The following is a 138,189-nucleotide window of genomic DNA, read 5'->3' on the forward strand; positions in this document are numbered from 1 at the left end:
GTCAATGCCGATAAAACTTCCTTTTTCCATGTCAAATAGCTTTGTGGCCACAAAAGAAACCTCTTGGTCTTGCAATAGCTAAAGTCGAATCGAAATCCTCGATGAAAATTATTTTTCCTATGGTTTGAAAATAAAATGAGATGCATGTACTTGGGAAAATTATTTTGATAATCCGTCAATATATGCCTTCATGGTTATATCTCGCAAAACTACTTGAATTGGACTTGATTTCTCTTCCGAGTACTTTGATATCTCATTTGAGCTGCTACAATCTTGTTTGACATGGTCCTAACTCTAGTTCGATTGTAATGTAGCCTATTTTTTTTTTTTTTTTGGTCGGGGTAATGTAGCCTATTCATGGACCCCAAACATTAGAAATAAAGGGACCACTAGGGTTTTGATTAGAGAAAATACACGAGTCATAACGATGAAAAAGGCGACGTCTGCAAACACGGCATCCGACCAAACAACCGACGAATACATGCGAACCGAGGAACGTAAAGAAAGAAAGATCAGAAAAATCAAATCTATTGCTAACGAAATAGAGATGTACGAAGGTTTTTAACAACATCCGTGCTTTTTCGTGCAAGATAAAAAAGTCAAATGGGAGATAATCAAAAGAATTAGAAACATGAAGGATGTGAATGCGAATGCGAATGTCCATCCATTTGGGTGAAATGTCTATAGAAGGATGTGAAGGACCACACTTAATTTTTTTTTTTTTTTTTGGTCAGAAAAGGACCACACTTAATTTAATGGCGTAAATTAATTGAAAAACTTATATCGATTAAAGGGTTAATATCACAAAAAATCACAAATTAGTATACATGTGACATATTTACCCTTCGTTGGTTTTCGTTAAATTTTACCGTCAAATTGCTGAGTTAAATCACACGTGGCAACTAAAGGGTGTACCGGTTTAGAATTTTTACCCTCCGTTTATCATAGTTGTATCCATTTGGGTCTTTTTTATGGTGTTAATCCAATTTAATAGAAAGTAATGGAGGGAAAATCTATCACACGTGTACCAGTTTGGAGTTTTTGGGAGAGACAAAAAATTAGTTTGGGTTAAATTTGTTACAAGTGTATCATCTTATGATTTTTCGTGATAGTAACCCTAGGTTAAATCATTACTTTTTTGTAAGGTGTTTATTTTTGTTTTACAAGCAAGGGCATTATAGTCAAGAGACATAATTAATGCTCGAAAATGGATTTTTTACACATACATAAGTCCAGATGATGCGAAAAGCATATCTCAATGTCAATCACTTCTCAAATGAGAATTAAGAAGTCATTTTGTAGGAGGAGTGAATTGGGCATGTAATTCCCAACTTCTCCTCCTAAAAATCAGAATGTTTCCCTCTCAATTATGGCCCAACAAGTTATGACGATGGGCCAGAACGGCCCGCCATATTGCTGTGTATGCTTATTGTGGGCTTTCCTCAGCTAATTAGTATTGGCACTCTCGAAAGTGTGTTGGATTGGTTTTGCCAACTTTTTATTCTGTTGGTTAAAAACAAGCTCGCTCTACATAAAACTAGGCATCAATCCCGACCCGAGTCGAGAATTCTCTTCATGAAAAAGGGTGAGGATGGACGACTGGTTAGGAGTTGCAACGAAAATCCGACCGAACGGGAACCGAAACAACCGATTCTGGATTGTTTCCACAAGAATCGGTCCGATTCTCGATTCTTAAAATTTGGAACCGATGATTATGAGTTCGGATTCGGGTTCCAGGTGTGAACCCACCCAGACCATCCGGACTGGATCATAATTATTATTATTATTTGACAGTCACCGTTACTTCCACAAGAAATAATATAAAAAAGGCAACTGTGGCCCACAGACCACCATGGTTGTTATGCTAGAAGTTCAACTGGCCGCTCACATTCCACCATTGCGGACGGTGACCGTCAGACAAGAATGGTCCTTGTTATTATTACAACACATTTCTCAAAACCCTAATGTCCCATTCTCTCTCGGTTCTCGCTCTGTCGTTTGATATTCTGTTCTGTTACACACCTTCTTCTCCCACACGACGAACATTCCAATGGAGATTGGGAAATACTAGAGAGCGTTGTCGCAGCGTCGGCGAAGAAGCAAGGGGTGAGAGTTAGGGAGGAGGCCTGTTTCTATTTTGCGTGTGCTGACTAACGGGTAAATGAACGAGATCCTGCATAGGTAAAAAAGAAAGAAAGAAAGAAAGATATCCCCGTGTCGGCTGGACTCACCTGGGAACCGGACTGGGCATAAATTGAAAGGTTTAGAATTAAATTAGTACAAATGCAACAGATTGAGTGCATAATTACTCCGCTCGCATGTAACCGGTTCAAACAAGCAATACAATATGTGAATGAAATGATATCGACGAGGTAATCTACAACAATGGAAAAACAAAACCAGGTAGAATAATATGAATATCGTAGAGGAGAAATAGAAGAAGAAGAGTCGGGAGTCGAACCCTTGACCGTGGTCTAATACCATGTTAGATAAAAATTTTTCCCGATAACTTGATCGAGAACGGATCGACAACATATACGCGGATTAGTATATACTCTCGATTTATTTCGAGCGAACAAGGTACACACTTGAATACCGATTTCTAAGTTTCACTTATGTGATTTTGATTTTCTAACTGCTTCTCTCTTTTATTTTGTTAATTCTATCTCTAACTCTCCTCTCTCTGACTTTTGTTCTGCCTCTTTGCAAAGTGCGGAAGTTAAACCCTACACCTATGACACTAACGTCCCCACCCCTCAATCTCTTTATCAGTAGGGCCGCATGCCTCTTGGTTTTTTTTTTTTTTGGTGCAAACTACAACCTCTCCTCTTATCCTCCTCCTTATGCTAGCCCATAATGCTACGTCCTTCGCGTTATTCCCCTTGGAAAATTGGCCTAAAAAGCTATAGAACGAACTCAAGTCGGCTCTGCTGTTTATCGAGAGACATGGAATCAACTTTTGTTGTTGTTTTTCTTCTTCTTCTTCTTCTTCTTTAACCTTAAGACTCCGAAAGAATCATATGCTTCCACCTTAGAGGATGAGGAAAAAGCTTGCGGTTCCTTCGCCAATTTCTAAAATTCAAAGTTCCTCGAACCATCAAAAGAACATAGATATTTACATAATTAAATCTTTTGCCAAGCTTAAAAGAATATTGTTACCCACCCACCTTTTGTGCCCACCTATGATCAATCGAATTCTCAAGCTTTCACTCCAAGAAACTCTTCAAATTAGGTTTTCTTAAAGCTTAGCGAAAGCTAACTATTTAGAAGGAATAAAGTATCTTAAAGCGGATTCCCATAAATACTACCATTAAGTTATTGCGATATAAACCATGTTTCACTTCGTACGCTGGCCACTCAATGTTTTGAAATAAACGGTCGCTCGCTTGACTTCAAACGTGGTCCAGCTACCATCGGACCAGCACGTAGTATGAACTAGAGGTGGCAAAACGGGGCTAGAATCTATATCTTAACTCATTATTTATTAATGTGAGTCATAAATAAGTTACCTTAAGTTTCAAAAACAAACTTAAATGAGTTATAAATTGGTCAGTTAACAAGTTAATATGTCTTAAATGGATTTCAAATGGGTCATAAATAAGTTAGTTATCTAATAAGTGTAAGTGAGTCATATAAAAGTCATTTTTAAATTTATTTTACATTATTTTATTTATTTTTTCTTTTTTTTCCTTTTTTTTTTGGCTAAATCCGGCAAGGGTTGCCGGCAACCAGTGGTTTTTGGCCGGTCGCCGGTTGTTGGTCACCGGTCGGCCGGCAAACCTCGCCGGTCGTAGAAGAAAAAAGAGAAAAAAAAAAGGAAAGAAAGAAAAAGGAAAAAATATTTAAAAAATCATAATTTTCTTTACAAAATTATGAAAATTTTCTACAGTGTTTTATCCAATATAATTTTTTTTAAATTATAAGAAACTATTTTTCCGAACTAAATTTAATATCGAAGTGTTTAAGTAATATTTGTCGTGTCGGGTATGAGTATGAGTATGGGTATGAGTAGGAATAACTAGATTTGTATATCATGAAAATGGGTCAACCCATTTTCATGATATGGGTTGACCCATTTGACAGCTTTAGTATCAATACAAATTTGTTTTTGTTGTCTAGTTTTAATTACTAGAGTCATCGTGACACTATATACATCGGAATAAATCGAGTGATCTGTTTCAATCCGTTGGATAAAAAATCGGGAACATGGAACTTTCTTTTAAGTCAAAAGAAATATGGAGCTTTAACTAACTCGTTATTACCCAAAAAAAAAAAGTAAAAGAAAAGATTGGATATAATTTGTACTTTCTGAATGACGTGCTCTAATGATATTCTCTATTTTTGCAGGCCTTTTTGCACAAAAAAAATGGTCCATTATCTTCCTCAAAACGGGCTTTAACATCCATAATCCTAAAGCGTGTAAGAAAAAGAAAAATCTGACATAAAGTTAATGATAAAGATACCAAAAAAGCTGCTGCTTAATGTCCTTGACTAAGAAAGCTTAATCCGGATTAAGTCGATCTGCTTAAAGGCAGGTAACACCTAGAAAGATTGTTCATTAGACCCAAAAAAGCTTGAAAGTGCCAGGTCTTTACACCTAATCAGATAAGTGGGGGATACGTGGAAAATGGAAATTGAACTTATGCACTCATAGCGACTTTAGTCCTTTAATTTTCGTACCTTTGCGAGACGCCCCTAAATCTGTCCGATCCTCCAACCAACGGCAACTAGGGTCGGACGGAGAGGATAGTCGTAGGGGCGGGTTTTGATCGACGGTTGTGGTGCTATGCGAAAGTGGGTTCGGGGAAAATACCGACTTTCGCTTTTCAAAAGCGGTACTTAAATCATCTCTCGAAAAACTTAAATTCATTACCGCTCATTTCAATAGCGAATCAATACATCATTACATGCGTCTCTTGAATCTCATGACATATTCGCATTCCTCACTTATGCCGCTTGAATCTTCGTCAACATCGCATGCATCATCACTAAATCAAAAAGATGACAACATTGTCTCATCCTTTTTTGGTACTTCTTATGTTGCTTCCAAATTCAATTCGACAAAGCCCAAATAGAGAGAGAGAGAGAGAGCATCCGAATATGGTTCCTCTCCATAACAAAATAAAAGGAGGAAAAAAAAAATATTCCCATAATTGTGCATGAATCTCAAATTTCATTTCCTTTTCGTTTTTGTTGGAAATTTTGTTTATTGTCGTGACGCCACGCGAGCCATTCTTAGTGGCAAGCAACTTTAGATTGCACTCGAGAATAACACCACGAATAGCCAAAAGCTAAGTGTTTGCGTGACGTCTCTTTTTATCAATTCCAGCATATATTTTCTTAAAATATATTACAAATAATTATAAGAAATACACACACAAATATGAAAAGGAAAATCACTAAGCAATCGGCCAACCGTCCAAAGGCCACTACCCCCCCATGAATAATTACTACTTTACACACATCATTGGCACCATCACTCGTAGTTTAGATGCACATTGATTTAGCAATTAATTAGCCATCTCTCGCTAGCTTATACTATCTTTGCTTTGCTTAGGCGTTTAGTCCATGTAGATAATCCATTAGAATTGCGCTTATTAATCTTGTGAAGGGTCATAATCTCATGTGGCCTTTCCAACTATGCCTCCATACATTCGTCCATATAATTCGGGTATTCAAATGGACGCGATGTTAACGAAAGCAAAGGGCCAACTATTTGCCGAGTTGCTCGATATAAGTAAAGCGGATTTAATTAACTTTACGTGCATGCGATCTTAGGTTTATCGATGATTTGTTAGATTATATTATCAAGAATTAGTATTGGAGTACAATATGTGTCAGTCGAGTCCAAGAACGAGAGAAAAGAATGATAACGAAAGCAAAGAACTAACTATTTGCCAAGTCGCTTGATTAACTTTACTAGCATGCGATCTTAGGTGGATCGCATATATTAACTTATAATATCAAGAATTAATTTTCTAATGCAACGTTCATCACTCAAGTCTAGGAACAATATGTTAGGATTAGGCGCACAATCACAACAAAGTGAACAGTAAATGCGAGAAAGAGAAATTGAGAGACAATGTTTATTTTGGTTCACCCTGAAACAAGAGTTATGTCCAGCAGAGTATTTCACTATAATTTGTAGCCTCGTCTCTCTGTAAAACTCTCGATTACAAGAAAAATGGATTATATATATATAACAATAGTTATTCATCTACACAAGCCCAAACTACCAATAAAATATAGGCTCAAACTATAAAAATCCCCTAACGTTTAGAGGGGATTGCCCTCTTGAGACCCCCATTGCATTTAGAGGCGGTCTTTCCAGAACCCCGCACCCTCACGGAGGAGCGGGACCTGTAGAGTATGAACCACGCTTCAACAGGAGAGCTAATGAAAGTACGTGATGATAACGAAAGCAAAGAATTAACTATTTGCGTAGTTGCTTGATTAACTTTACAACCCTTAGGGGGATCGCATATATTAGATTATACTACCAACAATTAATTTTCTAATACAACGCTCATCACTCAATCCTAAGTGCAAGAGGCGTGCTGACGAAGCCGGGGAAAACCCTCAATACTCTCGAAATGCACCAGATCGAAGGGCTTTCGTCACCCGACTCGGTTCGCAAAACCCTTTTTCGCTTCGTACTAGATTGAAGACTTCATGTGTCATAAAAATCGTGATCTAGCTTAACTGAAAAACCCTTAACCTTAATCATAGTTATTCATCTCCGACAACTCCTACTGTCCCATCACTAGCCAAAGACCATCACCGCCCGTTGACCCCCGAGGACGACTGGTTCACATTCATCAAAAAGAAGAGGCATATCCTCATCCATCATCTTCTTCACGTAACTTTGGAAGTCTCCTTGGTGGTGGGGTGGCGATTCTTTTCAACACGAGACATCATGAAGGAAAGTGGACAAAATCGCAAAGCGGATGGCCAAGGCAAGGCACCTGGGGCTATGGATAAAGCTGGTGAATGAACGTGAAATAGGATGGATATGGACAAAAGGCAAACGAAAAGTCATTCCGCAGTGAACTTTCTGGCCAAAAGGTGACAATTTGGGAAGTGGGGCTTGGTTAAAAATTTAAAATTGCAAGTAGCTCTCTGGGGTTAATTAGTTTTTTTAATGTAAAGTGATGCTTATAAACAGATAAAGTGAAGGATAATGGATCTGGCTAGCTGGTCTCTCTGCTTGGATCCAAGAGGAGATCATATAATTGACGAATGATTCCCCTTCATCCGTTCTTTCTTTCTTTCTTTTTTGAACTTCTCCTTCTAAAGCAACTGATTATAGAACTTTGTAGTTTTTCAATTTGTTTATTTCCAAATTGCAAAGTACCTAGCAATTGATAAAGAGTAACGATAGCTGACCGGGGACTCCGACCCGGTGAATCTAGCCGTTCGCCGCCTTCACGCTGCGGAACGGCATGAACACCAGATTAAGTACTTTGGGCTGGTAAATTTTGATATGTCTAGATGGTTTCTAGGGTTTTGACCATCTCCTCCGATAATGAAAAAAGAAACAGAAAGAGAAAATTCAAGACTAATTCGAAGCTCACATGTCAATTTACATGTAAACATATAGCTAGACAGGAGAATGGTGATGAGCATGCGTGAGGTGGTGACCGATTAGACATGCAATACCGGGGCATAAAAAGTGAACACTATGTTTGCCTCAAATAGACCAACAACAACAACAGTGAACTACCATTAATTTATCTCCAAAAATTGGTTATAAAAAATAATTTTTTTTTTTTTTTTGGGGTGATTAGATTTAAGATATGCATGATATGATTTGATGCTTGAGCAAATTGCAAGAATAAAACAAAGACATGTATAGATCCTCCTTTTGGAAAAGGCTATGGCTACTTGACAAGTGAGGCCTACATGATGCCCAAGCAAATATTGAAGAGGGAAGAAAGATTCCATGAGGCATACCCTGACCCTCCTCATTTATGGGCATTATCCCATTGACCACAATGTCAATGGCTTAAAAGAATCTCATATGCAACAAACAGTAAACAAAACATCTTGACCTCTATGTCCCTAAAACAGGAAATCTATGAAAAACTAGACATGTACATTGAATTTACGACTTTTTGTTTTGGTGGTCGATACGAGTTGATAAAGCGATCGAGACTCTTCATTTCAAGAGGCCGGTGATGGGATTCCCGAATTAGGTCCCACGCCCGGTGGGACCCGTCACGACCTCGAGAAAAATTATCCTCGAATCTCTTAATCCCCAACGGGGTGGGTTTGGAAGAAGGGAGCGGATTTAGTTCAGTACACAAAAATCCAACATGAAAGACCACTTGGGTCACTGAATAAACTAGCTGTGGTTGTAAGCACTCTTGCCTTTTAGAAACCAAAGAGATAAGGTGGCTGTGCCGTGTGCCTAGGAAGGAACTGGTCTTGACCTCCACCAGACACGCATATACTAGTCGACGTAGACAGAAGGCAAAAAAAAAACACATTAATTCCTTAATTTGGGTAAATTAACTTCCAATTTGGAGATTAAGTATGTCCACCACTCTAAAGAGAAATAATAAATAAAAGCAAAGAGGAAAAGGACAAGAGTGGCTACGTGTACTTTGTTGAGGCCATTGTGTCTGTGGAGGATCTGAAAAGCCAAGTCTTAGGAGTTGGGTGAGAGAGTGAATTGTTTCTTGGTCTGTGTACTTACCGCAAGTACCATGAGATGGATTTTTTTTTCCTTTTGGACAAAGTACCATGAGATAGATCATTCTGTTTTTTTTTTCCTCCTTTCCTTTGGCATTATGGGGGCAGCAATGAAACAGTCGATAAGTGGAACTTTTCCGACAGTGCCCCAAAGGCAACCAGGAAAAGGCGGTCGCCAGATCGATCTGCGACTTGAGCGTCCGGCAATGGGATTGCGATTGAAATTGTACTTATTCGAAGAGAAATTGAGAAGGCATTAATGTAACGACCTGGCTCAACAAGAATATGAAGTGGCCATTGGTGCTAGAGAACCTGGAGAAAGAGCAACTCCTGAAAGGTTTTCGAGGATGACGAAAGAGGCCCAAACGTACCGATCCGTGCACCGAGTAGGGGGAGTGTGATTCTGAGATATTTATGTGAAAACCGCAATCAACTCTCGAACGCGACTTTTGACGTAATATCAAACTTAATTTTGGAGCTCCAAGGATAAGCGTGATCGGGTGGGAGCACTTTCATGATAGGTGATTTCCTGAGAAGGTACCAATCTCTACGTCGAGAGATAAAATCATTAGAGTCGATATGAGACGAATCAAAGCGAACATCACCACGAGTTGATCCGGGGATGTCGGCATAACTGCGGACAAAAATTTCGTCTCTGTGAATCTTTCTGGTCCCTGACTTACTCCCATCGTCGTACCCTTTTTAACGGAGAGAATCCAATAGTTATGGGAGTGGGAGGGTTTTTGGAGCACACACGTGTGGTTGGGGAGGGGGCTGACGACCAACCCCGCCAAGAGGACAGCCACCCATCATCACCACCTTTGTGCCCCATTCCACTTTCCATTCTGCGACCTGTCCTGCAGAGATGTTAGGACGAGCTGGCTCCAGAGTGGATCTCATGCAATTCGCAATCCTTCTGAGCTCTAATTCGGAATCTTCAGGCGACACACTCGTTCCACCGATACTTCGATTTCAGGTGCAGCGTCAACTCAGCTCATGTCGGGATCGATTATGATCACGATAGCTGACGGGGTCAAGCTCTCGATGAACAGTACTTTGTTTTTGCTCGAGCTGTACATCCGGACCGTGGATACGAAGCTCCCGTAACGACATCCGGGGGCGAATTGCCGACACCAACCCGACCGGAAGACCAGCACCAGCAGCACGCGTGCATCGCCTTAGCATTTGGGGCTTTGGATCTCCCTTCGTATTTACTAGAGAACAGTAAGTGCGCCATGGTTCTGAAAACGACCGAGAAAAGCGCAGGGTCGTCCTAAAAGAGTAAGAGCAGCACTTTGGTGTTAAGATCCCCCCCGCGCCCTGCAACTTGTCCATCCCCCCGCCACTTTCCCAACAGTGACCATCAATTGTCACTATTCAGCACTGAATCTTCCACTCCCGATTTGGCGGCTCGAGCACAAGAATCGATCGAGTTGCGCGCTTGCTTGTTAATTTATAAGAAGGAAAACGACGCGAATTGTTCTTATAACGTGATTTTCGAACTTTTAATTTGTTCAATATAATCTCTGGACTTTAACTCAATTTGCAGTAATCCAATTTGAGGGCTCGAGCATAAGAATCAATTCGCGTCGTCACGGCGCGCTTGTTTGTTTAACTTACCGAAAGGAAAATGACTCGAATGGTCCTTGAATTTTGATTTTAATATGCGATGTGATCTCCTTTTAATTTGTTCAATATGATTCTTGAACTTCGACTCAACGTGCAATGTCATTTTTGAATTTTTAATTTATTCGATTTGATCACTAAATTTTTAGTAAATATTGAAACTAATCTCCAAATTTAAAAAAATTAATAATTTAGAGACCACGTTTCGCAGCTGGACCAAAGTTCGGGCTTCTCAAGTGATGGTGACTCTATGTTTTCCTGAAAGATCATTGAGCATAATTGTTCTTTTTTTCTGGAATATTAGATCAAATTGACCGAGACCTCGAGCAAAAGAACGGTGGTGGGTCCCCCCCACCTCCCAAGCTCCTAATAACACCGACGCGCGACGCTAAGACGCGTGTCGCCACTCGCTCGCCTCGAGCTGATAACCATCAGAGCGGCGGGAACTTTTCGCCGCCGTTTGCGGCGGAAAGCAGAATCGCGAGCCACCTCACGCGCCTTCACAGCGCGCGTGCCTCACCCCCTCCGCCCCCACCTTTGGCGGCTTCTTTCTGCCAGATTTCGGCGACAACCGTTGGATGAGCTGTTGGTTTTCCTCCCTTCCACCGCAATGGAAGAGACAATAATTTTTCACGTGGCCGGAGGATTTTGGCGCTATGCACTTTCCTAGGAAAAAAAAAATTCCTAAATTAAACATTATCAAAGTATGTTATTGACTCGATGCAAGTTTCAAGTCGTGCGATTCAAATTGAATTGGGTAAACGACACAAGATGATTTCCATGTAATTCTTGAATTTTTAATTTATCTAATATGATCCCTGAATTTTGATTCAATATATAATTTTATCCATAAAATTTTAATTTATTAGACGCGATCTCTAAATTTTGATTCAATATTTAATGTGATTTCATACTTTTAAATATTTTCAAATCATTTGGTGATTATATTGAGTATTTATAAATAATTAAAAGATCAAGTTGAATAAATTAAATAATTAAAGGCGGTATGACACGTCCGGCGAAATTTCGAATATCATATTTGTACAAATTAAAAGTTTGAAAACGACGTCGTGCGGTGGACCGAAACCCACGAACCATTAACAAGTTCGAGCTTTGGAGGCAGGCGTCGTCCCGACTGGGGCGGGTGCGCAGGTTAAGGGGTTGGGGAGGGTTCTACAGGGTGCGCACAATAGCGGGTAGTGGGAGCATGAGTGTATCTTTGACTCCCGTGGCGCGCACCCTATGCAAACGCAAACGCGATGACAAAAAATCCGTCCAATTAAAATAATGCAGAACAAGCGAGACGAAAAAGGAAAAAAGGAGAAAAAATATTCAAAAGCAGGGAGAAGATTAAAGAAGGATTTGTGCGCGTTGTGATGGATATCAACAAACAGAGGTGTTGATAATGATGATATTATTATCTTAATGGAAGAGAAAATGAAGGGAAATGAGAGAGAGAGAGAGAGAGGAATTCAGACACTGCAACAACGGAAAGGAACAGCTTCAAAGGTTCTCTCTTTTAAGCAGTGATGGGGTGCAAATTCTCATTCCGACGATGATTCCGCTTCGAGCTCGCGTGGGGTGAGAAGGAAAGGCTTCTCCAGCTCGAGACGTCATCTGGGTCTCCTCTTCTTCCAATGATTTTGATCGAAGTACAGAGAGCGAGAGAGACAGGGAGAGGAAGATTCTAGGGGCTTCGAGCTCTTTTAGCTTCCGAAGGAGGAGGACTGGTTGACTCTGAAAGTAAGTATGGAATGGAATCGTTTGGGCTTCTGAAGTGGTTCGGTTCCTGGGTTCGAGTTCGGAATACGTGTTGTTTCCGTAGAAGATGATGGAATCGTGGGTTCCAAGTTGAATATAGATCATAAGAAAGTTCATCGGTTGTGTGAGCTTGCTCTTTGATTCTGTCTTCGTACTTAACTGAGCTCTGTGTGTGCGTGTGCGTGTGTTCCGTGTATGCGTTTGTGCGTGTCGGGTTGAGCTGTTTTTTTTGGGGGAATTTCAGGTTTCTTTCTTTGATGAGTTTTTTCATTCGTGAGTTGATCACCATGTTGATTTTGGTTTTTTTCGATGTCCCGGTTTTTGCAATGAGTGCAGGTATTGGGGACTTATCATTTGCTGTTCGTTTCCCCCTTCTTTTCCGTGTGCAGCTTGGAGAGGTCATGAATTCGACGTCCACTCAGTTTGTGTCTTCTAGAAGGATGGGGATGTACGACCCCATTCATCAAATGGGAATGTGGGAGGAGAACTTCAAGCCGAATGCAAATCCTAATGCGCCGGCAGCTCTGATCATACCGGTGCACGCGAGTTTGGACAACCAGGTGCGCCTTCTTGCCTTTTCCAATTCCGAGGAATCCAGTTGCTGTAATACGTGCTGCTAGTTATGAGTGTCGTGTCTGAATCAGCCTGTCTTGGTCTAATTCTGTCTAGTCGGAGGATACTTCTCATGGATCACTGGATACTCCTGGCAAGTATGAGCAAGGAACCTCGAAACCTTCTGATAAGGTATGAGTAATCTGGCGCCAAGCACTTCTCTGTTGGAATCTCGCTCTTGTCGGACACATGTATGTCTATTGTTAGCGTGTCGTCCTCTACCTAGTGGCGAAAGTTCCGCTTGATCGGTAGGGCACAGCTACTGACTACTTATTTGGAGGCTCCTGCTTCTGTTTTCTATGTTTTGAGGCTCCTCTTGCATGTTGCAGTATATCCATGAAGTAAATATTCCTTTTGCCATTCTGAATTCTTTGATTTGGTTTCGGAGCGCCCTCATGATGGAGTTGCATATTTCATCTTATTTTTTACTTTTCTTTAATACGGTTCATTTATCTTGATTCACCATCTACATACTCAAAATACAATGCCTTAAGCGAAACTGCACTTACATTTCAATTTCGCTTCATATCACTTCAGGTGCAAAGACGTCTTGCACAAAACCGTGAGGCTGCGCGCAAAAGCCGTCTGCGGAAAAAGGTAATGGTAGTTGCAGTTGGAATTGCCATGCTGCTTTGGCAAATTGTATTCGACCTGAATTTCCGTCTGTGAATGTTCTATAGGCTTACGTTCAGCAGCTAGAAGCAAGTCGTTTGAAGCTTATGCAGTTAGAACAAGAGCTTGAACGAGCTAGGCAACAGGTATGAGAGATTTTTTATTTTTTGTTGCGTTCTCTTTAATTCCTTGCACTGACCATGGAAGTCATAAATGCTCCAATACAGGGTCTGTATACGGGTGCAGGAGTAGATTCGGCTTATCCAGGATATGGTGGATCTTTAAATGCAGGTACTGAAGTTCTAGATGCCTCAGTTGATACTGTTGAGACTATTGGCTTCTTGCTGTCATTTTATGTAGCTGATGTAATCTATTTTCGATAATCAGTTATCTTGTTACATTCAATTAATACTGAATTTAAATGCTTGTGAAAATGTCAAATGCTATGGCGTTCTATTTAGGACTTGTCTTCTTATTTTCCATCAAATAAAAAAGGCTGGCGATGTCTCGGGAGTGGCGCACCAATTCTTGATTAAGCTTACTTGCATCAATAAAAGTTTCTTAAAGATCTCTCTGGGATCTGCTTGACATTTTTTGGCATGCTCAGTGAATCGGACATAACTCTTTATGAGCACCCCGTATACAGCTGGATGCTCTTTTCCTGTTTCTCTGACACCATCCATGCTCGGATTGCTGTAGGAATCGTTGCATTTGACATGGAGTACGGGCACTGGATTGATGAACAAAACAGACAAATATGTGAGCTGAGGGCTGCTTTGAATGCTCATAGAAGTGATGTAGAGCTTCGCATCCTCGTGGAAAGTGGCATGAACCATTATTCTCAACTTTTTCGCATGAAAGCGGCTGCCTCAAAGGCCGATGTTTTCTATGTGATGTCTGGAATGTGGAGAACACCATCGGAGCGATTCTTCCTCTGGATTGGGGGATTTCGTCCTTCAGAACTTCTTAAGGTAATATAGGGTTCGATTTGAACAAGAAATCTTATTTTACATTGCACACAAGTCTGGACATTGTCTAGGACTCCCTAGTAACTGTCTTGACCTCATAGATACAGCTAATCACTAAATGCTATTGAAAAGCACGACATTTCCCAACCTGTAAATTTGTTTCTTTTCTCAACCAAAATTTGACGGTCTTTACTTGTTGGACTATGAAGAATCATATGTTCTGCTTCTTGTTTCTTCTAGCAACAGATCTTGATTAGCATTGCATGTTTTGGATGGTACACGTGCATCCTTCAAAATGACAGACCTATTGTGTAGACAGAATATTTAAATCCGATCTTCAACTGAATTTCTGTCTTGCATGTTATTTTTGTCAGTATTTCTTACTAGAAAATTGTCCTTACTCCAGGTTCTCATGCCTCAGCTCGACCCCTTGACAGAACAACAATGGGCGTTTGTTTGCAACCTCAAACAAGCTTGTCAACAGGCTGAAGATGCCCTAAAGCAGGGTCTGGATAAGCTCCAGCACACTCTGGCCGAGGCCGTGGCCAGTGGTCATCTCGGTGAAGGGAATTACATCCCGCAGGTGGCTGCCGCGATGGAGAAATTGGAAGCTCTGGTCAGCTTTGTGAATCAGGTACTTAAGTGCAAGACTATGGTTAGAATGTACTTCGAATTCTTTGTTGATTTAGGCAAGAAAACACATGAATGAACTTGGCTTGGATGATTCCTTTTCTTTCAGTAGCAGAATTTGATGATACGTGTTTCAAAATGGAAAGTATGTAGACAACTTTACCGCATTCTCTGAAAAATAAGAAGTTTACTCCACCAAAAAAGACTAGAATGACCCAATTGAACTAAGTCAAATGAATGATCCCACAGCAGAATCATTTGATATTTGTGATGAAATTAAGTGAAGTTTCTTTGTACATTTAGGCAGACCATCTACGTCAGGAAACACTGCTGCAGATGTCCCACAACCTAACAACACGGCAAGCTGCTCGGGGCCTGCTTGCCTTGGGGGAGTACTTCCAACGCCTCCGAGCTTTAAGTTCCCTTTGGGCTACTCGACCCCGTGAACCCGCTTAAATTCACTTCATCAAGTCGACATGGATAATTTACAGGATGAAATCTCATGTAGAGCCATAATAGGCAAGCCAAAGGTGCCGTTTTGCATGTCAGCCATAGACATCGTGTAGAAAGTTTCTAATGCCCATCATTTTTTTTTCTAGGCGGCGTCTGAAAAATGAAGTTGTACATACCAACATTTATCTTGGAGCTGTAATCTCTTTTACCTTCTTTCGGGCGTGCTGTAGTTAATGTATCGGGTACTTCTTGATTAGGTTTACGACAATTGCTTTATGAGCCAAGTTAATCTGTACTTGATAAGTTTGACAGAACATAGTTGTGTATAGATGAGTTGTGCTGTGTATTTTGCGCTGCTTATCGATCACTTTGTAAATAACAGATGCTCATGTTCAAGTCATTAGTCAGTCGATACGTGAATTTTGATTTCGATATGTTTGACATAGTTGTGCAGGGATGAATTGTGCCTGTATACTCAGGCTTCCAGTTTACCTTGCTTTAAATACTAGATTGGGACATTCGATAGACATGATACGTATTTAAATCCATCGTTCATGCAGATTGTAAATTTTCTGGCCGTTTTTATCATCAGATTGGCAAAAATTTCAAACCCGCTCCCATTTCAAATAAAATTCTGTGGGTGGTGTCGATACCGAACGCATCAGGATTACTTTTCTCTTAAACGGAAGTGTTAAGATTAGATATAGGCGTAAGGACGCATATAAAATGAAGTACCGAAAAGAAAGAGTAAGGTGAAAAGACTAGGTGAAAGCGAGATTGCCACCCAAATGAAATTGCAAAAGGCGAAAGAAGATGCACAGGTTCTCTCAGTCCTGTGAAGTAGCCTGAAAACATCAGCTTATCTGGTCCTTCAACTTGTGCTGTCTGACTATGTTACTCTGTAAGTCACACTGACTACTTGATAGGAGGCTTGATGTTTTCATTTATGATTTGCTAGTCAAGTTGATGGATTGAAGGAAAAAAGAATGATTCCCTCTATGAACAGAATTACCGACTACCGAAAGAAGCCTTCGAATATAATGGTCGAAGAAACGAGACAGGAATAAAATCTGCTACATAATAATTACAGTTAAGGCCAGCTGCGTGAGCCAAACGAGTTCAACATTCTTGAAATTAACATTGCAAGATTAGGATTGAGCGAAGAAAAGGAAAAACTGGCAGCATCAGAAGCAGAGCTACAGCTGAGAATGTTTCTTCACTGATGGATTGGCGGAACTAAGGCTGTCTCAGCTTGTGGACTATTCCAACAGCTCACAGCTTGGAGAGGGCATAATCAAAAGCATCGATGAGGAAATCTGAAATTCACCAAAACGCAAGGACACGGGGACTGTTATAAAACTGGCACAGAGCATAATTTGACTACCAATTGATGAACATTATCATCAATTGGGTTCCCAGGGGTAATAAAACAGTACCTGCATCATCTTTGTTAAAGCACATCGGGGGCATTATTCTGAAGACATTTCCATGCAAACCGCCCTTACCGACCAGTACACCAAGCTCTTGAATCGGGAATTAAGAAAGCAAAGAAAAAGGATTAGTGTGATGGGGAAAAGTTCGCAGAATTCTAACTAGATTTGGGAGGGGGATATTACGGCTCGGTTCGATACCTCTGAGTTTCTCAAATAAGACCGCAGTTTCTGCTTTAGCGGGCGTCTTCTCTTTTCTGTCCGTGACGAGCTCGATGCCGAGCATTAAGCCCCTGCCTCTAATATCTCCAATGACTGTAAAGAAATGTTATGGCATCATATACATGTCAGGCGAGCAACTTCACTTACTAAACCTGTGTCGCAGCTATTTTGAATCTTTGTTCTCTTTTCAGAATGACAAACCAGATTAGTGATCTGGAAGTACTACAATGCTCGAAAAAAAATATATATATATAGACCAAACTCATATCTTAGTATGCTGAAAATTCGGTAGACTGCCCACACCCATTCAAATGGTTGTTGATGACACTCTCAAAGGTTGAAGGAACTACCCGAGTTCCAAAAATAAGATTAGCAATCCCTCGAAAGAAGTAAAGCGCTGGGAACAGATCCAACATCTATTCAAAAAGACTCGGGCCCAGCGTAATAATCCTACAGAAGTATCTACTCCTCACTTTCATCGCAATCACAAATATTATACTATAAGCACCCTCTCGCTTTCCTCTTTCCATTACCTCTCCTTACTTTTTCTAAACACTCCATAAGCTGCACTGGAGCCAGGCTCTAAGACATCCTACCAATATTTTCGGAATCCTATAAAAGAGAGAAGGAATCTCCCGTTAACAAACCAAGTTTCCTAACAGATATTACAGTCATAAGACTCAAAACTATCATCTTTCTTAAGAATTAGGCCAAGACACAACAATCAATGGCTAAAAGGTATTACTACATATATCATCACAACCATCATCCTTTTATCAAATGAAAAAAAAAAAGAATACACTGTGATAATTGTTATCAGAGGACGCGAGCCTGGTTCTCTAGGTTCTTGATGTACCCATCTGAACTAACATGATATCAGAATATCGATATAGTGAGCACACCAGGTAGGGGGTAGAAAGTTTAAGCATCTGGTTCAGAATTATGTTGCCAGCAAATTTTAGGAAAGTATAGTTAGCTTAAAATATAACAAGCACATTCTTTTGAGAGTAAATCGGCTGGGGAAAATCTTCCAAAGCAAAGTTGAAGATTCCTTACTATCATATCTCTCCTGAAGATCCCTTAAACGAGCAGTCAACTGGGAGCCAACATGTGCACAATGTTCTTGGCGTTTCTCCTTATCTAGAACTCTAAGCACTGCGTGTCCACCAGCAGAGCAGACTGGATTACCACCAAAAGTGTTGAACTGAATTTTCTGTGCCATCACACTTGCAATTTCTGGCGTCGTTACCACTGCTCCTAATGGCAAACCATTCCCAATTCCCTGGCAAATGCAATTGAAGAATACAAAAACAACAGTGTGACGACTCGCAGCACATGAGCTTTGAAACTTAAAAAGTATTCTGATGCACACTATATAAATGGGATGTAACATTTTTGCTTTCGTCAGCCGAGGCCCTAGGCACAGTTGCTATCCTTAGCAAATCTGTATTAACACAAAACTTACATTTTCTTCATATTCAAAGGACATTTACTACTTCTTCGTGAACAAACCACGAGATATTACTAATTTTTCTCGCAATAAGATGGAAAATGGAAATGCAAGATTGTGGAAGGATTAATCAGAAACCTTGAAAATAACTAGGAGACTATGCAGACCTTTGCCATGGTGACAATGTCTGGAATGACACCCTGGGTTTCAAATCCCCAATAATGGCTCCCAGTGCGACCAAATCCAGTTTGCACTTCATCTGCTATGCAAAGACCACCAGCCTTGCGTACCATGTCATACACCAGTTTTAAGTAACCAGGGGCCAATTCCACAGCTCCCCCAACTCCCTGAAGAGGCAATTTCATTGTAAAATAAGTAATAAGTCCAGGAGCAGTTGCATTGATGACTGGTTAGAAGTATAACGTGAAACTGTTTATGCTGACCTGAATGGTTTCAGCTATAAAACCAGCAACTTTTCCTGAGGTACCATAATCGATGTGATCTTGCACGTCTTTTGCATAAATACTGGCATCAGAGCCAAAGATCCCATGATATGGATCTGGATTCATAACGTGATGGATTTCTCCCTGCAAAGCGAGAAATTGTATTTTGACTAGACAAGAGAAGAAGATCACTAAAGTAAGAAAGAAATGCATCATGCCTTATTGATAATTGCTATTGTCAATGCCAAGTTTTCTACAGTATTATTTTGGCAGCAGTAATCCAGTGTCTCCTAAATAAGACATACTGATGACCACTTGACCATGACCATTACGTCTCTTGCTTCTTGAGAAGTAAACAAGCATTAAAATATTTCACAATTATTATGAATAGTTTACTCATTTCCACTCCTTTGTGTCATTGATAACGATAATAAACTGAAGCGCGTATCAAGGCGAGGAATTCATGATGTTCAAACCTGCGGTATTGAGTACTTCCATGTGTTTAATGCCGTAAGGCCTATTGTTCCAGAACTGCCACCATGGTATGCGTTTCTCAAGGAGATCATTTCAAGATTACCACTATATAGTCGAGCCATCAGCATTGCCAGTTCATTTGCTTCTGAACCAGAATTCACAAAATACACAACCTGTATCATAATAGCATTCCAGCTGAAAGAATCAATATAATCTGGGATTATTAAAATCAAGATCTAAGAACAGGATTTGCATATTACTCAAAGAAACGAACCTTCAGGTTTCCCGGCATTTTCGATGCTAATGCCTCAGCAAAATCGGCAATTGCATGGTGCAAATATATGGTTGTGGCATGCTGCAGAAGCTTGCTTTGCTCCACAATAGCATTCAGAACTTCAGGATGGCAATGTCCACAAGATACGGTAACAATCCCAGCAAAAGCATCAAGATATCGCTTGCCATTCTCATCAAACAAATATTGCATTTTCCCTTCGACGATATTAAGCTGTACAAACAACAATAGATATTTCTTTACCAAAAAAAAAACAACAATAGATATTTGAAAGAAATTGCAAACACCTGGAGCATAAACAGCACATCGGAGAATCGCATCCAGTTACGCACCCGCCACAAAGAGCAACTGACCAGAGGGGTTCCAAAAGTCTCGTTTTTACATAACAAGGATGCACATACATATGACAAAACACATAACCACCAATTGGGCGATTTTCCAGCCACACTAACTGATCAGAGACGCAGAATTAGCAGTTGATTAAGTATCTCGGGCACAACCCACGTCGATCACGTCACAAATATCAAACTCAACTCGAAGAATTTCTTCATGATGCTTTTCAACAACTTCCTGGCCTTGGAAAAATCTCTCTGACATCATATTTCAAGACGATGCCAAGAATCTTTTTGGGCACTCATCCTTTTAGGGAAAGAAAATGAACGAAACAAAATCATCTTTTTTCCCCTACTTTAGTACCCATCAAACAGATATCTTCCTGTACGGAAGAGGAGAAGATGATCAGCTCTGCCAATTAAAGCGCAGATGATTCACTCACAAGTTTTTTTTTTTTTTTTTTGGTCACTTGCAAAGTTGAAAAAACTGCAAAAAATGAGCCACTTCCAAGCAGAAAACAGGAAAAGCAATCTAAATCCAAACAAAATCAAGAAGAAAACGCCACATGTATCAGAGGCAAAAGCAAAAAGATTACAGACTTCGCTCGCATGCACAAAGGCACATGCTCATCAACATAACAGCTTACGGGCTTTTGGTAATAGTAGAAGAGAGAAGGGCCCAAGAACTTCTTGCGCTTCTCAAGAACCTCATCGGCCGAAGGCCCTTTGTACGGCTTCGGCACATAATCGAACCTCGGCATCTGAGGCGGAGAATCAGCAGACGGCGACGGCGACGGCGACGACGAAGGGACCGTCGAGAACGAACCGCAGAGAGCGACGCCATTTCGAGGGACAAGACGACGGTGCTGGTCACGGGCTCTCAGAATGCTGTTCCGCCACGCCATCTCGTCGCTCTTCGCTGATCAAGAACTTCCAAAGAAGAGACACAGTACGAGAGACGGTGGGTAAAAGTTCCGGCCTTTAGTGCGAATGACAGTACGAGCGCTTAAAGCGGGTGAGTCAGCAGACTGGCTTTGGGGGTCTTGAAAATTTTGGGATGATTAGTCTTAATCTTGATGGATTACTATAATGTCTGCATCATTCGTGTCTGATTTTTTGTCGCCTGTCGAGAAGGAATCTCAGCTGCTTCATGACGTGGAATTTCCCATTTTTTCTAAGTCTATCTCTTTTGGATTATGGCAGGGAATTGAGTGCGGACCGATCGACAAGTTGGCTGCAAGCAAAGATTCGAGGGCCTAGCTGCCTAATTGAGTGATCTCTCTATAACGAAAGAACATAAACTTTCGAGAAAAATTAACGAAAAAGTCATAAAGCTATTAGAGGACGGCCAATTTAACTCTAAATATTTCAGTTGTGTTAATTTAGTCGTATATATTTTGACAATTAATTAATTTAATTATAAACCTTTCAATTGTATCAATTTAGTCTTAAATATTTTAAGGTTTGTCGATATTAACCCATTCGGTTAATTTTGACAGAAAATTGTTAACATGACCGTCTAGTCTATGTCGATCGTTCTACATAGCATGGCCTGCGCCGACGTGAACAATTCTTACAAGTTTTTGTTCTTTCAATATTTTATTCTCTCCTTCTTCTTTTTTTCCTTTTCTCTCCACCAGTCATTGTTGGGCCTCATCGATGGCTCGCAGCGAAGGTCGCCAGCCTTAGGCAAGGGTGGCCTTCACCCTTGCCGAATTGATTAAGGCCGGTAACCTTCGCCGGCCATCGACGAGGCCTAGAGATGGTCGGAAGAGGGAAAAGGGAAAAAGAAGAAAAAAGAAAAGAAACGGAAAGGAAAGGAAAAACAATAAATTCATTTTAAAAAGTTGTATCAATTAACCACATCGACACCAGTCATGTCACATGGATGGTTGGTACCGACTAGACCGTCACGTTAGCAATTTTCGATCAAAATTGGCTGGAAAGACTAAATTGACAAATCGTAAAAAAATTCAGAACTAAATTGGTGCAATTAAAAAAAATTGGATTATATTGGCAAGTTGTCAATAAGTTCATGACTAAATTGACACGATCTTCAACCTTTTTTTTTTTTTTTTGACACGGTCGAAAGGTTTAGATCGGTATTGGCCACATACAATAGGTTTAAAAAATTTGGACAATTTTCCCTAAATTTCTGATCAAATATATAAAACTACAAACTTTATAATGTGGAGAGTCAAGGGATCACAACTTGCTGATTACAGTAAGTTCAATTCTCATTAAGGCGCAGAAGATATTCTTGAAATATTTTCTCTATTTTGCAAATCAAACAAAAAGAAAATTGTGGATCCGGTTTGGTTTCGATAAATTACATTGGAAATTTGATTAGAAAAACAAACGGACCGAACCAAAATTTATTTATGCTTCAAATTTTCACTATTTTTTCGATTATTATATCCTAGTGATAATTAATTAATTACACAAATGATCTCTTATTTCATTAATTATCTAATGCTTAGCTAAATATATTATAGACCAAAAATTTAGTTTGCTTCTTAGGTTTGTTTGGACACCAAATCCAAAAACTATTGGCAATTTATCTGGAGCTCATTTCCACCACCTCTTGTCGCAATTCGATATTTGAAACATGACCGAGCGGCAGCTTATACTTCCTTTGGCTCGTTTCACTCTTGGATTGTCTAAGCTCGGCCTTTCTCAAGAATCGCTCACTCGATTTGTAGCGAGAGAAAGTCTACAAAAGTGTTTAGAGAGAAACTCCGAGAGAGAACATAATTGCTCAACTATAAAATGATATAATCGAGGGAGAGGGCTCCCTCTATATATACAAGAGTCCATCTAATTACAATCATAATAGTGGCGATTCACTCCCGCTTAATGATCTAACGAAAGACAGACTCAATCCTCATCTCGATCAATCCAATGATAGAGATACATCTCGATGGACACCAATCCCTATTCCATAATTCAATGTTGGAAGTTGAGTTCCACCTATCAATCCAAACAGCTCGTCTCTCCGAATTGATGACTTGACAAGCCGTCTGTGACACGCCAATGTTGTTGGTGCCACCGGTTGTCCCGGGTCGCCACTCGCCACCACAGGCATGTGTGGCTGGTCCCTTGCCAATGGTTGTCGATGACCCCTTAACACTTGAAAAATATTATGCATAAGAATTGCTTACATTATCTGTACACACCTTTCTTTGGGCATACATTCTCTCCATACACCAACAGTCGTAAACATGTCATGAAAATGTATTTTATAAACAAGTTTTCTTGTGTGAACATTTTTCATCCACGATCTCTCCCCCTCGTTAATCAACGAATAAGGGGAGACTGAGAATTAAAATTGGATAGGTTGCTGAGATTTACATTAGAAACCCACATGAACTCAGCAGTTTAACTTTGATTTACAATCTGCATCAAGCTGTTTTGAAAACTCCCAGGAACAAGACCATTATAAAATTTGGCACCATAAAATGAGCAGGAAAGTTGCGTAGCCATATATAGAATCTGCGCTTATGTTCAGCCGCCTTATTCTTATTCTCTTTTCCTTTTAATTTCCTTCTTCTCACAACTCAAAGGGCACTGAAATGAATCTCGTCATAATCAGAAGAGCTGAAAAACTTGCTCCCAGAGCATTTGAAGCGCCAGAGCTATGTTAGCGAAAGGCGACAGATACAAGAACTTCTATGAAACCAATTAATGTCGAGTGCAGTTCACTTGCACATGGAGATCCGTTCCCCAACAATGTGTTGGAAAAACCAGCAATGCATAATGTCATTTACACCATCTCAGTATATAATTCTGACTCCGCACGAGAAAACAGACACCTGCCAAAATTGTTGTTTGTCCGAAAATTTCCTCCATGCGGTTTCAGCATCAGCATAAATCTGACCCCCTCCTCTGTTCCCGCCACCTTATAGGGCAACACATGGTAGGAGAAGGGTTTTACAGCATGATAGAATTACCCATCAGCCATTGATCTGCTAACATCTTGCAAGATCATTCAGACATTTGACACAAGTCCTTTTACATCAGAACTCTTATCGACAATCTCCTTCTACCAATAGTCCCGACAAGAACACGTACCATCCCGGAAATGGTGGAAACGGGTAGAGTCTCTCACAACGATTTCTCTGCCAGCTAGCTTAGCTATATACTTAATGGCTGAGTGGCAATCATTACAGATCCTTAGGTTCTTCATGATCCTTAATGTAGTGTTCTCTGGAGTGTTGAGTAACCCAAAGGCAATTGCAAGTTTCTCGCTGTGATGTCTGAGAATCTGCTCCTTCACCTCTTCCTCAAGGTCATGCATTACTGACTCAGTGTCTGGAACAAAACCCATCTTCTTTATCTCCTTCCAGATCTTATCAATGGTTTTGTAGATTGCATCTTTCTGTGGGTGAAGCCCATCTTCGACACCAAATACATGAACCTCGTTCCTTATCTGAACCCAACTAGTTCCTTGTTCTTTTTTAACTCCTCTGTCCTTCATGGACTTCCTAACTTTAGCAGCATCCTCCCATTTTCCACAGACCATATACAAGTTTGCCAAGGTTGAGTATGCACCACTGTTATCTGGATCAACAATAAGCAGCTTTTCTGCGGCAAACTTTGCAAGTTCCACATTTTTATACAGTCTACATGAAGCCAGAAGTGAACCCCAGGCACTAACATCTGGTTCAATAGGCATGTTCTCAATAAACCTCTGGGCCTCATGTAGCAATCCAGCACGCGCATATAGGTCAATCATGCAGGCACAATGACTTAGGGTGGGTTCAATTTTGTCCATATGTCGCATCCTGTCATAATATCTGCGTCCCTGTTCAACCAATCCAATATGCGTACAGGCAGATAAAACACCAACATAAGTTATGTGGTCCGGTTTTATCCCTAATGTGAGCATCTTCTCAAACAGTTTTAGGGCATCTTCTCCAAGACCATGTTGAGCCAAAGCAATAACCATGGAAGTCCAGGAGACTGTGTCCCTGTTGTCATGTGCCAACCCGAATACTTTTCTTGCGTCATTGATGTTTCCAGATTTTGCGTACATGTTTATCAGTGCGTTGCTCACAGATACAGAAGATGATTCATACGTTCTCATGGCATTAGCATGGATCTGTTTTCCATAATTGAAAGAAGCCAAACTTGCACTTACAGTCAACATGACTGCTAAAGTATAGCTGTTAGGTCTGGGGCCTTCTCTAAGCATTCGTTTGAAAATCTCTATTGCGTCGTCGTTCAAACCATTCTGCACATAACCTACAATCATAGCTGTCCATGTAACCACATCCCTCTCCATCTGTAAGTCAAATATTTGTCTGGCAGGATTTATATCTCCAAGCTTCACATACCCATCCAACAATGCTGTAAAAGCGATTATATCCATATTTGAAGTCCCGCATTTTTCAACAATTTGTCTTGCTGTTTCAACCTCACCAGACTTTGCATACATCGAGATCAAAGCATTTTCAACTGCGTTTGACATATCAAACACGCTTTTCACCATGTAAGCATGAATTTCTTTCCCAAGCCTTATATTTTCAAGATTAGCACAAGCAGACAAAACACTTGCCAAAGTAAATTTATCAGGCTTCAGAGAACGATCTTTAAGCATCCTAGAGAAAAAATTCAGTGCTTCAGTATCATGCCCATGCTGATTGAAACCTGCAATCATCGAATTCCAAGAGACAATATCTCTTTCGTCCATCATATCAAACTGGGCAACAGCAAGGTCAACATGCCCAGAAAGCATATGCATCGAAAGCATCACATTCCAACTTGATGTGTTCTTCAACTTTATTCTATCAAATACCATCTTGGCTGTCATATGATCACCTGACTTTGCATACATGTTAAGGAGAGAATTCGCTACAGAAACAGAGCTACTCAACCCAAGTTTAACTACTGAAGAATGAATCTTTCTACCTACAATCAAAGCTTTAACAGCTGCGCAAGATGCAAGGACATTAGTCAAAGTATACTGGGTAGGCAAAACTCTCTCTGACAACATATCTACAAATAATTGAATTGCATCTACAAAGCGACGAGTCCGATTATATCCCACAATCATTGCCGTCCAAGAAACGGAGTCACGTTCAGGAATTTCCCCGAATAAGCAATGCGCTGTGTCTACAAAACCCTGCTTCGCATACATGGACAGGATGGTGTTCCAGGAAGATGTGTTCTTTTCAGGCATTTCATCGAACACGCGGCGCGCATCGTCCACAAACTCAGATTTAGCGTAGAAATTCATGAGATTATTCATCAGGAACAACCCAAAATGTAGACCCGATTTGATTATCTGAGCATGGACTGATCTTCCGCCGAACGGGTCCTTGTTTTTTAGGCTGGTCTGAAGCAGATAAGCATAAGAATCCGAAGGCGAAGGAAAGGGAGGTGGGTTCGAGATTTCCATCATCAAAGAATGCTTTTTGACGACAAACCATCGACAAATAAAGTGTCACAACATTCACGTTGCGTTCTGAATGGTCGAATGAAACTGTGTCTGAGGAAACAGTTCGAGCTCCGTTTCCAACCGACAGAAGTTGGCGCAAATAAGTCTACCAAGGAACATAAATTTTGGCGTGAAAAAGATAAGCATAATTTAAGAAGTGAACAAAAAATAATTTAAAACATGTATTTTTTTCACGAAAAGTAAAAAATTTTAAAAATTTATTAAATAATCGTTAGTTTTGCTTACAAAAATGATTTAAATGAACATAAATGTTGGCGTAAAAAAACATAATTTAAGTAGTGAACAAAAATTTAATTTGAAACTTGCATTTGTCTTGCAAAAAATAAATGATTTAAAATTTTTTCAAAATAATTGCTTACAAAAATAAATAAATGAAATATGTATTCATCGTATGCAAAATTGTGTAAATGTTGTCCATAATAAAAATAATTTTTATTAACTAATTATTTCATATTATACAATCTATTGTTGTGAGGAAAATAGTTTTCAAATCTTTTGTTTTATGCAAATCAAATATATCTCTTTGTTTTCTTTAATGATACGATGAATGAAAAGCTTCATTAATGATACCATGCTTATATCTCTTCTTTAATTATCGCTAGCGTAATGCAATTTTCTTATTTAACTTTTCTTTTTTCATTTGGTTTGAGCTCAGAATGTCGCATGTATTAATACTTCATGGGACCAAACTTTTTCATCCAAGGATTGGAAATGGACTACTGGGGTTTAATAATAAACGTGCTTTATCAATCTGGAGATTTAAAATTAGTGAAAGTTCAAAATTCAGATGTGGTTTAGATTTTTTTTTTTTTTTTGGGGTCGACTATGTGGTTTAGATTAAGCATGTATCGTATTGAAGTATACGCCTAGAAGAAAGCCACCCCTCCATCTAAATCACAAGACGAAATGTTTAAGTTTGTAGATGGAGAAGGAATATCTAAATTACACAAACAAGAGAACTAATTGTGAATTTGACAAACAATCCGAAATAAACTGTAATCGAATCCAACTCTTATATCTTGTTCGCAAGTTCAATCCAAAGGCAAGCTTACAGATGAAGGGCACGTGTATAAAAAGAATATACACCCCCGTAAAACAAGTGACATAGGTTATCTTAACAGTGACGAGAACTATATAGTTTCTCGTGCATGTCGAATTTCGTTGACACCCGGAAAATAATATGTAAACCTGGTTGGAAAATTATGTGCCAAATTTTATATGGACATCTTAATAGGCTCCATGTGTCTGAATACCATTTCAATTTACCAAAACTACATAAAATTCACTTCCCAAAATATTGTTCTCACGCTATTTAGTGGCAAACCGTGTGAGACGTCCCGTTCATTGTTATTAGAAGTCCAGCAAAAATGTTAATAATTATTATTTTAGTGGTTTACAATAACTTCACTCACCAGTCAACTTCTTCTAATTAATGGCCATAGTAGAGTACACGGCGGCCCTTAAATCTCAAATAATGCATGAAAATAAAGCAAACCGTTCATTTCATAGAGATTAGTCCCGCTCAACCATCATTATTAGGACATAATGATCAACTAGGCAACCACAAAGAATTTAAGGACGTGAAGGGCAACAACTCATCATATAGAAAATGCAGCTCAACTTCAACTTCCCCATACAAGAATGGCATCTTAACGCCTGCTTCATGGTCATCATACTTGAGAATCTGGCCTCTCCTTGAGAAGAGGGTTCGTCCAATCAAACACATCATCAGGCTTTCATAGGAGCGTACTCCGACGGTTTCTCTCGATGCGCCTTGCTAGATGCTTACTTAGTCCACGTCAAGATGGCGCACGACGCGGTCATTGCAAGAAGCTTCGGCAGGTTTGAGAGGAAGAAGTTGGTGTATGGTGCATTTGTCCTTGTGTTGAGCTTTTGCGCTGTCTTCAGGTTGAGGGTCCTTCACCAACGTGTGAGTAATCCACCTTGTTTCTTGCAAGAACCGAAACAGTCACAAGCCAAAGTGTTAAGTTCTCAACTGAAGCTCCTAACATGCTACAATACTGACCTCATGGTCCAGAAATTGATGTATTATCAGATGCTGCATTTTCAGTGTTTGGCAAATTTTCTGAAGCAATCTTGTAGGGTACATTAACTTCCCTTGCTTTTTCAGTGATTTTGCGGTTGTCAAATGTGTCCATACCTCCTGCAGTTCTAGAAAACACTATGGCAAAACAGGAGGAGCAACGATCCAATTCCACGATTTTCCAGGGTACTGCATCCTCAATGACTGATCAGCTGAGTACGTAATCGTCCTAAATGTATATGTCGGGCGTTTTTCTCATTTGATTAGACTTTGTTTTGTGTCGGAGGTTCTGATTATTTCGCTAATAATCTTGTAGTGGCAGAAAACGTGATGAAGCAAAGAGAGCCACCGTGCCATGTTATGGACCTGAGATCAGATTTATACAACATAACTGGTGAAGTGAGGATCCAAGCCAATTCCTCCACAGTTTTCATCCCTTTCCCTGAAAAAAGAAATTTGTTTCGAGGATACAATTCCTGGAAAATAAGACCATATTCAAGAAATAAAGACTTACGACCAATGAATGGCGTCAGAGAATGGTCGCTTATACCTGCATTTTCAGATGTACAAGTTCCTCAGTGCACTAGAAATCATACCATCGTCTCCATTCTCTTCTCCACAGGAGGATATGCAGGAAACCATTTCCATGACTTCAGTGATATCATAATTCCGTTGTACTTAACGTCCAGGTCCTTTAATGGAAAAGTGCAGTTCCTCATTTCAGAAAACAGCTCTTGGTGGGTCATGAAGTTCCGAGCAATTTTACAAAATCTTTCTTACTACCCAATTATCCATATCGACCAAGAAGAAGATGTTCATTGTTTCCCAAGCATCGTCATGGGTCTTCAGCGTCATGGAGAGCTACATATAGACCATTCCATGTCTCCCTACACGATGAGAGACTTCAGAGAGTTTTTGAGAAGCACCTACTCATTGACAAGGAGAAATGCGGTTAGACTTAGACATGGCGACACTAGAAAGCCTCGTCTTTTGGTAATATCGAGGAAAAGGACTCGATCGTTCACTAATTCTACGAATATTGCAGAGACAGCGGAAAGTATGGGGTTTGAAGTGATTGTCGCTGGGGGGGACATACACATCGTTAGATTTGCAGAGATAGTGAATTCTTGCGATTTGGTGATGGGAATACATGGAGCTGTACTTATTAATGCTCTCTTCCTTCCCGATAGTGCAGTTATGATACAAGTAGTGCCGTTAGGTGGTGTGGAATTGGTTGCGAAAACATACTTTGGAGTGCCCTCAAAGGAAATGAACCTAAGGTATCTAGAGTATAAGATAGGGACAAAAGAGATCACTCTGATAGAGCAATTTCCACTAGACCATATGGCCCTGAAGAATCCATATTCACTCCATAGATGTAACTTAGAAGCTTTTAAGTCAGCTTACTTAGACAAGCAGAATGTCACAATCGATGTTAGGAGGTTTAAACCCACTTTGCTTAAAGCCCTTGAGCTTTTGCACGAGTAATGGTCAATGATCACAGACGGACGTTGAGCTCCTTACCTGGATAAGCTGAACTTTTATGAGGCACTATGCATCAGTGAAATGTAGACAGTGATCAAAACATTACTTTCTCAAGGGAAGAATTCTAGAATGAAAAACATTAAACAGGAGATATCTCAGACTGGGATACACGGAAGATAAATTAGAAGAAAGATATAACAAGCACGAAATAAAGATGCAAACAGTACAATATGAGAAAAGGGTCACATAAAGAATTAAGATAAAGTGAAAATCCCCATATTTATTGGGCAAGAAGGAAAAAAGAATGCGAGATCTAGATAGAAGTAGGATAAAACCTAATGACTCGCATGATGAGGTCCCAGATTCTTACTTTAGTAAGGAAAGTAACATTTTGTCCATTGGAGTACCTATCGGACTATTTTATGTAAAAAAAAATTAGTAACTCTTGAGGGCTCAAGACACGAGCAGCAATCGGGGGCAAAAGTTAGTTCCTCACAGCTAACATTAGACAAAAAATGTTATTTTCTCAAAGCAATTTGTTAGATTACGCATGCCAATTTTCCCATCAAAATGATATGATTCAAAAAAATGACAAGCAAACTGTTCATTTACAGTTATATCGAAACATAGGAACCTACAGCACTACTGAGGAATTTAAAATGCACTGTAAACCTAGCCATGCCTAGTGCAATCAAAAAATGGTGATCTATTTGGAAATAAATGCCAGTGATATAACACTCCGCATTGAACCTTTTAAAGAGAAAAGAGAAACCATGAATGCTTATCATGAATGGTTTGGAAACAACCATTTTTTCTTCCAGGATAGCATCATGCAGTAACACTTACCGTAAAACCGAGCCATCTTTCTCTGTGGACTCCTAGACTCCAGCAGTAAAATAAATGCTTTACCACTAACCAGTAAGCATAGCAACCTCGTCGCAGCTTCTACTTGGAATGTCTATACCCCGATAGCTTGGGGTTTTTATGGAAGAGAGCCATCCAGAGAAAAGTATCCATCAAGCAATAAGGACAAAAATCAGCCATTGTGGCTAATCAAAAGCCAAAAGAAGAATTGCCAGCCATTGAACACATGTTTCAAAGGGTAAACGGTGGTCTCCATCTCGAGATCAGCAGGGATCAAGAAAACCCCCTCACAAATTATTGCCTCTCGAACAAATTAGCCCTCCTACATGATGTAACATATTACAAGGCTTTAATTAGATGTCCACTAATACTATACGTCTAGAATATGACCTTTGTAAGCTATAAGCAACTGGTCTGTATCATCTCTAAACCGTGATATGAATCTCTCTATGAATGCTTCCTCATTTAATTCCAGCATTTCAGTGAAACTCGGGTCCTTCTTCATTAGCCCCCTTAACTTAATGACCTGCAAAACTCTGCATCGAGGGACCACGCGATCCTCCATGCTGAGCATCAGACAAGAGGGTCTACCGACTATCAAAGTCCTTTTGCACTTCACGATGTTGAGCAAAAAATCAATTCCAAACTTTAGTTTCTCCTCAGAGACCCTGAGCAGAGTCGGTGCCCTTCTTAACATTAAAATGACATCCTCCTCCGTGAACCCAAAGTCCCTAAACAGTTTCACTTTTTTCCCTAAGGTCTTGGCACTGATGCAACTGACTGAATAGAGCGCATGAGCTAGCATCCCAGAATTCGGTGAAAATCCCATCTTGAGGACACGCGAAACAAGATCATTAAGTCTCGACTCCTTAGCAACAAAGAGACTCGGCTGCCTCTTCAATAACATTCTATGCTGATACCCAGTAACCCCACAACTCTCCAAGAAGGCAATGTTGCGACTGAGAACTGATTCAGGGTCCTTAGAGACTATCCACTTGCACCTTCGCAGAACCACAATCAAATCTCTACTGTCCTTATCATCGAATAAAACTCCTTTCAGGATCTGGACGTTGGGAACCAATCTCTTGTTCAAACTCACCGACAAAACCGACGCGCTCTTGGAAATGTAGTTCCCCAAATCGGCGCCCACGAGACCCAGCCCTTGGAAAAAATCAAGCTTCGGTTTGAGGGTTTTCCCAATATCAGCAAACAAAATCTGCGGACAGACAATAACGGAAGACCGAATCTGAGCATCGGAAAACCCGAGTTTCTGAAAATACTTCATCACAGCTCGAGAATTCTCCACGGAATTGGAAGTGGCCCGGGGGAATCGTTTCGAGACGGCAAGCGCTAGGGGCCGGGAAAAATTCAAGCTTCTCATCAGGAAACTGCTGAGACCATCCCTTATGTCCGGACTTTTAGCTGAGAAACAACGTGTGCATAGCTTCGCGGGGTTCAACGAAAGACGGCGAAAGAAAGAGACGGAGCAGAGAGAAATGAACATGCGCATGTGGGGATCAAAGAGCAGGGTGAGCGAAACAAGGTAAAGGCATGAAACCGAAATGAACCCCCGTACGAACTACCGAAACACCACAAATCCTCTCTCAATCTCCTCCAGGATCGTCTTCGGATGGAGCAAACCGCATTCAGAAGAGGAGAATCTGCGAATTTTGGGTAAGTTCATCACCTGAAAACGAAGTGAAGAAGCCCCATTTTGTCCCGAACGAAGAGCTTTGCAAACGGAATGCAACCCAGAAGATGCGATGACTTGTGGGTCTTACAGCATCCGAAATCGTGATGACGATGCCGAACGATTCATCGCTCGCTAGAGTCTCCGACCGGAGGTGAGAGAGTACAGCGTAGAACCCTCTATAAACCCAAGCAATATCGTGCTCTTGCTCTGTTTGTCGTTCATATTGTTCCCCTTCTTTAAAAAGCATAATTCCCTTTCAAAAAAAATACCTCAATTTTAAATCCAATCTTTCTGATAAAAAAAAAAAATCCAATCTCAAATGTGGGCCCGACTTTTTTTAATCTAAAAAAATCCTCAACTTTAAATCTCAAATCTATCCCCAAAAAAAATTTATCTTAAAAAACCCTACTTCAAGTCCGGTCTTATGTTTATCCTGAAAATTTTTTATCTCGAAAAAAACCCTCACATTTACATCCAGTTCCAAATCTACTCCGAATTTTATTTTGTTTGAAAAAAATCACAAACTTTCAATCTATTATCATATTTAACCTAATACGGTCCCGACTTGAAGTGGGATTTTCAAGTCGATAAAAAATCCACGCCATCAAAGTAATCCGACGGTAAGTATGGACCGTGGATAACAAATACACCTCGATAAAAATTGCTGAAATTGTCCAAAATAAAATCGTTATAGCATATGAAAATTGGAAGACATAATGATGATTTTTTTTTTACATATGGCAAATGGGGACAGACTTGATATTAGAGTAAAAATTAATGATTTTTTTATAGACTTAAAGTATGAGATTTTTTATGAGACAAAAGAAGTTCGAGGGAGATTTGGGGAACGAGGCCCTCTTTTTTTTTTACGCCAAACTAACTTTTTAACCACGAAAAATTTCAAACTAAATTTACCCGCCAAAAGCCCCAGTGCGGTACACCTATAACAAATTTATTGTTCGTTATTTCCATTAAATTAGGCTAATACCATAAAAAAAACCTCAAACCGGTACTCTAGTGACAAACAAAAGGTAAAAATCCTAAACGGGTATACCCGTCAATTGACGCGTGTCATCTAACTTAACAATTTAACAGAAAAATTTAACGAAAACTAATGGAGAATAAATTTGTCATGTGTTTGTCGGTTTAGGATTTTGGTGGTCAAAAATTAGTTTAGACTAAATTTGTCACATGGATATTAGTTTAAATTTTTCGTGATATTAACAATTTTTTCCCTTTTTTGTGTGTTAAATCACTCGTGTTATAAATTTTTTTCTTATTTTTATTTTCTGGACCTTTGTAACTTACCTCGACTTAAACTTTATAAGGAACTAGAAAATAACCGTAATACTATATCAATCCATATCACATTTTATGTGATGTTCATTCATCTCTTTTTTCAATTCAAAATCCATAAGAACTAAAAAGTAGATATTATAGATCAAATACTTAAAGTTTATCGATCTAATGTAACCCTTTTGGCAGATGTATGTTGTGTATATCACGTGGCAAGTGCAAGGTCAAATGTCACAAGACATGTGCAAGCATTAATTTTCTATGAAACATAATATATTCTATATTTTTTATTTGATTATTATGGATAGTTATCAAAATCAGTTCACTTTAAGTTGTTGAAATTCAAATTTTTTTGAAGATCTAAAAGAAACATATATGTATATATATAATGGGTCCATCTATAATTTACTATTCGATACAAATCTATCAATAAAATTGATTTACACCTTGTTACTAGAAAATATGCACACAAAGTTATGTGTATGCAAATGATGGGCAAAAACCATCTAATTAAGTAACTTTTGAATCATTAGATATTGGATTCACTAAATACTAAGGAAAGAGAAACATTTCAACATTTGAACCTCTTTTAGAAAGTTCGTTTTATAAACCTCGAAATTTTAATTTGCAAGTGATAAATTAGATTATTATTTACATGTTGTTCACATAAATTATTGTAAAATATATAGTTAAAGATATTTTGGGAAGAAAAATTATTGAGGTCCCTTCAAAATAAGAGGCCCCCTTTGTTTTATGTTATAGTACAGACCATTGTAGATAGTCTTGTTACTATATACTAGTTCAATTATCAACCAATGTGATTTTGTCCTATTTTTAATTATGTTACTTGTCATTATGTTTCGATATGATCCTCTGGTCAATAAAACAAAATAGAGCAATCTTACCATGCATGTAATATACTAGCTCATGTGCCCACGTATTGTGTTGACCATTAAAATATTTTGTGTAATGACCTTATTACAAAATACTTGAATTAGTAATTGGTGTAGATAAAATATCAACACGATACGAAGAAATTGTACACAACACTATGGGAAAGTAAAATCTACCATGATTATAACCTTTTTTTTTGGAATGGTTGTATATAATAAACAAAGACCATGTTTTAAAAAATTGAAACAAGTGTGAGGATAAATTGAATTATCAATTTATGCATTTATCCTCCGATGAAGTATTTATAAATTATTTAATTCGGAGTATCCTGGACAAGAAAAAAAGAATTTAGGACTTCTCAACAAAATAATACTTTGGTTCGCTATTGCTATTTCGACGTAACAATTGCAAGATTCTAAGTGAATATTGTTATATTTAGTCTATTGTTATTCATACCAATCTCGCGGGGGCTTAAAAATAGGATGTCCCTTAAAAATAATATTTTGATTCACCATTGGTATTTTCGACATAACATTAGTATTGTCATTCAGGAAAGTTGTTCAAGACGTCCTCAACTTATTGCACTATTATCAATTCAGTCATAAACATTTTAATTTTGTCAACTGAGTCCTAAATTTTTTTACGTTTTGTCAATTGAGTCAATCCGGTTAATTTTAGCACATCGGGAGTAGACGTGGATAATTTTGAATAATATTTTAATCTTTTTTTGGATTTTTTATATTTATTTTTTATTTTTTTCTTCTATTTTCCTTCTCTATTTTTTTTTTTTGTTTTTTCTTTATCCCTCTACTAGGCTTCATCGCGGAGGTGGTTGACAACCCTCGCTAGCCTAGACTAAGGGGATCCTCGTTTGATCCGAAGAGGGCAGCCTTCGCTTGAGGCCGGCGGAGGGAAAAGGGCAAAAAGTAAAAAAGAAAAAGAAAAGAAAAGAGTAAAAAAGGAGAATTGAGCAAAAGAAGAAAGAAATAAAAAATAAAAAAATATTAAAATAAAATTAAAAATTGGTCGTGTCACACTGGTCATCCTACCGGCCACATCACATGAGACGACCATTGTCCACATCAACGATTTTCGATCAAAATCGATCGTATGAACTCAATTAGTAAAATGTACAAATGTTTAGAACTCAATTGATAAAATTAAAAGACTCGGGACTAAATTGGTGTAAGTGTAATAGGTTTCGAATTTTTTGGATGATTTTTCCATAACTATTCAAATGGATTGTGCATTTCAAAATAGGACATAGTATTGTTTTTGTTTTTTTTTGGGTCGAATAGGACGATGTGTATATGCATACAAATGTGCACACGCGTTGTGTGCAAGAAATTGACATTTGAAGTAAAATGAACGTAATACCAAGTAATTTAATGCGCATTAATAGATAGAAAAAGTTATTTTGAGATTTAAAATATCTTTAGGAAGGTTGCTGTAGGATAAAACAAATAAATTTTTTAAATAATGAAAATGATATATAGAATAAGGTAATTAATTTACTCGCTCGTCCATCGGACACACTATTTATATATATAAAGAAAAAGATAATGCTGAATGTATAGGGAAGGATAAAAACGACTAAGATCCATTGAAATTAGGATCTCATACTTTGGTTCATAATGGTAGAGAAAAAGATACTTGGTGTTTCATATTCAAGTCGTAATACAAAGATAAAATGAAAGACAGAAAATTTCACAAAGCTCCTTCAAATTCAGGGGTATTATATTTTTGCCTCCAAAAGTTCTCAAATGTTGCATACTACTACTCATCTTAGCATTCATTTTGTTACAGCTATCAACACTTCTGTACGCGATTTCGAAGGAGTAAACTTGTATTTTCTTTTTTTTTTTTGGTGAAATATCACTTTTACAGTGGATTTATGTATAAAAAAAATAAAATGACTAAATTAACATGGAAAGAACAAATAATATTGAATAATATATATTGCCAAGAATGATGAGATATCAATTGAACTAATAAGATTCTATTTGAAGAAGAAGAAACTACAATCAAGTGAAAAGTGAAAGGGCCTCTGTAACAAAAAGGATGGACACTCGTCAAGTGTTCTAAATGCTTAATTAACGAGATAAAATGGTTCATCGCTAAAAATGTTGCAAAAAAAAATCACCTTAGATTTGGTTTAAAATTTCATTTATCAGTTGAAAACATCATTTTTTTTTTCTCTTTTATAGTCTTTTGAATTTTTTGCTATCAAGTGAAATTTCACATTAATTATCCCTTTAAAATATGCATAATAAGTAACCAATATTTGGCTTCCTTTCGTAAGGGTCTCGGGTTTACATCCATCGCTGCTGCTGTCTGTTGATATATTCGTAACTCTAATTAGAATACTTTTAACGGATATCTACTTGTTCACCTAAAGAAAGAAACATCACATTGTTTTCGACATACTAGCTGTATTGTCTTCGCATCATGCAAGAAAAATAACATGTTTACGGTTGAGTTATTTCAAAATTCAATTATGCTTTTGCCGGGAACTTCACAATTATATGGCGGCTTTAATTTGCAAATTGTTATTATATATGTTTTTTGTTTCCTCCAATTACCCCGCCGTTGACCCCACGCCACTGTCTCAATTCAAAAGGTTGACTTTTTTTTTGGGGGGGGGAGGATTTTTGGGGCCAAATCGTTTCAACCTCCAGACAGACGCCAAAACCTCGCGCGCCGATTGAACCGCGTTGTTTTCACGCCCAAATCCAAATAACTCCCACCCAAAAAAAAAAAAAAAAACCTAATTCTCTGTCTTCTTCTCTTCGCTTCTCCTCTCTCAAGCGGTCGCAGCTGAATCGATCGCCGATTGTCCAAGTCCAAGCATGGGGAAGAGAGCGAAGCGACCAGCGAGCCAGCGAGGCGACGCCCAGTCGTCTTCTCAGCAGCAGCAGCAATCCACCAAGACGACGACCGGCCGGGCGAACAAGCGCGTCAAGGCCGCGAAGCCGGAGGCCGAGCCCGAGTTCTTCGAGGATAAGCGCAACTTGGTAAATCCCCAACTCGCTGTTTTTTTTTTTGTTTTTTTTTCTGGGTTGCGCGCCTGTCGGGTGGCGTGTTTCGCGAGCGGGGGGGGAGTTTGATTTGATTCGCTCGGTGAAGGTTCCGGCCCGCGAGCATTGATGTTCGCCTCTGCCGTGTTTTTAGGGCTCGGGAATGGGGTCAAGCGTTCTTTTTTGTTTAAGCTCGGTAGGTGTAGGTTGCGGAATGCGTGCACTTGCGATGATGATATGCGAGTATTTGAGTTTAGAGTTCGTTATCGGAACGTGGGTTTTGGATTGTGGTGTTTGAAAATCACATTGAGGTTGGCAGTGTTGATCGTCCCATGCTCGAATTCGGGTGAACGTGACTGTTTTTGTCCTCCTCAAATTTTAGTCAAGGCTAACTATGTGCTTTTGTTTCTGTTCGTTGCGATATGACTTTGATTGTTAGGCGGATGTAGTTCTGGAATTTTGCTTCTCTCCCCGCTTAGTTAATTTGAGTATAGTTGGATTCTTGAGTGCAGCTTCTATCCCTTCTCAGTCAAGTTGGTCTTCATTTGAATGGATGAAATGTACATTAAAGAACATTTTGTGGGACTGATTTCAATGCATAGATATCTTCTGTATATGAGAAAGATTGTAGATTTCTACGGAAAAAAAAAGCGTTCTGGCTCCTAAAGTCATGCAGAGTTTCTTGTGTTGCTTTTCCAGATTTTGGGGTTTGGAGTGTTTGGGGCTGCGTTTTGTTTGGTGAGCTGAGTATATGTGGTTTTTGGCTATGGATGCATTGACAAAGAATATGCAAGCGTTTGCTTTATATTTTGTAATGGGATCGCGGGTTTCGGATTTTAATGTTTGAAACAGTAAGGTCGTGTAGACTGCTTAGCATCTGACACTTGAAGTTGGTGAATTCTTCTGCTTTTCCTTCCCAAATGTGATTGATTTCCGTTTTAACTAAATATTATTTTAGATGGGCAAAAAATTGGAGTTGTTAAACGTAGCTTCTACACCTTGCCTAGTCAACTAGATGTTATTTTGAATGGGTGAAACCTCGACAAAGAAGGTTATTTAGGATTGATGTCCACAAGTGGACTACTTTTAGCGGGTGCCTTTCTTTCATATTCATGCATAGTTTCTTGTGGTCCTACTGAAAGTGTGTTGTCATGCATTGGTCCAAGGGCCTCTTTGATAAGCCAAGTAAGTGCCGAAAATTAAAAGGTTCAACACTTAACTTGTTCGACAATCATAACAAACATTGGCCTATACGATATGTCGAAAAAATACATTTGATGGGGTAAGCAACGACGGTGTTACTTAATTCATTAAGTAGAAAACGTTACTGATGGTAATTAGAATCTTGCCATTCATATTGTTAGAACCTACGAATGGTAACCACCATTCCATGTACGGCAAGGAATTATAATATTTCGTGATCAATTTTTCATTGTTGCCAAACAACTATTTATACTTATTTTCAGCACTTAAAATTGTTACTTAGGATTCTGTACTTGAACACTCAGCACTTACTCTTCAATTTTGTCAAATGAGCCCTAAGTTGAAGTTCTAAATTTGCTTTGCAGGAAGATTTGTGGAAAGCTGTCTTTCCTGTGGGAACAGAGGTTTGCAATGGAATGTATTTACTCTCTGGTTTTATCTGCATGGCATTTCTTTGTTGCTGACATGCGCTGATATTCTTGTGGCAGTGGGATCAGTTGGACACAGTCTACCAAATGAATTGGGATTTCTCTAATCTTGAAGTGAGATCAGCATTTTTTAGTGTTATGTTAAAAATTTGGATTGGGAAAGAGACTGAAAATCCAATTTGTTGCCATTGCTTATATTATAAACATCTAATCTAATCGTGACTTCTGCAGAACGCTTTTGAGGAGGGTGGGAAGCTGTACGGCAACAAAGTTTATCTCTTTGGATGTACAGAACGTATGTGGTTCTTGGAGTCCCTTACTGATAACTGCATGTGCACATTCAAAAGGGAAACAGATGTTTTCCAACCTCAATTATAATTGTGTCCTGTTTTGCGTTCGAGCGTCCTCAGTTCACTGCTATGTTTCTCACTGTGTCCTGACAAACAGATTTTTGTTACTGCAGCTCAGCTGGTCCATTATAAGGGCGACTCCAAGATTATGTATATCCCTGTTGTTGTGGCTGTAAGTTTTATACTTGATGACTATGTCATGAATATTGAACAAAATTAAGTCAAATAATGGCCAAATATATAATTTTTCTTTGGTTGTGGGTGGTTTTTAATTTTGCTATATATAACTCTATCCCTATGGAAATTTATTAGAAGCTCACATCTGACAGATTTAGTTCTTTCAAACTCTGAAATTCAGGCTGTCCGACAAATTTCTCTCACCTTTAAACTATTGGAAAAATCAACTTGTATTTACCACTTTTCTAAAGTAGTGATGTGTCCTTTGTTTGCAGGTTGTATCTCCTTTTCCACCATCTGATAAAATTGGAATTAAGTCGGTTCAAAGGGAGTCTGAAGAAATAATTCCAATGAAGCAGATGAAAATGGATTGGGTCCCGTATATTCCTTTGGAGAATAGGTATTCTAATTGACTTTAGTCTGTCCATTTATTCTTGGGTTCTAATGTGTCATTTGCATTGCAGAGGCAGCCAAGTTGATAGGTTGAAATCTCAAATATTTATTCTGAGCTGCACGCAGCGAAGGTACGTAAACAAACCCCCCCCTCCCCCCCTCTCTCTCTCGTGCACATAGATCCTCCCATCCACAATCTCATGGAACAATCAAACAAAAGCGCAAACCTGCAGAGTTCATGGTTTTCCTTGATTTTATCTATCATATAATATGCATCTTATATGTCATTTTGAGTCCTTGGTTACGTCATACAATTGCTCAGGTATCATTATGTGTTCTTTTTTTAGTACATCATTATGTTAGTTGCAGACTATCTGCTTAGCTGTATTTTTTTTGAAGTTGATGCGTAGGTTCTTTTTGTAATTCTCTGGAGGTGTAGGTTGAAGATGCGTTGTTTTTTTCAACTTCCTTTTTCTTATTTCTATTGTTGTTATTTAATAATATAACCTTTGCTATGGGTATATCCTTTAATCTTGATGACAAGTTCGGTGCATTGATATTCTAGAATTTTTGTGGTGAAGTGGATCATTCTTACTTAAATGTTGACTAATTGATGTTGAAGGCAATGTTATAGTTTGTCTATTGGCGATGCTGAGCTTTTGCTGATTATTTATGTATTTCTTCATTTGTGCATCCTGTATCTCTAATTGTGTTGTATTGGTAGTTGAGACATGAGATTTTATCATTGCGGTTCCTCAAATAATGTGTTTTGACTTATAGATTTCCTGAAAACCTTAAATATGTTCCAATAACATAAAAATGTGTCCTTTGCAGGGCTGCTTTGAAGCATTTGAAGATAGACCGGGTTAAGAAATATGAGTACTGCCTACCTTGTGAGTCACGGTTGCATTTAGTATTTTAGTTCTTCTGGTCTCTCCTCATTGGTCTATGGAAGATGATCATTGGTATACTAAGATGGAAGATCTTTTTCTGATATACGATTTTCTTCAATGGAATGATGGAACTAGAATCTCTCTTTTCTTCTGGGGTTTATATGGCATGGCAATGTGCTTTGCTGCTTGTGAATGCATCCTAGAATGTGGAACATAAGGGCAGAGGGAGTGGTTTTGTTTGTTTTTTGTTGTGAGAAGCAAAAACTGAGCTCTTCAAATCTAGGTTTACTGAACCAGCTAGGATACAATTATGGAAATCCTCGGCAAGATTCATAAAGGGAAGATGATTGGATAAAAGAAAAGGGAAGATGAAATCATTTAGTTGTTGCTGACCGGTGATTGGTCAGTGACGTATGCCGGAGAGAGGCTGCAAATGTGAAAATTGCAGACTTGTGTGGACGACCAATCTCGGCCCATAATTGTCCTGGAGTGGCTTCTAGGTCCTCGTTACTGACTTGGTTCTCAGATCAAGGTCATTCTGAGTGAGAGGGGGAGGAGTTGCAACTGGGCATCGCTGGTGACTTGCCAGGTCGATGCTGTGGCCTGCGACATCTGTTGATGTTAGCAATCGTCAACCGGCAGCTGCAAGTCTCTCTGTCTCTCACCCCTCTCTTTTTGAAGGCATTCATTTTACTATAAAATATTCTTCTTGGATAGAGAATGCCTATCTTTAACTTTCTTGGCCAGTCTTTTATATTGCTAATAGAGACTGTATCAGGCTTTATCCCATTTGATGTTGTTAGAAAGTCCTACTCAAAAGTTTAAGCTTCTAAAACAGTTAGCGGTGGTCTCACAAAATCTCACATGGTATCACAGCAGGAGGTCCGGAGTTCGAATCTTTCCTAGCCCTTATTTGTCTCCCCAATTACGTATTTCCACGCTTGGTATTAGGCAAAAAGACCGGACTAAACGTGAGGTTAAGTATTAAACCACACCTTCCTCTAACAACTTAAGCTTTTAGAACAGTTGGCTGTGGTCCCACAAAATCTCACAGATGTCCATCTAGAAAATTAAATGGGGCTGACATATTTTTTGTACTGCTAGAGAGAGCTATATAAAAAATTATATCCGGAGCTATAGAATCTACTTAATGCATAACTTCAAGGTGTGCGGTTATCAGATGGGCACATATGCTAACTCTATTGAAGTTGTACAATAGTTCTCTTTCTGCATGTGTCAACCAATTTTCTTCATGTATAACTAAGCTTTAGGGTAATACCTCATGGTAACATCGCCCTTAATATAATTATATGTGCATTCCAAGTGGATTTGACAATATATCCTTTATAATTCATTTTCTTCTCTTTTAGATTTTTATCAGCCATTCAAGGAGGATCAGTTTGAGCAGAGTACTGAGGTTACAATTATGTATCCAGTAGAACCACCGGTAAGCGATTCCCGGATAGCAGTAGTCTCTATGTGAAGCTACTGGCATCCGTTCATGTTAAATAGTAAATCATATCTGTGAAGTAAGTGATGTAGTTATTGTTAATGGATAAGTTTTCTGTAGCAAATCCTTGAAGACATTTTTCTTTTCTTTAGCTGTATGATATATGACTGCATATGTAGGTTAGGGTGATTGTGTTGGCTATTCTGCATGGTACAAATATATGTGACTGTTCTCCTGTTCCACCCTGCAGGTTGTTTGTGAATTTGACTGGGAGATCGATACACTTGAGGTACAGATGTTAATCCTCCTTTATAGCCTTGACGATGCCACACCAGCTGACATTTGATAGTATAAAATAAGGCCGTGTTTTGATTGCTGTGAGATTTGTCAGTTTTTGGGTCCTGCACAACCTTTTCTGGATGTTATATTCTCTATAAGTTTCGTAAAATTGCAACTATCATAATTAGAGTTTGTTAAACTAGGGCTTTATGGTAATTTTTTTTTTTCGGTCGAAGAAAGGTAACTTTGTATGGCAAACTTTTGAAACCCTAATGAAAGATGCTCATAATTGGAACTTCTCTTGGTCAGGTGCTCCTCCAAACCTTCCAAGTTTACTGATTGTTGACATATCATTGCTGTGTAATGAGTTAGATACTTGGCATTTTAAAGCATACACCCTTGGGATTATGTTTATGGCAGCATATTCATTTAACTAGATAGAAAGGAAGGTAAAATGTTTGCTCAGCTTGGAAAACATAAGTTCCATAGAGAATCTGTCTCGTGACAAATTGAACCTTATGACAGGATCTCTAACTCATTAAGAACAACGAAGAGATGTTATTGCAGTTTTTTGTAAACCTTCTCTCTTTCTTTAAAACAACTATCAGGAAAAAAATTTCCTAGCAACTAAATCTATCTGTGCTTTTCATTTCCTTAGAACCTGTAATTTTTGTGATGATCTCCTTCTGGCAGCTAAGCACGGGAGAACCTATATTTGATTTGTTCAAACATTGTTTTCAGGAATTTACTGATGATCTCATCAAAGGGGGGGATCTGACCGAAGATCAAAAGGATGATTTCAAGGTATGATGTTGTATCTATGCAGATTGTGACGTGAGCATGACGTGGTATGATGTTGTATCTATGCGCATGACATGGGCTGGGCTCGCGACTTTTAGCATCTGCAGATTGTGATTTAGTTCTTTTTCAGGAGCATGTGAAGAAGACAGTTAGAGAGGCAAAGAAAGCTAATAGAGAGGTATCTCATAAAATATGCTAAATTGACGTGTATGCAAGAGCTTCTGTTATTTATTAAGGAAACTTGCTATGTTTATTGTAGGCAAGGGAAGCTCGCAGAAAGGCCCTTGAAGAAATGAGTGAGGAAACTAAGTCCGCATTCCAATCTATGAAGTTCTATAAATTTTATCCTGTGCAAACACCAGATACCCCGGATATATCAAAATCTAAGGTACAACTCCTCCACATTTTATATTAAGCATTGGCGAAGCCTGAGAACCAGCCACTCGTGTAACATTTGCGTCTATTCTTTCAATTGAAATTCTGTTTTCTGATGACCATGCCTCAGATCCTTAAGTTCATACTTGTTGAGATCAACCCCAGTGATTCAGTATGTGAGAAGGGAAATGGGCTTCTTACTTCAATTTAAGGAGTGGACTTTATAGCTTCATTATGAGACTAAAATTGAAGTGTGAATCTGAATTTGTGATCTAGTCCTGTAGTAAGCTTAGACATCAAATTTTTGCTTGTTGAATGCTTCAAGACCTTCTTACTATCCACTTGCCAATGAATTTAGTGAGAGTAGAGTTCCTAAGAAAGTTGGAAACTTGGAATACTGTATCAAATATCGGGTTCCGCAAGGCCCTGATAAAGATGGCTTAGTTTTGTGAATTCACCAGTATGGACTTTATAGGATCATATCAGTGCATCATTCTTTGCTATGGGAAGATTTCACGCTATTTAAACTTAAAAATCTGCCACCACATAGCCGAGAAAATATTCCTCAGGTCCCAGCATAGAATTTCACTTCGATTTTCTTATAAGATTGGGACTGAAGAAAATTATCCAGATTCTTACTGTCTGATTTGCTTTGCTGGTAAATGCATAAATAACGATCCCAGCCCAATCAGTTTGACATTTAGAGCGTCAAGTACCTTTTGATTTGAATTAGCTTTAGATTTTTAAGGGTATTATGCTTGAAGCCATGTGCTATTCGAGCAGTTTGAGTTCATGGCGGCGATTAAGAGTTCCCCTATTTTTGTGATCCTCGCAGGTTCCTTTCATAAACAGATACTATGGAAAAGCGCATGAAGTTCTCTGATGCTGTCTATCTGCAAAAGTGGGGATCTGGCCTGGAGACTTTCTGCATCTCAGTTTGCTGCTTAGCAGTAAAATAGCGAGTTGCTCGATAATTCTCATGCACCAGTTGAGGTGGCAGCGCCTTGTGCACTACTCTTTTTGATCAGCAGAGTAGTTGTCTGATGGTGGGACGAGATTGTATTTCTTAGTTGCCATTAGATCTTCATTTATTTACATTTTTTTTTTGGCAGAAATCTTTAGTTTCTCTTAGTTCCCAGAGGAGTAGCTTGTAACATGTATCTCTGAGGCCTATGTACTTCTGAAGAACAGGGAGCTTTAGGAAATTCAAATCTTTCATTTTGGTGTTCTTCCTCTCTTCTCTAAGATCCTTTGGATCTTTCATTGACAATAGATCATTCATTTTCAATACTGCAACCGGTGAAAACACCGAGATTATTTCGTTTTGCTAAAGAGAAATCATTAGGAATTTTATCTAAGCAATTTCATCTGTGCTTTAGTTACATGCCAACCTGCGGTGACCTCCAATGAATTAGCGAGCTGGGTCTGTATTGCAGAGAAATATGTCATAACACATGCATTTGGGTGTTCTCGCAAGTTTTAAGTTGCTGTGGAAGTCGGCTGATGTTGTTCAACAAATTTGGGAGAAAAAAAAAGCTTTCCTCTCTTGAAAAGTGATGACTGGATAAAGAGCAAGAAAAATGCTCAGGAAAGATTGTTGGCAGCCGTTGGACCATACATAAATAGATCCAAAGGTTTTTGGAAAACTTTAGGTGTGCAGTATGTTAAGAGGCATTTGGGTAGAAGGTGGTACAATGGTGGATTGACAGATGATAGAATCCCCTCTATGTGATCTTAGAGATGGTCTAAGGATTATCTCAAGTACCTTTATCGAAAAGCTGTAAAATAACATTTTTAAGAGCATCAAGCATGCCCTGCTTACCTACCTCACCCGGAATTGAAAACTTTCATGTCCAGTATTTTTTTGTCATAATGTGGAGTCATCAGAACCATTCCAACATGGGTTTTGTTTAAATAGTTCATTTTCCAGTTTATTCTCAAAGAAATGGAATGCTTTGGAATTCTGCTCCTTGGCGTTTCAAATTAATGTAGATTCCGTTCGCGGCAAGGGGCTATCGAACAGTGCATTTGCTGCCATGCTTAGGCCTTAGACTGAAAGCAAGATTATTAGCAGTTCTGGTTACTTCTCAATGTAAATCCACCATCTCTATATCCATTCTGCTATGCAGCACATCAGCGGCCCCTGTGAGATGATTCAAGTCACTGCACTTCTCATCATTTTTACTTTATTCACCAAATAGTCCAAATAAGACAAAAGGGAATTGCAAATCAAATCTCTGAAAGAATAAGAAGAGATTGCATCATTGCACCACTCACAGTTGAAAGGATTACACCTCGTCACAGTAATAATACAGACCAAGACACAAGATCTCTAAGCTTTATCCTATGATACAACCCTCGACAGTCCCACTTTTCTTTTATGGCCTTTCTGTCACTCCTAAATAAAATACAAGTTAGCAGAAAGGCCTTTCTTTTATGGCCTTTCTGACAATTACAAAAAGTCTCAATCCAAACCCTACCTAATGAGCCCCATAATAAATATGATTACCCTTCTCGAACTTCTCTACACCCTCCAATTGCTTCTGCTAGCTCCAGTCACTATCGCTATTATCAGACAAACGGTTCACCATGAGCTGCGAGAAATGATCCTTCCATTCGACTGGACTCGCAAACGGAATAAGACCACAGAACAAAGGCAGAAAGATTAAAACAGCAGCATAGAATAAAACCCGCCGAATCCAGTATGGAACTATCACCGCATCCCTCCTCATCCCTTGGGACGTGGGAACGGGCCCATGGAGAATGACAAACAATCCTGATGTCCATATATTTGACAAGAAATGCAGGAAGCAAAGAGACTCCCAGAAGATGAGCCAATGATATCCGCTTCCTCCCAAAGTGTCGACACAGAGCTTTCCTGCGAATCCACAAGCCACTCCTAACAGCAAAAGCAGAAAAGTGACCGGCATCGTTTGGTTTGAAGTTGCGGAGCGCTGAAGGAGCAAATAAGCGATGGTGAGGATCATCAGGACACCGAACAGCATCCGGCTCAGAACTTGGACCTGACATCTGAGCATTTGAATTCCCGAATTAAAAGACACCACAGGCTCCGGGATCCACCAAGACCTGGATTGCTGAGGAGAGAGAAGTGGACATCATCAGGAAACCTTTGGAGGACAGGATAGTCCCTATTATCAAAATCACTATTCAAAAAACCAAAGCAAAAGAAGAATGAAACTCCTATGTCCTTCCTGACAGTCATATCAGCTACATAGAAAGACAAACGAATTTTAGACCACTGAATATTTTACACTAACCCTCTCATTTTCAGATGAAACACAATGACACATCCTACCTATTTCACCAATAACCACAAGAACTCCCCAATTCTACCACCTTGTTAGAAACCGTTGGACAAAAAAATGATTATGAAACATTCAAATCACTACAATTTAATTAAAAAGAGATTGTTGTACCAAAGAGTGCAACGATTTTGGACTTGGAGATCACTTTAAAGGTTCATTTAGACATATGATACAGTCACTTATTGCAAACGAAGAACTGTCCAGCCAAATCACTACCATACAAGAATAAAGTATCCATTGCCTCAATGAACTTCCCCTATGGTCTGGATCATCACATCAAGATGTGTATGCTATACATTCAAGAATGAGATGCAACAAATAAACAGAAGAAAAAGCTCTTGCCTGGGTTGAAGGTGAACAGGATTCGGTAGCTTCAGCAACTCTTTGGTAGGAAAAGACATAAGCTCCATATAAGAGTGAAAGTGACATTATAATCAAACCAGCAACAAGACAATCTATGCACTTTTTAAGTAGCTCCGAATGTCTTGCGTCTTCTAATTCATTCTTGAACTTTTCCGCCTTGAAGGACGCTTTTGATATGCCCATGGCCAACTTTGATCTCTCTAGATGATTCGCATCATAAGTGAGAGAGAGCTGCGCTTCTTTTAGCGTCATCTTTTTCACAGCAAGACCAAGTTCCAATTCTTTAAGGTCATTAGATCGAGTCTGTTCCAGGACGGATTTCTCGAAGGTACTTCTTATGGGCTGGCTGATAAGAGGTCCAGATCTGCTACGAGAAATACAAGCAAGTTGATTTTCCTCTCTTTGTCGGCTAATCTGGCAATTCATAGAATCTCCTTGAAAATGTTGTTGTGCCCCCTCTAACATGTTTAGATGATTGGGACCATTAGAATGGCACAAAACCTGTTCTGTTCTGCACTCTTTCAAAGAGCTTGAACAACTTCCTCCGTCCATAGACTCCCGTGGACTCATGTTGGATGTTGTAACTGTAACATCTTGCTGGTCCAACTGATACACTTCCTCTTGTGATGAGGATTCACCAATCAACCTAAGAGTCCGTAAAGCGATCCCGAAAGACATCTCAAAGATGCTCGCAAGACGGGCAAATTTGTTGCCAAATTCCTGTTCCCACATCAATAAAGCAGAATGCACAAACTTTAGTAACATGGAATCATTTGGGATTGGCCAGAACTAAACGAGGCAACTCAACTTGTGAGCCAGATCCAACTGATGAGACAGCAGCTTAAAGCTTGCTTACATTGGATAACGATTCTCTGACAGCAGAAGTACAAATCTGCAAATGCCACAACTCTCGTAGATTAACCAACCGGTATAATAATCTTTAATAAGTCTAATAAACATGTTAGGGTAAAGGGCGCATACGCGGAGCAAAGAAACTGTGATGCATGTTTCCAGGTTATTCAGTGAATGGAATCGATGAGTATTGTGATTTGTTTCCCGGAATATTTGAAAATCATCCGTATTATCATACTTCAATCAATTTACTTTGCAAAGACGGGCACATCAAATGCATATCATAGTCTATGAATGCTTGGCCGCTCATGACAGACAATCAAAGGCAAAGCAAAACAAGCCTACCCTATGACCCAAATTATGAGGGAAAGAAGAAGAATACCTGTGAGAGATGATCGACAGACATCTTTTCTCGTGTAGTATATTCCCTTTCCAGGACCTACAGTAATGGTCCGTAAAGTAGAAAGGTCAGCAGACCAGAATTATTCAACAAGGGAACATCATATACTCAAAACTTTTGCATATTAATTCAAACGAATATATTAAACCCCTCTAATCTTAATGTATGATTCTCCCGATCAAGGGTATGTCTACCTATTCTACCATGCATTTAATTCAGTTGACTAAGGCAAGGCCACATTGGATTTCCTCTACCATGAGAAAAGCATTAGAAGCTTATTCTTGTGAAAGTTCGCAACTTTAAGGATGATGGAGACATATCATTCAGCATTCTCGCTTATAATTCCATCAAGCAAACTCAACTTGATAATATTTACTTTGTTCAATGCACCAAAATGCAAAAGTAACGGACTTTACGACGTTTGATATTGTAAATGATCTCCAGCACAGACAGTTTCTCAAATTTCTCACCTCAAACTTCGAAAAGAACTAATGACAGTTCAGAACTAAAACAATAAACGATCTTTCACAATGTCTTCCCCGATGAACTACATACACGAAGAATTGAGAGCAGAATAATTAGCTGTACCTATTAGACCATCTTACTACCGACAGAAAATCCAATAATTCATTCTCCAGTACACCAAAAATAACACCACACATCGGAAATCACCGTATCAATCAAAACCCAATAGCACAAAAAAAAAGAACTTTTTGGTCCATCCCTTAGAGAGATGCCAAAATTAGAGTAAATTCCACAATCTTTTGTAACTTTGACAAAAAGATCATAACTTTATCCAACCTGAGCAACAACAGCAGCAAAAGACACTCCAAGAGAAAGCGCGATGGCCTCCAAACCCGCGGACTGCGCCGTGCCGAGCATAACCCGAGGGCCTCGGCGTCTGCACGGAGCGCGAGGGCCCCTCTCGGCAGGACGCCGAAGAGGACGAGCTGAAGACGACGACGCTGCATCCGAGGAGACACCCTTAAGTTTCTTCCTTTTCTTGATCTTGGTCTTCTCCCCGACGGGCTTTGAGGATGGGGAGGGAGTTTCGGCCGGCGGACGCGCACGGTCAGGGATAGAAGAATTGAGGGCGTCGATGGGTTCCTGGGTGGAGATGGGCGGAGAGAGAGTAGGTGTAGTTTCGGCCGCAGGCGGTGGTGCAGGGACAGCGTCCATTGATGATCGAAGAAGAAGAAGAAGAAGAGAGAGAGAGAGAGAGAGAGAGAGAGAGCAGATGATGAGTGAATTGGTGATTTTGATGCCCTTTGCTTTTTGTGGTTTTCCATATTTTTCTTTCCAATTTGGTACTCTCTTTACCGTAGCAACTTGCAAACGAAGGATCCGACCAACCTAAAGAAAACTTTGCAAATTAAGGTGGGAATTCGTTGGACCAAAAAAAAAAAAAAAAAAAAAAAAGGTGGGAATTCAACAGTGTTCCGCTGACTAAAATCACTCCAAAAATTTCCCACCAAAAAAAAAAAACACTCAAAAAATTTTCAATTCGATTAAGATTTCATGCATTGTCAAACTTGGACTTGGGATCGAAATCATGGTTCGCAAATCATATTACGAGGTCCAAGATTTAAGAATCACCGTATAAATTCAAGATCGAAAATAAAAACTTTGAGAAAGCTGGATATTACATTTTAAATTATGGGTTGTCGCTAATGAAGTGTGATTAAACGAATATAACATTTTTTATAATGTAAGAAAATATTTTCCTTTTGCATTTTGGCAGTCCGAACGTTCAATTTATTCGCTTTGTTTTAAGAGCTGATTTTGATTTGTGAAATGTAATGAGGGCGAGGCACATTATATGTTCGTGATTTGTACACCCTTCATGCAATATTGAAATTTACATGATAATAAAGTTCAATCAAAATTAATAAAGACTCCGCTGAGCCTAGCTCAGGTTTGAAAATTCAAGCCCGAATGGAAAATCGAGCTAGGCGGCACGATCATGCTGCGCTTTAACATCAAACCATCTCAACTCCACTCGTTCCGATTTTCTTGTTGGTTTAAAGTTTTGGTCGGGCAAATAAATTTTTAAAAAAAGGGATAACCGCACCGAGTCCTAAAATTTGTCATGAATGTGCAAATCAATTCTAAAACTTTCAAAAGGCGCAAGAGTTCTAAAACTTATCGTGGAAGTGCAATTGAGTTTAAAACTTTCAAAAGATAAAATCCAATCCTAAAACTTATCGTCAATGTGCAATCGAGTCTTAAAACTTTCAAAAAGTGTAATAGAGTCATAAAACTTGTTACGAAAATGCAATCAAGTCATAAAACTTGTTACGAAAGCGTAATTGAGTCCGAAAACTTTCAAAATGTGCAATCAAGTTCTAAAACTTATCACGAAAGTGCAGTTAACTCCTTAAACTTTCAGAAAGTGTAATTAATGGAATGACTTGATTTCACCAATTTAACAAGTTTTAGACTTTTATTTTATTTTTTAAAAGCTTTAGGATTCAAGTGCACTTTATGATCAGTTTTAAGAACCGATTGTATTTTTTGCAAGTTTTATGACTCCATTGCACTTTCATTACGATTTTTATGACTTTTAAAGCACTTAAAATTTGTCAAAATTAGTGCAATTGACTCTTTTCGTTAATTTCGTCCAACTTGGCTAACGAAAAAACATATGTGATTTTTTTAAAATATTTTTTTATTTCCTACATAGTGATGACGTGGCTAAATACGAAAATTAAGGCCAAAACTACTTCAATTCGGTCTAAATGTGATAAATTAAAGTAAAAAAAATGCTTAAAAAAGGCTAGAACCAAGCGGCCACCATCGAGCCTAGCGCTCGCCGACCACTCTCCCATCATTGCTAGTCTTGCGGTGGAGGGGCAGCGGCGATAGCGAGGGTTAGTTCTAAATCTTATTAATTTTAGCTTATTTTTTAATTTAAATTATATCAAAGTATAGACCAAAACGACGTCGTTTTAGTCACGTAAGATAGAGAAAATATTTTAAAAAATCACATTATAATTTTTCGTTAGTGAAGTCGGACGAAATTAGGGGAATGACTCAATTTTACAAATTTAATAAATTTTAGAACTTGATTGTAATTTTTTAAAATTTAAATACTCAATTATATTTTCACGACAGGTTTTTGATCATGAACCACTAATACTCTCCGAGAGCCTTCATGTTGTGTCGTGTCGTGTCGTGTCCGACACTCTTCGACATGCAGGTGACACGTAGTTAGCACTCTAGACACGCTAGTCCAGCATCCCAACACGTCATTTCTTCACGTACGATGTTAGTTTTAAATATTTTCAATAAATTATGGGTCAAAACATAAATTTATCAAAAATATATATCCTTAAGTTAGATCATACTAGAGGTGTCAAATGGGTGAACCATGTCGGGTTTGGGTTGAGTCGAATATGGTATGAACCATATTGACCCATATTCATTTAATGAAAATTTAACGATCCATAATCGACCCGATCCATACCCAACCCATATCCGACTCAACCTATATTGACACATCTCGCCCTTCTCTACCTCCACCCCGCCTACCCACCATTGCCCACCCACCCCCGTTGCCTCCCACCGCCCGCTTCCATCACCGCCCGCCACCACTACCACCGCCACCGTTGCCGCCGCCGCCGCCGCCGCCTTCACCCGCGGGGCTTGAAACCTCCCTTCACCATATGCACTCTGTCTTCGGACACCATCTGTGATCATTTGCACTCGGACAACTTCCTCGACCTCTCTCTCTCTTCGATTGCTCGATCGCAAGCACACATGGATTCCTATACCAAGTCAGCCCGCGATTCGTCTTCCCCCTTTGACTCCATCATTTTCGGTAACGTCAATAACCCCATCATACCCCCTTTTACATCAACTCATGATTCTTTTTCTTGAATTAGTGAACAGCTTTCGCTTACGGTACTCGATTCGTATTTTCCGATTCCCTTCGTCGTTCTTGACTTGGATGACAGGCTGTACTCTTCCAAGACGAGAATCGGCGAAACTCTTGAGAAGAACATTGACGGCGCGACCAATCATCTTCAATCGGGACGTGAAAACTCGCATTTTTGAGCTCCTTGTACCGCGAATGGTTGTCGATTCTCTCTTTGTGTTTGCTGATCCCGTATGCAGATTTCCTCTTGGAGAGATGCGGATTCGTACCGAACAAGGCCTCGAGCCTTCGCCGGAGGTGGCGGGCAGCGATGGCAAGCGGTTCGATGAATAGGCTCCATCGGTGCAGAAACAATTGAATCGTCGCCTTTTTCACTTTTACCCGCATCTTCCCCTCGATTCGGTGCAACTTTCGCACCGTGATGTGTCGGCAATCCGGGCGATCTCAAAGCCTTGGTTCGAGAACTCACTGATGATAGCAAGCCTAATAGTAGCACTATCATCCCCACCCTTCCATGGCGGTGGTCGTAGAATTGGGACAAGGACACTGAAGTTGCATGGCTCGTGTGGTGAGTTTGCGGGGTCCACCTCAAGAGCAAAGTAGCCATCTCCATATGCGGGACAAGAGAACCGAAAAGATTCGGGGGTGGACGATGAATTGCAACCGTAGAATAAGGTGGAATTGAGGTCGTCGGAAGTGGATTAGTAGAGACCGAAGTCCGAAGTGGTGTTGACATGTGTTCCAGCACATATATCGCCCGATCTGAAGAGCTCACCGGTGACGGAGAGCAGGGGGTTTCGAGCCCCGCGGGCGGTGGCGGCCGCCGGCGACGGTGGGCGGGTGGTGGAGAAGAAGGCAACGGCAGGCGGCGCCGGGGGGGGGTTGGAAAGTTATTACCATGTGTCAAAAATGGGTCAAAAATGAGTTTAGTTAAAACTCATTAAGACTCATATTTGAATAGGCTTTATAAGCTTAGATTTATATTTGACCCATTTTTTTATTTTGATGAATCCATACATAACCCAGGTGTGTAAAAGTAAGTTAAAAAATGAGTCGATGACCCATATTGACACCTCTAGATCCTACAATCCCAAAATTAATTTATCCGGCTAGCTAAAAAAAAAATTAATCATGACTGATATTTTTGTATATACGCGATAATTTATCACAAAAATATATAACAGGTTCCAACATGTCGAAATTACCTATTATTTTAGAAATGATGTGTTGATGTATCATATCGTGTCGTATAACGTTTAGATATAGATGTCGATGCTATTTGGGTTTAGAAAAGGGTGGCGGATCCGACCCGATTGCAGAACGGTGGCCACGTAAGACTCCATTTGGCCAGGACATCCGGCGGCTGTCTCTCAGCCAATGAGATCCCTCCGCCTCCATATTTCCCTCCTGCCACGTGTCCTCTTCTTCTCCACCCCTTCCCCCCCTCTCTTTCGCTCTGCTCTGCTCCACTCCAGTCCGCTCACTCTCTGCGCGCACACCGACGAAAACTTCACCATCTCTCTCTCTCTCTCTCTCTCTCTCTGTACTGCAACCCAAAGAACGATCTTCGATGAATGCCTAGGCGTCGCGCGTTGATGACCGATCGATCGGCCTCTTTGAATCGCAGCGACATCCATCGGAATGGCCGCCTCTCTGCTCTTCCCCGAGCTGGCCTTCCTCTCCACTCAAGCAACCGCCCCCACGCGCCGCCTCTCCGTCTCGTCTCGCTCTCTCTCCAGAACCGCCTTCTCCCGGAGGAGCAACAACCCCTCCGTCGCCAGAACCAGAGTCCGGGCCAGAGTCGTCAAGGAGGACGACGTGCTGCCTCAGGAGGCGCGCGAGACCGAGCTGGTTGAGAAGCTGAATGGCTACCCCTCGACCTGTAACGGAGCCGCCTCCCCGAGCTCGGGCGGAGGCGACGATGCCTATTCGAACGGTTCTGCTGGTCATTACGTGGAGGAGATGGGGAGCGCGGAGGGCAATGGGAGCTTGGTGAAGTATGCGAAGGGGAATGGCGGGCCGACGTCGCAGTTACTGAAGGAAGTGGAAGTGGTGGAGGCCACAGAGGAAGGGAGGAAGAGAAGGATCGAAGAGATTGGTAAAGAGGAGGCTTGGTTCAAGCAAAGTGGACCACAAGTTGAGGTAAAATAGAGAGAAAGTCTCAATTACAAAACAATGTTTTGCTTAAGCTACCTTTTCTGTGGTTTAGTCTTGCTTCTAGTGTAAGCGCAGAGCCCTTGTTCAAATTTAGAATTTTCTTTTCCGGAAGTACGGGGGGTTGCTAGTGCTTTTCATAGTGACGCCTATATCTAATGAAACTAGGAAGGGTAATTACTAGTAGGAGCTGGCTTCAGAATATATTTCTTCATTCTACATTTTGTTCATTGCATCACTAGAAGGACGTGGTGACTGGTCCCTTTTGTTACCAAACGACTGCTTGGAATTTGTCACGGCAGTTATGGATATAGCATCCTTGCCAAATGTAGGTCATCTTTCAATGGGGTAGCTTGTTAGATCTCTAGATAATGTTTGTTTTACTCCATAAAGCTGGAGGCATTAGAAGGATGGACTCGCCTGTAGACATGAGGTTTGCTTTACAAGTTCAGCCCCACTGCTTAAAGATGGTCATCGTCTGTTTTGGTGATCTTTGGACCTAAGATTTCCACCATCCACGAGTGACCAAGGGCATTCCAATTATACTGTCGGTTTTGTGGAGAGAGGAGCCGGGATTGATAAGAAATATCCCGTCTGTTACTGGAGATAAAGGATTGGCAGCAGTAGACCAAAAGGATCTATTGTAGGCAAAATTTTTAATAACAAGGCTATGTTTTTACCCAAAGAAGCAAGACAACATCTCTATTGTAGGCACATGTTAGCCTATTCAATTCTGAATCATCAATCAAGTATAGAGATGTTTTGGAAATTTCAATGAGAAACGGATCCTTGTTCTCGATAGTTGATACACTTCCTGCCTTGGTCAATCAACTAATCTTATTCTTGTTAGATATGATTGGTCATATCCTATAAACTCTCATTTGACCATAAAATCTACGCTGCCTCATACAGTTGGCCTTTTTTTTGGGGTGGGGGGTGGAGGTGGGGGTGGGGTGGGGTGATTATTTCCTATAAGGGAGAAAGCTACTACACACTTCGTATGGTCAGCTACATCAAAATTCTTGTAGTGCCTAATTTCCTGATCTTTAATGGAATTAACTTCCTTCTATTGCTATGAGAACATACAATTAGTTGCTTGAATGACAAATAAGAGTTTTATTTAACAGTGGGCACTATGGTGCTGGCATATGTAACCACAAAAAGGATAGGTGTTCGAAAGTTTCTGTGGCAGCTTCTACATTTCAAAATCCTGCTTGTGCCCGCACCTATAGCTATGAAAATTATGAATCGGATGCTGTGATATTATGCTTATGTATCTTGTGTTTCTTATCAGGTATCTGTTCAACCTGGTGGTCGGTGGAGTAGATTCAAAACATATTCAACCATTCAAAGAACAGTGGAGATATGGGGATTTGTTTTGATATTTATTTTTAGGGTTTGGTTGAGCAATCAGAAGTTCTCTTATCGAGGTACCAAGTTCATCTACAGTGTGTTATTTCTCAAGGTTTGAGACATGAAAAGCATCAATGACAATACCACTGGCTTTCATTCTGCTCCTCCAAATATTTCTCCTTTTCCTGTTTGACGGCATTGTTTTCTGCTGAGCTCACATGCTAACTTTAAAACCAGTTGTGTCACTATAGGTAGGGATGCCTTGCACTACCTTGACAAGTGTTTTCATAGAAATCTTCACACAATTGATTGAGCAGTTAAAGGGTGATACTATTGTGTACTTTTGCACTTTGAGATACACTTCTGGCACAAAATGACGGGTCATGAATTCCAGAGACCTTGTTTACATAGTATTTCTATTTTTAGATTCTTTAGCTTTTGCGATGCTTCGTAAGAGTTTTAGACCTCTGGTACTGAAGTTTGACCTTACTTTTTTGTCTAATTGAGTTGAGATTGTGAATGCAGGAGGAATGACTGAACCGAAAAAGGTCTTGCGGCGTAAGGTGCTTGCCAAATGGCTGAAGGAGAACATATTGAGACTGGGTCCGACATTTATCAAAATTGGACAGCAGTTCTCAACAAGGGTTGATATTCTTCCTCAAGAATATGTTGACCAGTTATCTGAACTTCAGGTTAGAATCGGTTATCATTAGTATGTTCCACAGTTTCTTGCCTAAGTGCTGGTACCCTCAATGACTGGCCTAGCTTGATGTGAAACTTCCCAAAGTACTCATGTCTTCTGATTCTATTTCTATTTATGTGCATTGGGTGTCTTCTTCTCCTAACTGCGCAACTTCCTGGCTGAATGCTTCTATTTCTTCTGCAGGATCAAGTTCCTCCTTTTCCATCTGAGACTGCTCTATCCATAGTCCAAGAAGAGCTTGGAGCTCCTTTGGAGAATATTTTTGACAGATTTGATTACGAGCCCATAGCTGCTGCTAGTCTCGGTATCAGCCTCGATTGTCCAAAATGCTAGTATGAGTTACCTGGAATATCATTGCTTAAATTTGCTTCTTGTCTTACTAACACCTTGTTTTAATAAAATATTGTGCAGGTCAGGTTCATCGAGCACGTTTGAAGGGACAGGAAGTAGTTGTTAAAGTGCAAAGGCCTGGTCTCAAAGATCTTTTTGACATCGATTTGAAAAACCTAAGGGTGAGGACCGTCAATATAAGATAATCCTGCCAAAAATATTCTTTTAGATAAAACTTCTTTCTGCCGCCTCATATGTGGCGATTCGATGCATGTAGGATGAATGCAATCCGCTTCTTTTGTTCTGTATTTTTGTGGAAAGATCTTGACAAATAAACTTAGATTCCCCTAGAATGAGCCTCAAGGACCGATTTATGTTCATATGATTGCTTTGGGGACTACCAGCTGGAGAGTATACTTCATGTTCCAAAGTTAATAACTAGGGTTTGAATACTGGTAAAGTATGGAGAGAACCCTGAAAGATGGTACTTATGGTGCTGTCAAAATTTATTGTTTGCTGCATCCCTTGTGAAGACGAATTTTTCTTCTTGCACCTACAGTCTATTTAGCTGACTGGGAAAGATCAAACTTGAGAATTTTGGCTGTATCTTTCTTACTTGACTGACTTACCGCTCCATGCTATCCTCTCGTATATTTTGGAAATTATTATGTTCTGTATGATCATGAATACATGCATGGTGCATGCATAATAATTTAAAATACCTTTAATTTGGACAAAAATACCCCTTTTTTTTTCTCCATCCCTAATTTTTTTAGTCTCAGCTTGTTTTCTGTCTATTAGCCTGTATTTTGGGAATTGTTACTTGATACTTATTCTTCTAGTCGATGCCTCTCGCTCTCTCTAGTCCTTTTACGTTCATATTTTGGACTTGGTGGATCATCGCGAAATCACATCAATCGATATTTTTGAAGTTTCTTTTTTATTTCCCATTTCTTCTTGTAGGTGATTTCTGAATATCTTCAAAAGATCGATCCAAAGTCAGATGGTGCCAAAAGGGATTGGGTTGCAATTTATGATGAGTGTGCAAGTGTATTGTACGAGGTATTGTAGTTCATCTATATGTTTTATTTAGTTTGTGAATTCCTTTTGTGAATTTTCTATCATAATTTGAACTTTAAGAAGCAAAAAATATGAAATATCTCGGGACGCATTGGATTGCAATGTAGAATTGATGATGAAGTTATACAAAAGCAGGAATGCATAGTCTGGAAAGTAACTGATACTTTGGCAGGAATTTAGTGAAGGCAGAATATTATCTAGCATAGGAAGGGCAGACTGCATGTAACACTAGGTTGTGTGGGTAGATATGGTTGCTTACAATATTTTAGTCGATCCAGATTGTGGTTTGTCATTGATTTGTTAGAGGAGCATAATTTGAATTGCTATGATTCCTTATGGATGTTGCTTCTATTTACTTTTGAGAATCACTGACAACAGGAAATTGATTACACCAAAGAAGCTGCTAACGCAGAGTTGTTTGCTAGTAACTTCGGGCACATGGACTATGTGAAAGTCCCTTCAATTTTCTGGGAGTACACGACACCCCAGGTTCCACACTGAGTGTTTATAAAACTTCAATGATTTTATATGCACCTTTGTTTATTTCAACCAAATCATACATTACAACTGATGCCAATCTGATTATGATTATGTCTTCTGTACCTACACAAATTTAGGTTTTGACCATGGAGTATGTTCCAGGGATTAAAATAAACAAAACACAAGCTATTGATCAGCTGGGGGTAGATCGGAAAAGGTTTTATTTCTCTCTCCTGAATTTTGACAATATTTTCTGCTGCTGTGATCGAAATGATGCTTGTTGCTCTTGTGCTATTCATTTTTCTGTCTGATAAGCAATGTGCTAAGTTCTGGTTTGTTAATTGCAGATTGGGACGATATGCTGTTGAATCCTATTTGGAGCAAATTCTTTCTCATGGTTTTTTCCACGCTGATCCTGTGAGTGCTGTAAAATGTCTTTAGTTGCTTTCCTGAAGCGCGATCTTTAAGTTTGATGCTGCTAAAACCTTTCTTAGTTCTTGCATCTCCCATCTAACTCATAATGTCCAACATGTAAAGCTCAAAGCTGGTCATTCTATCTAACAATTTTTAATTCACCGTTTCAGCATCCAGGAAATATTGCCGTTGATGATGTCAATGGTGGACGGTTGATATTCTATGATTTTGGAATGATGGGAAGGTAAATAATGGACCTTATGTGTTGCCATCTTTTCTCTTAGTAGGATCAGGAACTTAATAATTCAAGCTTGTGTGAATGTGTCTTGGAACATTATCGTTTGTGTTGCTGACCTGCAGTATAAGCTCGAACATCCGAGAAGGTTTGTTGGAAGCATTCTATGGTGTCTATGAAAAGGACCCAGACAAGGTGATTAAGTCATAAAGTGGCAGAAGTGGTTCACTTCCCAAATTTAGTATGTTGCCTGCAGTAATGATTTTACTACTTACAAGTTTCTTTCTTGGCACAGGTCCTTCAGGCAATGATTCAAATGGGCGTTCTTGTGCCAACCGGGGACATGACAGCTGTCAGAAGGACTGCACAGTTCTTTCTTAACAGGTGTGCTGCTGTTGTTATCCTTTCTTTTAACTCCCTATCTTTCTGCAATCTGTTTGAAAGTATGGTGATGCTGATGCCAAGAGTGCTGTTTTCAGTAACGATTTTGAACTGCGAATTTTTAAACAGAAAGGGTTTGCTCCACGTTTCTCATCCTTCCGTATCTCTGGTTGTTACATGAGAAATGTGTATTATTGGACTTGCATTTGAGTTTTTAGGTATCAATTTGTCCACTGGGTGTAAAGCAACTGTTGCATGATGGAGAAAATGATTTCATTTGTCAACTTTACTGAAGCTTTATGTTGCAAGTGTTTGTTGACTTTATTTTTGAGAAGTGAGCATGTGTCGAGGGTCAGGCTTGGATATCGGATGGAAAAGATAGAATTAGTATCCTTGCTGGCTGATTCAAGAAGCTGCTGGCCCCATATCCTTAAAAGGCAATGAGATCGTATGCATTTTTCACGTATGTGGTCTGTCAAAGTATCACCTAGAATAAGATTTCAAGAACTCTTCCCAATTTGCCTGATACATGGATTACTTTGTAAGGGAGTCTTCCAACTGGCAGGAATGCGCAGCTTTAGTTAAATAGAAATGCCAATCAAAGAACTTGAGAACTTTGTCGTTTTGACTTCTTGTAGTCTGCAGAGATTTCAATCCTACATTCGTAGATGATGTCTTCTTTGGAGTTTGGGTTAAGGACGTGTTTTTCTGTTAAGCTTCCACTTAGACGTCTTTGTGAGTAAAGGGGTGTTGCGGAAGTGCAACATCATGTGGAGATGAGATATGTCTCACATGGTCTTGCCTTTCTGCTACAGCCAAAAGGCAAGGTCGCGCATTTCTTCCTCATACGGAAGACCTATGGCGGTTAGCTAATGCTTTTTATGTGAGGAAGAGGCTGAATCTGCAGGACATTTTTTTTTTCCTTTTTCATGGACGAGACATGTTAGGGAGTTGGTCTGCTCTTTCATAATGACTTCGGTCACAGAAAGGTCTATTTGGCATTAAGGTTGAGAATCAATTATTTGTCTTATAACTCTTGCCATCTTTTGGAACGTAGGGGTAGAAAAGTATAACTATACGAGCGTACTTGATGGAAAGGGAACTCATCATAATATTGGTTCATGAATAGTCAGTGTTATGATTGTTGTTGTTGTCGTGTTGTTGTCCTACATCGGTTGTAAATGAGTCCCGTATGCTCTTTATATTCATATGGTCTTCCTTCACCTATAAGCTTAAGCTTTTGGGTTGGACTTTCTAACATAGCATGACAACCAGTGTTATCCCTTTTTGCGATCGTGCGTCCGCCCCCCATTAGTCAATTTCTATGTGCTTAAGTTGTTGTGTTGTTGTCCCACATCGGTTGTAAATGGGTCCCGTATGCTTTTTATATTCATATAGTCTTCCTTCACCTAGAAGCTTAAGCATTTGGGTTGGAACCCTTGCTCTTTGTATTCATGTGGTCTTCCTCCATCTATAAGTTTAAGTTTTTGAGTTGGACTTTCTAACAATATTCATGGACTACTAGCTTTTATTGAACTCACATATATTGTACCGTAAATTAGTTGGTAGGTGTTGCCGGTTCTTGGTCTTTGTTAAACTATGCCGCATTGTTTATCCGTGTTTCAATGGGGTCTCTATTCATGTAGTTTCTCTCCACTTATTGGTTTAAGTATGTGGGCTAGACTTTTATGATATAGTAACAGAGCCAGATTTTGCTCCAAATTTATTTTTCATCCGAGGCTCCTTGTTAGGCAATTTCACATGACATACTCAATTCGGTCTGCTCGCGAGAGGGGGGTGCTAAAGTATCCTACATCGCTTATCTATGGGATTGTAGTGGGTCTTATATTCATGTAGTCTCCCTCCTAAATTAGCTTAAGTTTTTTGGTTAGACTTTCTAACAATGTTGAAGGATGTAATTTTTTGTCTAAGTACCTAAGAATGAGAAGGAAAATAATGTCGGGCTGAATTCTAGCAACTGGCCGTCAACCTAAGTTAGGCGGTGATTGGGGGGGGTCCGAGATTGAAATTCAACATAGAATGCACACAACAAGGGGAAAAAAGAAAAATTGAAGAAACTCTCTATCTTAATAAAATAATAATTGAGAATGACTTGCGAGATGTACCTCAAAGTGGTAAGATTCTGTGAATCCGGCACAAGGAAGAAAGCAGGTCGAAGTAAAAATCGAGGATGACATAATTGAAAGTCATTTATATGTACGTGCTGTACCATGGATTTAGAAGGTGAATTTTGGTAAAAAATGTGGTATTATAGGAGTTATACAAAGCGAAATACGTTAATGGAAATAAATGGTTGTAAAACAGTAATTATCCGTTTTCAATTGGGAGAGATGCTCTCGCTCCTGGTAATTGTATTGAAGCGCAGATCGAATTCGAAGCCCTTTTCGATGAATGCTTAAAAGAATCACTGGCCGACCTTGACCCCTACTATTTGGAGGTCATATCAATCAGTTATCATGTGAGCATTTGCTAGAAATGATGATAATACGTAACACTCAAAGAGTGATTTAGCATCCCATGCAAGATCTGGCGAAATGGACTTGCCAATTAAGTCATAGTATAATCGAACAGTGAACACTTGGCACATATCTAGAGGATTTAGTCTCCAAGATTCAATTTACTAATATTGCATAATGTATCAACACGCATATATCAACACGTAAATACCTAAGCATTCAGGTTTTCTTTTTCTTGCTTCAGTCAATTACTGTAACAAGCAATCACTTACCTAAATTGTACTACTTGTTGAGAAATTTCGTGGTCTCACACTAATTCCACCTTTTGTAGTTTCGAAGAGCGTCTTGCTGCACAAAGAAGAGAAGCAGAGATTGCAACGGCAGAACTAGGCTTTAAAAAGCCCCTGAGCAAGGAGGAAAAGATTGAGAAAAAGAAGCAAAGGCTTGCTGCAATAGGTACTTCCAACATATTGATCTTACTTGTTCTCTTAGAGTACTTGCTTAATTACCTAAACGAAATGGATGTGCCGACTGAAATGTAGGAAGTATGAATTTCGTTCTATATTCCTGTCTCACTGAAGTGGTTTTGGCTTTGTAGTTTGTACAGGAGGAAACAAGCATGAAATCTATATTAAAACTAGCACTTCTAGAGCCTCTTCAGTTATTTCCCTCAATGTAGCATATGCTAATAATTAGTTGTCATTGACAGTTATCTTTCACTTTAGCCAAGGTAAAAACTGTTCTGCCATTGGAAGGCCCCATTTCTTTTTCTTTTTATTCATAAAAGAAAAATCTGTTCTGCCGATTCTCTGCTGGTTCTCCAGGTTCCAAGGTGTCCCACTTACTTCCATTACTTGTTCCATACGCAAAAGAATTTCAAAGTTTGAATAACTCTAGTAGAGTCTAGAAGAATTGAATATGGTTTGTAGAGTATAGACTACTTAAAAGGTCTGAATTAAGGTATCAAATTGAATATCCTTGAATTATGTACTGTAATTATTGTTTACACCAGAGCCATCTCTGCTCTATCTGCAAGAAGCTGAGAATCACTGCATTGCAGTGGGCAGAGATGGGTAACAAGTACCATGATAATGCCTGCTTACCTGCATGCAGCATGGCCTTTTTTTATTAGTTTGAATGTATAACTTGTACAGTAACCTGATAGCATTTTACATGTGTGGTATGAGGTGAAATGCATGTTGCTAATAGCTACTGTTACCTTGATCAGGAGAAGATTTGTTAGCCATTGCTGCAGATCAGCCCTTCCGATTTCCTGCAACATTTACATTTGTTGTGAGAGCATTTTCAGGTACTGTGCCAATGAACTATACTGAGCTTGTTGCGTTATGAAAAAACTGGACTGAGAAGCTGTGTTACCTCCCCAGTGTTGGATGGCATTGGGAAAGGTCTGGATCCTCGATTTGATATAACTGAGATTGCTAAACCGTGAGTATCCCTTTTGGTTATTGATCTATGTTCAAAATGGAGTATCCTTTTTGGCAGAGATTCATTTCTGTAGAGTTCGTACTTCTTTCTCAAGATGTTCGAATCGGCAATTCTTTCCGCTTGTAATGTTTTCGTATTTTAATATGTAGTTATGCACTGGAGTTGCTAAAATTTCGTGAAGCTGGTGTTGAAGTCATTCTGAAGGCAAGTCCGGGTAGCTTACTTTCTGATATTTAGTGGTGCTGCTCTTTGAATCCTACATGACAGTCTTAAATGGCATTTCAGGACTTTAGGAAGCGATGGGACCGCCAATCTCGTGCATTTTACAACTTATTTAGACAGGCTGACCGAGTTGAAAAGCTTGCAGAAATCATCCAGCGACTGGTAATTTCAGCGCTGTCCCTCCTCGTTGTACACTAAATCTTCCAGATCTTAGGTTACATTGCTTAAAAATTTCAATGCAGGAGCAAGGTGACCTCAAGCTCAGGGTTCGGACTTTAGAATCTGAGAGGGCCTTTCAACGAGTTGCAGCTGTCCAGAAGACAGTTGGCAATGTGAGTTTCACTGGTAGTCCTGTTCTGCTAGCTTATTGTTAACTTTTGCGAAAGAACCACAGCAATTAAAGAGGTCTTGAAAGGGCATGGTCATTTCGTTTGTCTAACTCTAAACTTTCCTTGCAAAACATGCGCTGTGAATGGAGATCTATCATCCCATCAATGTCTTGTGATTTGTGCAATTAAACATGCTAGATATGAAAATATAAGGTCTTCTAGTCCTTGTAGTAACTTTAGATAGATAAATGTACATGCCCTTTTCTGAGAGATATTATGAGAAAGCCTTTATTAACTGCTTCAACTGGGGGCACATGCCAACTAGAAACAAAACAAACAAGGATAACCTGCGTTCAGTTCTGTAAATGTAACTTCAGAAACCATACTGGAATAAAAATCACTGATCTACTTTTTCTTTGGGGGAGGGGTTTGCTGATGCTACCAACTACTTGCAATCTTGCATATGCATGTTTCGCTTTTTTCCTTTTGGTGTCAAATGCACATTGATGAATAGATATTCGTGCTAAGATTATTACTGGCAAAAGCTACCTACCCCAGGAATCATTTGAACTCAGTTCATTTCGCATCAGAACATTGTTTAAAATTTGTACCCACGAGAGATGCTAAGATCCCTGATTGTGACTAATCTTGGCCAATCACCAGGCTGTGGCTGCTACAAGCCTGATGAACCTTGCAACAATTCTGTATCTCAATTCGATTCGAGTAAGCTACTGGTTATCTTTTTCCCTTTATGCAACTTGTTCTCTCTTTTCTGTTATTCTCTAGTCATTGTTCTGAACTTGCCCTTATAGGCGCCTGCCGTAGTAGCAACTGTTCTATGTGCATTTTTCGGATTCCAAGTTCTCTTCGGCCTTATAAAGGTGAAAAAGTTGGATCAAAGGGAGAGATTGATTACAGGAACTGCTTAGACATTGGGTGTGCAAATTCTTTTGCAGGTACAATTCTAAAGTTTCTGCAATGAATTTGGTCCAATGAGTTCTTCTTAGTGCGTTGTGAATTCTGCTGCAGGTGTATAGGATTATTGAAACGTAAGAAGCTGCTCCTGAGTGCACTTACAAACATTTCGAGGGGAGCCGAAAATCTGTTGGGGAGTTGTTATAATTCACCTCTTCAATTCAACTGGATAATCAGCATGCGACTGATTCTTTAACTGTACATGTGAGGAATATTATTGAAATGCAACAAACTAATCTTTTGGGCCATTCCGTGAAGTTTATCTGCTTAAGTAGCCCACTATCAGGCTTGCCCGCCTTTTGACAGATAGGCCTGTGCCATAATAAGCAAGTTTAGTACTAGAAACTTCGAGTTGAACGCAGAGCAGTCTTGAAGTTGTAATTGTCATTTGTCAAGTTTTGGGTAGTTCGACCTTTCGAACATGTGGCAGGTGATGTGTAACAGAACTTGTATAACCCAGTAACATATAGAGGGCTATTTAGTGACAACATTCGTGTACTAATTGTACACATCTCGGGCCACTTACCTGTCTCTCTTCTACTCTTGCTTGTGTGACTCTCTGCTGTGATAGGTAGGGAAGCTGTTTGTAATTGCTTCCAATCCTGGTTATCTACAGGTTACTCTTGCAATCTCCCTCCCTCTCCCTCTCTCTCTCTCTCTCTCTCTCTTTCTAGTGCACACTCATATCTGTCGTGTTAGGAGGTTTCACAATGGGAATTTTAGGCAGTCTATTCCAGCCGTAGCAGATTGCTACAATACGGAAGCATGGAATAGTCTTTTCGGTGCAGATGGTTGAGGAATAAATGAGGTATTTCTTGAGCGACCTTGGCCATTTATTTCCACAGGTTCTCAATCATCTTCTAAATTCATCGCAAGTTAGTTTTTCTCTAATGATTGCTGAAGTTGTAACAGCAGCTCTTGGCAAGTAGCGTGTGCGCTTACTCATTTCCTGCTTCTGCATTACAGTAGACTTGTTGAGATCGAGATTGCTATCTCATAACTAGTAAAGGCACGTGCTTTGCACAATAATCCACTTATAAAATGTAACATCACCATTTGAGTAATGGTGCTTTTCACTTTGTACTATGACTGAGAAAATGACGTTCGGTGCGAGAACAAAAAAAGGCCTGACCGAGTGACCGTTACTCACATGGTTATTTCATCAGAAGATGTGTCCTGAATACAATTTGTCTCTCAGCTCGGCTATTTGTCCACATGCATTTCACATTTGATTAATGATATTCGCGTGTAATTAAATAACCAGTTTATACGGGGATGTATGGTGCGTGATGTCTGATGTGTATAGAGAGTCCCTTGCATCTCTTTGTGTAAGGTAGACATGGCCACGGGCCAATTTGGGCCCGGAACCGGCCCGTGGAATAACCGAAACCGGCCCGTTGACTGGGATCTCCGGTTCCAAACCGGAACCGGTCTGGCCCCTCACGAGCTGGTTACGGTTTAAAAAAATTCGGAACCGGCCCGGAACCGATGGTTTCGAAGAGGTTCCGAACTGCCAAAAAAACAAAAAAAAAAAAAGCAAAAGGGGAAAAGAGCCAACGAACCGGAACTGCCGGTTCTTTTCCCCCCCGACGGCCCAAAATTGGGCTGAATCGGAACCGGGACCGCCCCTTCAAGGGTCGGTTCCAGTTCAAGCATGGCCACGAACCGGAACCGCCGGTTCATGAATCGGAAGCGGCGGTTCACGGCCCGTGGCCATGTCTAGTGTAAGGCAAGGTTTCTCAATTTGTGTCGTCGGGCCATTCCGTTTTCGGTCTCAGAAAGGTTACACCGTCACAAAAGGCACACATTCGCCAAACCTGGCAAGACGCTTTTAAAGGAAGGCTGAAATGAGAAATACACACATATGTGACTTTCTCCTTCTCCACCATACTATTTTTGCTTTTGAGTTTGAGTTTTGGTTGAAATATCGTGTCCTTGTATGGGCACTGTAGCCTAGAGTTTGTATTTCCGTTAATGCCACTTGCACCATAACGGAAAAATAACTATCTTGAAGAAAGTTTTCCGGATGTGTGTCTCTCGCTCCAATCTATATTTCTCTGCTGTCTTCGTTCGGTTTGATCCGATTTTCTCCGTTTTCTATTCTAATATTGGTGTACATTTTTGAATCCGTAGTCCTATAACACGGAAAGTGGTTAGAATCCCTCGGGTGGTCCTAAAAAATGCCTCTGGATCATGGTGATATTCTTGTCTACTCCATCATGGGTGTGGTGGAACCCAAGAACATTGACTAAATTGTGCTTGGAGCCATGTTAGACGAACACCATACAAGACAACATTAAATCGTTTACAAATCTTCTCTTGTTAGGTACCCAATGTGTATGTTGATACAGAGGAGAAGTTTATGTTGGAGTGGTGAATAATCTTCCGTTCCGGACTGTCAGTTTGCCCCGAAGATTCGGAGCTTCGAACTTCTTGGAAGACTTGCTAGAGTCCTCGCACACACGCTAATCGGCCCCATAAATCAATAACACGAAAGTGGACTGATCTAGGCACCACGAAGACCCCCTTGTTTTACAGGGAGTGATGACGTTGTTGTCCCCATGAATCGATTCTTCATCTTGACCTAATCTCGAAAGATTGTTAAGCTGAGCACGATTTGAACTTGAAAGTTCTTGTGCTTGCAAAGGTTGAACAGTTTCTTAGTCTTGTCAAATACGTGGTTACCTTTAAGAATGAAAAGAACTGTAGCCAGTGCCAACTAAAAGAAAATTGATAATCGGAATAGGAGTTACATCAATCTTTATAGAATCATATCCTTAATTATAATTACAAGCATTGATAAGATTAGAAGGAAATCCTCATTATTACGATGCGGACACACACTCATACAGACCCAAAAGAGTCCGGTGAATACGAGGAAAGCGCCGGCTTCTCACTGTTTCATCGAACTGTACTAGTTCATACTGCGTTTGCCAAATCTATACATAAAAAGAGATTTGATGCTGTAGCAATTACTTGTCATATCTCAGCCACACTCAGAAAAGCATGTGCGTTACAAAGCTGTGTGATTAAAGAATGGCCTCGCCCCCTAAAGTAAGAAGTCCTGAACAAGGATTGACTTTCTCACCCCAAAAAGGTCAACTAGTTAATGGTCTTGCGAGCACCAACATACAAGGAAACCTGCTGTAAATGACCCTTTAACGTTGCCAACTAGTAAAAGAAAGTTGTCGTACTTAGGGTCACATTAAGAGGTGATATGATACATCATGACCTATGAATCTCCTCTCCAATCCCATGATGTAATACTGAGAAATGACTTAGCCAAAACTCATTAATTTGAGTAATTTTGGCCAGCTTGGACATTGAAGCTCTGCATACCGAACTCTCTATATAAACTCCCTTCTCGTCACTTCAGCCTTGACATAACAAACCGAGGACTATAGTCTTCTCTGCCTCTTAATCCTACCTTGGATTGTCTTGCGTGATTCTTCTCATACCCCATGGCAAAGAAACCGAGCTTGGGTCGCCAGAAAATCGCCATCTCGAAAATTCCCAAGAAAAACCATCTCCAAGTGACATTCTCGAAACGGAGATCCGGGCTATTCAAGAAAGCGAGCGAGCTCTGCACTCTCTGCGGGGTCGACATCGGAATCATAGTCTTCTCTCCCGCCAGCAAGGTCTTCTCCTTTGGTCACCCAGAAGTCGAGTTCATCGTCGACCGGTTCCTCGCCCAGGACCCCACGGCCCCCGACTCGGGCGAGTGCCGGCTCATCGAAGCTCACAGGAACGCGAACCTGCGCGACCTCAACGCGATATTGACTCGAGTACTCGACGAGCTGGAGGCAGAGAGGAAGCGGGGGAGGCGCTGGATGACATGAGGAGAGCGAGCCGAAGGCAATGTTGGTGGGAGGCACCCATTGACGAACTCGGATTATGTGAGCTTGAGCAGTTGGGAGGGTCAATGGAGGAGCTCAAGAAGAATGTGATGAGATGGATCAACGAGTTGATGGTGGACTCCTGCTGCACAAACGGAGAAATCGCCTACGAGAGCAAGCCTCCTGAAGTGAACGGTGCATACAATCTTGGCCAAGTCTACAATTTCCACGACCAAAATGGACTCTTTTGATGCGCCTAACGTGTGCTCTTTTCCCTTTTGGTTGTTTTGTCCAGTGTCTCGCTTGACATGCCTTGTCGATCCTTTTTGCTTTCGGCTTCTGAATTTCTGTGTCTCGTGATTCGGATGTTGTATAAATAACGTTGGACCGATCAAATTCGAGAAATTCGTTCTTGTTGGTGCCAGTAGAATTTGCCAAGTTCGAATCTTTACTTGATTTGTTCATGTTCTGAGGCCCTCTTCATGGATTCAGACATGGCTTCAGATGTTTATCTTTGAGACATAAATAAAAACTTTGATGTCGACCAGGAAAAAAAAATGTCTGAAAGGGTCAATGCTTAGTTATTGCTGCAATTATTCATTTTTGGTGAACGTTATATAGCTCTACCCAATTATGTCCCCTTTCAGTGTTTAAGACCATTTTAAATTTACTTTAATCCGCAAGTGAAAAAAAAAAAATCAATCCTTTATAGATTTGCTTGATAGTGAAGCAATCAAGAGTGCAGACGCTTATTCCGACAGGAATCGGATTAAATCAACAGGAAATAGAGATCCCAGAATTCATACTAAGATACCTTGTTTTCATTGTTGACAATAGCATCAAAATGATCCTGATTGGGACAAACAATTGAAGTCCAACGTATATCAAGATTAGCCACCATATATTTGGATTGCTTCACATTGCAATTTCTGTAACATGAGTGACATTACTCAAATCAGGCCGTCCAAATGAAAATGAACGGTCTGATTTGAGCCACGTCATGTGTTGAAAGGGAGAGAAAAAATGTGAGCGGGACTTTTTTTGAGGTTTCAAAAATTTTGAATCCCAAACGTGGCTCAAATCAGGCCGTCCATTTTCATTTAGACGGGCCTGATTTAAGTAATGTCACGCATGTCACAAAAATCCCAACGTTAAGCAATCCATATCCTAGCTGCCATACCCCTTACATGAATTAGTTCCTCTTAATTCTCAGCAATCGTCATCTTTCAAGGGGTTGGGTTTAAGGACAGAATTTAACATCTTCAACTATAGCATATTCATAGACTATTACTAATCAACTGATTCATTTGCAACTTTCTTCTTTGGTGATGATACCTTTACTTCATCAATAATTCTCCAAACGTCCCTAATTGAGGAAATAATCAAGACACAGAGTGAGCTAAGATTAGCCATTTTCATCTTGTTAAACTGAGCTTCTCAGTTGGAATGGCCAAATTGCTTCCTGAAAAATGTGTCAGCCTGTGCTTGGGAGTTTGCTCACAAGGCAAAAGCAGGGGTATTTGTTCTGGAAAAATCATGGAGTTGAGAGCTCAGCTCTGAAGCATAGCAACTGTTTGCCGAAAAATTTGACTGAGACATAGTCGAAGATCGATAAGTTAAAAGGCACAAACTCTTAATACCACAATCCTGAAGCAAACCCATGTCTTGAGCTTCAGAGAAATTACAAGATGATTAGCTAGGGGAGAGAGTTGGTGTATATGTAGTCTGCATTCTCAAGAAGCTCCTCTTCAGCCTCCTTGCCATGTCTGGCTTCCAAATCACCACTCGCCTTGCCGCTCTCTGCGCTTACTCTCTGCACAGTTCAAGCACTACAAGTTGGTAAAAAAGAGAGAAGGGTTATCATGACGTACGTTTGCTTCTTGCCGGAGATTGATATAAGTTAAATGGAGTCCCTATCGCCCGCCTTAAAGAACCAAATATGAAACTTCATACACCGTAAAGTTCATAGAGAGAGAAATCATGAGACCCACCATGTTGTTGGAGTTTGAGGAAGCTACAGCTCCATTATACATCTGAGACTTCCCACAAGCAGGAGGCATCACACCCAAGAAGGAAGCCAGAAGCAAGAGACAGAGGAAGCTACTGATTGAACACCTCATTGCTGGTTGTTTATGGAAGCAAGACCTTTCTGTTCCACTTGCTGTATACACCCACGTGTAGAAGAGCGAGAGGGAGGGAGAGAAGAGGATCAGGGGACCATCTTGATGTGTTCTTTTGACTGCCTCGAATCAAGGAACAAAACCCTTGACAAAACTTTTAATACTACCTAATCTGATCTTGATGTTCCCACGAGTCGGTGGGTTAAAAGCTTCCGGCGCCTTTGACCTGTCTCCTGATTCCGCAGCAAGGAGCACTACCTTCAAGAGCGTTGGGTTGGCTCTGCCCTGCTGTTTCTACAGTAAAATATGTTTGTCTGACATAAACAAATAAAGCAAGATGGAATTTGTTTTAGGGGCGAGCATGGTTTCAGGATAGAATCGAGAATCGGAGAATCGAACCGGTGACAATACGGTAAGCTCCACCTAGAACCTGAAAAAAACTGAGAACCGCTCACCCAATCTCATGAGTTTGGATTCTTTAGGACTTTTACTCTATACATGATCCGTGTAAAGTAGGAGTGAGTGGTTTCAATTTTCGTACAAATTCTAAGCTGAAACCTACTCGTCCGAACATGTTTCTTATTTGTTGAAACCTGAAACATCCCCTACCTACTTTGGAACCTGAAACTTACTCCGTCGCAAGTTCCAAGGTCTATTTTTAATTGAACAATTGCATTGAATCATCACCTTTAATGACCATCATTTACTGCTACAATTCACTGAACACAACTCATATTTAGACACACGAATAAAGCTGAAACATTAACAAAGTAAAAGTCTCAATCATAAATATCGTCAAAAATAAAACTCAAGCTAAAGTTTATAGATTGCACACTCATTATCGGAAGGCATCAAATGTCACAGGATCACGCGAAAAGATATATCAAGAAAAACAAAAAAAAACTGGTTAATTACAAAATCTAGGTTCTACTTATCTGGAGCTATTTCAAGTTTCAGGTTCTACCCTAAAACCATACTCACTCTACATTGGATTCACACAAATTGTCTTGGATATATCCAAGCCCTACATTTGATCAGAATCCGTACCTTCGTATGCATAATAGCTGAGCCGAAAGGTTTGCATACTTCTAGTTATAACAAGATAAAATAGAGTAGCATAGGAAATGATGTCTCAAAACTTAGAGCTAGAGTTGCATTAGAAGCTTGTCCTTTTGTCTCTTGAATCCAAATAAGGCTCCATTTGTTTTGCGAAAAATGTAGCTTTTTTGAAAATTACATTTTGGAAAGTTGTTTTCCAAGAAAATGACTATATTTTTTGGTATTTGGCTAAAACCTGAAAATGAACTAGAAAATATTTTTTACCATTTGATAAGGAAAATCAATTTTTACCATATACGTCTTTTCATATATTTTTAATTCTTTATTTTTTTAAAAAATTAAAATTTCAATTATTTTTTTCTTTTTTTTTGTTTTTTTTTTTTTTTTGCTTTATCCTTTCTTCTTTGGCCGATGACCGATTGGCGAGGCTTGAGCTCGCCAAACTCCGGCGGTTGAGCCTTGCCAAATTTGGCGAGCTGGCGAGCCTCACGACCTCGAGGCCTCGTTAGATTTGGCGACCTCGAGGCTCACCTTGCTACCTCGACAACCTCGAGTGAGGTCACGAGGCTCGGCCTCGCCAAATCTAGCGAGCTCGCCATTGGTGACACTTGGCCTAATCTTGCTTGCATGTGGCCAGCCGAAGAAGAAGGGAGAAGAAGAAGGGAAAAGAGAAAAAAAAGGAAAAAAATTTTTTTAAAAAAAAAAATAACAATAAAATTTTTGAATAGTTAAAAAATAACTAAAAATTGAAAATAAAATAAAAAATTAATTAAAATGAAAAGAAATGTAAGAGAAGGAATGAAAGACGAGGAAAATATTTTCTTCTTTTCAAAAAAAGGAAAATATCTTCTCACTTTTGAAAGAGTTTTTTCTATGGGTGGGAAATGTTTTGCTTAAGTAGCTTATTTTTTGAGAAATAAACGGAGCCTAAGCTCTACAATAGTACATTCATGTGGTAAGCTAGAATTTAGTGAACTTTTCTTATTGCGAGTCGCTCATCTTTCCTGACGTTTTAGGAAATATCACATCAGTTAAGCTACTATATGTTAGAACATGTTAAACAAACTTTATTCATGTAAGTTGCCACATCTCATGTAGATTGAACTTGCTCAGAACCTATAAAAACATTATATTTACAAGGGTTAATGCCATAAAAAAATCTCAAACTAGTACATGCGAAACAACTACCAAAATCCTCCAATTTGATACACGACAACTTTATCCTCCATTGATTTCTGTTAAATTTTGAGTTGGATGACACGTGGCGCTTAACGAGTATACCGATTTGGGGTTTTTATCCTTTGTTTGTCATCGAGTGTATTAGTTTGAGATTTTTCATGGTGTTAACCCAATTTAACGAAAACTAACGGAGGATAAATTTGTCACAAGATATATCAATTTGGGGGTTTTTGATGATTAAAAAATTAGTTTTTGATAAATTTATCACATATGTACCGATTTAAGATTTTTTATGGTAAAAGAAAATTAATTTGGAGTAAATTTTAGTCACAACCGTATCGGTTTAGGATTTTTCGTGGTATAATTAACCCTATTTACAATCATCTTCATTTTTGTAATCACGTAATATTTTCAGTTTGCTTTAGATGGGTGTTTGGAACTCCCACTTGTGTAATGACAGATATTTCATGATGTCAAAACTAAGAGTTGCAACTTCTTCCCTGAAATTTCTGATTCCCTCCATTTTTATCTCACCAAACTCCCAGCTCTCTAGACTTGACTTGGTAAATACTTGCAAAAGTAGAGAGAGACAGAGAGAGAGAGGCATGAACAAAACATGCAAAAAAAAAAAAAAAAACCGCAACTTATACGCATCTCCTGCACAAAGCCTAATCTCTCCCATGAAAAGATCAAACTTGTTTCCATTAATAAGATGGCCGAGAACACCAGTAACCCCGCCACCGCCACCACTGCCGCTGAAGCTGTGACCACCATAGTCGCCGCAGTCCAAGAAGAGATGAAGCCGCCACAAGAAGCTTCTAAAGAAGCTCCGATCGTCACGGCGGACAAGACGAGGCCAGTGAGGATCATCGTAGGCTCGATGGCCATCCTCACCTTCCTCCTCTCCCTACCCGTCTTAGCCTCGGTCATATGGCTCCTCTACATGAAGGGCTACGACTGCGAGGGCCTCCTGAGGCTGCCGAAGCTCCAGACGGGGATCGGCGTCGCACTGCTCTTCGTATTCCTGATCAGCAACCTCGTGGTGTTCCTGAGGGCCAAGGTGCACGCCCTAGGCCTCCTCGTGGTCATGGTTCCTCTGATCTTGATGCTCACCATGGGCCTCGCCCTGGTGGGCGATTACAAGGACGAGAGCAAGGCTGTGATAGGGTCCCCAACGTGGCTCAAGAACAAGGTCTACAACGACAACAACTGGAATTACATCAAGTCCTGCATCTACGACTCGAGGACGTGCGACGATCTGGCAGCCCGGTCACTCAGCCTCGAGCAGTACGACTTCAGCGCGAGGAAGTTGTCCCCGGTCGAGGTATGGCGCCGTGGTTTCGCACGTTCGATTGCTCGTTCTCGAGTTTAGTGCGTAATCTACGTAACGTTTCGTTGTTTTCCGGCCGCGAAGTTCGGTTGCTGCAGGCCCCCAGTGATCTGCGAAATGGATTACGTGAACGCCACGTACTGGAGGAGGAACGACCACCTCGGGGCCGGCTCCGACGAGGACTGCGACACGTGGCAGAACGACGAGGACGTCCTGTGCTACGATTGCATGGCGTGCAAGGACGGGTTCCTGAAAGTAGTGAGGAACAAGTGGTGGAGACTGGGGCTGTTCCTGGTGTTGATGTCGCTCTTGCTCATCGCTGCCCACTTGCTGCTGTTCATCGCCACCGTGTGGGAGCGATTGGGAGGAATGTGACCACCTCCTTTGAAGTTCTTGTCGTCTCTCTCTGTTCTAATGTTGAGATTTTTGTCTCTCTCTCTCTCTCTCTCTCTCTTGTTGTTGTTGTTAGTTTGTGGTGTACATTGTTGGACGTAGCGGGGCATGGAATTCCCTCTCTTTTTTCCTTCGTGCGAATTGAATTGTCATTTTTGGACGGTGCTTCTTTGTCTCACACGTTTTCAAATCGAGAAATGCTTTCCTCGTAAAGTCATAAGGAATGGTACCATGTTAATCGTAAATCTAGATATCATCACTGTATATTTTACATAAAACACTCATTGATTGAAAAATCACGGATAAATAACTAACAATACATTGGCCTACCCTTTTTTTTTTCAAATTTTACATTTTCAATCCGTGGTTCTAAAAAAAAAATCAAAATAATATCTACTTTTTAAAGACTTCGACAATGTGAATTTCACGGGAGACCCCTCGAAATCAAAGGGTTGAGATGGACATGTCCTTGATGCACTTCAAACAAATTGTAATATTAGGTGAACCAGATGGCTAAATTAGAGATAGCTCTCAAAGTTTGAGCTTGGAAGAAGAGGTAATCATTGGTGGTAAGTATGAGTCCGGTTGATCCTAGCTTATTGCCTAGTCCTAAAAGATGGTAAAATTGTCCAAAAAATCTTAAACATGTTATAATTTTTGTGAATTCAATTTAACTTTGCCAATTGAGTACTAAACATTTTTAAGCTTTGTTAATTGAATCCACTTTATCAATTTTGGCCAAAAATTGCTAACGTTGATATTGGCCACCCTACTTGGCACAGCCGATGCTGATGTTGACCATTCTTAATATTATTGTAATGTTTTCATGAATTATTTATTTATTTATTTTCTATTGTTTTCCTTTAACTTTTGTTTCTTCCTTTTTTTTCCCTTTGCCAGCCTCATGCAAGAGCCACCCTCACCCGATTTGATGAATGGTTGCCTCGCTAGTCTAGGTGAGGGCGGCCCTTCCTTATTCCGGTGAGGGTGGCCCTTGCTAGCCCAGGCTTGGGTGTCCCTTACCCAAGGTCGACGAAGGGTAGAAGGAAGAAAAAAAGAAGCAAAGTAAAGGAAAATAGAAGAAAAAAAAAAAATAAAAATTTCAAAAAAATAAAATATTAATAAAAATTATTTACGTCGGTTCGGATGTGCCACGTAGGATGGCTGGTGTCTACCTCAACAATTTCTAGCAAAATTTGGCCGGATAGACTCAATTTTCAAAACGTGAAAAGGTTTAGCATTCAATTAGCAAAATTAAAAAAATTTAGGACTGAATTGATAAAACTGCAATAAATTTATGAGTTTTTGAACAGTTTTTCCATGAAAAAATAATAATTTTTAGGGCATGGGGGCTTGGCTTGGGTCCCAATCATGCCGGCCGAGTCCTATAACTAATAGCCCTTGTCTAGGTCCCTCGAATTGGGCTTCGAGTCTAGATAAAGCCAGTGGGCTTATGTGCCAGAGGGCTCGTGCTGCCCCATGGGCTATCGGGGCTCAGGATTAGGTATATCTCTTTTCCTAACTTGGACAACATGATCAAGTCTAATTAGGGCATGTTTGGCAACATTTCTAATTATTTATTTCATGCTGTTTTATTACCTGGAGCAAAAAAAAAAAAAAAAAAACAGGAACCCATTTGTGTACGCCGGTTGATTTTTATGTTCTCGAGAACAGATCGGTGATCAAGAAATAGATTTGGAACAGAAAGAGGAAGAGAAAAAAAATAGCTTTTTTGTTCCCGAAAACAAAAAGAGAAACAATTCAACGCCGTCACCTGTCGCCTATCATCTTTGCCGATTGCTGGTGCCCATTGCCACCATCGATTGCCGGACCCCGCCGCCGCCGCTCACCGGTCGTTGGTTACCGCTCGTCGCCGGCGATATATTTTTTTTAGGGTCGTATCAAATGCATTTATATTCTTTTTTATTTTCGGAATATGAATTTTGTATAGCTATCAAACACGTTCTTCTGCTCATAAAATCATTCAAGGAATAGATATATATATAAATAAATAAATAACTATTTAGGAATTGTTCCCGAAAATAGATTACCGTACGGCACACGGACCCTTAGAAGTAAGGTCCAGCTCTACTTGATGCCGGCAGCACTCGAATCTTCTGCCTGACATTGCCGCAAGATTTGCAGCAATTGCGATCTACGATCCACACGATACGTCCCTTTCTACATTGATCGAAAACGAAAGAACTCCGATTAGCTGGCACGAGACGAACGGGAATTGTCCGAGGGGTCAATTGATTTGATCGAGTCGACCATTCGGATTAAGATAAGAGAAGACGCAAAATTGCATTTGTTCTTTTGGCATTGGACATTGACAAGGAATTCAACCCCGGCGATGGAATTCGTTCGTTATAGGAAGTTCGTAATTGCCACGGCTAATTAATAAAACCACCACGGTAGATTTCGGATTGCTGGGGGACCTTGTGATTGAAGTCTAAGGGTGCGTTTGGGAGAGCATTCCCCAAAGTCCTTTAGGCCTTCTCCTATGCTGGGAAAATTACACGATCAGTCTTGAATTTGTTGTATGGATGTCAATTCAGTACAATTTTATTTTGTTGAATTTTTGCCTAATGAGTCATAAATTTTTACTCGAAATTTCAATGTGGTCATTCCAGTCAATTTTCGTCGAAAATCGCTAATATAGAGATCCGGCCGTTGCCGATCGTCTCATGTGGCACATTGTCGCTTCAGTAATTTTCGATAATATTAGTCAAAAGGTTTTCATTGGAATTTCACACAAATGTTTCAAACTAAATTGGAAAAAATTGAAATGTTTAGGCTGAGATGTTATCCTAACAAAAGGATTAAGGCTTATTGAAAAATTTCCCTATTTTACCAAACTTTACGAAGTGCCAAAGTGGAGGCTTTTGATAAGGCAATCCCTAAGGCCTTTAGACCAAGTTTTTGCTTTGCAAAAGCTTGGGATCAGTTTTAGCTTTCAGAATTCAAAAAATGTTGCTTTCAAAATTTAGTTGAATTTTCTCTTCCAATGTTGCCCGGATTAATAATTTTGTAATCCTTTATTACCCTAAGTTATCCTTCATAATCTCTCTCCATTTGCAAGATATTGTTGATCACTCTAAATTTTTTCGTTGTACATGAAAGGTTGACCTTGATCGATGGTCGCATCGCTCACCGAGGATTGAGGGTTTGCTCTAGGTCCGTTCGTCGCAAGGCTCGTCAATGGTCAAGTGAGCATCGCCAAGGGTTGTCAAGGCTTGCCGACAATTGCCTCTAATCACCTAGCATGGATGCTCTCCTATGATCTTCTGTCATGGCGCTTGCAACCTCCCCAACCTCATTTTCCAAAAAATATACCAGTTCAATTACAAAGCTCTAATTATTTTTGATAAATACACCTTGAGTCAAAAAAATTTGAGAAAATGCAAGCTCTCTCAAATGCACCCTCAGAGGATAGTGAGAGCACTTACACTAAAAATTTAATAGATCTTAATTCTTACTCGTGACCGATGAAAATGGTAGCTTTAAAATTTACATATTTGACACAATCAAGGAAGTTCTTGAATCAACACATACCATCTTCAATCTTCGCTTTGGGCATCCGCTTTTCGAATGCCATAATATCACATAGGTATCTGTAATCAGTAAACTCGTTATTAATTCCTTAATTAGAAGGACATGGAACAATTTTATAGACACGTCATATGTTAAAAATTGACTAATGCAAAGCTAATCGAGTCTTGTTCATACAAATTCTAATCTTAGTGACTATGCTATGCACATGTATTAAACAAAGGTCCAACTAACTAGTTATTTGTATAGTTGAATCTGGTTAAGTGCACTTGCGTTACAAGGAGCTTTAAAAAAAGAAGGAAGATGTCAAGGGATTTTGTCACTTTCGAAGGATAAGGGCTACACGACGAGCGAAACGACGTAGCCGGACAAATGATAGCGCCGTTTTGCTTCTATGCCTTTACATTGTGTTGCCTAGCCTGGAGGCTACTGGAGCGCATATTCCCACGTGGGGTTTAATTGTGTGGATCGCATCCCAGTCCCCACCATCCGTGAGCCATCAGATGATCATCAGTTCATCATCACGTATCTCGTGACTTTATTGCATCACATGTAAAAAAATCAGTTTCTTTTAAGCTCTGTCTATTTCGCGAAAAATAATAATTTAAAAAATCATAAAAATATATTTATATTGCTCGAAATAATTTATTAATGAAAAAAATTACATAACTGATGGTATTTTTATGAACGATAAAAATATTTTTTACTCGTTTATTTTTATAATGACATGAATGGTATTTGAACTTAGACATAATGTGCAATATGGTCCCCGAACTTTAAATTTACTCAACATGATCCATGAAATTTAGCCCAATATGTAATGTCGTCTATGAATTAATTTACTCAATGGGGTTCCTAGATTTTTGGTATATGTTCAATTTAGTTTTTGGACTTTTGATATATGTTTGGTTTAGTTCCCGAACCGTATGAAAATATTCAATGTCGTACTTCCATTGAATTAATGAAAGAGATGTTATTGAATAACTTCGTGCAGTTTAGGGACTAAATTGGATACATATAAAAAATGTCACGTCAAACAAATTAAAAGTTTAGGGACGACATTGCACTTCGACTAACGTTTAGGGACTACATTGCATATCCGACCAAAATTCAAAGACCGTTTATATCATTTAGCCTATGTATTACATCTGCATGCGAAATATCACCGTAATACTTCGAATGGTTGGGGTTTGACCTTGATCCAACCCAAGCTCGTAAAATGGTTAGATTTTAGATGTTGACCCGAGTCTCACTACATTTGAAAACTTGAACTTGTAGAATCGGATTTCAATCCAGACGTTATGCCCCGCAACACGTATTTAATGATTAACTCACATCAACTTGAAATCAATCGCACCGTAGTAGTATGATATGTGCCAAAACCTTATATATTTGTGATTTTAATAAAACCAAGAGATGTGTCGCAGTATCTTTTTATACGTGATTTGTAGTTTGATTCTGTGGAAAAAAGTTTGAGGAAGGAAAAAAGAAAAGCTAATGTAACAAATCTAGATATTTCCAGTCCTCCACGTCATGCGCCTTTTTGTGTTTTCTGGATAAACCGTTATCAAAATTATGCTCTGAATTTTCAGAAAAAAAAGGTGCACGAGATGATAGATGAGCGAGTGCCACGTGGACGGCCCGAACGACGCAGCTTTTAACGAATTCTTTGACCCGGCAACAGCTTGCGCCACCATCATCGGCGTGCGCTTTGAGCTCCCTCCGTTGACCAGCCGAACCCCCCCCAAAAAAAAAAAAAAAAAGGAAAATCAAATTTTGTTAATTATTGCCAATAAAAAAAATTTAAAAGAACGCACTCCTTTTTTATGGATGAGAATGGGATTATGTAAATTTATGTTTTTGCCATATCTAACAATACATCTCGTGTCGTTATTGAATGTACCCGAGGACAACATCGTGCTAAAATTAAATTCTATGAACGTTCTCTCGTAAATGCAAGCATCCGGCATGCGAAATTTTAATATCTCACAGTATCGCCGTAATGCTTGATGAAAGGGCATTGCACTTTGCAATGTGGTGTCCTTGCTATTGATTGAGAAACTTTATATTTTGAGCGAGGTGGCAAAATCTTACAAGGTCTAAAATCACAGCCTTAGCTGGTTGTAGTCTTGATCGAATTGCTAATGCACCAATTTTTTTTTCTTTTTATAATAAGCACAAGATTCGGGAGAAGCGACTCGTGCTATCAAAATTATACGAGACGGTATCTCGAAAGTGTTTTGCGATCAAGTTATAAATACTCCGTGCCTCCGTCAAGATGCCATTCTCTTAGCAATAGTTAGAGACATGAATGAAGATCCGAAATTAAAGAGGCGAAGAACACCGTAAATTGAAAAAAAAAAAAAATGAAAACAGAAGAACCATCCATGTTGGAGAGCAGAATATTCGGAGGGAAAGGTGGAAATTTCCGAAAATGGGGCGTGGGATCAAAAACGGGCGTGCGTTTTTGGACGTAAGCTGCAACCGGCTGCGGGTGACCTGTGTCTGGCTGCTGTGTGGCTTCTTCGCTTTTGGGCTTCAATTCGTTTCTTTCTTTCTTTCCATTTGCCAACACCGGGGCGTCTTCTTCACCATTTTCCGTAGAACTCCACGCCGCCTTCTCTCTCTCCCTCCCTCTCTCTCTCTCTCTACGGGTTCATTTTCTCTCTCTAGGGAAGCTCGGCCGAATTTAATTCCTCTGTCGAGTCGTTGTCGCTCCCGCTCAATCGGGGCCTGCAAACCCTAGCGGTCGGGTCGCCGCCTTTTCACTGTTTCGCGAGGTGTCTCGTGGAATTCGATTGCGAGGCTGTAAGTTTTGATTCGGCTCGCTAGTTCTTTCTTCGCGGATGTTTCGATTTGCTGCATATAGTCTTGCCTCTGAGAGAGAGAGAGAGTCCTTGTGCGCGAGTGTTGAGTTGTTTCTTTTGATGTGATAGAGAGATTTGAGTTCGAGAGAATTTTGGAGGAGGAAAGAAGGGAGGAGGTTGAAATGGTTCGTGCTTTTGTGTTTTGGCGGAGGGATGCTGCTCTAGGAGATTGTATTGTTGAGCTGCTGTCAGTCTAGTGTAGAGCAGCTGCTATTGGGGTAGTCTGTTCTACTTCTTTGTGAGTTTATATCCGTGGCATTGGAAGGTTTTGAGTGTTCGCTTGTATGATTTCCTTTATGATTTTGTAAGGATCGGACTGTAGAACGGGTTTGAATCTGTGTTTTGACTTTATCTGGTTGTGTTTTAGGATTGAAATCTAGCTGCATCCGGTCAGGTTTTGAATACACCGAGTTAGTATGGTCTAGTGAGGGGCTCCAACTACTGCTACCCGGCACTTATTGCGAATGGCAGAAGATGGCCTTCGGATCGGTGGGCTTTCTTCTGGTTTGGCAGTGCTGTTGAATGAAGAGGATAGGGCTGATAATTTGTCGAAAGGCCGTCTAGTCTCTCACCGTGATGAGGTACGGAATCAATCTGTCGAGCACACTTTGGAGCGGATATTCGATCTTCCATGCAAGTCACTCGGTCCACTTTGTCGTCCAGTCGAGAGCAACTTGATTCATGGTATTATAAGGAGTGAGCTTTCGAAACTTGATGCAAATCTGAAATCGCAGGATCATGACATAGATGGCATAGTGATAATTGATAGTAGACGTGGTCCAAACATTGTTGCTCTTGATGTTTCCAGCATTTGTGGTGAAATTACAACCTTAGTTCCACCATTGCTTGTTGAGAGCTTGGCAATGTTTAGTAGCGTGAGGGCTAATGCTTATGTGTGGAAAGGAAAATGGATGTACGAAGTTATTCTGGAAACTTCTGGCATACAGCAGCTTGGATGGGCAACTGTATCCTGCCCTTTTACTGACCAGAAAGGTGTGGGAGATGCAGATGATTCATATGCATTTGACGGAAGAAGGGTAAAAAAATGGAATAAGGAAGCGGAGCCATATGGTCAGTCGTGGGTTATTGGTGATGTAATTGGATGCTGCATCGATTTAGATGATGATCAGATTTCGTTCTTCAGGAATGGAGTTTCTCTGGGGGCTGCGTTTCATGGGATTCGGAAAATGGGCCCTTGTGCTGGGTATTATCCTGCCATTTCACTTTCTCAAGGTGAACGTTGTGATATAAATTTTGGTGCCCGTCCCTTTAGGTACCCCATTGAAGGCTATCTTCCTCTTCAAGCACCTCCTTCCACCAATATATTGGCTTCTCGTCTATTGCATTACTTTTCAAGGCTTTTGAACATGTATTGTGGGGAGCGAGCTAAGTGCTCTTCAGTTTTGAGAAGGCTCAATAGATTTGTTCCATTCGAAGATCTTTTTGTGCCTGTGTCTGAAGCTATATGTAAGGAACTTTTCTCTAAGCTTGAAGCAGATGATGGGAGCCTTGAGTACATTGCCTGTGGACCACTTCTTTCCTTTATGATGGACGTGTTCAGGGTGCAAGCCCCTCATGACAATTTGAACTTTGATAGAGTTCTCGATAGTTTTCTAGAATTTCAAGCCTCGCGTTCTATGTTTGAGCACATAATAAATGCTCTTTCACGCTGTTGTAAAACGGCATGTTTGGTCCTAACAGAATGTCCATATTCAGGATCCTACCCTTACCTTGCCCTGGCCTGTCATATTTTTAGACGAGAAGAAATAATGGTGCTTTGGTGGAAGTCTTTGAATTTTGAACTTCTGTACGAGGGTTTTCTGTCCCGTAAGCCTCCAAACAGAGAGGATCTTCAGTGCTTGATACCTTCTGTTTGGTGGCCAGGGTCATGTGAAGATGTTTCTAGTGAAAGTAGCATGGTTTTGACAACTACGGCTCTTTGTGAAGCTATAAGTAAGGTACTGATTACAGTCACAACTGTTAGTTTTGAGCTATTTTGACTTGTTTTCCTTCAGATGTATACTTATTTCTAGTTTAGAGATGTCTTATCACAATCCCTCTAAAGAGAACTTAAAAGAATGATCATGGATTTGGTAGTGTTACTGTATAGTTTGTCCGATAATCTTGGACTGAGATTCCTCATGGGCTGTTTTGTGTTGCGGGCCTTTCTCTAATGCTTACTGGTCCCATTAAAGAATCCTAAAGTACACCCTGACTCTACTGTCCTATTTGTTTGCTGTCCAAAATGACCTTTGTGCTGTCTTAAATTCATGCTTCTGATTCTTCTAGTCAATTAGATCATAGTATCTAACCGAACCGCAGAGGAATGGATTTTGATTCTCACAATATGCCACACATTCGCGTGCTGCCTGCTGTTGATTGGCATGATCTGGACCATGGAATCAATTCAATGTTAGTTAACTTTATTTTCTTCGATTAAGGTATTAAGTAGTTTATCTTGTCAGTGTGAGACTAACTTTGCACATGCTTCAACAATTTTAGTGAAATGGTTGGGTAATGGTAGCTCATTTCTGAACCTTATGCTGACATAGATCTTATTGATATAAGGTTGATCGGTAGTGTAGAAACTAATGCTTGCTTATTTTCTATCTCGGCAGATTGAGGAAAAGCATAGGGAGCTCTGTCGACTGGTAATACAATTTATACCTCCTGCAGCACCTCCCCAGTTGCCTGGTTCAGTTTTTAGGACATTCATACAGAATGTTTTATTAAAGAACAGGGGAGCAGACCGGGATGTTCCTCCGCCTGGAGTTTCAAGCAATTCTGTTCTCATTTCTTTATACACAGTCATCCTTCACTTCTTGTCAGAAGGGTTTGCCTTAGGAGAAATGTTTAGTTTGTGGAGAAGCAGTGAGACTGATGGTTCTGACCTGGCTTTTCTTCATAGAGGGGGACAACAAAGCTTCCCTGTCTGTCTGTTCCTTAAAGACGATCCACATCGGTGTGACATTTCGAGGCTTGGAGGTTCATACAGTCATCTGTCAAAATCTCACCCTACATATGATCAGGAAGCTGAAGTAGTTCGGTGGGAGGAGGGATGTATGGATGACCAAGAAACCAGAATAACCCATTCAACAATCCAAAAACCGTGTTGTTGCTCCAGTTATGATGTTGATTATGGTAGAATGTCCAAATGGCCAATTAGATATAGGATGAAAGGTTCTCGTGGCCATTGTAGTTCTATTGCAGAGAGATCTGCTCATGTTGCTGCTGAGTGCAGTGCTGGAAGTTTAAATGATGAAATGGCAGAAAAGCCTAGCACTAGTGACCAAACTGAACCTGAATTTGGTTATCGGCCAGTTCATAATATCAGGAGTTTACCAATAGAGTGCAGTATGTCTTCAGCGACAGTAAGAGAAGAAGAACTTCTGGATGCTTTGTTGCTGCTGTATCATATAGGTCTTGCGCCAAACTTTAAGCAGGTGAGGACTCAGCTACCTGCTCGATAGAAGAGGAAAAATACAAATCTTAATCAATTACCTTTTAGCATGTTGAATTCTCACATAGCCAGTTGAATTTTGTGATAATAATTTTGTGTTGGATGTACAGCTATGATGATCAAATGCATTTGTCAAGAAGGTGGATAGTGTATGGAGCTAAGGAAATTATCCTGGTGGATTGTGTATGTAGATTAGGAAATTTGCTTGTCTAAAAAATCAGGTCTTACACATACTTCTTTGTCACCTTTTTGGCACAATATATTCATTTTATTTTGATTAATTTTAGATAAAGATGGATGTATGTTGACCAAAGGCAGTTTCTCATTTTATTTCTTCCGAACTACAACTGATACAGCTGAAAATGTACATGCAAACCAATAGTTGATGCTCGGAACATACTCATTTTTTCAAGATAGTCTACTATCTTTGGGATAAGATGGATCAAGAACGTTATTGCACCCCCTTGGTGCCCTTTATTAACGTTTTCTCTTACCTATCAAAAATAAAAAAAGATGGATTAAGAAAACGTTTATTGAATCTTCTTGCTTCCGTTTTTTTAGAGTTGTCTGTTCTGTTTTCTGAGGACAATTTGGTGCTTGGAAGTTGAGTTGTTTGTTAGAGGAGTTTGAGACATGCTTTAAATTAAAGTCTAATTTAAACACCTCAAATCTCAAACCTCTTAAAACTTCATTACATCGGCCGTCGAGGATTAAGCTAATGGCGGGACCTTTGTAAATGTTGCCTTTGTGTGGTTAGTTATTCTCAAGAAAGTTTTAATTAGTTCGCATAACCATTGGTGGGCATCGACACAGTAAAAGCTTAGATATGATTTTAGTGTGACGTTGACCAAGGATGGTGCAAAGTCCTTTTTCTTCATTTACTGTGCAAGCGTTTAGGATAATATTTTAAATTATTTAGTATCCAAGTTACTGTTTGTGGTTACGGTGGTTGAGTTTTATTTTTTTGGGGGGTCTTTTTTGGTCTTTTCTTATGTTTTCAGAGTCATAGTGGTTCTAGTTTTACTTCCTTAGGTAGGAATCCTTTTAATAATGGGTCTTTATGCCTATTTATTAGTCTTGGACGGTTGCTTTCAGTTTAGAAATTATTTTTCCTAATTGAATATAGTTTGTTTCGAGGAATCTGTTCTTTGTTGTTCCTGGCATTGAAGTCCAGAAGGCAATCTTTTAGATTGTGTGTTTCCGCTTGAATTGTTCGATTGTGCTTCTTCAATTATGTTTGTGGTGTTGATGTACCTTGTTAGGGTTTTTTCCATATATCAATTTGGTATTGTCTGCCGGGTTCTGATCTTGAGATCAGTGGGTTATGGGCCCCTAGTCATCTTGTCCGATCTTTTAGTGAGCATCATTCTTTCCTGATTGGAGAAAGCTCTAATACCAAATGGATGTAGGGAAAAGCAAAAACTTAACAAGCTACTCAACATCAAGAACAGAATTGAAGAAGCACAGTTGAGCAATTCAAGCGGAAACACACAATCTAAAAGATTGCCTTCTAGACTTCAAATCCAGGAACAAGAAAGAACAAGTCTTTGATAGAAACTGTACTCAACAATGAAGAATACTCTCTAATCTGAAAACAACTTTTCAAGACTAATAAATAGGTATATTAGTACGATTCCTACCTTAGGAAGTAAAACTAGCACCACTAGGACTCTTAAAACATGAGAAAAGTACCAAAAACAAAATAAAACTCAACTACCGTAGCCGTGAACAGTAAATCGAAAAATAAATAATTTAGAATATTCTTCTATGCTCCTTCATCAAGTTGCAAGCTTCTCTTGAGCCTTAAATGGAGATACCACCGACAGTAGTTGGTACCTTGTTCCTATTTATCTATATAGATCTCTGTAGGCTGGTTGACATCTAAAGCTTTTATTGTGAGGCAACTCATGCATTGGCTAGGAAAGCTCTGAGTTCACATTGAGCAAATGGCTCGTACAGTACTTATGGTTTTTCCTAGTGCCAAAATGATGGATTGTGATTTTCCAGGAAAAAGAACTTTTCTAGGAAATTTCTCCTTATGTAGTGCGATTAAATGTTGGACATAAGTGATGTGATATCAACCAATTGAGGATATTATGATTTTCCTTATGGTCATGGAACTTGATAGACTCATTTTAAGATGAGGAGGTAGCTAATGCATTGAATGTTTCAAGATGATCGAATGGTAATATCGCTTGGTCTAAAATTTTCGTTACTCTATTTTCAGGCGTCGTATTACACATCACACCAGTCCCAATTCATCTCTCTCTTGGAAGAAACTGACAAACAAATAAGAGAGCAAAGCTATGGTGAAAAGTTGAAGCGTTTAAAGGAAGTTAGGAATGGTTATCGGGAGGAAGTTGCCAACTGTGTTAGGCATTGTGCTTGGTAAGAGGACAAGGAGACTAGTGATTTCATCATCTCACGTACATTTCATAGTAACTGTGCTCTAATCTATATAATGTGTGTCGCTTGAGACGACTAGCCACTGAATTTTATAGTCTACATGCAGTGTCTCGTGTGACTTAGTTTATGCAGGTTGTACTGCCTCATCACTGGATTGCCTCTTGTGTGGTTGCTTTTACTGCAGATTGAGATCTGAAATGTTGGGAATTTGATTCTATTTGTCAAGACACATTTTATATTTCTTGTATTTCCTTTAGCATCGGCATTATGATTCCATAACAAGAGAAGTTCGGGTCTATGGATTTTTCTATCCCAAACAGAGTTTTTATATCAACTTCTTCTTCTTCTTCTTCTTCTTCTTCTTCTTCTTCTTCTTCTTCTTTTATAGTTGTGAAAGACAAAATTTTGGGGCTTTGGTTTATTCAAACACATTTTTTGGTTATTGCACCTAATATGATTTTTTCTTCTGTCATTGTGGCTAATTCAAATTGTTGCACTCTTTTCTATGATTGGTGTGCAATGTCAGAGGATTTCCCTAGGATTCTTTATTGGATTGAGCCTACCTGACATGCCGCTTCTGTAAATCAAACAGAAATTCTGCAATGTATCATCCATGCTATTGTCATCAGTTCCTGATTGTCATAATCATTTTCTACAGGTACAGGATCTCTCTATTTTCACGATGGAAGCAAAGAGGCATGTTTGCTGCCTGCATGTGGACTGCTCAACTGCTTCTAGTTCTTAGCAAAATGGATTCTGTGTTCGTATATGTTCCCGAGTTTTATCTCGAATCTCTTGTAAGATCTTAAATTTCATTTAACTCAAATGTTTGTGTTCTATTCGGTCTATTCACTGTCCAGTTAATTTGGTATTTGCAGCTTCCCTCGCACATTTCATGTGCATCTTAATAGAATTTTGGATTTGTACTTCAAATTTGGATGTCAACAGAGGAAGCTTGGGTTCTCAATGACATTTTATGATCTTTTCAACTTCAGAACTAACTTGTCTCTTGCATTATGCATTTCCTTTAGTAGCAATGCTTTTGTTACCTGTTATCTTCATCTTTTCATGCATGCTTGATGAATAGACAAAGTAAAAGGACACCCTAGGACACAAGCTCCTGCCCTGTGAGGAAGGACATTCTGACCTGCTAGTATTTCAAAGGCAATTTTCATGAGAGCATCCATGACATCCCAGTCATATCTACGCAAGCTTAAAATAAAAATGAGGATCGATTTCTTGATTAGAAATGTGTGAATACATGGCCAATTTATTTCACTTATGTTCTGTTGTCATAATGTAAGTGAACCTGTAGATGCTGTGATGCCCTGATAACTGACATGTTATATTGTTATCATTGCGCTTGCACTCTCATTGAGTGATTGCTTAATTTATTTGGTTTTTCTCTTGGAGTAATTCGTGAGGATTGCTGTACTCATAGGGTATCGATTAGCTAACTCGAAAAGACAAATTCAAAATTCAGATTCATGCTCTTTGACAATGCTCTTTAAGATGTTTGAGTCACTGACAGTTGCCTCTGTCGTTGCAGGTTGACTGCTTTCATGTTTTACGTAGGAGCGATCCACCATTTGTCCCTTCAGCTATATTTATTAAGCAAGGACTGGCTTCATTTGTATGTTCTGCTCCATTTTTTTCCTATTTCTCCTTAAAATTCTAGGGCTCTTCAAGTCATGATAAGTGATTTCCGGGGCTGCGTTTGTTATTATGCATGTACTGTGCTTAAACTGTAGCCTGATTATTTGCTGTTATTATATTGCATGGTGCCTACCAATTGAAAATTGCTATATGTAATTGACATACTCTCGTGGCTTCTGGAAAATTTGGAGCAAAGTAACCCATTGACTTGTCACTGGTTTGATATATGGTTTCTTTCATTGGGGATGTCCACATAAAGTGTGCATGTGCATATAAACACACATAGTTATGGAGAATCCTTGGACAATGCAAGTATGGTCATGTTTGAAGAGAATTACTCGTTAGGTCAGAATAATGTCGAGCAGTACTTTCTATCTATTGTTGTTTCTTTTTCATGTGATCAAGGAGGGTTTGTTTGAGTAATGGGCTTGTCATATAGATTTTTCTTTTGTTCTCTCTTTTTTTTTTTTTTTTTTGGTACAGGAGGTGTTTCTCGGAAAAGCTTTAAATAGATGAAATCTGTTGCTTCAGACCCAAGATATGAGGAAACTATCAAGAAAAATCAACTGAATGGACCAATTATTGGATGTAGATAAGAGTTTGTTGTGACGGTGGGACTGAGATAGATGAGGTTAGGTCATGAATATATATTCTGAACTGTATCTCCGGAGTGTTCTGTTTGGACATTGAAAGCTCTCCTGCAGTTCTCGATCAGTTACTTCTTTGACTTGGACTGTCCAAATGTCAGGAACCCATTTGGATGGGCTTTGGGGTGGCTTTGAGCTATTCAATTAGCCGCCCGTGAATTGTCTGCCAAGATAGAAACAATTTTGTACTTATAACAAGTGGCGAAGAAATGGTGTTGACAGCACTACTGTCAGTATTTTTTAAAGATAATTTGTGTAGTGTTAAAAAAAAATGTCACACATATGAACGTATAAGTGAAAGTTAAAAGCTAAGCCAAGCCAAACTCATACACTCATTCGACGAGTATTTCCATATTTTTTCTAGAAGAGGACTTTTGGATGTCAGAATTGACTGGTGTGCATCTCTGTTTGACAGCTATGGCATTTTGCAGAATAAATATTATTGTAAGACTGCTGTTCTTGACTTTTATATAGCCATCTTCGTTAATTGCATGGGAGTAAGTTTTTTGTTTGTGTTGATCAGGTCACTTTCCTAGTAATGCATTTCAACGATGCAAGAATATCAAGTGCAGATCTTAAGGATCTTCTTCTTCAGTCTATTTCGGTCTTGGTGCAATACAAGGAATTCTTGGAGGACTTTGAGAACAATGAGGCTGCCATCCAAAACCTACCGACCACGTTGCTGTCATCATTTGACAACAGATGTTGGATCCCGGTAACTAACATTCTTCTAAGGTTATGCAAGGGCTCTGGTTTTGGTTCTTCAAAGAATGGAGAATCATCATCATCATCATCGGTTGTTTTCCAGGTGAGTTGTAAATTCTCTCTTTCTGTCCCTCCCTCTGTCCCTTGTGAGACTTCTTCCTGACTAGAATTCTTGCCTCTTGCTCAATAGAGTTTGCTGCGAGAAGCTTGTGTCAATGATGAAGTCCTATTCTCAACTTTTCTTAATCAGCTATTTAATACTTTGAGCTGGACAATGACAGAATTTTCTGTCTCAATTCGTGAGGTCAAAGACAAGTATCAGGTATTTCAAAGAAATTTCCGACTGTCAAACATCAATGCTTTGTTTGTTTGGCTTATGTAGGTTATTGATATGGAGGCTTAAGTTGACAATTGTGCTAGTGGATATCTATCACATAAATGTAGACATATGATAGACCTCTTTAGCCTTGTTTATAACATGCCTATAGTGTGCGGTGCTGCAGAAGCGAAACAGTTGGAGAACTGCAGGATCAATAGAAAAAATACGCTTGGAGTTGCAGAGAACTTAGAAGTAGAGTTTGGAATCGGAAAGGACGATTAGTTTTGTAGTATGTTGTAGATCATGGTGTGTGGGATGGTGGATGCGTGTAATCAAAGGAGTGGTACTAGAGGGCTACACCTTTGTATTGTAATTTGGATCACTAATTCAAGTCTACAATTTGAAGTGCGAAATTGGATTGTAGTATTTTGTAGATCATGGTGCGTGGGACAGTATATGACTGTAGTCAAACAAGTGGTAATTGAGGAGCAGACCTTCATAGTGCAAATTTGGATCACTAATTCAAGTCTACAGTTTGAAGTGTGAATTTGAATCTTTCACCAAAGAAAATTTATTCAACTGGTGAACTGTAATCTGGAGCATGACACAATTACAGATTGCCAGCGACTTACAATGCCAAATGTGGTATTTCGGACAATCGGCAAAGTCGGCCGATAGAAAAATGAATAATCAGCAGAGCAAATCATCGATCAATGAAGAAGGAAGTCGAGTCGAGAACTACGTCGGGATGTAGGGACTTGAGCTTGAGCTGTCTGTGCCATCGAGATGAAGCAACTTTTCTCAAGTTAAGACAACAGGAATTGGAAGAGGTGAAGCTGTGTGCAACTCAGAGGCAAAGCCTGGAATGTTAGATCCTACAATAGAATAAGAAGACTCGCATGCAAATTATGTTAATAGTATTGGTCCTAGAACTTGGCCCAAAAAAAAAAAAAAAAATATATATATATATATATATATATATATATATATATATATAATACAAGTTCTGAGAAGAGAAAAAGAAAAAATGTTAGATGGGCTAGTCTGCTGTCTCAATTTTTTGATCTTTTATATTGTTCCATATTCTGAAAATACTTAATTGTGTTCTAATGGAACATTCGGAAGAAGTCTTCCCACAACGTACTGTGTTCTAGGTAACTTGAACTGTGTTTTTTTTTTTTTTTTGCTCCGCCTCCTGTGAGGATCTGCATCTCGGGCAACCTTAGTTTCACCTTGTAATGTGCGAATGAAGTAGATAAAACACTACAAATGAGATTATTGAATGGAGTAGATAAAACACCAGTAAATTAAAGGCTTAATTTGATTTAGCAGTACCGTATTCTGTTCTATTGTAGTTGCATTAATCAGGTCTATAACTTGTGGAATCATGTCATGTAATATGTCGGATCTGAGCTGTCTTTCAGTCCCCAACTTTTAAAAGCCCACCAATCCTGTTCTATTAATTGTAAGGCATAGTGAAAACCTCACTTTGTTGTGGGAGAAATCTAGACTTTAGACTTCCCTGCATTGGTTATTTGAAAGCAAGTTATATGCAGCATGAGCACTTTTGCCTACATGTGCACTTTGGCGTAAGTTAAGTTGGATTCTTTTGCATAGCGTTGTTGTGTGTTTCTAACAGGTTCACTGCTACAAGATTGCTGTTCTTCTCTCTCTCTCTCTCTCTCTCTCTCTCTCTCTCTCTCATGCGTGCAGAATGATTTGAGAAGCTTCATTACTCACTGTTCGGCAACATTCTGCAGGTATTGGATTTCCATCAGCGAAAGTGCAGTGTCATATTTGATCTTTCTTGCAATCTTGCAAGGGTTTTGGAGTTCTGTACTCATGAAGTCCCTCAAGCGTTTCTGTCTGGAACTGATACAAATCTACGAAGGCTGACTGAGTTAATTGTGTTCAGCTTGAACCATATATCTTCTAGGGCGTATGCTGAGTTTGATCTGTAAGTTTTTGTGCCATTGATGTCTCATTCACCTCTTCTTGTTCTCTGATTTAGGCCAGTTATTTACATTACTTGTGATGTCTACTTGATTGTCTGTTGAGGGCTATGAATCTCCAAGCGGTCATGTGGGCCTCTCAAGTGATGCTTGTTTCTCCAGCCAAGTGATTTCTTACTTGGCTTTCCATTGCCAGGCATAAAATTCAGTCGAATGGAGCGCTAAATAGTTAATTCAGTACATTAAGAGTTACCTAATCTTTTTATTTGTCCCTTGTAGGTCGTTGAAAAAACACATTCAATCTTCGGAGAAAGTGAACCGGGGGATGCTTTTGGCACCTCTTGTAGGGATTATCTTAAATCTGTTGGATGCTAGTGGGGAGAAATCTTGCTGGGATCATAACGATGTAGTGAGTGTGTTTGCGAGCGCAGACTGCTCCAACACAGTTCATCATGGATTCCAATTCCTTTTGCAGCACAATTGGGTGAGTAATTTGGCTAGTCTAACCTTCCAAATAATTCACCTGTTGGGGTCACAATCTCAACTTACAAATTCGGTGCTGGGTTGTGCTGTCAAAATAGTGGTTGCGTTGCTGTCAAGTTAGGAATAAATAATGTAAATGCAGGGTTTTGTGTTTTGTGATGGCTAATTTTAGTTGTCGATTCCACTTGAACTGTCCCTTTTCCATTCTTTTCTGCTTTTGTTCACTTCATGTGGAGGTCTGCATCGTGCCCCTTCCCCATGATAAACTGAAAAAATCCTTGTTGCTGTTTTCATGATATAGTTCTATCTTTTTAATCAAGTTTTTAGGGTGACATGAAGATACATTCTGTCGTTAAGATGCATATATCTTCACCTTTCTCTCTGACCGATTATTCATTCTGTTGCTACTGCCAAACTTGACTGCTTTGATCTAAGTTTGGCTATCTGCTGACATTTACCCACTGAGCACTTCCTACTCATTTTGCAGGCCAAGTTCTTCCGAAGTGATGCTTACGTCCCACAGATTGCACAGCTAGAGAGTTTCGTAAGTCAGCTCATCTGCCAGACCGAGTTAAAGGAAGTTGAGGGCGCCGGACACAAGGAAGAGAAGGATTCTGACGATGAAATGTGCTGTATTTGTTATGAATCCGTCGCAAATGCACGGTTCGTGCCTTGCTGCCACAGATCGTGCTATGGCTGCATAACCAGACATCTCCTCAATTGCCAGAGATGCTTCTTCTGCAAAGCAAGCATCTCAGAGGTCGTACAGATTGGAGAGGGCACATACAATAAGTAGCATCCTCCCTTAAATTAGATAAGGTAGAAAATTAAAAGAAAAAAGGTAACCTCTTGTTTCTTGGCACAAGAATAATATGTTGTCGTGCAGATTTAGCTGGCCGATGACTTTCACATAGTTGCCTGCTGCCTGGTGTTGATGCCAACTCTTCTGAATCCACATAGGTAGAGAGGGGAAAGAACTACCTAGGAAAGTTAATTCAATTCAAGTATTTATACCTGTGTATATGTCATACCAGAGAACTGCAAAGGGCACTGGCATTTTAGTCGAAATTTTGTAGAGGAATATCGAGGGGCGTTTCCTTCTGTAAATACGAGTTGTAAAGGGGCAAGCAGAATCTTGTGTCAACCCAAAGTTAAATTCTGGACTCTCAACTCTCTGTCCACGAGGGACTTCTGAGAAGCTTTAGGACAGGAGAAAAGTTTGGCAACTGTCTCAAGATTTGGTCTTATCTGGATGGTTTGTATTCATCACCATCGCAAGAGTGTTTTGCATTTGCCCTCTTTGGTCCAAACAGAAGGCCACGTCTTGCCCGACCCACCCCAATCCCCCTTGTTCTGTTTCGCTTTTTTGAATACCATCGGATTCGCCTCTCCGTTGTCGTCCTGCTGATGGATCATCAGCTATTTCGGTGAATGCTTGATGATCATATCAAACCGAAGTGGTAGCATGAAATTGCAGTTTGTAGCTATAAAAAGGGTCTTCACCTGGCTAAGTCGAGATTGTTACCAAAAATTTTAAATTGTGCTCACTGTGAAAAATTTAACTTAAAACTTATTTTTTGATGCAAAAAAAAAAAATCTCAAATTTGTACCAATGTGTCATATTTTCTTTAAATTTATATCAGTGTGACATTTATTCAAATTTTTGTTTGTGACACAAAAAATTTTAAATTTGTATCCATATGATCCATTTACCTCAAAATTTCTTGCAAATATGTCATATGGGTATAGTTTGGAGCTTGTAGTGTCACAAGAAAAAGGTAAAGATTAATTTGTCACACTGATATAACTTTTGAGTTTTCTGTGTAAAAAAAAAAAGGTTTGGAGTAGATTTGTGTTTAGGGTTTTTTTTTTAGGTTTTTTCCCTTAAAAAGAAATAAGAGGGAAAGCTAGTCTGGTTGATTTCTTTGAGCGGTTCAAACGGTTGGACCGGTTCAGAGAGGGAGAGAGAGAGCGCAAAAGAATAGGATAAGAGTGCCGAGGTTCATCTTTAGGGTGGATGGACATGGACTCATGGTACCCATTAAATGGACTAAATAAATGTCTTAAATATTTATACGATGCAAACAAATGTCGACGGCAAAAGCAGTGAAAGCCTGATACGGACGGGGAGGGGACACATGGGGGGTGGTGGGGGCGCAGGCCGTGTGTTGGAAAACTTGAATCGGCATTCAATTGGAATCCAACACTTTCTTTTAATTGCTGGGGATAAAAGTGGTGGCAGGTCAACATTAAATGATTCGTGCGAATGCCGACACCAGCAACTTACAATCGAAACCCGACGGAAAATCTGCACCCTTTTCCTCGATTCCGCCAGCCTTTTGTCGAGTCGGTGCAACTTTCTAGAAAAAAGAAAATTATGAAAGTGTGTGTAGTGCCCATCATCTTAAAAAAGTATGTTTGAGTGTTTTGATCGATGATGAATTTGTATGAACCACGGTTCAAGGTGTGGAGTTCGATTTCTCCTCCTCCTCCTCCTCCTCCTCGTGGTTACCAGCTCGAATCTGCTTACTACAGTAGTTTATGGGATTAGGCACCGTACGGCCGAACATTTTGTAGCACTGTGGGGTGCCCATATGGTCATATCCAATGAGGGTCCGCTGCACGGATCGATCGCCCCTCCCCTTGTCTTAGGACAGGTTCCATGTTTCGACGATTAAAATTATTTACCGTACGAAAAATCAGCAAGGAACGCTTGATTAAACTGCATCTTAATATCAGCTACTTGCTTTACACGCTAGTATGGATCTTGAAACATGATTCTTCAGTATGGTACCGAGTGTATTTGAGTATGCTTAGAAACAATTTGTTGTCCTTTCCTGAGTTGGATGAGTTGGTTCAATCCAATGTTCTTTGTGTTGCTCCATCCTATATCACGAGGTTAAAAAAAAAAAAAACACTCGATGAACCTCTTTGACAATATTACCCAAATATGCTCAGATCATAGACAAAACAATAGCAAAAAAAAAAAAAAAAAACCTGGCAGGGTAAACTGAACTAAATTCCTAGAGGTGCATCATTACATGCATGTGCGGATTTCCAATGCTAGATTAGCACACAACAGAAGAGACTGGAAAATATGTGACATTCATGCTGGATAAAAAAAAAAAAAGAGAGAAGGAAAAGGACAAAAATGTGTCTGCATGTATCTAATGGAAGCAGCCATCAACGCACGACACAAACGATAATGAGAGATGGAATGTGGCTACGAACGATCAGTTGGTTTGGCCTCCGCTGCCGGTGCTTATGGGTGGCCTCGTCGGCCGCCTTCGCCGGGGCGTCGCCCAACTCTCTTCTTCATAATACCCTTCTTCTCGTTCTTCTTCTCCTTCGTCCTGCATGCATTTATTCCGAGCAAAGAAAGATCTCGATGTACACCAAGATCGGCTTATGAAAATGATGCGACGGACCGTCCGTGCATCATGTATCAACTCCAAAGTCAACATGCACGTAATTTAAACACAAACACAAGCACTTGTATACTGGAATTATATATATTTAGAGAGAGAGAGAGAGAGAGCGAGAGAGAGAGAGAGAGAGAGAGAGTTGAGCTGAGCTGAGCTGAGCTGATGTAGTAGTACTAGTAGCGTCTCGCGGCACGGTGCTTGCGAACTGTGCCGATCCGGGGATCTCCCGGCAGTCGAGCCGGGGTCGAACTGGAAACCCAAGCACTTGAGGAGGGCAGTGATGCACGTTTGAAGGCAATGGCAAGGGCTGCACCGCTCCAGTCCTCCCCCTCTTCTTCCCTCTCCTTCTGAAGTCTCCATGCCCTCTCTCTCTCTCTCTCTCTCTAAAACAGGTTGTAGGCTTTCTCGAACAGGTTGGGCCCTGGAAAACTATTCGGTCAAGCTGGGCTTGGCCCGTTTCCCATTCATTGGGCCAGAGCCCAGCATCGAAACAGTGATCTTTTAGCCGTGATTTTCCAGGCGATTTTCATTAAATGAGAGAACTGGAAGTAGTATTTCAGATATTCCTAATTTCGCTTCTTCTTCTTTTTTCCCCCCACGTGAAGGCACATGAAAAGGGGCACCGTTTCACGATGGTTTGCCGATCTCCTTTTATTAGTTCAAAATTGAATAAATGGAAATAAAAATAATATTAAAGATATTCTTCTTATTGCTTTCCGACAAAATCGCCGGGCGCCGGCTATCCTCGCCGCCCCGAGCAACAAGAAAGATGAAGAAATGCTAGCAAGAGGGTTTCCAGCTATCGAGCACCTGGGTGTCGCGTCCGAGCAGAGAGCATCACGACGTGAGCTAGCCATTGTGCGCTTCGATCCGACGTTGCCTTTCTGGTAGAGGTGACAAAATGGGTATGGAACCCACATTTTAACCCACATTTTGATTAGGCACGTCATAAATGAGATGCCGTAAGTTTTGAAAGTATGCATTAGTGGATTATAAATGAGTTACTTAACAATTTAATGGGTTTTAAATGGATTGAGAACTAACCCATTTCTAACTCATATGAAAAATAGAGAACTTTTTGACCTGCCTTCTAGTAGTAGCTAAAGTGCCCAATGCATCAGGTGCAGTTGGAGACCTCACGACAATCTATACAATTTTTATACATTTTTTCAAAGTTTTTGAATTTTTTTATAATCTTTTATTATATATATTTTTCCTTTTTTTTTTTTTTTTTTTTCTGAGACGTCTGGCAAGGACCTAGCCACTAAGCGAGGGCAGCAAAGCCCTCGTCAACAGTAGGCAGGGGATGCAACCTTTGCCCAGACGGCCATTGGGCGAAGGCCACTATCGGTGAGGGCTTCAAGCACCTCGTTGGACTTAGAAGAAAAAAAAGAAAATAAACTATAAAAATATAAGAAAATTATTTTTTTAAAGAAATTTATAAAAATTGTCCATAAGATTTGTATTGCATGGAGGTGATTTTGCAATATAATAGTTTAAAAAATTAAGAAATAAGTTTTCCTAAATTAAGTTAAATATGAAAGTGTTTTAGCATTATTGGCCGGATCGAGTATTTGTTGGGTATGCATCGGGCCGGATATGAGCCGCTAGATTTGTATGTATGAAAATAGATCAAAACGAATTAAATAGGTCAATTTAGGTCAAACCATTTTCGACCCGATCCGCCTATTTGAGTGATCTACTTTCGAGCACTTCACCTAGTCTTATATGGAAATCTTACCGTCAACTTAGGCAAACTTGCACTAATACAAAGCCTTTTTCCGAGATGAAACATATGAACAATCTGGCTTTTCGCATCTTCTCACGTACTTTCCGGCTTTCCTCATGTATCAAAACCCTCGCATGAATTTACGAGAGATAATTAGCATTAAACAATCTTAACACCGCCCAAAGCATGCATGAACCTCGACCTCCCCGACGCCAACCATCCCATAAGGCCTAACACGGCATAACAACGTTAGGGTTAGGGACTAATCCAAGCAGGTGACCTAGTTAAACTCACTCGGTTTCCGTATGGACACAGACGAAGTATCGATTAAACTACACGAAAAGAACACCTTAATCGTACCGACGTGTCGGGATATGAGACGACAATCGAGCATTAGAACTCGTAATTAAACGAAGTGGTTGCGGTCAAAGTGGCTGCATGTTGACCCTAACACCCAACGGAAGCTTCATTGGGTGGCTCGGCAAGATCAAAAGTATTAGTTTCTTAATCAGTCCGAGGAGAGCAACGGCCATAAACAAATGTAGAATGTCGTACGAGGTGTCGAAACATTGGGTTGGAATCTCAGGTATGAAAGCGACAAAACTTAGTATCAAAGTTTGTTTAGTTAAAGCTTAATTTCCTCAGCCAATGGGTGCTTAAAAGGTGATCAAACCTCGTTTAGCTACACAGGAAGATTCAATTTAGTCTTGTTGACTTCACTATGTTCTACAAGAACTCCTCCTTTACTAATGTCGAGAAGAAGGCGGGATCTAGGGCCGTGTTCCATCTGCTCGATTGATTATTCATTTCTTCCTACGACTCAAATCCGAATTGACCGTGTTTTTTTGGGGAATCTTGGAACCTATGCTTCCTTATAGACCTGTGCATTCGTGCCACATATAGTTCTACATCACAAAAACTATTGATCTCATATAGAAAATGTACATGAACATTAGAAAGATATTTGGATTCTCAACGCTATTAACGATCGACCGTCATTAGGGGCGAAATTACCCAGGTATGACCCGGTTAAAGTAGGTAGATGACTTCACAAATATTGGTCAAGCACTCAATTACATTAGTAGTCGTAAGCATGTTTTCATCACGTAGCTACTTAAAACCTAATTCATGCCATGACCAGTCTCTTTCCAATATAAATATCTTAAATTTTGAGAATCTTGGACATGGTGAATATTCTACATCGATCATGTAACTACAATGCCACGTACCCAGCAAAGAAGAAAAAAAAAAAACAATCTTACTTAAAATATCCAATCATGAAGAGTCGGTGTCCATAGGATCAACCTTTGGCACTTGAAGGGTTAAATGAGAGAGAGTGTGGCGTACCAAACTAAACTTTGTTAAATTTTCGAGAGAATTATTGAAGATGTGTTTTCGTCTTGTGGGAAACGTATGAATCCAATGGGCAGTTCTGATTTCGGGCACCGTCAAAGGGTGGCGGGGACACGAATTTTAGGGTTTCGTCGAAACCGGTCCGCCGACAGAGGCCGCTTTCTCGTGCTAAAAAATGGAGATTCGAGAGACAAAAATCTGGCAGCCCCATCTCTGGATGCCCCCTGAGGAGAACATTTATTAGCCGGTGGTACTTAGGTTTTGGTCCTATTGTAGCTAAGAAAAAGAAAGAAAATGATTGGACAATGCCATGCAGTGCTAAGCAATTTTGCTATCTGTATGAAATAAATAAAGAGTTAATACCAAAATCCCAAACCGTGATAAATTTATTCAAAATTAATTTTTTTTACCACAAAGAATTTCAAGCTGGTACACATGTACCAGGCTTACCCTCCGTCAGTTTCTATTAGATTTTATCATCAAATTGCCGATTTGGATGACCTGCGAAAGTTAATGAGCGTACCAGTTTGAGATTTTTACCCTCCATTTATCATATATATCATTTTGAAATTTTTCATGATAATAATTAAATTTATTAGGGTGGGTTTTTTAGCGGTCAAAAAAATTAATTTTGGATAAATTTGTCATACGTGTATCAATTTGAGATTTTATGTAATAAAAAATTAATTTTGAATAAATTTATCATATTTATGTATCGGTTTGAAATTCTTCGCGGTCTTAACTCATAATTAAAGTAAATTACTTATGTTTCTTTTCCCTAAAGGACAGATGAATAAAGTCAGTCTCCAATAGAGCATTCAATTCAAACCTTCACGTCTTCCAATGCCTTTAACTTTTTTTTTTTTTTGGTTCTGGGTCGATATTCCAATGCCTTAACGTAGGCAGCAAGCCTTTTTGCCACCGCTCGCCTTCCACGTCGCTTCACATTCACACACCTTTAGCATTTCACTTCCCTTCACGTTTAAATTTGCATTTTGCACCCTGTTCTAACCCTCAAGAGTCTATGTTATCGTATATAGTCTCTCTTAGGACAGTTTGGTTTTACAAACTACATTGAAACTGTCGAATTTTCCCTCCATCGTGTTATTTTGGTGTAAATTTCCTGCAAGTCAGTCTTAGATAACCGGGTTGTTTAAAAACGATAATAACCGGCATAAATAAGTGGGCATAATACCCTGAAAAACTTCCAACTTTAGCTCTTATCCCAATTTTATCTTTTGCCTCATAGAAAAACTCAAAGCTATTCTTATTCTGCCATAAACTCTCTTTTTTTGGTCTCATAAAAAAACTCTAACTTTATATCCAGTTTCAATTTTACTCTTAATTTTTTTGTCTCATAAAAAATTATAGCTTTAGGTCTAGTTTTTTTATACGGATGGTTAATGGGGGTAGATTTGTGACTCAAGTAGAAATTTATGATTTTTTTTTATTAAATCGTAAAGAACTTATGGTAAAACCGGGTCTCGACGGTAAAATGAGGACAAAACCTAAAGTTGAGAGTTTTTCATAAGACCAAAAAATGCTTAGGGTAGAATTGAGAGATGAACTAGTGTTTAAAATTTTTTATGAAAAAAATTAGGGTAGAATTGAGATTGTGGAGGGTTTTTTTTATGAGACAAAAAGTAAAATTGGGAGAAGAGCTAAAGTTGAGGGTTTTTTTTAGGGTATTAGGCCTAAATAAGTGTGAGCGAAGTCAATCTTTGTATCTCGCGGTTTAGGAGAAGGACAAAAACGCGAGCTACAGTGAAAAGTTCGTGATTGCAATGCTTACTTTTCTAATGTAAGCATTGTCGCCATTAGAAAATCAACGTTGTGTTGGACACATAAGTTGACCTAGGTATATCAGCCGGACCTCCAACATACTTGGTTTCAAACTCCAAATTTCCAATCATGTCAAGTGAGTGCTAGCAAAATTCAGTCAACCCACATTAAGATTTTTCGAAACGCTAACAAGTCGGGAGAGGGCTTCGTTCGTGGTACCGGTAACGATCGGATGATCATATTCAAGTCGGGCTGCCTTCACTTTCCTCAAGTATTGAGCGGTAGTTCCGCGCTATGCCAACATTATCAATATGCGATGACGCGGCGGGTGATCAATGCCTTATGTCTTCTTTTCAAGTCGACGAGATCCCAGTGTTTCAGAGGCATTGATTTCACGAGAAGCAAAATGGGATCACAACCCTAAAGGCTTCACACGGCTATATTTATCTTCACGGGAACTAGATTTGCATGAATATGAGCCGGGCGCATACACGTACAAACTTCGGAGCTTTTTATAGGTTTTCTATCATTGAAAGCTGCTAGCTTGACAGTTTAATAGTACAATTGGTTATTTTTTGAGAACTGCTAGCATGACGATCTGATAATATTGTCATTATTCCCGACCATACGATGTTTCCATTAATAAGTACTTTATGCAAAACACGCGATGATGATACATGTGGATCTACGGTCGGAAATAATTGACGATCTTGTCAGGTTGTTAGGAAAGTATTTTCCTTATTTTTTACCACACGATTTCTCAATAAATGAATGCTTTATGCAAAATACGGGATGATAATACATGAATCTACGATTGAATTGTATCGTACGTGTAAATTACTATCGGGGAGGGCATTTCCATATACACTGTCCAAGGCACTTAAAAGAACATGCACATCTCATTGTCACAACGCCCCCAACCACGCAATTTACAAAAATTCTTTCTTTTTACTCTCTCTCTCTCTCTCTCTCTCCTCCGTATTCATTCATGCAAAGTCGCCGCCAACTACTCTCCCGTACCCCTCTTCCCACGTGAAACTCCTCCTACTCAATATTTATTATGGTTTCGACCCAAAAAATATATATAAATATTTATTTATTATGGAGCTCTAATTTCCCCCTTCTTAATAATAACCCTTTTATTTTATTTTTTTTTGGGTTCGAAACCACCCTTTGATTGATTGATGCACCACCTTGCTTCTTCACCTTCTCCCTGAAATAAATAAATAAGAACACCCCTTTAACCTTCCCCCCTTTCGACCCAAACGCAGAAAAAATTACAACCCCCCCTCCTCCTCTCCCCCCCCCAAAACACACACACACACACACAAGGAAGACCTTTCGACTTATAACGCATTACCATCAGCATCAACTCTCTCTCTCTCTCTGGCTCTCTGTCTATATATCGCTTCCTCTCTCCTCACTCCAACTTCACCACTTTCTCTCTCTCTCTCTCTCTCTAGACCCGGCTTTAAACCTTAAAACTTTCCCCGAACGAGAGAGACTGAAGAACCAAGGATGGCGGACGTGGGGATGATGACGATGAGCAAGGACGGTAGCAGCTGGTGGCTCCTCGCCCTCCCTTCCCCTGCCTTCTCCTCCTCCTCCGACCGCCTCCTTCACGATGCCTACGTCCTCCTTCCCTCCCTTCTCCTCGCCTTCCTCGCTCTCTCCCTCCTCACTTGGGCCCTCTCCCCCGGCGGCATCGCCTGGACCCACGGCAGGAACCGCATGGGCCCTCTCCCCATCCCCGGGCCCCGTGGCCTCCCCGTCTTCGGCAGCCTCCTCGCCCTCCGCAGCCTCCCCCACCGCGCCCTCGCCTCCGCCGCCGCCTCCCCGGACGGTGCCCAGCTCACGGCCTTCAGCCTCGGGTCGACCCCGGCCGTCGTCTCCTCCGACCCGCGGACCGCCCGTGAGATCCTCTCCTCCCCCGCCTTCGCCGACCGCCCGCTCAAGCGCTCCGCCCGCAGCCTCATGTTCGAGCGGGCCATCGGGTTCGCCCCCGCCGGCGCCTACTGGCGGCTCCTCCGCCGCGTCGCCGCGTCCCACCTCTTCGCCCCGCGCCGCGTCTCGGCACACGGGCCGGCCCGCCTGCGCGACTGCGCCGCGATGGCGGTTCGCATCGCCGCCGAGCAGAAGGCCCGCGGCTTCGTGGTGCTCCGGGATCACCTTCAGCTGGCCTCGCTGAACAGCGTCATGGGGAGCGTGTTCGGGAAGCGATACGACGCCGCCCGCGACGCCGAAGAGCTCGAGGACCTGAGGTCGATGGTGAGGGAAGGGTTCGAGCTGCTGGGGGCGTTCAACTGGTCCGACTACGTGCCCTGGCTGCGCTACGTGTACGACCCGTTCCGCGTGGACGAGCGTTGCGCGAGGCTCGTCCCGAGAGTGAAACGTTTCGTCGGCGGCATCATCGCGGATCACCGGCAGAAGAATAACGACTGCGACGACGAGGTCGCCTCCGACGAGGCTGATTTTGTCGATGTCTTGCTCTCTCTGGATGGCGACGAGAAGCTCGATGAAGATGACATGGTCGCCATCTTATGGGTACGTTGACCTACGATTCGTCACATCATTTAACGAATTCATTTAAATAATCGCGACATGCCCATGTCGATTTTTTATTAGCCCGGTCCTTTTCTTTGTGGGCCATTGTCGGATGAAATAATCGTATTTTTTTAATGGTGACCAAACCTTGATCATCACAAGGAAAAGCCAAGAAACGGAGAGATTTGAAAAATAATCTTGGGATTAGTTACCTCTGCGGGCATTCGATTGTTTATTTCCATTATTCCTTTTGTTTGGTTTCAAATTGAAGTGGTACAACGTAATTTGATCGTAACGTCCCGGATAGTAATAGCATCGTGTCGCTGTCGACTGCGCACGAGATGTGAAAGGTCAATTCATGGCCGCCGTTATTTCGTGTTAACGATCATTGAATTAGGTGAGAACTGTCCGTTTGCGCAGGAAATGATCTTCAGAGGCACGGACACGACGGCTCTGTTAACCGAGTGGATCATGGCCGAGCTGGTGTTGCACCCGCGAGTCCAAGAGGCGCTCCGGGAAGAGCTCGCCGACGCCGCCTCCCGCGCCGGCGGGAGAGTCCTGACCGACGCCGACATGGCCGGGCTGCCCTACCTGCAGGCCGTGGTCAAGGAAGGCCTGCGGATGCACCCTCCGGGCCCGCTCCTCTCGTGGGCACGGCTCTCCACGGCGGACGTCCAGCTCGGCAACGGGATGGTGGTCCCCGCCGGCACGACGGCCATGGTCAACATGTGGGCCATCGCGCGCGACCCTGGGGTCTGGGAGGACCCGCACTCGTTCCGGCCCGAGCGGTTCCTGGAGCACGACGTCGATGTGCGCGGGGGCGACCTGAGGCTCGCCCCGTTCGGGTCCGGACGCCGGGTCTGCCCTGGGAAGAATCTCGGCCTGGCAACGGTGACCATGTGGGTGGCCGAACTGGTGCGCCGCTTCAAGTGGGCGGAGAACGCGGGTCGCCCAGTCGACCTGAGCGAGGTCTTGAAGCTGTCCTGCGAGATGAAGCATCCCTTGCACGCGGTGGCCGTGGAGAGAAATCGATAAAAGGGTTCAGTCTTGATTAGGGTTTAGACAATAGCACTTCCACTCTCTATGTAATGGCGGTAGTATTGTTCTTCTAGTTTTTTTTTTTTTTTTTGCTATTTTTTTTCGAGTTTATCTAGGATTTTGTCGGACTTGTATATCTCTTAGCAATTTGTGGGTGTTGGGAATTTGTGTTTTTATTACCTTTTGGGTAGGGGACTCCAGTTTTGGGATGTCTTTGTAAGGGGTCCTATAGTTCCATATATGCTTTGTGAATTATAATAGCTGGAATATTATATCGACTTTGCTGCTTGGCGCGAAAATTCTTCTTTTACATCCGAAGATTATTCGGATTTTAATTTTGGGGTGAAACCCCTAACTAAATAATCGTAATGTCGAAATGTATTTGTAATCATGAACTTGGGAACTTGGGAATGACAAACGATGGTATATCTTTGTTGGAAAGAGTTCAATGAATTCGCTAATGGAATTTATCAAATTCAATGTTGAAGTGTAATACACCCCACTAATAATTTCCATAGGTAATTAGGTAGAGATAACAAATTCTCATCCATTGATTAAAATTAAGTTTTACTCAATTCTACTACACACTATGCAAACTAGTGTCCATATATAAAATGTCCAAAACACCCCTCATTAAGACAATACCAAACAGATAATGAAGTCAGATGGATTTTTACTGTAGGGCGACTTTACATCTCAACCGACATCGAATGCATGCTTAATTCCTGTCTTGCTTCTACATGATTTTCGCCAAATTGAGGTTTTGTAGGTCCATGTCACCATCCGTCTGTCTCTACCCTAACTTCAAATTTGTAATTGCTTGACGAACGGCCTAATCTTTTATTTCCACTTGCCATTTTGATGTAATAATGAAAGAAAGCTCACACGCTTTTTGTGTCTTAACTACTTCCATACATCCTTCACCTAAATGAACAAGTTAGGACAGACAAAAGAGAGTGACTCATATATTGTTTTTCTCTTTTGACACATTTAATGTAACTTTCGAAATATAAGTAAATAATATACGTGAAACTAACATATAGGACAAACCAACGATCGGTTAGGTTCGAGCGACCCAGCCTTGCCCGAAGAGGAGGGATTTGGTCCGAGGATGCCGATTGTTACTGGGTGCTCACCAGCCTAAAGCCACCACCGCCATGCGCTCTCTCTTCGATTATTTCAAGATCCGATGCACATCAAGGAGTTTGTATGTCCTTCTCTCGCGTGCTCGCTTGCTCATAGGAATTAGCACAAAATGAGTGATTAGAAAAATATCTTTCTCAAATGATCGCAAGTATCGTTTGAAATAGTTAGTTAATAAAAAATATTTTTATGAGGAACAATAATTTGTGTCTAATATTTACGTAGACGATGAATTTTTTTCATTCATTCATATTTTTGTAAGCGATATAAGTGATTTTTCTGAAAAATATTTATCAAATCACTTATTTTTTTTACAAAAAAAAGATGACTTAAGTACATCAAAATTGTCCTTATAGCTTGATGAAGACTTCAAAGAAGAAAAGAACATGTTTGATGACTTCACCATCTTGGAATTTTTAATGTAATTTCATGAAAAACCTCAAATTGATATATATATATATATATATATATGATAAATTGGGGAAATTACCAAAAAAGTCCTAAACCTATTGCAATTGTGCCAATTCAATCTTAAACTTTTTTTTTTTACTGATTAAGTCCTAAACCTTTTGCTATTGTGCCAATTCAGTCCATCCGGCGAATTTTGGCCGGCCGGTGCTGACGTGGACGCCGGTCGGCCGGCGACATAATATTTTAATAATTTTTTTCATTTTTTTTCCAAATTTACGGATTTTATTTTTATTTTTATTTTATTTTATTTTTACTTCTCCTTCCCAGTTCAGATCTGCACTCTTTCCTCCTTCATCCATGTCGTTGGTGATTTAAAAAAAAAAAAAATCCATGTCGTCGGTTGGCCAAATCGATCGATCGATCGAGAGAGAGAGTTCTTGGGGAAGAGAGTTCAGGTGCGAGCACAAGACCAAACCGTCGTGCCGCTTGCCGTCGTCGCAACCCGAGGGGGTTGGCCTCGGGTGTGGGGGTATACCTTTTGTAAAAGGAGGAAGCTTTCCTTTTGGACTCTCACGGTCTCTTCACTGGTTCTCGTTTGGGGTGAAGAGAAAAGGAGAAGGGAAAAAAAAAGAAAGAAAGGAGAGGGAGAGAATCTGAGGCGCAAGGGAGCTCTGCAGAGGAGGAAGAAGCAGTAGAGTTGGAAAAAAAAAAAAAAAAAGCTCGTTCACAAGGGAGAGGGAGAGCTCTGTGATTTTTGCAGGGCGAGAAAGGTCTTTCTTTCCTGGGGAGGTCTCGAAGGAAGAGTCTCTGAAGCAAAAAACAGAGCAGTTCAGACTTCAGAGAGCAAAAAAAAAAAAAAAATCGTGAGCAAGAGTGAGAGATCGAGCCAAGTTTTTGAGTCCAGACAATAGATCCAGACCTAGTTAACGTGTACACGCTTCTTTTCGACTGTGTTGTGCCTTTTTATGCTTCGTTTTGATGAAATCGCAGTGACCGGACCTTGCTCGAACCTCGTCGGGGCCGTGATCCGCGGCCTTCGAACGGACGTCATCACGCGCGGTCGAATCCGTTTGGGTAAGTCGTTCGGCCTTTATTTCTCCTGTTGCGGTGTTGTGGCTCGGTCCTGGCGGTTGGAGTTGGTGGATGGCGCCGTTGATGGGGAGGCGGTTCCTGTGGAGGTCCAAGAGGGAGGACCTGTGAAAAGCATCGTGGAGAAGACGACCTCCTGGGCTGGGAAGGGGGAAATAAAAAAGGGTTAATACCATGAAAAACCCTAAACCGGTACACCCGTGACAAATTTACCCCAAACTATTTTTTTGACCACGAAAAACCCCAAACTGGTACATATGTGACAAATTTACCACAAACTATTTTTTTTACCACCAAAAACCCTAAACTGGTATATTTGTGACAAATTTACCCTAAACTAATTATTTTGACCACGAAATACCCTAAACTGGTACACATGTGACAAATTCACCCCCCGTTAAATCGTCACTTTGTTTTGGCCTTTGGTCCGCTACTGTATGGGAGGACACAACCCTTGGTGCTCCACCCATCCGTGCGCGATGGATGGTGTCATCGTACAAGAAGAGACTACTGAAGGAAGGAGGTTCACGATTTGACATAAATAGGTAAGCCTTAGGGGCAGCCGGCGGCGAAGATCCCGACCATGGAGACCATGGGGATAACCTGGTAACAATGATACGGAAAGCAAGTCTTCGATCTTACAAAGAAAGGCGATGGCTCGAAGACCTCGTCTCTAATGCTTTTGCCTTCCACGAGACCGCACCTGTCGGATCTGAAGATCGCCTATCTCAAATTGATAAACCTGTAACAAATAGAGGGTTAAAGCCCTATATTGGTATACCCGTCAACTATCACATGTCACTAAATCAACAATTTGATAGTTAAATTTAATGAAAATTAACGGAGGGTAAATTTGTCACATGTGTACCAGTTTAGGGTAAATTTGTCACTGGTGTACCGGTTTGGGATTTTTTGTGGTCAAAAAAATAATTTAGGGTAAATTTGTCACAAGTGTACCGGTTTGGGGTTTTTCATGGTATTAACCCAATAAAAAATAAAAAATTCCGAAAATTAGAAAAAATAAATAAATAATATTAAAATATTATGTCGCCGGCCGGCCGGCGTCCACGTCAGCGCCGGCCGGCCAAAATTCGTCGGATGGACTGAATTGGCACAATAGCAAAAGGTTTAGGACTTAATCGGTAAAAAAAAAAGGTTTAGGACTCGAATTGGCACAATTGCAATAGGTTTATGACTTTTTTGGTAATTTCCCCCTGATAAATTTATCCCAAATTAATTACTTAACCATAAAAATTCTATATTGATATACCCGTGACGAATTTACCATCCATTAATTTTTGTTAAATTTTATCGTTAAATTGCTAGATTAGATGACATGTGGCAATTGACATATATACCAATTCAAGATTTTTACCCTCTGTTTATCATATGTGTATCACTTTGAAGTTTTGGTGATAAATTTGTTACAAATGTATTAGTTTGAAATTTTTTGTGATAAAAAATTTAGTTTGGGATAAATTTGTCGGGCGTGTACCAATTTGGGGTAAAATTTTCACACATGTACCAATCAGGAGTTTTTCGTGGTATTAACCTACAAGAAAGGAAAAATGATTCATGAATTTTAGTACAATATATAATGTGGTTCCTGAACAATGTGGTCCATAAATTGTAGTTCAATGTGCAATATAGTTCATGAGCTTTTAATTTGTTCAATATAATCTTTGAACTTCTAAACTATGAGAAAATGTTTAATGTTATCGATGAACTTGAACTAATGGAAGGACAATATTAAACATCTTTATATAATTCACGAAATAAGTTGAACATGTTTCAAAAGTTTAAGGGTTGTATTGAACAAATTAAAAGTTCGAAAATTATATTATATAATGAATTAAATTTTATTGTTCATATTGAATATATTAAAAGTTTATATATTATTAAGTGGAAGATAGAAATCATTGTTGTCATTATAAAAGCAAAAATAAATAAATAAAAATAACTCTTTAGAGAGAGGGAGATGGCTGTGTATCTCGTGGCTTGGGCTTTGGGATATCTGTGTGCGTGTGTGTGTGGTTGGGGAAGAACGACAGGTCTCTTCTCGCCGACACAGTCAAACCAAAGACCGTATGATCGCAATCCTGCTGATATGACTGCTCCTCGTCTTTTTGAACAGCTTGCCCTCTCTTCTCTGACACCGTCTTCTCTTTACCCCCCAAGCTCGCTAACTTTTTGTGTCCGAACCTTTTCTCGATGCACTTGGAGAACAAAAATTCTCAGTAATTCCAAAATTTACGATGAGAATTGGTTACCATCTAAGTTCATCTTGAAAGATGAAACATATATATCCTAAAGCAACATGTTACTTATGACTATGATTTCTTGTGTGTCCACAATTGGTAACTCAGACTCAGATAAATCTTTCGAAAACTCAGATCGAGGAATGTTTACGAGGCTCCTGCCGCAAGTGAGACTCGAAGTGAGATTGTGGTCACTTTGCAATAATTCGGCGCATGCATAAGATTTCGGTTTTGCTTGAAATCCTAGGGTTCAGGAGTTTTTTTCCCCGTGTCTTTCATGGCGCTACATATTCTAACTAGTGAAAATATCTATACATCAATCATTGACAAGTAGCCCATCTAGTCCTACCATCAACCCCGACAACGTCAGTGTTAGCCACCCGCATGGATCCAAAAGGCGTCCTGCTGTAATTTGCGTCTGTATGCAACTTTATCTCTCACTATAGCAATAATCCAAAGCCGAACCGATCAAAGACACATCTATCGAGCAGCAAGTCCATTTCAGCTCCAAATAATACCGAATCAAGGGCAGCCCGACTCGAGCCCTCGGTCAGCATCACAGACATGACTAATGTCCAACATAATTTGTAGCTACGAATCACATCGATCGAATCGCGTAATTTTCTATTTATGGTCGATGCACATGATCCATGACACTTGGTTTTGATTCTACATTTGTGGAAAACCAATTTTTTTTTTTTTCCGACACAACGGGTCGTGTGCTACCTGGTGTACCGGGGCGAAGGAAGGGGTTGCTTCTGTCAGGTCGCTGTTAGGTAGAGCTTGGTGGTGTCAGATGGGGGCAGTGCATGGAAAAGGAGGACCTAGGAGTTCGGAAGAGGAGAGAGCGAAACCACGTGAAAATGGCAATTATTTACTGTACCTCCTCAATTTGTTGTCGCGAGTTACGTCCCCATCATCCCATCCCATCCATCATTTTTATCTGCTCGACGATAAGCACAGTTCGTGTACTCCCTATCGCGCCCAAGTTGACGCCATCCCCATCCAATAGTCTCGCCGCTGCGGCCTCCCCGCTTCGCGTCGCCTGAGTTATCGAATCACACCGCGGGCATGTGTATCGTAAACCGGCATGTCCCCATGTGTCGCTCGTTAATCCACTCGAGTCGTAGACAGAAAGTTTTTAGAGAAGAGCTCGTACTGTCGTTAATCTCGCTTTCCATCTAACGATAGAGATCTATTTTCACAGCTTAATCCCACCTGCTAATCTAGTGGCGACGAAGATTCACTCCCGCCTAGTAATCCAACAGTAAAGAGGGTCAATCCCTATCTCGATCAATCCGACCATAGAGATATATCTTGGTAGATACGAGTCCTTGCCTCACGATCCAATAGTGTAGACGGAGTCTCACTGACCAGTAAGATGATTTCTTGTCTCTTTGGATTGATGACGTGACAATCTGTCCATGACACGCGAGGATGATTCGCGTCATTTTATCAAATACCACAACCTTTTGACGACGACTCTATGTGCCATAAAACCTTCAGTACGTCCCTTTTCTCGTGTATTGTCTTTTTTTCGATAACCCATTCCTATGAACGCATAGATTCGACCGATTGAAGGCCTATGGATCCTTGCGAATCTAGTGAACTGGTCAAAGCACAGTGACACAAGGAGCAAGTTTGTGTTCAATTTTGGCGGGACTTGAGAAGGACACATCTAGTGGGGCTGGAAATCTCATGATGCCGCGACGGACGATGGCAAACCCAAAGGTTAGGGAGAAGACGGCTATCGGCTTTATAAATACGAGATGTCGAGGGAGACATGTGTTAGTTTAAGTTATTGATTTTGTTTCTCGCGGTACCCATTTCATGGCCGCATATATTTCGCGGTTAAGCAATAGGAAACGAACTAAGCCGACTCTTTGTTCTTCGTCCTTAGGGATGGCCTCGGGGCGGTGCCGAGTCGGGATTGAGGATTGCATTTTCCCTGCTCATCCGACCACCCGCCCCGCAAAGGCAAAGAACTATCTTACAAATCAGGATTTCACACATCATCTAAGAATAGGTGTGTTTCACGAAAAACTTAAAATTTGAAAATGTTTTTTTCAAAAGGAATAAATTATATTGCTTAGAAAAATTAGTCTCGACATCAATTTATACCTAACTATACTCAATGGATGAAATTTTTTATTTATTTATTCTAGTGAGCAATATAATCAATCGCTTTTTTAGAATATATTTATCGCAGCTTGAGCTTCCCATGAAATAAAATAAACATACCCTTATTTTCTATTGCAGCACGTTATGCTTAAGCGACAAATCATTAGTTTCCAAATTGAGTTTGACTAAATATTTTTAGTGGTTCGTGTCTCGTAGTCAAGGACATAATGTCACTTTGACTTTGCAGCCCCATAAACTAAAATTATTCTTGTCCTTTCATTTATAACAATCTCCTTCCACATCTTGCACGCCTATTCACGTGTACCCTTGACAAACAAAGAAAAGGTTAAAATCTAGGAATTAGGGAATTTGGTCAATTTATTATAAAGAAGTCTTGATTACTTTCTTTTTTGTCTTGCATAAGTTTGGAAATTGGCACAAATGTTGATTTCCTCGCATATATGTGCTCTCATTAAAAGTGATTAAATTATTGACATGGTTCAATTACATCTCGAAAGCAATTTGTCCACCAAAATCGATCCTTCTCACCAAATTTGCCGAAATTTCTTGATTCATTGAAAGAACTCATATATAGACATGATCAAATGGAATTGGGGGTCCAAAACCGACTCGTTGACCGGCCTGTTGACCGGGCCCATGATTCCAACCCGTTATTTAAAAAAAAAAGGGGGGGGGAGGGGAGGTCCGGGGAGAAAGAACCGCTGGGCCTGGGAACCGAAATCGACCCTTTCAAGAGCCGGTTCCTGTTCCACCTTTTCTAGGAATTGGAACCGGCGGTTTGGACGAACCGGCCACCTTTACCCATATAAAAGGGTGCATTTTGAAAGATATGAAAGAAAAACCCGTTTTTCCTCTACCTTTCGATAAAATGAATCATAGTTAAAATTTTGTGATCTATTTCGTGGAAGAGGCACACGTTAATTGCCAATTGGAGCAATTTTGTTTTCATGTGTCTACAACTTACGTGAAGGCTTGCTTCTGCATTAATATTCATAGTTATCTGTATTTTTTTTTTTTTTTTTTGTGGGGGATAGGAATTCGGGATTCATGTCTAGCTCTTGACATGCATGCATCGCACGGACAGGGGGCTCAGTTGAGCACGTGGGCCCAGATGACTATGTTTCCCCTTGTTATTTTCCTTTAATCAACATGCGACGACAAACTACGATGTTCTTTTATTTTCTATTTTCGATCGATTTAATTGAATCAATGAAGTGACAGATTTACCTTCAGAGCACTAGACGACGAAATAGAGGGAGTGAGATATTTTTAAGATTAGCTCTCTTTCGTACTATGTGTAACCAACACGCTGAAAATTAACATACTTATCTCGCTATCGAGGCTTCATTCGTTTCACGAAAATAAGTTTTAAGAAATATTTTTCAAATTTTTTGACATTTAATTCACAAAAAAAAAGTCAATTAAGGAAAACATTTTCTACCATGAGGAAAAAAAAAAAACGGATTCAAAAGTGGGGAAAATTGACTTTCTTTTTCTTTTGAAGAAGGGGAAAATATTTTCTCTCATCTTTCGTTCATCTCTTCACTCATTCACATTCCCTTTCTTATTAATTATCTTTAAAAGAGTCAAAAACTTTAATTTTCTTTTATTGTTTTCTCTCCTTCTTCTCAGTTGGGCGTTAGCCATGGTGACAACTTGCGCCCCAGGTCGGCTAACCTCGAGCTCTCCAAATCAAGGCAAACTCGAGCTCGCATGCGGCTAGTCGTCCGCCCATTAAAAAGAATGCACGAAGAAACGATTTTTCATACCGAATGGCGAAAAATATTTTCCAGTAAGTGATTTTCTAGAAAAATAATAATATTTCTTGGTATTTGGCTGAATCTAGATAATATTTTATGTGTTTGGGATGGAGCATCTGATTTGATTTTCTTAGAAAACATACCAAATATTTCGAGTTTTTTTTTTTTAATTACTATTGTTTCTTGTTTCCTTTTTACTTTATCCCCAACCTCACCCTCCAACGCCTCATTTGAATCTTTCTAACTCTGCCCGGTCGACGCCGCCGAGGAGTCGCCCCTGCCTCCGAACTCGCACCCTCGGCGACAGGCAGCGTCGGCGAATGTGCGGACTTGCTGCCAAGGATGATCTCGAGGTCCGTGAGCGATTCGTTGGAGAACTGCTATTTCGTCGCGAGGATCGAGGGTTTCCTTGAGCTCGAGTCTCACCGGCCTCGGGTGAGGCTCCACCTCGCTCGATCTGGGGAGTTTGAGCTCATCCGAGGCCTAGGTTGGCGAGCGAAGATGAAGAGAAGGCGAGGCGAGGAAGTCGTCTCCGAAGAGGCAGCGATCGGACGCGAGAGGGAGCTCGGTGGGGGGCAGCAGAGGGTAGCACAGAAAGATATTGGTGGGGTAGCCGGATTTCGCAGGGGTGGGGAGGCGGCAGGGAGAGCGGACGAATATGATAGAGATAGAGAGAATGGTTTCCAGAACACGAGAAAATTGATTTCCTTTTTTCATTTTTGAAATTGACTGAAAATATTTTTCTTGATTAATTTATTTTTCCATGAACCGAAACCAAAAAGTCCAGAAAACTACTTGCTCAAAGTTGTTCCCTTTGAAATAAATGAAGCCTAAATACAATCGATGCTTACATCATTGACAAGATCGAAAAGGGGTTGGCATCTATCGGCCGTGGGAAAGGGATTTTGGTGGCACTGTCGTGAAATTGACACTGCCGAGACATGTTCTAGATGAAATCTGTACGAAATCTGAAACCGCTTGCTCCTTTCTTTTACGACTAATCTCAGGCACGACTCTGACGTGACATTAGCATGAACACAAATCCAAGATGATGGGACAGAGGGTGCAAAGAAGAATTCATGCACAATCTTGACAAAATACATAAATGTCCGTTTGAAATAGGGTAAATTCTAAGCTAGAAGTTCATGCGAATGGCGGCAAGAGACTGAAAAGGAAGCCATGGAAATCAAAGTGCCGTTGTTAATCATTATTTTCTCGCCCAAAAATCAAAATCATCGTTCTACTTTTTTTTTATATACCAAATTCATCCTCATTTTTTCTTTTGTAAAGGTCCACTATCAAGTCTTTCCGTTAAGTTTTAACCGTGGGAATGTTGAGTTAACCGTCGCAGTTATGAATTGGCCAATCTAAAAACACATGTCACTTTTCACCCATTACTTGTAATGATAAATTACTAAACATCATCGCTTAATTTTGAAGGAAAATCTGTAACCACTTGTCAATTTACTAATTGAGAAAACTTGTACTTGTAGTTGAGAAATTACTACCTTAAGGTGAAAACTTACTTGATATGACATTTTACTATTTACTTTTTCTCTATGGAAATCTGCCAAGAATGTTCAAACGTTACTAAAAGCTCTGATAAACTAAAATTAATCTTTCACTTCTGAAAGCTAAAAAGGCTATGAAGTTACTAAAGACTAAAATATGGAATTTTATTTGTCATAATAACGATTTCAACTTGAAAGTTCACGCGCCTGCAAAGGTCGAACAGTTTCTTGGTCTTGCTAAATCAGCAATTAATTGGAGCGGCCAAACATTGTCCCGCTCAGCGCCGGCGAATGGATGCGGGGGTACCTGTAAAAATATGAAAAGAACCGTAGCCGGTGCCAACTAAAAGAAAGTTAATCATCGGAACGGGAGTTACTTGAATCTCTATGGAATCATTTCCTTAGTTATAATTGCAAGACTTGATAAGATTAATGGTGGGTTTGTTTCATGGAAATGTCAAGATTTGGAGCTCATCTTTTGAAAAAAAATTTATTGTATCTCTTAAAAACATTAGTCAACGAAAAATGTTTCCATTATCGATAACAATTCAGGCCTAACTATTTTCGTGAGTGATTCAAACGATTACTTATTCGAAAATATTTTTTAAATCTTGAATTTTTGGTGAAACAAACACCTAGGAAGCACCGACACTCTCTCGACACTCTCCAACATACGACCAACACGTGATCGGTGCTCCGGATACACCGGTGACACGTGAGTCCAGCATCTCAACGCTCCATTTCGACACGCATGGAGTTAATTTTAAGCATTTTCAATAGATTAGGTGTCAAAATATAAATCTATCAAAACTATACATACTTAAGTCATATACCCAGCTATCCCAAAGTAATATACCACGCTAGCCCAAAAAAATCTAATCGTAAATCCCTAATAGAAAAAGAAGAAGAAGAAACTCACCACCGATTTTTTTATATACACATGATAATTTATCATATAAATAAAAATGTATATTTAATATACAACATGTCTCAATGTGTGGAAATTCTCTACTTTTTTTTTTTTAAATGACGCGTTGGCATATCGTGTCGTGTAGCGTCACATCGCACGTCTCGTGTAAATGCTACTTAGACAAACACATCCTAAAAGGAAATCCTCATTTCCAGGACGCAAACACACACTCATGGACACTCAAAAGAGTCCGTGAATATGAAGAATGTCTCATTTATGACAAAAGAAAAATGTCTCGTTGAACTGTCTGATTGTGAATCGGTGAATCATGCTGTCTTTGCCATAAGACAAATGTGCGTTACAGTGCTGTGTGATTAAAGAATGCCTAGCCACATAAAGTAAAAATTCCCTAACAAGGATTCACTCTCTCACCCCAAAAAGGTCAAAGGAAACCTGCTGTAAATGCCCCTTCAACGTTGCCAACTAGGAAAAGAAAGCTGTCGCGCTAAAGTCACGTTAAGAGGATGAGATGTCATAACCTATGAATCTCCACTTCATTCCCATGCTGTAATCCTGAGAATACGACTTTACCCCAAAAGTAATTTGAGTAATGTTGGCCAACTTGGACATTGAAACTTTGCATACCAAACTCTCCATATAAACTCCCTTCGGGTCACTTCAGCCTTGACATAACGAACCGAGGACTATAGTCTTCTCTTCCTCCTAATACTACCTTGGATTGTCTTGCCTGATTCTTCTCGTACCCCATGGCAAAGAAACCGAGCTCGGGTCGCCAGAAAATCACCATCTCGAAAATTCCCAAGAAGAACCATCTCCGAGTGACCTTCTCGAAATGGAGATCCAGGCCTTTTAAGAAAGCGAGCGAGCTCCGCACTCTTTGTGGGGTCGATATTGGAATCGTAGTCTTCTCTTCCGCCAGCAAGGTCTTCTCCTTTGTTCATCCGGATGTCGAGTTCGTCATCGACCGGTCCCCCACCCAACCCCCATCTCCCCCCCCCACCCAACACCCACCCACACACTCGGGGCTAGTGCCGGCTCATTGAAGCTGACTGGAACGCGAACCTGCGCGACTTGGATTATGTGAGCTTGAGAAATTTGTTGCGCTCAATTTGTGCTCTGTCTCTTTTTTTGGCTTCTTGATTTCTGTGTTTCAATGTCGTATAAATAAGTTTGGACTGATCAAATTTGAGAAATTTGTTCATGTTTTTTTTTGGTAAGGTGAAATTTGCTCATGTTGGTGTTTGCAGAACTTGCTAAAGTTGAATGTTTAGTCGATTTGTTCATGTTCTGAGTCCTCTTCATGGCTTCGGATGTTTATCTTTGAGACATAAATAAAACTTTGATGTTGACCGCGGGGGAAAAAAAAAGTCTACTTGATTTCACAGGGTTTAGTATAGCATGTGAAAGGGTCGACGCTTATTTATTGCTGCAATTATTGCTATTTAGCACACGTTATTTCAGTATTTAAGATCGTTTTAATTTTGCTTTTATCCGCAAGGGAAAAATATTAATCCTTCTTTGATTTGCTTGATAGTGAAGCAATCAAGAGACGGGATGCTTTTTCTGACGGGAGTTGAATTGAATCAAGAGAAATCCCGAATTTTTATTTGCACGATTAGCATAGTTCGTGTCCTGTATCACATCCTAGTCTTTTTTTCTTTTGGTTGAAGTATCATGTCCTAGGTGACTCGACCCATCCAATAATCTCCGTGCCGCGTGTCACGAGCCGATACTTAGACGCCTAAACTCAGCCTTTCCCTATGAATTGCGCTCTCGAATCCCAAAGAAAAACTGTTTAGAGAAAAGCTCTAGAAAGAACATATTTCTATTGCTGAAATGAGGATTTGACATCCCTACTTCTGTGAGAGTCCCTCTAATTGCAACCGTTGATTTTACCTTTCGTTTGACGGTAGAATATATTCTCACAAGCTAATCTTACCTGCCAATCTAATGGTGGAGATTCACTCCAACCTAACAGTAGGGATGTTCAATCCCCATTTGAATCAATCCGATGATAGAGTTACATCTTAATGAATACTAATTCTTGTCTCAGGATCCAACAGTGTGGATTGAGTCTCACCCACCGATCCAATGTTTTTTTTTTTTTTGGGGGTCTCTTTTGGATTGATGGCGTGGCGATCCATCCGTGACACTCCGAGGATTCATGTCATTTTATCGAATAGCATGATCTTACGACGATGACGACATATGCCGTAAATCCTTAACTTTTGTCCCTTTTTTCTAGGGGTGATCGGCTTTTGGTTTGGTTCGATCCCAGCCCCCAAATTATGGGACTGAGAATCGGACAAGATCGATCGGATCTCGGGTTATGATCCAATGGAACCGATGAATTGTTAGAAGGTGTGAGTAACACCGACTTTAATTTTATTTATAATTAAATTTACATTTAAGAAATAAAAAAAAGTACAAATGGATTATTGGGTCTACATTTAATATACAAAAAATAAATAAAAAATAATTGATCTGGTCCGAGCATTCCGGTTCCTCCTAGAACCGGAAATCGAATCGAAAATCATTGGTTCCAATTTTGTGAAATCGGGAATCAAACCGAACCGGATGATTCGATCCAATACGAGCGATTCCCGGTTTGATTGGTCCGTCTTGTTCACCCCCACTACTTTTTTCTTGTATTGACTTTTTCTCGATAATTTATAGATATGACGTGAATCTCATAACTGATCAAAGCATCGTGACGTAAAGTAGTTTGTGTGCAGTTTTGGCGAGACTTGGGAAGGACTCAACTAGTTCCTGGGGTTGGAAATCACACAATGCTGCGACGGACGATGTCAAACTTAAAGGTTAGGAGGAACACGACGAAGTCATGATCTGTCTTTCGACTTAAGACATATGAGATGTCAGGAGAGACTTATTGTTAGTTTAAGTAAATCATGGGTGGTGTCGACTGTCGATTTTGTCTCTCTTAACGCACATTTCATGGCCCCCACACACACACACACACACACACACACACACACACACACACACACACATATATATATATATATATTTCTGCCGTTAAGCAATAGGAAATGAACTATCCGACTCTTCGTTCTTCGTCCTTGGGGATGGCCACCGGGTGGTGCCGAGTCCGGTTCGAGGATTGCATTTTTTCCGCCCATCCGACCATCACCCTCCCAAGGCAAAGAACTACCTTACAAATCGAAATTTCCAACATCATATAAACCTGCCTTTGTTTCACGAAAAATTTTGATATTTGAAAAAAAATTCAAAAATAATCAGTCATATCGCTTAGAAAAATTAGTCTACGAAAAAATTTTTCATCGTCAATACCAATTTAAAGTTAACAGTTTTCTTAGATGATGAAAATATTTTTCGTTCATTCATTTTAATAAGTGATATAAATAATTACTTTTAGAAAAATATTTTTCAAAATTTCAAATTTTCGTGAAACAAACATAGCTTTATTTTCTATTGCCGCAAAATTATGCTAAAGCAACAGGTCAATAATTTCGAAATTGATTTTGACCAAATATGACTAATACTAATAGTACATGTCTTATAGTCAAAGACATAATATGTCTCTTTGACTTTTCAGCCTATATATATAAAATAGATGTTGTCCAAACTCCTTAATTCCTAGATTTTAACCTTTTCTGTTTCTTTGTCCAAAAGGGCACACGTGGAAGAAGAGTGCAATAAAGGAAAGGACAAGCATGTTTTGGTCGACACAATGAGTATTAAATGACCTTACTATTGACTAGGATTTATCTCAACATGTCTTGATTATTTTCTTTCTCTTGCGGAACTTTCGAAAATGGCACAAACGTTTGATTTCCTCGCTTTTGTCTGTTCTCCTCCCAAGAGATTAAATCATTCGACAAGGGCTCAATTATATCCCGAAAGCGATTTGTTTACCAAACATAGACCGTTCTCACGAAAATCACCGAAATTTCTTGATCCGCTGCCAAAAGACCCGTAAGATAGATTTCGAAAGATACAACAAAGAACTTGTTTTTTCCCGATCCTTCGATAAAATGAATAATAGTTGATATTTTGTGACCTCCTACGTTGTTTTTTCATTTTCTATTTAATTGAATTGTTGAAGAGATAGATTTGCCTCCAGAGCACTGGTTAAGCATCAAAATAAAAAGGGAGCGATATTTTCGACATTCAATCTCTTTCGTATTATGTTAGAATATTTATCTGTTAAATACGATTGATGCGTAAATTGTGGACAAGATCCAAAAGAGGTCGGCTTCTACCAGCCGTGGGAAAAGGCATCTTTTGGCGGAACCGTCGTGAAATTGGCGTGCCAATTAGCTGTGAAAGAGACTGGTCTTCAAACGCCAATTCCCCCTTTTACCGGCGTAAACAAAATCTTACAGTAGGAAAATTACGAATGATTACGACATGTACCGCGTTCTACACTCTTTTGAGCCTGGAGCCTGCAATATTACGAGTGATTACGGCATGTACCGCCAGCGTAAACAAAATCTTACAGTAAGCAATCCCCGTGTATCCTTCGTCTAAAGAGAGTGCGTAGATTCATATAATCCTAAACATTATGGGTAGATTTTTCTTTACTCTAACGGTATAGGCTCTAACATTTCAAATATTATCACTTGGGTCGAGATGATCGGACACTTTCGGCCCATATTGTCATATTGCCTTGAGTTTGGATGGGCCTGACACGGCCCGGACCTCAGAAAGGATCATTCTTGTCAGTGTAGAGCAAGGGCCCATATTGTTATATTTCCTCGAAGCTCGGGCGGGCCTGGATCCGGCCCAAATAGAATGATTAAGCCCATTAAAACTTCGTGCAATGACACGAGGCGCCCCCCCCGCCCCCTCTCCCTCTCTCTCTCTCTCTGCGTTCTACACTTCTTCTTCTTCAGGACAATTGCACAGAGGACATTGAGGTCGTCGGTACGCTGCCAACAATAGCTCAAGCTCTGTCCGTCTGTCTGATAATTTCATCCTAACAATGGCGACTGTGATGCAGAAAATCAAGGACATCGAAGATGAGGTGCTTTAATTACATCGCGCTCAATCGCAGCTGCCATTGAACTTGTTTTTGTTTTGTTTTGTTTTGTTTTTTTTTGGAGAACTTTCTGGTCTCGATAATTGTTACCCGTAGGATTTCTAGTTGATGCGGATGATTGCCAATTGAATTCGAGGGTTTCTGTATCGCAGAAATCGCAGCTAGTTGTAGTGGCTGTGTTGACAAATATTGCTTGATTGGGCAATTTAGGCCGCGCACTTATTTGGCTAGGAATCACCTTTTTGTTTGTCAGATGCTTTCTGTGTGTTACCACCTAGTTATGGAGTTTGAATTCTTCTTCTTCTTGTTTTTTTTTTTTTTTGCCCTTGTGGATTAAGTTTGCGGATGTTGTTTGATAAAAATCCTTGATTTACCGTGGGTCCTAAACTCTGAAGTAGAAATTGCCATTATCCGCGCTTGTATCACACGAGTTTCATGGATATATGTGGAGTCTCCTATTAAATAAAATTGAACGGGTCAAGAGTGTTAGCGTGAAAACTTCCTATTATCGTAGAGTGACGGCATTTTGTGGATATGAGGCTTCAATGAATTCTTTTAGTGATGATTTCTTAGTTGTTTTTGTTCTTCAATGCTTTTAGCGCAATCCATCTGGCTATGTAGGGCTGGTTTTGGTGAAGGGAGGTCTTTTCCTATCTGTAAGATGAAATCAATACCAATCAAATCAGAGCCCCATCGTTGTTTGTCGTTCTTCACCTCTCATATCCCGAACTGGGGGTGGTCATAGGTTGGAATCCTCCTTGTGGAGGGTTCTCAACTGAAGTCCCTTTCGTTATGGAGCAGTGAATTGAATGATCAAACAGGGATGCTAACTTTTTGGCTACTTTCTCTCTCATTCTATTTCCTGGTTTAGACTTTAGAGTCCTTTGCTTAGCAGTTTTCAATAAATGGGATTGGTTTGATAGATTCTATTGGTTCCACAAAGTATACGCCGCAAGCTGGAACGAAACTAATGTGTATAGGGTTTGCAACGCAAGGCTTCCCATTTTTGTTTTGCGCAATAGTGAAACAGTCTATTGAATTAATGAAGGAAGAATGGCAGAATAGATGGTTGGACACTCTTCATTGGTGGCTATTGGTAAGCATTTGTAAGTATAAGATCGATATTGAGTTAGGTCGCCACTTACATCGTGTTTTGTTAGGAGTTCTTTTTCCACTTGTTGGAGTAGGATTTAGAATTATTAGTTGTCACCCATTTCATCAAATTTGATTACATTTATTTGGTCGTTATAAGAACCCATGACTTAGAAGAAGTATTACAACAAAATGAAAATCTGTAACTTGTGTAATTTGTTTTGACTTCGGTCTTGATAATTTCCACCTTAATATTCTCCAGTTCATTATAAACAAAGCATTAACGGAAAGATATTTAAGTACCTAGTACTTCTAAATCCTTTATGAAAAAAAAAAAAAAAAGAATTTGGTTAAATAATGAAAGTCTTGAATGAGAACGATATCTCGAACTTTATGTGCCGCTGCAAATTCTCTCTGTCATACTTGGGTATATGTAGATTAACTTGAAAAATGCAATTGAGTAATGAGGTTTGATAACTTACGTGGATTTGCTTCTGAGAAGATGGTGTGATCTATAGTGCTGTGACTTTCACCTGCTTTTGAACAGAAAAAGATTTATACCGTCGACAGTTTTAGTTGACATTGTGTACAAATTATGCCTCTGTTTTTATTATCGATATACTCCCATAGGACGGCCTCTGTAGAATTATTATAGTTAAAGACATTCATATGAATAGCTTGAACTGACAGTTTGGATATCACTTTTTGTGTACTGCAGATGGCTAGGACTCAAAAGAACAAGGCTACTGCCCATCATTTGGGTTTGCTTAAGGTACACTTTTCTTTTCCAATTGTATATGATCCTTAGTTGTTTGATCTTGCGCATTATTTCTGAGAATATATTCTGAAAGGTGGCCAGGGGAATACAGTATATGCCTCGTGGGACATTTTTTTTAACTGCTTTAGAAAGGACCGATCCATGACCACGAAATTTAAGGAAACGTTCCTCGCTGCGGAAGAGATTTCTTTTCTTACAACTAGTAGGAGTGCCCTGGAATTTTTTTTTTTCGTGAAGCTGCTAGTGACCCTAACTAAGTGGGTTGAAGCTCGCTATTTGGTCCAAATCGGTGAAATGACGGCATATGAGGCTGCAAAGTTTATTGGCATCTCGAGTAACTGGCTGAGCCGCTAAAGTAGCCAAGGGTTGGGCTGTTCGCCCATTAAAGCTAAAACTTTTGAGACAGCTAACTCTGGGAGTATGTCTTGTCAGGCTAAACTTGCGAAACTACGGAGGGAACTCCTTGAACCTTCTTCCAAGGGAGGCGGGGGTGCTGGTGAAGGATTCGATGTCACCAAAAGCGGAGATGCTAGAGTTGGTTTGGTGGGTTTCCCGTCAGTTGGGAAGTCTACTCTCTTGAATAAGCTGACTGGGACGTTTTCAGAGGTATGTTGAGGTTTTTAGTCCCTTGTTTCTACTTGATGAATTGATGCACTCCGTGTGGTCATCAAAGAGGAAAGATAATAAGCTCGATACAATATTTCTGTACAATCATTTTTATCGCTCTTGTGCCAGTTTCTCCCTGTAATTGAAAGATCTACGGATAACAACGGTATATGAGTTTGTAATATGCTATTTGAAATTCAAAGAAACAGCTTCCAAGGAGTCTCAAATAATTGGTTATGTATATTTCATTGTTTATTCTATTCTCGACGTTTCTTTGGCAGTTGTATGTTCCAAGGGACCATAAACATGATCCTTGCCCCAACCTCTGCTTCTCTCTCTTTCTCTGTCCCTCACACGCACACACGCGCGAGCGTGAGCACATGGACATGCACACCGTCATTTGCGGGCAAGTGAACCTCTATAGGCTGAGGAGGGTTTCTCCTGTGGGTGCGTGTGTATGTATTTGCGTGACATCTCATCTGGCGAATAGTCAAACTACTCATGAGCTTGCAATGTAATCATCAGAACTAGAGGAAGTGTGGAATAGGTTGTTCAATCATCCTACTGTTTGGCCGTAGTTTCCTGTACCATTATCATAATAAGCTGTCAATCATGGGTTCATTTCCATTTTTTGCGACTGGAATTCCAGTTCTACTAGTTTGACCAAATCATTGCCACTGGCAAAGCTGTGAATCATGGGAATGATCTGATAGCAGAATAAGAATAGTTTGTAAGCTGAAATTCTTAATTTCTATCTCCCGATCTGCTAGAAAGTATGTTTAACCAAGTAGGCTTGCAAAAAATAATTCTTTTGTTATGTGTTTAGCCTGGGGGAATATGCACCTACATATTTTCTAGTCTTCTTTGTGACTGTTTCTATGCATAATGTGATTTTAATCATACGCTTAGCATTATAGATGTGAGCTTTTGCAGTTTTCTTGTCTATCTCTACTCGAGGGATTGTGCATAAAGACTTATGTTGGACATTAAATGAGTTGTCTCTACATAGATTTGATTATCATCCAAGTTAATATTTTTGTCAACATCATAGTCACTTTGTCCTTAGTGTGGTTTTTTTCCCCCTACAACAACTGCTAGAGCCAATGGTGCTTTCAGTTGCAGTGACATCCTTGCTGATTTTTTTACTCTTTTTGGCTTGAAGGTTGCTTCATATGAATTTACTACTCTTACTTGTATCCCTGGAGTGATCGTGTACCGTGGAGCTAAAATTCAGGTAAACTTCTTTCCAGTTCATATTTAGGAGTGTCTCAACAATAAGGTGTCCCACAACCAAAACTATGAGCTAAACATAGTGGTGTGGTTTCAGAAGGCATCTCTCTTCTTGGTTTGTTATGTGAAGACTTTGCATTACTTTAGCTTCTAGTGATTGTACTTTAAATTAGGTGATAAACAACGCTAGTCCCACTTTTTGGGGGTGTTGCAAAATGTATATAAGCCATGGACATTCTCCGTATGTACAATGTAGGTCACCTGTTATGCACATTTTGTTGTTAACTTATTTTCTTTCCATGGATCATTAAGATTCCCCTTTCTGAGAATCAGTGAAATCATCTTGATTTCCCATAGAGATGGTCTATCATAATGCTAAACATGTGTTTTATTGTAATTGGCAGTTACTAGATCTTCCTGGTATTATTGAGGGAGCCAAGGATGGAAAGGGTAGAGGCAGACAGGTAAAACATGGTTACATATGTCTTCCTTGTGCTGGCAATGCATTTAATTTGTTAGTTATTATTCCTACACTGGGATAGTTGTTTGCTGTGAAGGCTCTCTGTGTTTAATGAGAAAAGATGGTCTATCTTCCTATCTTTAGTTTGCCTTATTATAATTGTAGTTGTGCAGCATCCTTTTTATTCATCATGAATCCATATGTATAACACCGTACAAGTGGGGCTGTCTGGCTAGAGAAGACCCTTACTCAACTCCTGCAAATTTGTTGTTGTTATTAGCCCAGTCGTCAGAATTTTCTGGTGGCATGTTTGAACCATTTCCATGATATTTTTTGGGCCTTGAGTCTAATAGATTCATAATTGAGACATTTATTATGAAGCTTATGGAAAATAAGATTCTGTCAATATTCTCCTTTCAAATTTACTGGAAGGGAATTTTGTAGTGGCATAAGATACATGTTATATGTCAATGACAGAATCTAATTCAACATCAACATCAACATCACCTTTATTCCAAACTAGTTGGGGTCGGCGGTTGATGAACCAAAAAATAAATAAAATAAAAGCAAGATTGATTGAGGGAAAATAAATAATTATATAAAAATAAAAATATGTAAATATGTATAGGGAAAAAAGACTAAAAAGGATAGTCCGGAACATAGGAATTCTGCCCCTCCACAATGCTAATAGCTTTCTTCCATTCCGTTCTAAGACAGATCGTACACCAATCTATTTTCTACTTTATTAAATCTTATTTTACTACTTTCCCCCAGGTAAGTTTCGGCTGACCTCTTCCTTTTTACATGTCATGCTTTTGGTAACAAATTTCTGTTTTTACCGGAGCATCTAGGGATCTCTCAAGAATATGTCCAAACCATCTCAATTTATGTTCTCTCATCTTTTTCGCCACCGGTACTACTCTAACTTTTCGTCGAATATCTTCATTTCTTATCTTATCCATCCTTGTATAATCATGCATCCACCTTAACATCCTCATTTCCGCTACTCTCATTTTATGCTCATGTTGCCTCTGTGCTGGCCAACATTCAGCTCCATATAGCATTGCAGGCTTTATTGCTATTTTATAAAATTTTCCTTTTAACTTAAGAGGGATTTTGCGATCACACAAAAACCCCGATGCACTGCGCCATTTTATCCAACCCGCTCCGATTCTATGGTTTACATCTTCATCAATCTCTCCCTCTTTTTGCAATATTGATCCCGGATATCTAAAAGCGTCTTTTTTGGGTACCTCCTTTCTGAACAAATTCACGGATTCTTGATCTCCTCCTCTTGTTGTGTCGAACTCACACATCACGTATTCGGTCTTACTTCTACTTAACGTAAATCCTTTAGACTCCAACGTGCTTCTCCATAATTCTAATTTAGCACCAATCCAGCTCCTGGTCTCATCAATAAGCACAATATCATCTGCAAATAGCATGCACCACGACACCTTATCTTGGATATCTTTTGTTAGCTTATCCATAACTAGGGCAAAAAAATAAGGACTCAAAGCGGAACCTTGGTGTAAGCGTAATTGGAAAATAACTTGATGTGCCATTACAAGCCTTCACACATGTAGTAACACCATCATACATATCCTTGATTGCCTCTACATACTTTGAAGGTACTTTTTTCTTCTCAAGAACCCACCACAGGACCTTTCTTGGAACCCTATCATACGCCTTCTCGAGATCAATAAACATCATATGGAGGTCCTTCTTTTCTCGATATCTCTCCATCAACTATCGTATCAAGAAGATAGCCTCCATGGTAGATTTTCCTGGCATAAATCCAAATTGATTTACAGAGACCTTGGTCCCTATTCTGTCAATGACAGAATCTAATTATCTGGAAAAAAAAAAATCACAATACAACTAGATCAACTTCCTGTTTTTGTTTCATTGGGTGTTAATTAATTAGTGAAGGAAGGTCTGAATTTCTCGGGGCGACTTACTGATTTATTCAGAGCATTACTTGTCAAATGTCAGTTACTGGTTTAACCGGTCAATCAAGTACTACAAATATTCCAAAGGAGAATAGAGAAGAAAAGAAATTTAATGGTACTTGTCATTTATTCTATGTAGACAAGCTAGAATTTAATCTACCAATACACCACATCCTTGAACTGTTCAGGAACTTTGCTGGAGTTATTGAACCTGAAAGTGCCCATCACAGATGAGGGAGGATCCATTTTCACTGAGGGTTCAGAAATTGTTTCTATTGACAATAGACCAATTAACAGTTACGCTGACACTTTTTATACAGTTTAGGAGCTATATGTTTCCCCTGGCACGTGCTATATCGAAAATGGCAAATTTTATTTGGCACATTTGTGATTGTCTTATGATTTTTATGGCAGAAGGTGTATATCCATTTCGAGGTTTTCCTAAAATTGGGAATCTTGAGGCCTGTTGGAAATACAGATATCACTTGTTATATTTCCTTTTCTAGGTTTTTGACTATAACTTGCTCTTTTGTCTTTCCAGGTTATCAGCACGGCTAGAACATGCAACTGCATTTTGATTGTTCTTGATGCGATAAAGCCAATTACTCACAAGCGTCTGATAGAGAAAGAGCTTGAGGGATTTGGAATCAGGTATATGTGTGGTCAGATTATGTGTGCTTGACAATAACCACACTGGTAACAGTAAAATTAGAAGCTTCTAAATCTATGGGCTGTACAGTAATCATTGTCCTGTTCTTTAGTATACACTATAGTTGTTGCAGGTACTTTATCATGGTAGCAATGTAAAGATTATTAGGTGTTCTCATTGTCCAAACATACTTCCTCCTCCTCTGAATAGTCCCTCTCCTTTATAGTCATTATAATTAGGGATGTCCGAGGGCCAGGATGGAGCCGGGGGTTGCATCCCTCTTCCCTGGCCTGCAGGGGATCTACTTTTGCCATCCCGCCCTGCACCTCCAAGGCAAGTATTGCATGCGATGCAGTAATAACTGTTGCATGAGATGCATCAACGCTTTGGCAATTAGCATGTGTATGAGACACAGCATTTGTGTCCGCTTTTATCGCAAGTACATCTTTGTGATTTGGTGGACTAAATGGAATGCCTGTCAAGAATCTTTGTAGAATGACCAGATCGCTTGAGTTTATAAATTTTCCAATGTATGGAGACTGACAATCAAGGGTACTTGACTTGAAATTGGTTTCAGTAGAAAAAAAGGTGGAACCTACATCACTGGTGAGGTCGAGCATATAGTTTGACAAGTGGGGATTTCTTCTACAATGTCACATTCTGGGTCAGCGAAGTTCAGTCTAAAAGCAACATACTTTATGTGGATTTGTTTGGGGTTTGCACGATGCCATTATCACATGGATATTAGCTGTTATGCTGATATAAGAACTGAATTGCATGAACGATGCTTTGAAACGCATTATGCTATGTCAGTGATGCGAGGTTGAGTGTATAGTTTGACAAGTGGGGATTGCTTCTACAATGTCATATTCAGGGGTCAGCAAAGTTCAGTCTAAAAGGAACATACTTTTTGTGGATTTGTTTGGGTTTTGCACGTTGCCATTATCACGTGGATATTAGCCGTTATGCTGATCTAAGAAACTGAATTGCATGAACGATGCTTTGAAACGCATTATGTTATGTCAGTTATCGAAATCTCCAGGAGCATTCTCGCTAATTTTAGATGAATAATATATATATATATATATGTGTGTGTGTGTGTGTGTGTGTGTGTGTGTGTGTGTGTGTGATTCAACGCATGGTTTGAGCATCCTGCATTTATTTTTACTGCAGAGAAGATTCGACCTGCATAAATTCTTAAAACTGTGGATGATCACACAATTTTTTTTTTTTGCTTTTTCGGTCTTGATTTTGTGTGTTAATAACTAGAAATGAGAATTTCTTTCTTTCTTCTTCTTAACAGGCTGAACAAGGAGCCACCTAATCTAACGTTCAGGAAGAAAGATAAAGGTGGCATTAATCTCACATCAACAGTTGCAAACACTCATCTGGATCTTGATACTGTGAAGGCCATCTGTAGCGAATATCGGATACATAATGCTGATATTACTCTTAGATGCGACGCGACTGCAGACGACCTTATAGATGTTATTGAGGGCAGTCGGAAATATATTCCATGCATCTATGTCATAAACAAGATTGACCAAATCACACTAGAAGAGCTAGAGATATTGGACAAACTTCCTCATTACTGTCCAGTCAGGTAACTCAAATATTCTCTTATGCTGGTCCTTTTTGACTTTTGATTCTTATGCTCAAGTCATACGTTTTTTTTTCCCCTAAACTCTATTCATACTTTACCAATTAAGGATTAGTTGTTCAATTTTGTTCCAAGTGGGTAGTTTCTGGAGATTATAGAAATCACTCGCATGGTTGTAAGCTATTTCTTGGGTTATTCTGTGTCCCCTCCTCGTGTTGTCTGATGTCAGTCTATAGGTTGCCCGATTGTAAATTAGTTTTTTTATTTCAACTGATCATATACTGCTTCATGGTTGCACTGCAGTGCTCACCTTGAATGGAATCTTGATGGTCTGTTGGAGAAAGTATGGGAGTATTTGGATTTAACTCGTATATATACAAAGCCAAAAGGAATGAATCCAGACTATGAAGACCCCGTCATTCTATCATCAAGGAAGAGGACAGTTGAGGATTTCTGCACCCGGATACACAAGGATATGGTCAAACAGTTCAAGTAGTAAGTAGAAACCGAGACTTCAGCTTCATCCTTAATCCTTTTGTTGATATGTGGTCTTATTAGGTGCAAATTCTGACGATTCCCACATTTGTGAGCGTTATATAATAAAATTTAAATTCAATTTTCTTGGCCTTCTTACTACTGCTTACGCGAGCTTTTGCTTTGCTTACATATGCAGCGCTCTAGTCTGGGGTTCAAGTGTCAAGCACAAGCCTCAAAGAGTTGGCAAGGTGAATCTTCACTTCTCGACTCAATCGTGAAGCTCTTGCTCCCTCCCTTTCTTTTACGTTATTCAAGGAGTTAGTTGCTGTGACTAATTTAAATGTTTGGTGATGCTTTCCATGGATTAGGAGCATGAACTCGAAGACGAAGACGTCGTTCAGATCATCAAGAAGGTGTAACTTTCACGCTAGGGGAACCTTTGGGAAACCCCAAACAGATGATTCGGTGCGGAATAGCAGGTGGTGACGATCTGATGTCTGTCGCAAACTCATTCTGTTGGACCAGAAAATGGTGTAACGCATGCAATTTTGAGTGGTTGATTAGTTCAACTGGAGTTAGCGTTTAACTTATGTCTATTAGCTCAAGTTTGTAAATTGTCTTGGCGATACTAGTAAACTTTTCCAGGGACAAGTAACTTTTTTATTAAAATTTGCTGTATGCTTCTTGTGCTCGGTAAATTTTCACACGCAATAATAGATTTCGGTAATTATATTAATTACATTTTCACTATTAATAACATTTCATTTAGGTAAATGCATATTGATATATCGGCCATTGCCATAAGTACGATTTTCATTCCAGTTATATGCATATAAAACCAGAAGGTGAAGTTTTGGGAGGTTACAATAAAGGGTCAAATGATCAAATAGCGTGCAAGATCACTCTCCATATTTTCCTTAATGTGAAAATATATTAATATTGATATAGATTTGAGTTAATGCCACTAGAAATTCTAAATTGATACATTTATAATAAATTTATCTTAGATTAATTTTTTGACCATACTCATGATAAGTTTACTTCAAATTAAGTTTGTGTTCACAAAAAATTCAAATTAGTATATTTATGATAAATTTATTTTCGTTAATTTTCATTAGATTGGGTTAATATTCGGAAAAACGCCAAATTGGTTTGCCAAACGGAGTGGAAATACTCCAAATAGATATACCCATCAACAATCACGTGGCAATTTAATGGTAAAATTTTGATGGAAATTAAGGGTAAATTTATTGTATATATATATACTAATTTGAAGTTTTTAGTGATTAAAAAATTAATTTAAAGTAAATTTATGACAGATATCGGTTTGTAATTTTTCGTCATGTTATCCTATAAATTTTGATGTATTGAAAACATGATTCTTTTTAGTTCTTTTTATATTTAGTTAGCGAAACACAAATGAATTTCACACCTACACGTACGACGTCCGAGAGGGTTCCTGCAAGAGAACACTATCAATTTCTTCACTGTCTTTGCTCTGCCGCTGAAAAACTTCCAGCGCAGCCAGACTGACCAAGCAAAGCATAACGCAACTTGCTTTGTATATCGAAGAGTCACGCACCCACAATCTTCCCAGCAGGTATCCTTATGATTCATCTCGGTTTATGGCTTTCTAGGATCGTCATACTGTGTGGCCCTTCCTATCCAACCGAAGTCGTCGATTTTGTGCGGGGTGTGCCTGTAAAATTCTGCCACACTTCTTCAGAACCTACCAAGAAAATCCTTGTTTTTCCCCTTGTAAATCTTCCCTTTGATGAATTCTTCTGTAGTGGGATGTTTGATATTTAAACGTGTTTCTTGTGTCGTTAGGCTGTTCTTGACAGCGTCTTATGGTGGCGCAGAAAAAAAAGTTTGGTTCTTGGGTTGTCCTGGCTCTCAAATTTTGTTTCTATGGGAGACATTGAAAGTTCAGATGCATCACCTTGTGCTACTACAGTCCAGCATGTAGAATGTGTTTTTCCCGGGAAGTGTTTGATTTTTGGTTTTGGTATAGTAGTGAGCAATGGGCAGAGTCTTTCTTGGCATGCCGGGACCATGGGCCGATGACAATCGCGAAGCATCTGACCATTATACGGCGAAAATTGGTGGACTGCCCGTTAGTAACTTCTGATTTTCTCTTGGGTTGTTGTTGTTTGTCACATGATGTTTCGTTTGAAGTGTATGACTCTTTTCGTTTGTCACAGGACTGGCCTTCTCCATTAATTGCCTGGGGATCAGATTTTCTCGAGTGCAGCATATGTGGAAATAAACTTTGTCTCGTCGGACAGGTTTTATTTTGGTCTCTCATCTATGAGGACAATTATGCTAGGGAACTGTGTTATGAGCAAGAGATCATGTGTGCTTGTAGGTTCCTGCTCCCATAACCAGTGAAAATTTGAAAGTTGAAGACCGTGTGCTTTACATCTTTGGTTGCATAGCTCCAAAATGTGGGAGCAGTCCCTTGAGGTCTCCTCTAAATTTGGCGATTTATTTGCTTGAGTATTGATTTTAAGAAAAATTCTAAGTGGCTCTCAATGCTAAGAAAAATGACTTGTAGCTGGCGAGCAATTCGTATTCAGAGATCTTATGAAGACAAAGAATCAAACTCCACTTGTTGCGATGCGGTAGTGGCTGCCACGCACTCTGTTTCAGCCGGGGAAAATGACTGGTGGAATGATTTGGATGAGAATGATGAAGACGCGGATTTAGAGGAGCTAGGAAGGGCACTTGCAGAAGCTGCAACTGTCACTTCCAACTCAAAGAAACCGAATAGGCATGAGAATTCTGAGAAAATAGCAAAATCGTCACCTTCAAGGCCAATATCAAGACAAGTAGATGATTCTTTACCTGGTACAGATTTTCCATGAAAGAAGTCTATTAATGGTACCAACTTTGCTGCTATGGTTATCCACCTGATGGCTTAATTGAAATAACCTATCTGCTGATTGCAGTGATGCCTTGCTTTTATATTTATACCTTGGAAGAGCCTTGTTCGAAGGATGTCACATCTGCTTGTTTGAACTTTTCATCTCTTTCCATCAATGTTGACAATCATGTACGAGAAGAAGTATTGGAGGATGAACGTTATGAGTATGATAGAGCTTTAATGGCTGACCGGTCTTACTTCAAGTTTAAGAAACGGTTGGATGTTTATCCAGAACAATGTTTCAGGTGCTCATCTCTACTAAGTGGCATACAGCTAACACAAGTAAAATTCGACTTGTTGTTTTGGTCTTGCTAGAAACAATTATAGTTGCATATAAGTTATGATAAATAGGATTGGGTTTTTGACAATCTATGTATTATATGAAGCTAGACAAAATAGAGGACTCTTGGAGCTTCTTGAATCTTGGATTTTACTGACCAATTACACCTCATCTTTTTGAGTGTTATTGTTTTGGAAGATTTGGCTTAGGTGGCAGATTATGAATGAATCTTGTGAACTTATGCCTTATAATTCTAGTATGATAATGAACAATTTGCATGGAAAGGTGTAATTCGTCTTCAATATGACGACTCTATGGAACAGATATAGTGAAGTCTTGCTAAACAAGAGATTTAGTTTTTCATTTTACTTGACATAATCCGATTCATGTTAATTGATAGCAGAAATAGACCAGTATATAGCCCAAACACCACTCGAGTTTTTCATCTAGAGAATTTTTTTTTCCCTGTCTTTAGAAATTGATGCTTCTTGGAGAAAGGAAGATCTAACATTCTGGAGTAAGCAGAGAAACATAAATTCAGTCAATATGATTGATGTATATTTTGGATTCAAAAATTTTGGAAAGATTGCACCCTTATCATCTAAAGTACAGGTAAATGATATGCCATACCCTTGCTGTGACTGAATGTTTAGATATTCAAATGGAGGGAAGCCACTGTTGGCTACTAAAGAGATAGGAGATCCTGGGAGATGCAAACTCTGTGGTGGCCCAAGACAATTTGAGATGCAGCTTATGCCGCCGTTGTTATATTTTCTGCATGAAGCTGCTGATGATTCTCAGAAAGAGGCACTGGAGAATTGGAACTGGATGACAGCAATTATATATACTTGTTCCAAGGTACAAACCACCTCCTCAAATTGTTGTGCATGAATGCTTTTTTTCTGGATGTTGTTTTGTAAGTCCAATGACTTTAGAGCGGTGGCGGTCAGTGAAACTCTTAGTGATAGATGTTGGTTTCACACTTTTCTAGAATCCAGTCTATAAAAAAGAAAGGACTTTGGGGGAGTTAATGTTTTCCTTATAAAAGAAAGAACCTCTTTGCTAGATTTGCTATTTTGGTTGGATGAAGTTTGTGTATTTCTTTTGGTTTTGGATTTTTTCATGAAACCCAAAAGGTTCATTACCTTTTTGACACCCCATGTTTTGTTCGCTATTGTTATCCTTATTATGAGGTTAGCTGCTCTTAAGGAGCACCTGCTTTCAAGTGTTCAGTTGAAAAGGGTTTGGCCCTTCTCATTTCGATTTTGGTTCCATACTGCTCCACTAAAGATATATAACTAAGTCTTAAGAGCATAATCGCTTTCACAAGTTTTTGTATGCTCGTTAAGCTCATGTATGAAATGTGTGTGTATAATTGTTCCTCCTTGCATTCCTCAGAGCTGTTATGACTCACAAAATGAAGAGTTCAGAAGGGGGGAGTGGATTGTTACTGAGGAAGCTGTATTAGTACAATGCGAGAAATCATTGAAGCAAGCTGTACTTGATTACATATCTCATTACACGGCCTTGCCATCGCACGGCTCCTTTTCTCGGGGAGCAAATTCTGGGTGTCCAGATCAGATGAATTGATTTTTGCGACAGTAATGCATTTCAATACTTATTGCGTAACTTCTGGGATCTCTCTGATATGGAGCTCTGGATAGTGGTACCATAAAAGTGAATGAAAAGATTTGACTGAAGAGAAGATTATACTTATTACCACAATGTGCAAGAAAGCTCTCTGAAAAGGAAACTCTTTTGCTCATGTTTGGGTGCACAGCTGTCTTTTGAAAGCATATTTTTGACTGATCCTGTCATATTTTTTGCTGAGGGGACATCAAAGAGTGCCAAAGCATATGCAAGCATATATTGCGGTTCCATGTTTCATCTCTATGGTGATTGATTTTGATCACAAACTTTTCTGGCAAAGAAGGAAACGAAGGCTCATATATGCTTGCATGACTTGGTAAAGCTGTAACTTTTGTCGTATTGTAAATAACAGTATGCCATAGAAATTGTAAAAACAAGCAGAAATATACACGCATATGTTCGGTACACATAGATTTACAGTTTCTCGGTAATCTTCCCTGTCATTTGTCCCCTTAAAGCCTTCGCCTAGTGAGCTTCGCCCTCAATCCATGTTTCATGTGAAGTATGATGGAATTAGAAGGTCTCACAGGGTGACCTTCCACAACATGAACTTCGTAGTTAATTATTACAGCGGCTGTGACCGTTTTCATCTGCGTGAAAGCCATTTCTTTTCCCAGACAAGTTCTCGGTCCGGCATTAAATGCCAAGAACTTGTACGACGGCTCGTGCCTAATTCCTCCTCTCTCCGAAATCCACCTCTCCGGTCTAAATTCCAAGCAATCCTCTCCCCATACTGACTTCATCCTCCCCATTGAATACAGATGGAAGAGTATTTTCGTGCCGGGATCGACTGTGTGTCCACTGGGAAGTACGTCAGCCTTTACAGGGCACTTGTGTTGGAATGGAACCGGTGGGTACAGCCTCAAAGATTCGCACAGCGCACCATGTAAATAAACCATCTTGTCCATATGCTCACCAATCTTGAACACACTAAGATTTTCTTCTTCCTTCGGGATTACAGATCTGATCTCCTCTACGATTCTCATTTCAACAGACGGGTTCATGGAAAGAGCCCAAAAAAACCACGTGAGAGCTGAACTAGTGGTATCTTTTCCGGCGACCATGAAATTCAAAATCGTGTCCCTAAGGAACTTGTCATTGCACTCTAAAGCACCCAATGTCTCATTTTCCACCATATAAGATGTCAATAAATCTGCACCATTTTCATCTCCCTTCGCTTCTCTGGTTCCTTCTCTCAGTTCAACTCTCTTCAGCACTATGTAATTCCCTACAATTTGGTCCATATCTTCCCAAGCTCGTCTCAGTTTCTCCTCCACTCCAATCCCCAACAACCTCTGCAGAGTCCCGAACCACTCGGGGTACAAATGGCGATAGAAAATCACCTCCTCGGCATCATCCAATGCCTTGGAAAACGGGACTTCGGGGAATTCGACGGATAAGCTGCCGGGGTCGAACCCAGTGACGAATTTGCAAGCAGAATCAAAGGTGAACCTCTGGAACAAATCCTGCAAATCCACCGTAACACCTCTCCGAGACAATTCGTCGAACACCTTGAGCAGGCCATTCTCCACCTTGTCACTGGTCGTCGTCGCCAGGAACCGATGGAACCGTTGGTCGTTCATTAACGCCTGAGCGACCCTTCTCTGCATCCTCCACCGATCGGAGTCGGAGTTGAAGATCCCGTCACCCAAAACGTCGAACACCCTCTTGAACTCGGGCCCTTTCGGGAAGTTCCCAAAGTTGGTGCTCATGATGTAGTGGACGTTGGCGGGATCGGCGGTGAACAGCATGTCCATGCCGGAAAACCAGAGTAACCGCAAGAGGAAGTTGCAGCGGCTCCGCTCAAGAATGCCTGTGGCCCAGTCGTGGACGCGGCTCAGGTTGAGGAGGAGCTCCGGTAGCATCCCCACGAGCGGCCAATTCCTGGGGAGCCCATCACCTCTTTTGCCGAGGAGGCGAAGGACCGCGAAGCAAATTCCGGCCAAGAATATCTCCAAGAAACCTATCAATGCCATTGAAGCTTCTCACTCACTCTCTCTCTGTCTCTCTGTGGTTATGTAGAGAGAGAATTGGTGACATGACACTGACAGGGGACGACGTCGACGAGTAGTTGGCGGGATTTATCATCGCATTGAGGCTGAGACCAACTGCCATAGAAACGCAAGGATGATAAGATTGGTGGTGGACCATGGCCATCACCTCCTATAATTTCATCTTACCGTGCAATTTGATTCATGAATTTCTCATTTGTTATATGTGATTCCTGAATTTTGATACACGTTCAACTTAGTCCATAGACTAATAAATACGTTCAATATTGCAAGCTTATGAATCACATTGCACATGGAGTTAAAGTTTAAGAATCATTCGTGTCGTTTTCTTATGTTTTTACTCATATCCACTTATAAATTAACACCGTATCCTGTGAAAATTGTGTCGAATTTGAGCCCGTTGATTAAACACAATTTAAAGCTAAGTCCAACCGAATGAACAAATTTCAATCGGCTTTGATTTTGTTTGAACTTGCAATAATTTTCTTGCATGCGTGTTCAGCCGTTGTGCATGAGGCTTGTTGTTTTCTCATTTTTATCTACTCCAAAAGAGGGATCTCCTACAACCTTAATAGGCGTGCTAGAGACTTGAATTCATTCAGATGGCGGATTAGGTGCTGCTAAGAAAATATTAGGTATGAAGATTTTGGATGACGGGGCTACAGGAGTTTTGTGGCTGTCTAAAAAACAAAAGAAATATATATTTATATATTGAGAAGATTGTGATGTATGTTAGTATTCCCATATGCAAAATCTGGAAGTACACTTTTAGCTGTGCACTTTGAACTTTCTAATGAATTATTATCACAGATTGAGGAAAAAGAGGAGCATATGTCATGTGTTCTTTATTCTAGTGCAGTGGGTAGAATTATGTAT

The 138,189-nt window shown here is 39.9% G+C and overlaps 14 protein-coding genes, 1 long non-coding RNA gene and 1 pseudogene across 29 annotated transcripts; 10 read left to right on the forward strand and 6 right to left on the reverse strand.

Moving 5' to 3' along the window:
• Positions 1-12,166: 12,166 nt before the first annotated feature.
• Positions 12,167-15,716, forward strand: LOC115738957 (transcription factor TGA4-like). 2 transcript variants are annotated; one of them, XM_030671776.2, is made up of 8 exons: positions 12,167-12,641; positions 12,751-12,825; positions 13,231-13,290; positions 13,374-13,451; positions 13,533-13,596; positions 14,005-14,276; positions 14,680-14,907; positions 15,207-15,716. In XM_030671776.2, exons 1-8 carry the CDS (start codon positions 12,339-12,341, stop codon positions 15,357-15,359), a joined length of 1,233 nt encoding a protein of 410 aa, XP_030527636.2. In that variant the 5' UTR covers positions 12,167-12,338; the 3' UTR covers positions 15,360-15,716. The 2 variants fall into 2 exon arrangements, with proteins under 2 accessions (XP_030527636.2, XP_048135643.1); XM_048279686.1 differs by having other exon boundaries at positions 14,695-14,907.
• A 659-nt stretch (positions 15,717-16,375) lies between these two features.
• On the reverse strand, positions 16,376-21,002 carry LOC115738845 (alanine--glyoxylate aminotransferase 2 homolog 1, mitochondrial). Of its 2 annotated transcripts, none has more exons than XM_030671583.2 (9): positions 20,647-21,002; positions 19,650-19,880; positions 19,378-19,548; positions 18,902-19,045; positions 18,626-18,805; positions 18,065-18,290; positions 16,988-17,101; positions 16,793-16,879; positions 16,376-16,672 (listed from the first exon to the last, which is right to left on the reverse strand). In XM_030671583.2, the coding sequence occupies exons 1-9, from the start codon at positions 20,902-20,904 to the stop codon at positions 16,629-16,631; spliced, it is 1,455 nt and encodes a 484-aa protein (XP_030527443.1). In that variant the 5' UTR covers positions 20,905-21,002; the 3' UTR covers positions 16,376-16,628. The 2 variants fall into 2 exon arrangements, with proteins under 2 accessions (XP_030527443.1, XP_030527444.1); XM_030671584.2 differs by lacking the exon at positions 20,647-21,002 and adding an exon at positions 19,937-20,621 and having other exon boundaries at positions 19,650-19,904.
• A 1,772-nt stretch (positions 21,003-22,774) lies between these two features.
• On the reverse strand, positions 22,775-26,582 carry LOC115738844 (pentatricopeptide repeat-containing protein At2g22070). The gene has a single exon (XM_030671582.2). It carries the CDS (start codon positions 26,400-26,402, stop codon positions 24,042-24,044), a length of 2,361 nt encoding a protein of 786 aa, XP_030527442.2. The 5' UTR covers positions 26,403-26,582; the 3' UTR covers positions 22,775-24,041.
• Positions 26,583-27,938: 1,356 nt separating this feature from the next.
• LOC115738846 (transcription termination factor MTERF4, chloroplastic) lies at positions 27,939-32,744 on the reverse strand. Of its 8 annotated transcripts, none has more exons than XM_048285463.1 (4): positions 32,540-32,744; positions 30,905-32,318; positions 29,054-29,429; positions 27,939-28,945 (listed from the first exon to the last, which is right to left on the reverse strand). In XM_048285463.1, exons 1-2 carry the CDS (start codon positions 32,563-32,565, stop codon positions 31,223-31,225), a joined length of 1,122 nt encoding a protein of 373 aa, XP_048141420.1. In that variant the 5' UTR covers positions 32,566-32,744; the 3' UTR covers positions 27,939-28,945; positions 29,054-29,429; positions 30,905-31,222. The 8 variants fall into 8 exon arrangements, with proteins under 8 accessions (XP_048141420.1, XP_048141407.1, XP_048141411.1 ...); XM_048285450.1 differs by having other exon boundaries at positions 29,054-29,195; positions 29,287-29,429; positions 30,905-32,744; XM_048285454.1 differs by having other exon boundaries at positions 29,054-29,195; positions 29,287-29,390; positions 30,835-32,744.
• On the forward strand, positions 28,264-30,069 carry LOC115738828 (beta-1,2-xylosyltransferase XYXT1-like). The gene is made up of 3 exons (XM_048278403.1): positions 28,264-28,531; positions 28,591-28,719; positions 28,820-30,069. Exons 1-3 carry the CDS (start codon positions 28,264-28,266, stop codon positions 29,989-29,991), a joined length of 1,569 nt encoding a protein of 522 aa, XP_048134360.1. The 3' UTR covers positions 29,992-30,069.
• A 4,670-nt stretch (positions 32,745-37,414) lies between the features above and the next one.
• LOC115738847 (protein HEAT INTOLERANT 4) lies at positions 37,415-45,329 on the forward strand. 2 transcript variants are annotated; one of them, XM_048282901.1, is made up of 14 exons: positions 37,415-37,749; positions 39,321-39,359; positions 39,444-39,497; positions 39,615-39,678; positions 39,847-39,905; positions 40,186-40,310; positions 40,375-40,434; positions 41,138-41,196; positions 42,567-42,643; positions 42,897-42,935; positions 43,619-43,729; positions 43,857-43,904; positions 43,986-44,114; positions 44,937-45,329. In XM_048282901.1, exons 1-14 carry the CDS (start codon positions 37,585-37,587, stop codon positions 44,982-44,984), a joined length of 1,077 nt encoding a protein of 358 aa, XP_048138858.1. In that variant the 5' UTR covers positions 37,415-37,584; the 3' UTR covers positions 44,985-45,329. The 2 variants fall into 2 exon arrangements, with proteins under 2 accessions (XP_048138858.1, XP_030527450.1); XM_030671590.2 differs by having other exon boundaries at positions 37,417-37,749; positions 43,667-43,729.
• A 1,815-nt stretch (positions 45,330-47,144) lies between these two features.
• On the reverse strand, positions 47,145-50,308 carry LOC115738958 (protein CPR-5). Its single transcript, XM_048284736.1, has 5 exons — positions 49,844-50,308; positions 49,025-49,081; positions 48,647-48,682; positions 47,770-48,510; positions 47,145-47,265 (listed from the first exon to the last, which is right to left on the reverse strand). Exons 1-5 carry the CDS (start codon positions 50,219-50,221, stop codon positions 47,263-47,265), a joined length of 1,215 nt encoding a protein of 404 aa, XP_048140693.1. The 5' UTR covers positions 50,222-50,308; the 3' UTR covers positions 47,145-47,262.
• A 4,064-nt stretch (positions 50,309-54,372) lies between these two features.
• Positions 54,373-66,023, forward strand: LOC115738832 (protein ACTIVITY OF BC1 COMPLEX KINASE 8, chloroplastic). The gene is made up of 21 exons (XM_030671561.2): positions 54,373-55,061; positions 56,368-56,503; positions 56,952-57,118; positions 57,313-57,433; positions 57,541-57,641; positions 58,423-58,521; positions 58,918-59,028; positions 59,157-59,236; positions 59,367-59,436; positions 59,604-59,677; positions 59,794-59,863; positions 59,964-60,052; positions 62,858-62,982; positions 63,755-63,835; positions 63,912-63,972; positions 64,122-64,176; positions 64,258-64,356; positions 64,437-64,526; positions 65,187-65,246; positions 65,336-65,479; positions 65,553-66,023. Exons 1-20 carry the CDS (start codon positions 54,561-54,563, stop codon positions 65,450-65,452), a joined length of 2,307 nt encoding a protein of 768 aa, XP_030527421.1. The 5' UTR covers positions 54,373-54,560; the 3' UTR covers positions 65,453-65,479; positions 65,553-66,023.
• On the reverse strand, positions 65,854-66,293 carry LOC125313579. The gene is made up of 2 exons (XR_007197243.1): positions 66,055-66,293; positions 65,854-66,024 (listed from the first exon to the last, which is right to left on the reverse strand). It is a non-coding gene; the product is annotated as an uncharacterized LOC125313579 (long non-coding RNA).
• A 2,528-nt stretch (positions 66,294-68,821) lies between these two features.
• Positions 68,822-69,892, forward strand: LOC115738834 (annotated as a pseudogene).
• Positions 69,893-74,256: 4,364 nt separating this feature from the next.
• Positions 74,257-75,446, forward strand: LOC115738833 (tetraspanin-15-like). The gene is made up of 2 exons (XM_030671563.2): positions 74,257-75,016; positions 75,107-75,446. The coding sequence occupies exons 1-2, from the start codon at positions 74,309-74,311 to the stop codon at positions 75,395-75,397; spliced, it is 999 nt and encodes a 332-aa protein (XP_030527423.2). The 5' UTR covers positions 74,257-74,308; the 3' UTR covers positions 75,398-75,446.
• Positions 75,447-81,456: 6,010 nt separating this feature from the next.
• On the forward strand, positions 81,457-94,289 carry LOC115738831 (E3 ubiquitin-protein ligase RKP). Its single transcript, XM_048273240.1, has 11 exons — positions 81,457-81,775; positions 82,202-83,792; positions 84,453-85,277; positions 87,522-87,682; positions 88,359-88,497; positions 89,250-89,333; positions 90,527-90,811; positions 90,899-91,030; positions 92,788-92,984; positions 93,259-93,463; positions 93,950-94,289. The coding sequence occupies exons 2-11, from the start codon at positions 82,299-82,301 to the stop codon at positions 94,256-94,258; spliced, it is 3,831 nt and encodes a 1,276-aa protein (XP_048129197.1). The 5' UTR covers positions 81,457-81,775; positions 82,202-82,298; the 3' UTR covers positions 94,259-94,289.
• An 8,979-nt stretch (positions 94,290-103,268) lies between these two features.
• On the forward strand, positions 103,269-105,512 carry LOC115738829 (cytochrome P450 78A7-like). Its single transcript, XM_030671557.2, has 2 exons — positions 103,269-104,295; positions 104,716-105,512. Exons 1-2 carry the CDS (start codon positions 103,270-103,272, stop codon positions 105,328-105,330), a joined length of 1,641 nt encoding a protein of 546 aa, XP_030527417.2. The 5' UTR covers position 103,269; the 3' UTR covers positions 105,331-105,512.
• Positions 105,513-121,425: 15,913 nt separating this feature from the next.
• On the forward strand, positions 121,426-131,199 carry LOC115738855 (developmentally-regulated G-protein 3). Of its 2 annotated transcripts, XM_048274635.1 has the most exons (11): positions 121,426-121,586; positions 123,412-123,465; positions 123,904-124,077; positions 125,240-125,311; positions 125,712-125,771; positions 128,261-128,370; positions 129,672-129,971; positions 130,272-130,463; positions 130,642-130,693; positions 130,814-130,866; positions 130,907-131,199. In XM_048274635.1, exons 1-10 carry the CDS (start codon positions 121,545-121,547, stop codon positions 130,862-130,864), a joined length of 1,107 nt encoding a protein of 368 aa, XP_048130592.1. In that variant the 5' UTR covers positions 121,426-121,544; the 3' UTR covers positions 130,865-130,866; positions 130,907-131,199. The 2 variants fall into 2 exon arrangements, with proteins under 2 accessions (XP_048130592.1, XP_030527464.1); XM_030671604.2 differs by having other exon boundaries at positions 130,814-131,199.
• A 668-nt stretch (positions 131,200-131,867) lies between these two features.
• On the forward strand, positions 131,868-135,544 carry LOC115738853 (programmed cell death protein 2-like). Of its 4 annotated transcripts, XM_048274630.1 has the most exons (9): positions 131,868-132,045; positions 132,460-132,561; positions 132,650-132,733; positions 132,814-132,911; positions 133,003-133,295; positions 133,397-133,616; positions 134,305-134,509; positions 134,850-134,893; positions 135,050-135,246. In XM_048274630.1, exons 2-8 carry the CDS (start codon positions 132,469-132,471, stop codon positions 134,886-134,888), a joined length of 1,032 nt encoding a protein of 343 aa, XP_048130587.1. In that variant the 5' UTR covers positions 131,868-132,045; positions 132,460-132,468; the 3' UTR covers positions 134,889-134,893; positions 135,050-135,246. The 4 variants fall into 4 exon arrangements, with proteins under 4 accessions (XP_048130587.1, XP_030527460.1, XP_030527461.1 ...); XM_030671600.2 differs by lacking the exon at positions 134,850-134,893 and having other exon boundaries at positions 132,454-132,561; positions 135,050-135,544; XM_030671601.2 differs by lacking the exon at positions 134,850-134,893 and having other exon boundaries at positions 135,050-135,544.
• Positions 135,545-135,643: 99 nt separating this feature from the next.
• Positions 135,644-137,365, reverse strand: LOC115738852 (alkane hydroxylase MAH1-like). The gene has a single exon (XM_030671598.2). The coding sequence runs from the start codon at positions 137,275-137,277 to the stop codon at positions 135,754-135,756; it is 1,524 nt and encodes a 507-aa protein (XP_030527458.1). The 5' UTR covers positions 137,278-137,365; the 3' UTR covers positions 135,644-135,753.
• Between the last annotated feature and the right edge of the window lie 824 nt (positions 137,366-138,189).

This window comes from Rhodamnia argentea, chromosome 1 (genome assembly GCF_020921035.1).
Source record: "Rhodamnia argentea isolate NSW1041297 chromosome 1, ASM2092103v1, whole genome shotgun sequence".
Classification (NCBI taxonomy): domain Eukaryota; kingdom Viridiplantae; phylum Streptophyta; class Magnoliopsida; order Myrtales; family Myrtaceae; genus Rhodamnia; species Rhodamnia argentea.

What these genes read in the sequence shown, in the direction of transcription:
- LOC115738957 (XM_030671776.2), top strand. Translation starts at nt 12,339, where the DNA reads ATGAGTTTTTTCATTCGTGAGTTGATCACCATGTTGATTTTGGTTTTT. An exon ending in TGGTGGATCTTTAAATGCAG is followed by an intron (nt 13,597 to 14,004) that starts GTACTGAAGTTC and finishes GGATTGCTGTAG; the next exon opens with GAATCGTTGCATTTGACATG. An exon ending in GTCCTTCAGAACTTCTTAAG is followed by an intron (nt 14,277 to 14,679) that starts GTAATATAGGGT and finishes TCCTTACTCCAG; the next exon opens with GTTCTCATGCCTCAGCTCGA.
- LOC115738845 (XM_030671583.2), bottom strand. Translation starts at nt 20,904, where the DNA reads ATGGCGTGGCGGAACAGCATTCTGAGAGCCCGTGACCAGCACCGTCGT. An exon ending in AAATGCCGGGAAACCTGAAG is followed by an intron (nt 19,549 to 19,649) that starts GTTCGTTTCTTT and finishes ATTATGATACAG; the next exon opens with GTTGTGTATTTTGTGAATTC. An exon ending in CTTATTTGAGAAACTCAGAG is followed by an intron (nt 16,880 to 16,987) that starts GTATCGAACCGA and finishes TCCCGATTCAAG; the next exon opens with AGCTTGGTGTACTGGTCGGT.
- LOC115738844 (XM_030671582.2), bottom strand. Translation starts at nt 26,402, where the DNA reads ATGATGGAAATCTCGAACCCACCTCCCTTTCCTTCGCCTTCGGATTCT.
- LOC115738828 (XM_048278403.1), top strand. Translation starts at nt 28,264, where the DNA reads ATGGCGCACGACGCGGTCATTGCAAGAAGCTTCGGCAGGTTTGAGAGG. An exon ending in TCAGATGCTGCATTTTCAGT is followed by an intron (nt 28,532 to 28,590) that starts GTTTGGCAAATT and finishes TTGCTTTTTCAG; the next exon opens with TGATTTTGCGGTTGTCAAAT. An exon ending in CTCAATGACTGATCAGCTGA is followed by an intron (nt 28,720 to 28,819) that starts GTACGTAATCGT and finishes ATAATCTTGTAG; the next exon opens with TGGCAGAAAACGTGATGAAG.
- LOC115738846 (XM_048285458.1), bottom strand. Translation starts at nt 32,362, where the DNA reads ATGCGCATGTTCATTTCTCTCTGCTCCGTCTCTTTCTTTCGCCGTCTT.
- LOC115738847 (XM_048282901.1), top strand. Translation starts at nt 37,585, where the DNA reads ATGGGGAAGAGAGCGAAGCGACCAGCGAGCCAGCGAGGCGACGCCCAG. An exon ending in TCGAGGATAAGCGCAACTTG is followed by an intron (nt 37,750 to 39,320) that starts GTAAATCCCCAA and finishes TTTGCTTTGCAG; the next exon opens with GAAGATTTGTGGAAAGCTGT. An exon ending in GGGATTTCTCTAATCTTGAA is followed by an intron (nt 39,498 to 39,614) that starts GTGAGATCAGCA and finishes TGACTTCTGCAG; the next exon opens with AACGCTTTTGAGGAGGGTGG.
- LOC115738958 (XM_048284736.1), bottom strand. Translation starts at nt 50,221, where the DNA reads ATGGACGCTGTCCCTGCACCACCGCCTGCGGCCGAAACTACACCTACT. An exon ending in TTGCTGCTGTTGTTGCTCAG is followed by an intron (nt 49,082 to 49,843) that starts GTTGGATAAAGT and finishes CCATTACTGTAG; the next exon opens with GTCCTGGAAAGGGAATATAC. An exon ending in TCAGAGAATCGTTATCCAAT is followed by an intron (nt 48,511 to 48,646) that starts GTAAGCAAGCTT and finishes ATGTGGGAACAG; the next exon opens with GAATTTGGCAACAAATTTGC.
- LOC115738832 (XM_030671561.2), top strand. Translation starts at nt 54,561, where the DNA reads ATGGCCGCCTCTCTGCTCTTCCCCGAGCTGGCCTTCCTCTCCACTCAA. An exon ending in GCACAGTTCTTTCTTAACAG is followed by an intron (nt 60,053 to 62,857) that starts GTGTGCTGCTGT and finishes CACCTTTTGTAG; the next exon opens with TTTCGAAGAGCGTCTTGCTG. An exon ending in TGTATCTCAATTCGATTCGA is followed by an intron (nt 65,247 to 65,335) that starts GTAAGCTACTGG and finishes TTGCCCTTATAG; the next exon opens with GCGCCTGCCGTAGTAGCAAC.
- LOC115738833 (XM_030671563.2), top strand. Translation starts at nt 74,309, where the DNA reads ATGCAAAAAAAAAAAAAAAAACCGCAACTTATACGCATCTCCTGCACA. An exon ending in GGAAGTTGTCCCCGGTCGAG is followed by an intron (nt 75,017 to 75,106) that starts GTATGGCGCCGT and finishes CCGGCCGCGAAG; the next exon opens with TTCGGTTGCTGCAGGCCCCC.
- LOC115738831 (XM_048273240.1), top strand. Translation starts at nt 82,299, where the DNA reads ATGGCAGAAGATGGCCTTCGGATCGGTGGGCTTTCTTCTGGTTTGGCA. An exon ending in AGTTTTATCTCGAATCTCTT is followed by an intron (nt 88,498 to 89,249) that starts GTAAGATCTTAA and finishes CTGTCGTTGCAG; the next exon opens with GTTGACTGCTTTCATGTTTT. An exon ending in AGCAAGGACTGGCTTCATTT is followed by an intron (nt 89,334 to 90,526) that starts GTATGTTCTGCT and finishes TGTGTTGATCAG; the next exon opens with GTCACTTTCCTAGTAATGCA.
- LOC115738829 (XM_030671557.2), top strand. Translation starts at nt 103,270, where the DNA reads ATGGCGGACGTGGGGATGATGACGATGAGCAAGGACGGTAGCAGCTGG. An exon ending in ACATGGTCGCCATCTTATGG is followed by an intron (nt 104,296 to 104,715) that starts GTACGTTGACCT and finishes CCGTTTGCGCAG; the next exon opens with GAAATGATCTTCAGAGGCAC.
- LOC115738855 (XM_030671604.2), top strand. Translation starts at nt 121,545, where the DNA reads ATGGCGACTGTGATGCAGAAAATCAAGGACATCGAAGATGAG. An exon ending in TCAAGGACATCGAAGATGAG is followed by an intron (nt 121,587 to 123,411) that starts GTGCTTTAATTA and finishes TGTGTACTGCAG; the next exon opens with ATGGCTAGGACTCAAAAGAA. An exon ending in ATGGTCAAACAGTTCAAGTA is followed by an intron (nt 130,464 to 130,641) that starts GTAAGTAGAAAC and finishes TTACATATGCAG; the next exon opens with CGCTCTAGTCTGGGGTTCAA.
- LOC115738853 (XM_030671600.2), top strand. Translation starts at nt 132,469, where the DNA reads ATGGGCAGAGTCTTTCTTGGCATGCCGGGACCATGGGCCGATGACAAT. An exon ending in TGTGGGAGCAGTCCCTTGAG is followed by an intron (nt 132,912 to 133,002) that starts GTCTCCTCTAAA and finishes AATGACTTGTAG; the next exon opens with CTGGCGAGCAATTCGTATTC. An exon ending in TTATATATACTTGTTCCAAG is followed by an intron (nt 134,510 to 135,049) that starts GTACAAACCACC and finishes TGCATTCCTCAG; the next exon opens with AGCTGTTATGACTCACAAAA.
- LOC115738852 (XM_030671598.2), bottom strand. Translation starts at nt 137,277, where the DNA reads ATGGCATTGATAGGTTTCTTGGAGATATTCTTGGCCGGAATTTGCTTC.